At 35.8% G+C, this 125274-nt stretch overlaps 8 protein-coding genes and 2 pseudogenes across 14 annotated transcripts; 3 read left to right on the top strand and 7 right to left on the bottom strand.

Moving 5' to 3' along the window:
- Window positions 1-15703: 15703 nt before the first annotated feature.
- Window positions 15704-17927, bottom strand: LOC145607331 (acidic endochitinase SP2 pseudogene; annotated as a pseudogene).
- A 3044-nt stretch (window positions 17928-20971) lies between these two features.
- LOC145608146 (uncharacterized) lies at window positions 20972-26990 on the bottom strand. Of its 4 annotated transcripts, XR_014105735.1 has the most exons (4): window positions 25794-26990; window positions 24347-24400; window positions 23082-23209; window positions 20972-21435 (listed from the first exon to the last, which is right to left on the bottom strand). XR_014105735.1 is itself a non-coding variant. In XM_081663756.1 (2 exons), the coding sequence occupies exon 1, from the start codon at window positions 26928-26930 to the stop codon at window positions 25794-25796; it is 1137 nt and encodes a 378-aa protein (XP_081519882.1). In that variant the 5' UTR covers window positions 26931-26990; the 3' UTR covers window positions 20975-21435. The 4 variants fall into 4 exon arrangements, 1 of the variants encoding a protein (XP_081519882.1); XR_014105737.1 differs by lacking the exon at window positions 24347-24400; XR_014105734.1 differs by lacking the exon at window positions 23082-23209 and having other exon boundaries at window positions 20974-21435.
- A 39867-nt stretch (window positions 26991-66857) lies between these two features.
- On the bottom strand, window positions 66858-67865 carry LOC145607330 (uncharacterized). The gene is made up of 3 exons (XM_081663023.1): window positions 67531-67865; window positions 67152-67431; window positions 66858-67010 (listed from the first exon to the last, which is right to left on the bottom strand). Exons 1-3 carry the CDS (start codon window positions 67863-67865, stop codon window positions 66858-66860), a joined length of 768 nt encoding a protein of 255 aa, XP_081519149.1.
- A 12313-nt stretch (window positions 67866-80178) lies between these two features.
- Window positions 80179-82345, bottom strand: LOC145607328 (protein FAR-RED IMPAIRED RESPONSE 1-like). The gene is made up of 3 exons (XM_081663021.1): window positions 82290-82345; window positions 81034-82194; window positions 80179-80515 (listed from the first exon to the last, which is right to left on the bottom strand). The coding sequence occupies exons 1-3, from the start codon at window positions 82343-82345 to the stop codon at window positions 80179-80181; spliced, it is 1554 nt and encodes a 517-aa protein (XP_081519147.1).
- A 1645-nt stretch (window positions 82346-83990) lies between these two features.
- LOC145608312 (uncharacterized) lies at window positions 83991-87907 on the top strand. Its single transcript, XM_081663928.1, has 8 exons — window positions 83991-84137; window positions 84871-84950; window positions 85279-85352; window positions 85454-85548; window positions 85822-85930; window positions 86934-86947; window positions 87179-87280; window positions 87385-87907. The coding sequence occupies exons 1-8, from the start codon at window positions 84075-84077 to the stop codon at window positions 87598-87600; spliced, it is 753 nt and encodes a 250-aa protein (XP_081520054.1). The 5' UTR covers window positions 83991-84074; the 3' UTR covers window positions 87601-87907.
- Window positions 87908-88430: 523 nt separating this feature from the next.
- LOC145608186 (uncharacterized) lies at window positions 88431-99257 on the bottom strand. Of its 3 annotated transcripts, none has more exons than XM_081663796.1 (15): window positions 99024-99255; window positions 98180-98343; window positions 97564-97795; window positions 96616-96695; window positions 96300-96338; window positions 95970-95988; window positions 94694-94747; window positions 93412-93539; window positions 93254-93322; window positions 92289-92374; window positions 91096-91205; window positions 90873-90982; window positions 89514-89558; window positions 89279-89353; window positions 88431-88802 (listed from the first exon to the last, which is right to left on the bottom strand). In XM_081663796.1, the coding sequence occupies exons 2-15, from the start codon at window positions 98318-98320 to the stop codon at window positions 88683-88685; spliced, it is 1308 nt and encodes a 435-aa protein (XP_081519922.1). In that variant the 5' UTR covers window positions 98321-98343; window positions 99024-99255; the 3' UTR covers window positions 88431-88682. The 3 variants fall into 3 exon arrangements, with proteins under 3 accessions (XP_081519922.1, XP_081519921.1, XP_081519923.1); XM_081663795.1 differs by having other exon boundaries at window positions 99036-99254; XM_081663797.1 differs by lacking the exon at window positions 94694-94747 and having other exon boundaries at window positions 99036-99257.
- Window positions 99258-100449: 1192 nt separating this feature from the next.
- LOC145607327 (uncharacterized) lies at window positions 100450-108618 on the bottom strand. Its single transcript, XM_081663020.1, has 10 exons — window positions 108492-108618; window positions 107431-108063; window positions 105944-106147; window positions 104904-105239; window positions 104625-104688; window positions 103890-103957; window positions 102436-102541; window positions 102144-102355; window positions 101871-101980; window positions 100450-100982 (listed from the first exon to the last, which is right to left on the bottom strand). Exons 1-10 carry the CDS (start codon window positions 108546-108548, stop codon window positions 100814-100816), a joined length of 1959 nt encoding a protein of 652 aa, XP_081519146.1. The 5' UTR covers window positions 108549-108618; the 3' UTR covers window positions 100450-100813.
- A 2200-nt stretch (window positions 108619-110818) lies between these two features.
- On the top strand, window positions 110819-112136 carry LOC145607326 (chalcone synthase 2-like; annotated as a pseudogene).
- Window positions 112137-112762: 626 nt separating this feature from the next.
- On the bottom strand, window positions 112763-115281 carry LOC145609359 (uncharacterized). 2 transcript variants are annotated; one of them, XM_081664858.1, is made up of 2 exons: window positions 115162-115281; window positions 112763-114814 (listed from the first exon to the last, which is right to left on the bottom strand). In XM_081664858.1, exon 2 carries the CDS (start codon window positions 114772-114774, stop codon window positions 113080-113082), a length of 1695 nt encoding a protein of 564 aa, XP_081520984.1. In that variant the 5' UTR covers window positions 114775-114814; window positions 115162-115281; the 3' UTR covers window positions 112763-113079. The 2 variants fall into 2 exon arrangements, with proteins under 2 accessions (XP_081520984.1, XP_081520985.1); XM_081664859.1 differs by having other exon boundaries at window positions 112763-114866; window positions 115162-115249.
- A 4413-nt stretch (window positions 115282-119694) lies between these two features.
- On the top strand, window positions 119695-122277 carry LOC145608893 (putative receptor protein kinase ZmPK1). Its single transcript, XM_081664479.1, has one exon. The coding sequence runs from the start codon at window positions 119695-119697 to the stop codon at window positions 122098-122100; it is 2406 nt and encodes an 801-aa protein (XP_081520605.1). The 3' UTR covers window positions 122101-122277.
- Window positions 122278-125274: the final 2997 nt, after the last annotated feature.

The raw sequence follows: 125274 nt of genomic DNA, 5'->3' as shown, positions 1-125274 counted from the left end.
CCCTCTACACTGTCGGTCTTGGTTTTGAGGACGAAAAGGTGGAATCAATCAAGCAAGTTGTGGAAATTGAGCCTACGGTGAGTGTTTCGCCAAATCGAGTTGCAAGTGCTAAATGCAATGACAATTTGAAGCAACCCTCGATCAAAGAAGGATCTTTAGTGCGTAGCATTGAAGAACCCCCAATCCAAGTCAAGGAGGATCCGCCAGATAAGGTGAATTGGCGTCCCACAGGGTATGTCAGGAAGCCGCGTCGTAGCCAAAACACTGCTCGACCGGCTGAGAAACCGCCCGATCAAGCGTTAGGCCAAGGGTCCTAGTTCTTGTACTTGGTAAGAAGGTCGTGCGGGACCTAGATAAATTAGCGCTTTGCGGGAGGCAACCCTTATTTTTAATGCTTTTTAGACTAGTTTTTCTTTCTTTTTCTTATGAGAGGAGAGATGAGGGAATTTAATGAGTTTTATGAGTTTTTGTACAGTTTTGAAGGAAAAGAGTTAGCCAAAAATTGAAGAAAAGAAGAAAGCAAAAAAAAAAATTCGTCAAATAGTCTCGGGCCCAACCGGGCGAAGCACGCCCGATCGGGCGCGAGAGCTGGGTAAAAATAATCGAGTGTTTTTGCCCGACCGAGCGAATGCTGCCTCACCAGGCGCGAAAATTGATGTTTACGGACATATTCGTCCGCCTGACCGGGCAAAGGGCGCCCGACCGGGCACAAGAGGTAATCAATTTTTGGGCGTTAGATTGCCCGACCGGGCGCGAGAGCAGAAGAAATCTGGGTATTAAGATCGCCCGATCGGGCGAATAGTGCCCGACCGGGCGCAAGAACTTCATTTATAATAATATTCAGATCGCCCGACCGGACGACATACCGCCCGACCGGGCAACAGACCGCCCAACCGGGCGTGAGCTGCCCGTCCGCCTACTTCTTCTTCTTTCCTCTTCTTTCTTCCTTCATTTATCTTTTCCTTCATAACTTTCTCTCTCTAAAACCTTAAATCCTCTACCTTCTCTCTAAGATTCTCTTTTCAGTTCTCACCCAAATCCAAATATTTTTACATATTATTAATCCTCTCTTCATCCTCTACAATTCTATATATAAATTTTCGAATTCCATTCAAATTAATTTTCATACCCATTTTTACCATGGCTTCAAAGAGGGCTTGATCCATTTTCGGTAGGAGTTCTAGCTCGAGGGAGGAGTACGACCCGGATTTACAACTCTTGTACTGGCTAACGATCCGTATTGCTAGCCAGGAGCAAAAGGAGCGGCAAGAACACCTAGTCGGGCGCGAGGTAATTCCTTCACGGCGGTTACACCGCCCTACTTTAGAATTTTATGGTTTGTTTGATTTTGTTAAACGATTTTTAAATGACATAGGCATGAGAAAATTCGTTGATATGCATTATCCTACATACCGTGAGTTAACTTGTGAATTCTTGTCTTCTTTGAAAGTTGTAAATAGTAGAAATGGACCGAATTTAATTTTTAGGTTGAACAATAGAAATATTAGTTTAACATTTGTGGAATTTTGTTAATTGTTTGAATTGAATTTTGAATTACCATACCAATGGCATGCTGATTAAAAAATGGGTGACATTTATCATGCTCTTACTGGTTTTCCTACCCCCGACCCCCAACATGCTAGTACCAAACCTATTCATCACCCTATCCCAAAAATCTGGCAAAGATTTGCGGGTTTGGGTTTTCTGGGTAGGAATGAGCCCCAAAATGCCCAAACTAACGAACTAGCTGTTGTAGGACACTATGTGCATGGGTTTGGGAAACTGAACATAGGTAGGTACATCATTCACCATCTGAGCAAACATGCCACAGCCAGTACCCAGTCTTGCACCCCCATTCGTATAGGAGGCCTTATCACTAGAATAACAGTGAAAAAGGCCGGTTTTGTTGAGGGTGGACCCCACCAACTGACCAACTGTGGACCAGATACTTATATGACTGCTAGGTATTTTGAGAAGTTGGGGTGGGTACGATTGGACAATGCGTAGACACCCCACTGGTGTATTAGGACTGGGACCGAGCAGCCTTTGCCCATCTTTTCCCTACCTAGTCCTGACTTGACCGCCTTTCCCCCCGGGCAAGCATCTTACACGTATGACCTTTTAGTTGCCAACGCTAGGGGGCAAGCACCACCAATTCCACCACCATTTCCACCACCCCACCCTCAGCCCGAGGTAGCATTTTCTCCACCTCGCATGTCTCACTCCGTCCCCCATGTTGACTCTGACCCTGTTTGGGACCTTCAGAGTATAGGTCAGGCCTTAAGCCGTATCAAGAATTCCTACACTGACCTTAGGAGGATGGTAGGCTCCATAGACCAGAGGTTAGGGTAACTAGAGAGGAACCAGGGTAGAGCTCTCTACCCTATGTATGATGATTATGCTCGTCGGGGCAACATTCCCGGCGATGTTATTTACCCTGACTGGTTTCAGCCTCCACCCCAGGGATACGATAGGGATCCCACTTCCCATGGAATTTATACTAACTATTCTGCCTTCCATGGGTACGACCAGGACATTCCTTTCGGGGGACCGGCGGGGGGGGGGAGTTTTCATGCTGATTATTTTGGTGGTAGCTCTTCTGGTGCAGGTGGTGCAGGTGACAGTGGAGGTGTAGGGTTCGGCTCCATGGATGAGGATGATCAGGACTAGCTATGCTGGGCTAGTTCCCGAGCCAATGAGGACATTGTCTGATTCTGGCTTGGGGGAGATTTTGGATTTGGTATCTTTCTTTTTCTCTTTTCTTTTATTTTTGGTGTGTTTTCTTAGTTTAGATTCATTGCTTTCTAGGTTATTTTTATTGCTTTCTTATATATGAAAAATACAAAAAAAAAATTCAAAAATTAAAAAAAAAATTCAAAAATATGTTCCAACGAATTATAAATTATGCTTCCCTGTGCCCCATACTTGAGAAAATTGTTTCGATTCTTGGTATATGATGATAAATATTGTGGATTAGTTGATCATGATTTGATGTTTGATTGCCTTGAAACCTTAACATGCGCCAATTTTGTCCAACTACTTGTGAATATAGGGCTTGACTAGTTGATTTGGTTAGGAATGTGTGATAGTTCCTGGTATGTCAATGAATTTGAGTATTGGTTTGCAACTATATTAGTAATGTTTTTATGATTCATTATTATGCACATTGAAGAGGATGAAGGCGTTCATTCTTTTAGGTGGCCTTCAGATGATTTTAGATACATTTGTTCCCTTCTTGCTACCCATGTTGTTGCCTTGACTTTTTGTTGTTTATTAACCACATTACAAGCCTATTTTGCCCCGTTGGTTACTACTCCCAAGCTTGGCTTGGGGGAGCTATTAGTGAGTGAGGTGAGGGAGTTTTTAGTTTGCTTAAATTATTATTTGCACAATTTGGGTGGGTTTTGAGAAGTTATTTTGTTCTTGATCGTAGTTTATTTTTGATGAGTTTGGAAGTTTAATATTCTTGAAAAAATAAAGTATGATGTTATGAAAAAAAAAAGAAGTGAAAAAAAAATAAGTGAACTTCAATAGAAAAAAAGAGCAAAAGAAAAAAAATTGTTTAATGTTCAAATGTTCTAGTTGGAGGTTGATAAAAAAAAATTTAGAAGTTGAGTTTCAATTAAAAATTTCATGTTTGTTAGTAAAGTTTGTTTATTCACTCAAGTTTTACATTGTTATATTTTTTGTGAGTGAATATGTAAGTGTTGGGATTGTTGTTTATGATTGGAGTATATTTGGTGGATTTTTGTTAGAGTTGGTTATGTAGGAGATGTTGATTGTATTTGTTTTGATCATGGGTTTTACTAAGATTTGCTCCCTTAAGCATAGCTTTTCTCTCACTTATTCCCAAATTTATCCTACCCTTTACCCTAAACTTACATTACAAGCTTTAAAGACCTTCCGACCTTTGTGCATAAGAGTTGTATGAATGTGAAAGTGTTGTTTATCAACGCAAGTTATGATTTGACATATTTCGAGTCGACTAGTAGGTTGAGCGTTCATTGTTTTAAACACACGAGAGTGTGTGTTGGGAGGGCATTGTTCACAAATAAAGGGGTTGGTTGGAGAGCGATCAAGTACATCTTTTACTCGCCACATAAATGAGAGTTGAGTGTGTGAGCACTAGTCTTGAATTCTATATGCTCTTGTGGTTTGCTCTATTTGACAATTGTTAGGAAGGAAGGGTAATCGGACGAATTCTATATGCTCTAGTGTTTGTGGCTCTTTATAGCCCAGGGCCGGTTAGAGACATCGAACCGGTGATTAAGGGCTCGGTATATGTGATACCAGGGCATTTGGACCGAGTATTCAAGACCCGAAGAAGAAACCCAGATTGGCCCAAAGAATTGGAGCCCAATCGAAGTCCAAATAGTGGCCCAAGAGAGCCGCCCGGCCAAAGAGGCATTGATGATCTGATTAATATATGCATTGATGATTGATTATTGTGTTTTACCCTGGAATATTATTTATTGGTGAACCTATGCCCTAGATCCTTTTATTCATTGTTTTCTCCTTATTCTTAATCTTCGTAGTTTAGTTTCATATCCAAAATTTACATATTGGTTACTTTATAATTTAGATTACTTAAATTAATTAGGAATACAAAGACTCGTTTCTCTGTGGATTCGACCCTACTTCCCTATCTACATTAGTTAGAGGATTTAGGAATTACTTTTGATTAGGGGATACGACTTTACCCTATCAGTTCCAGACCTATTGGAGTTGACGATCTCCTAAATCGTTAAGGGGTGTAACCTTCACCTCGTGAACGGTTTACAAGTTCCTAAAACTTGTTGGTGACTCTTTTGCTCTATCTTCTTTCCCTTTGGATGCCACCGTACTTTAGTGTATCATTACAGTGGGGTTCAAGTTTGGGGTAATGCTTGAAATATTCCCTACAGTATGGATGTACTCTCTAGGATGCTTCATCAAGGTTGTGAAATGAGACTTTTCGACGGTATTAAATTAGGAAAGCGGAGCACTTCCATTTCACATTTGTTTTTTTTGCAGATGATGCCCTCTTATTTTTCAAAGAGTCAAATCGAAGTTGTATGACCATTTCGGGCATTCTCAATAGGTTTTGCATGGTCTCGGGTCAGCAGCTGAACCTTGCAAAGTCACAATTCAAGATCAATCCAAATACCCTGGTTCAAATATTGAATGGATTTAGATCATGTTTAGAGATGGATTAGGTTAATCAATTTGGTGTCCATTTAGGGGTACCTATTGACTTGATGGATCGTAAAGGGGCGTCCTTTCAGTTCATCATTATTGATAACATTCGGAAAAGAATCTCATGGTGTAATGTGGTCCCTCTATCCCAGCCTCAGAAGATCATCTTGATAAATTCCGTTATCATCGCTATTGCTTCCCATGTGCTAAGTTGCTTTGAGATTCCTGCTGGTATTTTAAACAAAGTTGAATCTCTGCTAGTTGTGTTCCTTTGGGCAAACAGAGACCATAAGGGGATGCACTAGGTAAGTAAATATAAATTCAACCTTCCAAAGGGGAAGGGGGGGTTTAGGGGTTTAGGCGTGGAGATTATTTCACAATCCCCAATTATTACTGGCTAAGGTATGTTCAACAAGGTTTTAATCTCCACTCTTAAAAGGGACTCAGGTTAGGGTGACAAAAAGGAACCTATCTTGGGGCATGCGGGGTCTTTTTAGAGCCGGGAATAACCTTCCTAGGGGTTGTGGTTGGAAGGTAGGGAATATGTAATGACCCGAACAATATGTAACGACACTTGATAAAATTTCGGTGCCTACAATAGGATCAAATTTACTCTTGCACTAATTGATGGATTTCTTTTTAAGTGATTCTCTCTCCTCTCAACACCCTGCTCTTCTATCAAATTCTCCCCATAAATATCATGAATTAGGTATTGTTGAAACCTATTGTAGCCTACTTATGAGTGTCCCACATTGGAGAAAGAGGAAAGACGGTTTAACTTTATAAGGTAGAGGAGTACCTCCTACTATTGCCAATTGGTTTTAGTATGGAAGCTCCAAAGCCTTATTTGTGGACCAAACTCTCCTCCTCCTTGTTTGGGTTGCACAGGCCCATTTCATATTGTTTCGAAATTTAACACGTATCTTTTTTATTGAGTCATGAATTAGGCAGCAATTTTCGACGATAAATGCAAAATCGTCGGAATCTTTAGAATAGGAAGGCTATTCAATTGCAATATATTCCTTTTGTTTGACTATGGTGCATAATCTTTCAAGTGGATTGTGGTTATTTTCACTTAGTTTGCATATTATCATCAATGGAAGATTAGAAGCTGCTGTTGTATTTTAGTTTTTAGAGGAAAATAAGGAAAAATAGAAAAAAAAGTTTGGGTATTTTTCTTGGTCAACTTAAATCAATGGCCCTTATTTACATAATATTAATCAACGGTGTAGATTTCGTTTTTATAATGGCTACAATTTTATTGTAGCCATTGCAAAACTGTCCATAAACTATTAATATTCGATTGTTATAATTTATACTTATTGATTATTTAAGATATTATTAGCAGTCAAAATATGAGCTTGGCAAACATGATGACAGATCTTATCGTCATGTGTGCTAAGCTCTAACGAGGCACTTAAAAAATAGAGGAATTAGTTGTCATCCCTCCTTGATTTGCAATACTATACCATTAACTAGACAAAGACCTTTAATATTTTATCTTTTAAAGGAAGGCCCTCGCCCACTGACTTGGATAAAACTTATGAAGGAAAAAGTCAGATTTGCTTTCAAGTTACATCTAGTTACGAAAATAAAATTTGGGATAACAACACGCCACTATATATTTGCTAGCTTTGCTATAAAAAAAAGCTTTCCTTTCTCTACAAAAGACATACCCAGTGTTATTTTCTTGAGAATCTATTCATTTTTTACCGAAAAGGATAACCTTGACGAGCCCTTGAACCTAGCCCTCAAAATCATCAAATCTAGTCAAAGTGACATATCTAATATATAATTTGAGAGTCACTTTTAATGTGAAGCCTCCAAAACCCCAATGCTAAACTCTCATGCATTTGAGGTTTTTTTTTTCTTTTTTTTTTTAAAAAAAAAGAGTCACTTTTAATGTGAAGCCTCCAAAACCCCAAAACTAAACTCTCATGCATTTGAGGTTTTTTAGAGAAAAAAAAAAAAAATTTAACTACCCACCCTTATCCCATACTTTATTTATTTATTTCAAAACTTTTTTTTTTTTTTATAAAAAAACCAATAACTACACATACCACCTTTTTTTTTTTTTTTTTTTTGGTATTTTTCCAAGAGACTGCTATTAAGATTTCACTTTGTGTGTGTGTGTTTTTTTTCTTTATTTGAATGTAGTATTATATATGCCATGCATTAGCACGGGTATACAATTCCTTTATCAACAATTAACCATAACACTCAAAATTCCCAACCCTTCAATTATATACACTTTTTAGGACAACCATCTAAATAACATCCTTCTCTAATCATTAACACAAAAAAATGTACAGCACGCTTTTTGCGTGACTGGCCTTGCCGAATAACTGCTTGCAAAATATCAAAGTAACTCCTAGAGCATTGATAGAACAACCCTTATGTCACTAACCGAGTAACCCCTGTAATACTGAACGAGTAACCTCTATAACTTTGACAAACTAAATCCCATAATAGCTGGCCACATTGCGTGGCCACCGGTAAGAGTAAGACCATGTTCTTTTAAGTAGAGCAAAGAACATCAAATTTCAACAGAGAAGAGAAATGTCAGCAAGCCAGAACGAGTGTTCGCGTATTACTAATACTCAGTGGCATAGCAAAGCAGGCTTCAGCAGAGCAAATCAAACCACAAGTACACAACAAACAATAACAACTCAAAAGAATAAGGTCTAAGTTAACATCAAAATCAACTTCCCATATTTTAAATATATTATATATTTAATATTTCTCTAATATAATATATATCCCGTGCATTTTGCACGGGTACACTCTAGTCTAATATATAATTTAAGAGTCGATTCAATGAGGTTGCAACAAATCCCCAACCCTGCTTTCTCATTCAATCCCGCCAAAACATCTAATCCCTCCAACAATCCCATAATTTAAATTTTTTTAAAAAAACATAGATTATCACCCTAAAAAATAGCACGTACTCTATAACAGTTTGTTCATGTCACTCTCTTATTCTCTCATTCAAAAAAAAGGGTAACTGAAAAAAAATACTCCAACCATCTCCATTTTATCAAGTATTGGTGCGTCATCAGCCACGGTTCCTTCTTAGCTTCTTTCAAAATATGGTGATTTCTGAATTGAATGTCCTTTATGTATTCTTGCCCTGTTGAAACCGCCATCCTAGAAACCCTTGAAGCTTTGAATCGCTAGGTATCATCAGTTCATCATCACTCTTGAAACATTCAAATTCATGATTTGCTTAATTAATCTTAATTTTAACTTGGTGTTTTTGTTGAATGGATGGCAATAGATTCGTGTTATAGTGGGAAATCGTTGACAATGAATGATATGTTTGATAGAATTGAGGTAATATGCATGTTATCTATTTTATTTATCAGGAACCAATTTTGTTGAATTTATTTGAAATTGCTATTTTTTTTTAAATTACTAATTTTTAATGATAATAGTTGAAGTTGAGCCGATATACTTCCCAATTTTAATTCCTGTATCTGTCAGAAATCGTTATCATGAGAATATAACCTCAATTTGTGGATAGTTTGACACTTTGCTCTTCAACATCCAATATCAATTGGGTCGTTTTTTTTTTAGTCCTCTATTCTCTCTCCTTTTATTCCATGGCTTCTGATTTCATGTCCTCTATTTTGGGTGCTGCCATGTTGTTAGGTGGGGAGATGGGTCTGGGGGTTGTTATAAGGGATGAATTGAAAGAAGGGTACACGGGGTTTGGTGATTTCTTTTTCTTCAACGGTTTGAGGTGAAAGGTGATATTTTTCCTCTTAATATATAATTTGAATTGTGTAATTGATTTTTGAATTTGTGGGTTTTTCTGGGATGTGGTTGAATTTGAGTTTCTGCAAATTTGATTTCCAGTTTTTTTTAGCATGTTTTGATATTTGAAATGGGCACTTTTAAATTTGAAAAGAGATAAATTTATAAAAATAGAATTGGGGTTTTTTAGCAGATTAAATGGGAAATATATATCACATAGTAAGATATTAAATTTTACTATTATAATTTTGTTGGGTGTTCCAATTTCCCTCCTTTAAATATAAATATTCATAATAAAGATAAGACCTTTTTCTCCAAATCATTCATTTAATTATATTTATCATTATAAATATATACTTCGTACATAGTTTAGTATACTGACCTTATTAATTTTATAGGCTTTGATCTAATTTAGTTTTTATATAGCATAATCATATGTTTGTTGCGTTTGATTTGTTTATTCCCTCATCATCATGCTTATTAAATTCGTTTTGAAATTTGGATTTATGAAGATGATATTTGTTGTTCAATTAAATTAGCGGTTTAACAACTCGAGTCGGGTCAATCTGAATTAAGGTCGTAATTTATTCAGGTCGGGTTCGGGTTGGGTCATGCTTGAGTCGGATCACGTCAAGTCATACATCTTATCAGTTTTGGGTCAGGTTTAGGTCAAGTCAATAATAGGTTGGGTTACATTCGAGTCGAGTGAATAATAGGTCGGGTTTAATTCAGGTTTTCACGGGTTAAAATGAGTTAGGGTCATTCTAGGGTATGAGTCGGGTTCGATTAAAGTCAATAATTTGAAATTTATTCTTAGGTCGATCTGTTCGAGTTGGGTTCAATTGAAGTAAAAAATTTGCGGGTTATAATTAAGTCGGGTCATTTTGCAAGCTAAGTCATTCTCATGTTCAAGTCGAGTTCGGTTTAAGTCAATAATTTGCATATTATAATCAGGTCGATCGAGCCATATTCGGGTTCGAGTTGAGTTCGATTCAAGCAAAAAAAATTGCGGGTTCTAATCAGTTCAAGTCATTTCTAAGTCGGGTCGTGTTCGGGTTTGTGTCTCAAATATTGGGTAAATCTTAGTTTCGGGTCGATTTCAGATTAGGTCATATCGAGTTCGGCTACATTTTTCAGTTCAATTTGTTAAAAATTCATGTAATGACGTTTACGTTTAATCATTATCAATTTCTTCATTTATTGTAAGAGAAATAATTTCACACAAGTTCAAATTCGAGCTAATTGGTTCAAATAAGTTTTAATAAGATATACGTAATAAGTTCATAAAAAAAAAACTAAAAAAAACAAAATCAACGTAACTATATATCTATACTTTGATCAATATTAATAACGTGGTCTACATTGAATTTAAGGTGATTTGAAATTAGATCAGGTCAATAACATGTTAGATTTAGTTCAAAATGGGTTAAGAACAATACGGGTTGCATTTGGTTCGATCGGGTCAATAACAAGTCGTGTTGATTTAGGATCGGGTTAGTAACAGATCGGGTTGGGATAGTAATATGTCGTGGAAAATTTGAGTCGGGTTAATAACCGGTCGGTTTAAATTCGGGTTGGTTTTGCAACAAGTCAGTTTAATCCGGGGTGTGTTAGTAATGGGTTGGGTTACATTCGGGTTTGACGGGTTAAACGGGTTTGGGTCAATTTCGATTTAGGTCAATATTTCACGGGTTATATTCAGGTCGTGTCATCTCTAGGTTAGTTGATGTTCGGTTCGGGTCTCAAATTCTCAGATTCACTAGGGTCTAAAGTTGGTTTCGGGTCGGATCATATCAGGTTCGGGTCACCATTTTTTCGGGTTCAAACGGATTGCTTAATGACTGGGTTCGGGTCGGTTTTTTTTGGGTCGAATCATCTTTGATAGGTCTAGATACATCGAGAATTTTATTAACATGTAGCATATTTATGGAATTTAGTTCTCTTCTCGGATTATCCACGGAAATCACTCTTTAGTAACTAATAACTTGGTAATCACTTTTATAAAAATATTGGAGTACTACTAACCAATTTTTTTTTGTTACTATTTTATGTTTTATTAAAGATTATCTGCATCTACTATCTCTGTTAACTGTTATGTGTAACTTTGGGGTATTATTTGTGAGATTTAAAATATTCCAAAGTTGTATATAACATTTAACAGAGGTAGTATATACTTTGTATTTTTTAATCCTATCTTTAATTATAACACGTGAATTAGCACGTGCACATTCTAGTATAAATAATGTAAAAATTAAATTTTTTGCAAGTAAAAGGAAGGAAATGTAACAAAATTCTTAGTGCTTGTTTGGCATTGTTTTTTGTTTTCAGTTTTTAGTTTTTTTTTTTAAATAAAAAACCAAAAACAGGAAACAAGAAAAAGGTGTTTTCACTTTTCTGTTGTCTGTTTTCAAAATTAGCATGATTTTAGTAAGTTTGACTAATTTTTTATTCATTATATGACATATATCATACACTTTTAAAATGCAAACAAAAAAAAAAAAAAAAAAAAAAAAAAAAAAAAAACCCAAAAAACTGAAAACCGCAACAATGCCAAACGAACTCTTAATTTTTAGTTTGATTTTGTAGTTGGTTCTAAATTTTTTTAAATATATATTATTAGATAATAGATACTAATGATAAAATTAATTTTTTCTTTCTAAAAAATAGGGGAATTGCTAGTTAGATTCTTCTAAACGTCTAGTTTTCAAAAATCAAATTCTAATATATATATTTTTTACATAAAATGAGAAATGATCAACGAAAATTAATGGAGGAAGAATGGATGTACAAATATAAAATTATGACGATGGATTGTTCTTCAATTATTTGATACAAAGTATTATTTAACTCTCTTGCAATTAGAGATTAAATATGAATGCTTTTGGTATTAAAGAAAATAATAAACATAAAATTAGTTGAGCTTAACAAGTGCTCATGAATATACTTGTTAAAAAAAAAAACTTATTGATGACATTGAACATATAGTACAATGTAATGTTATTAAGCCTTGACGGAAGCAAGCAACTGATCAGAGATCTTATAATCAGCTTCAACATTAAAAACTCCGGAAAACATAAGAGGAGGCCAATTAAATGTAATTGTACCAGTCTTTCTCTTAGCATCATTACGGTTTTTAAAATTGTTCAAGTTATAATTCATTCTCTTTAGACTATTGTAAACATTTTGTCTAATTATTGTCTTAGCATCATTAAATTTCCTTTTAGAAACTTCAGCTTGCGCACTAACAACTCCAGATACCATTAGCAGCGGGGTAGAGTTAGCTTTAGTTTTTTTAAAGATATAAATCGCTGTCAAATCGGAGTTGTTATTGATAATGTTGTCCATATCATGCCATAGTTTTAAAGCATCGTTATACAAGCATCCAAGCATTTGGTGGATGACATCTACGTCCGTAAGAGCGTCCTTGCTATTGCTCTTTATGCAGCTAATGCATACTTCTGGAGCGAATGTTGCACCGCACATTTTGTTAACTAGAGTAACGTTGTCTGCGGCATGTGTCAAAACGTCTATTAGGCAAAGGAGAGAAATTACTTGTGTGCAAATTTTCTTGTAAAAACCCATTGTATTGTACGGAGTATTATTATGTTTTTGAATTGGAAGCCTAATTCAATTTTAAATAGATTGATCAATTCATGTAATTTATAGATCAGATTTAGGTAGTTTTAATTATTAAAAACTTATTACGCCGAAGAATATGGGTGAGCATGCACAAATCACGTTAGCCCAAAGATAAACTATTGGATATACTTTAACCAACAAAATTAATGTGGTCTTTAATAATTTTAATGCATTTTTTTTGGATTAAAAATTTACATTACAAACATTTTTATAAATTATGTGGTTACAAAATTACTTGAATTTAATCATTTCTATAGCATTACCCTTTAACAAATTTGACAAAACGATCTTGCTAACGAACGTGCCGAGGCGTTAGATAAGAATTTATAATATTACCTAAGTGGTATTAAATTCGGAATTCATGACAAAATCACACGTCGATCAGTGTAATTAATGTTCATTTTAATGTAATCTTTCTACTTTTAGTTATTAGCTTTCCAATAGGAGTTCGTTAGCTAAAAATAAGCATTTTATACAGCCCAAATTAGTATATAAAAAAAAATCTCTTAATTAAAAAAAAAAAAAGTCAAAGAACATACTCAGCTCCCTCCGTCCCCAAATGATAGTCCCTTATGGGCAAAAATCACGGGAATTAAGAAACTTAAATAAAAGTAGTAAAATTACATTGAAAATATAAATTTACATTGGGTATGTAAAATAGTAGAGAGAGAAAGTAATAAAAGTACATTGAAAAACAAAATTTACATTGAAAAGTTAAATTTGCACAAATATTGTTGCAATTGGAGAGAATTTTGATAAAAAAAATTGATATTAATATTACTTGAAAAAAACAAATGGGACTATCAATTTGGGACTAAAAATAGGTCATAAGGGACTATCATTTGGGGACGGAGGGAGTAATATTTAACTTTCTGTATTCACGCATAATGAAACTAAAGTTACTCTCTATAATTAATACTAAAGCACTAAAATATCTTCATTCCCCTAAATAATTACTCTCTATAATTAATACTTGTATTTATCCTTAGTTTGACTAGGTTCAATTCTCATAAAATAAAATTCTTTCTCAATTTAAACCTTATTCAATGAAATTTATTAGGAGGGGAAAGAGAAAGAAAGTGATTCTCTATATACTTGTACATATAATGGTGTTAACAAGGCTAAAACAATAATGGAGAATGTTGACGAGAATGACGAAAAAGATTATACTCGTATGATTTTTTTTGTTGAGAAAAGCTTTAAGTTAATCATGATAGTGATCTCTTAAAGGTTATTTTTAATTTGTCCCTAATTTATTTTTAGGGGTGTTTATAGTAAATTCTACATTTTTTCTATTTTTCTTGTATTCATTGTTTTTATGCTAGTTTGCCACGAATTTTTGGTGGGTTTTGCTCAGGCCCGTATCTGAGCCGGGGCAACCGGGGCGGCTGCCCAGGGCCCCCAAACAGAGAATTTTTAATGTTATAAATAATATTGGATCCTCATATTACTATTACATGTTAGTGTAGCTTAGTGGTAAAAACATTTTGTGAATCCACACATTCCCCTGATGTCACGGGTTCGAGCTTCAAATTGCCACATTTTTTTTTTCCTTTTTCTCTCTTTATTACTTTAAACCCATCTCTAAGTAAGACCCATAAAAATTAAATACGGACAACTACAACATATTTTCTAAATATTTGAACTTTATAACTTAAGCCATAAATTAATTGTAGTTCTTTTCATATACTAATTTGGTAAGTTAATTATTTTAATATCGTATATTTTTTTTTTGAAAGACATTTTACTATCGTAGCTAGTATACTTAACTTTCTTTATTTTTAATATAGTTGCACCCAAATATTGGTAATATAGTAAATTTAAAAAAGATTCTCGTAATAGATTCTCAACATATTTTTAATCTATTAACGTATCTACATAGAGTGAATGATTTCTTCTATTTCATGAATTCGTGTATTATATTCCATTTACACTAATGATATAGTACAGACCTTCGTTTCCGAAAGTTTTGTACACTTACTATTTAACAGACTCTATAGCGATATTAAACCATTCATTATCTAATTTTATACGTGAAAAAATTATTATAATTCAATATTTGAAAAATATAAATAGAGACACGTCTAACAAGATGCCACATTATTATATTTAAAAGTATACAATAATGAGAATTTATGGTAAATAATTTTTAACCAAATTGGAAACATATTCCAAAATGTCAAAATTTTTTAGTAATTTAATTTAATGGAGGTAGTAATTGGATTTTTATAAGCTTTTCTTTCTAAATAGATAAACTAGATTAGACAATTTGTTCAAAATACTCATGTTAAAAAGAATTTTTCTTTAAATACAAGTATTAAACAAAATTATTGTTATGCACTTATGTTTATAGGGCCCCAATATATTAGTTCGCCCTGCGCCTCCGAAATCTCAGAAACGGCCCTGGTTTTGCTGTTATGGTTTTAAATTAGTTGCATATGTAATTTTTTGAATATTGGTTAAGAGTTAAGTTGTACTCCATTAAACAACTTTATCTTGAATAATTTTATCTTGATGTAAGTTTTGTGTTTGATGTATATACATACTATGATGGATGCTAATTGAGTTGGGAAATAAATGACTTTTTTTTTTAATAATGAAAATTAGAAATTAAACTACTCTACATTAAATCATAATTATTAGGAAAATTTGATTCTAATAATCCAACCTTTGCGTGATCTTTTTTTAATAATCCGACCTTTTGATTATTCTACAATAGTCCCACCTTTACACCCCATTCTATTCTATTAGGCCAAGTTGACCTACTACCTAATGTTCAGGTAATTTTTTTTTATTTTCATTTTTTGTAACAATTAAGGATTTTTTTTAATAAAATAAATATAAGTAATTCTTCTCCGGACACCCACTTTCCCCTTCCCCGACCACCCCCACCTTCCTGCCTCCCCTTCCCATTTATTTCCATTCCGACCACCCCCTTAGCCACCTTCCTCCTACCACCATTAAAATCAATAATCGACAAAAATACCAACAACAACCACCATGAAAGCTCGATTCCATCATCATCTTCATTCTCACTCCCTCCATTACCACCATTACCCCTCAACTCAACCTCTGATTTCGATTTCAAAACCACTTTCTCTCTCCTAATTGTTGTCCTCATTTCCCCTAAAACTCAAAAATCTGCCATTAACAGCAATGTCTCTCTTTCCTGATTCCTCTCAACCTCCATTTCTATGGAACTCAAGCTCCAAAACCCATCATCCAATTCTATAATTCTGCAAAAACCCACCTCAAATTCTTCCTAAAAGACATTTATATATTTGAACGAACGTTTATCAGAGCGGGTGCCGGAGGATCTACCATTTTTGGCTGGATTTTGAGGAAAGGTAGGTTGGTTTATGGGTTTCGAGCTTTCGACGAATGTGGGTGGTTTTTTTTTCTGGGTTTTGAGCTTTCGACGGAGCTTTGACAGAGGTGGGTGGTTGTTTTTTTCTGGGTTTTAAGTTGTGGATTGAGGTGGGGATTTCAAGGGGTGGGTGACATCAAGAAATGAGGGAAAATGGTGAGGGGTACGGGGAAGGGAGGTGGGTAGTGGACTAGTGGTGGGGTGGCCGGAAAGAGAAGAGGATGGGAAGGAAAGGGAAGTTGGGTGGTTGCTGGCTGGAAATTATGGAGGAAGGAATGAGGAAAAAAATAAAAATAAAATTCAAAAATGTTTTTTTTTTAAATGTAAAATTAAATTTGGACTAATCAAATTTTGATACATGGCAAGGTGACTTGCTATTGTAAGTTGATAATCCGTTTGGCCTAATAGAATAGAATGGGGTGTAAAGGTGGGATTATTGTAGAATAATCAAAAGGTCGGATTATAAAAAAAGATCGCGCAAAGGTTGGATTATTAGAATCAAATTTTCCTAATTATTATATATATTTTTTTTGTTCTTGCATACCTTTAAAATTCAAAATGTTAACATCACTTTTTTAATTAGGGCCTCATATTACAAGTTCGCCCATAGGCCACCAAAATCTCAGAAACGGGCCTGATTTTATATCTTTCCTTTTTTGGTATAAATATAAAAATGCATGACAAAATCATGCGCAAATCATTGTAATTAATGAATATATTTCATTAATACTTTCCCTTTTTAGCTTCTTATACATATCCCTTAGAGCTACATATAGCATTTTCCATTGTTAAAATATACTTTGTTTATGTACAAATAGACAAAGAAAAATACAATCCCCTAAGAATAGCAGGTGGTAATTGCTAAAATGAAAAGCATAGTAGGTGGTAATTATCAAAATTTCCTTTATTTTATTACACCCTCCATCTCTTTATTAATGTCCACTTTCTCTCTATTATGTGAGTAATAAATTATCGACGGAAGGAGGATTTTTTTTAACAAGTATATTCATAAGCACTTGTTAATAAGCTCAACTAGTTTTTAGGCCCCTTCTACGCATGGATGGTGTTCAATTTATCCAAGTTTGGCTTCACAAGTGAAGAGCTGGAGGTATCACTATCAATTATGACAGTGCGTGATAGAATGTGGCATGGCACAAGCTACAACGATCCGTGTGTTGATCATAAGATCAGAAGCATAGCAATTACAATCATTATGTGCTCTTCATAAGATAAATTCATAGTTACACATTTTTCTTGATTTGAATTTTTCATTACCTTTTACTTTAAGCGGCTTTCTTGCACTACATCATTGAGTTGTAGCTTATTGAGTTGATTTAGATGACACTCGGATTAATTACTCGTATTCATGGTCGTCTAGGTGTTGGTGATAGCATAATTGTTTTCTCTTATAGTCGCCTTTTGGTTGTATTGGCTACACGGGAGAAGGAAGCTGTTAAAGACGAGAGGGATCGGAATTTCTTACACCAAATTAAAGAAGGAAAATTGCCACCCAAATATATATTTATTGATCGTTCTTAGCAGCGTAACCAGCCATTAGAACATCTCTTATTACAATTTACTATTATGATTTTATTCGAAAACAAAATACATTATTATTATTATTGCAACAAGAATATAATGTTGAAATACTAGTCCAATTAACATGAAAGATTATCACCAGGATTAACCCCAAAATCAGCACAATACTTGTTAAAAAACTGAATACGATCATTAGCTTGAGCTTGATCTTATAGTACCACATTGCAGCCTTAAAGGCTGTATCTACATCAGTAGCCACCTTCTCAGGGTTTTCGAGTCCATTAAAGTTAAGCGCCTTTCCTGCAGCACCGTAGTTGTAGTTCCACGACAGTTGAAGAGGTCCTCTGCCGAAGTACTTCTTCCCTGGCGCGCAAGGGTATTGTGCTGCCTTAGTCTGATCGCAGTAGCTATCGTTAACTTTTCCATCTTGCTCACGGCAATAATGTTTCATATTTCTTTGATATGATATTATCTTATGTTTGGTTTGTCTCCACCGTATTTTTATCTTTGACTCATTAATACATGATAGTCCATGTTTATGTATTAAATAAAACATGATAGCCTATGTTTGTCTAAAGCTAAAGCTAAAGGTTGCACAGCTGTTTATATTGACGATTTCTTATGAATTCCTTCTGTTCGAAGGAAGTAATGTAGATCCATATAATGAGCTTATGAACTATTTAAGGATTTGATGCCACACTAATATCGTCTCTCTAATGTAAAATTTGTTATATATACCCAGGTGTATTGTACACCCAACTAACTCAAGCTTAGTGTTTGTTCTTCATTTGATGATTAAATAAAAACAATCATCAAAATGAGAACAAAACACACATGGGTGTACGCAATATTATTAAAATTGCGATTCGGATCGTACGATTCTACGATCCCAATTCACCTTTAACGATGTAAATCATTGGTAGAATCGTTATGTTATAGAATCGCTCATAGAATCAGTGGAATCGAAACCGATTCCACTCCTGCAAAAAGCCTGATTTTTCGAAACCCATAACTTTTGATTCCAAAACCCATAACTTATACCGTACATCTGGATGTATATAACAAGCTCTCATATAATGTTCTATGTTACGAATACTTATGATGCCTTCAATCATTATGCAATAATAAAGGATTTTCGCTAATATTGGATATTATTATATTTGTATTATAGACTTAATACAATACAGTAGTACATAAATAATGTAATTAATAGTTGACTCAAGTGGTAACACGTTACTTAGGCTGCTATATGTTACTTAAGCTACTTGTACTTTTCCATTTCACCGCAAAATGCTAAAATGATACTTCATACTTGTTTTATATATAAAAATGAAATTGAAGTCAAAATCATTGACCTTTGATGCTTAGAACAAGTTTATCATCTATAGGTTATAGACTATACATATCAAGATATTTTGGTGAATTTTGTCCATTCATATCTCTTAGGCTGAGCTGAATATACGCAAAATGTAAAATCGATTGTTAATTTATTCTTATTCTTAGAATAAATGAAATACCAACTTAGAATAAATCGATTGTGAAAAATGTACGTACTTCGTATAATTTAGGCTTAGATAACTCTCCTCCAATGCAGGCTTGTGTACTGTTAATCCACCAAAAAAAAAAAAAAATTATTATCAAAGCATGGAATTGAAATCTTATACTTGTATGGTGCAAGCCTACTCGCATCAAAAAAATTCAACTTTTAACACTAATCACAAACTCTAATTTACATGGTGCAAGGCTGCAAGCTTACTCGCGTAGGTATTTACATATATACTTGAAAGGGATATGGGGAATTTCTCAAATACTTTGTTATTCTTCTTTAGTTGACACGTTTTGGCTTTTAACACTAATTACAAACTCTAATTTGAAGCTTTTGTGAATAAAGTTATTAAGACAACCATATGAGATCTTGTTAGTATCATACCAAAGTATAAATTCATTATACTTTAACTTTTATCATTTTTACATGTTGATGATTAGATATATTAGTCATTAAAATTGTGTCTTGGCAGATGTGACAGAAGAAGCATTTTAACTAAAAAATAACTGAGAAAATGCATAACTTGGATTTCACATTGCCTATTCGAAAATAACAATTATCACTTCAAAATAAGTCATCCTCTTTATTTGAACCTCTTTATTTGCTTCTTGTTTGACGAGCAGCCATTCTTTTGTCCTTCATTTCCTAGTTTCCCCTTTCTTAAGGGAAGTCATGTGGGGTTAAATATGTCACAAATCACATATGAAGTTTAATTAAAAATCTGTTGTTCATTGAGAGTTAACGACTCTTGTTATATAACATCAAAGTTGAAAATTAGTTCTCTTTTAACTTCAGTTGTACACTTTAGGTGCAGACGCATCTCTAAGAACAAATTCGTTAATAATAATAATAATAATAATAATAATAATAATAATAATAAAATAAAATAAAAGCAAAAAAGCATATTATACGTGATTCACAATAACATATTTCACTCCCAATTGTTGTTGTGGGGGATCAAACACGAGTCTTCCCTACCAAATATAGTCACAACCACCATTACACTAACATCCAATTAGTACAATAATATATGATCAATGCACATCATGCTATTTAAAATTTACATTAAAGAGTATAAATAAAGTTAATTACAAATATATGAGATTGTTGTATTTCAACATCTCACATTCCAACTCATAACTTATGAGATTACAACAAAAGCATATGAGATTACAAATATAGAAAATACATGACTTACGCAAATAGTATATGAGATTGTTGTAATCCAAACCTCTTACAATCCAACTCAAATCTACTCCAAGTTAGTGGACTAGACATTTTAAAATTAGAAGAAAAGGTAAGGATATCTCCATTTTAGAAGTGTCCATTCTGATGATTGAACTCTGTCTTCAAAGTTAGAAAAAACTTTTCTTTTTTTATCACTAGTCTACAAGTCCAACACCGTTGGTAGGCAATTTAGAATGAATTAGTTCTCATCATACTAAAATATCCGATGTGATTTACTAAAGATGGTATACGGTTTAAACGAATCAAAAAATTTATTCAATCTAATTCATTCCATGTAGTAATTTGACTAATAACTTTTGCTCAAGTGAAATCATATAAGAATATTAGATTCATCTCAATATATACTTTTAAATAGTAAGAATGCAAACACGTTACTTAGGCTGATGCCTTACTTAAGCATCCTCTAATTTTCAAATATATGGACCCCTATTGTCAAGATTGCAAGCTAGTTGCTTGACTTTCTTCTCCTCCAGAAGAATTCAAGCACGAAAATGACCCGACTCAATAGAATAAGATTGACGGTATAAGCACACCCATATGGCCATATGCCTTCGAGCCAGAATGGCCTAGATGCTTCAATTCATTGTTCTTCATCAGTTACAGTCTATAGATGATCCAAAAACAGTCAAATTGAACTGCAGTCAATAAATACAAGTGCAACATTTGCGACGTATTTGTACTGGAAGAAATTTCAATTAGATTAGTTGTGTGAAAAGACTATTAAGTTGTTCAATAGATAAATCCTCGAAAAGAAATTACTGAAATAACGAATGATAATTTAAACCAGGAGATTGCAAGCCTGCAACACGAGGTACAAAGAATTTCGATTTTTACCCCCATGTCATTTATAACAAGCTCAGTTAGGCTCACCAAAACAAGGTATACATAATTCAAAGGGGTGGAGCAAATTTATGAGATAGATAGCAAATTCTTCTCTTTTCAAAAATTTCGAGCTGTATATTAGGGGAAGCAAAACAGTCTTGTTCAAAAGATCGAAAAAAATCACTTAGAAGAAGCAACCTTCTTTGAACCTCCTGCTTTCTAATCTGAATCAGCCGCCTTTCGTTTGTTCTTCCTTTCCCGTTTCTTAAGAGAAGCCATATGAGCTTTAAGGATGGTTGCATATGAATGAAGGTTGAAATCACTTGTGTTCCTTGGAACCCACCTGATAGAAAAATCAATGTTGAAAATTCATCAGCATAATTCAAGAATTAGGCAAGACCTCATTTAAAACTTAGAAAACTAAAAAGTACATAGACAGTTTACTTAGAAAAATCAAGCTTCCCAATAAAATAAAACCAATCCAAGTTGTTAGACTTGTTACTTGTTAGTCTTTCTTTCATTAATCTGATGCATAGATACATTATAATAGCAAAATGTAGATACTACAAGGACTACAAGATTTTGATTATGAAGAGCAGCTAATATGACCCATAATGCAATATAACTTAGCAAGACATAACAGGATTCGCAATAAGTCAGAGATATATCAAAGTACTGAAATTTTCCAAACAATCATTTGAAGGGGATCAGGGGTCATGAAGTAGTATTAGTTCACCACTTCAACTTGAAACCGGCAATATTCCAGTGTCACACCATACAACTTATTCGTTTAATCTTCACTGCTGATAGTATTACTCAACTGGATATTACAACACACGCTCAAATACATTAATCAAAACATATCACTGCAGATGCAATCGTTCAGTTTGCACTGCTCTATTTTAATAATCAGATGCAAAGTCAGTTACAATATTTTGGGACACTAGCGCAAGCACTAATATGCTATAGAAGGGACCAGTCTATACTCAGGGATATAAAAAATTAAAAAGGACTGTGAGGTGTTGTGGTGCTTATACGGTTGCTAAAATATTACTCAATACTAACTTTCTTTCTGGTTCAAAGCTTCAAATGATAGGAGTAAAGAATAGTACTATCAGAAATGAAATGAAATGAAAGAAAAAAGGATTTGAAAAATATTAACAGAAATGTTTGGTACATTCAAAGTCATCTACAATCCAATTCCAACAAGATGTCGCAAAATCTCAATTACCATAGTTAGTACGGAGTAATTAGATTTTCCCTCCTAGCACAGTTGCACAGTCGCACCCCTTTCACTGCTGATGCGTCGGGGAGACTCAGAGACACAAAGATTTTTAAAAAAAATATACATTAAAAGCATACCTTTGAATATTAATGTAACACTACCCATAAGCTAATATTCACATCATAACTTTAACCTTGATACTACCTCAATCAAATTTTTAGCCACTATAAGTAATTCTTTTTTAACAAAAAATGAACATAACATATGCCAATCTGATAAATGTTGAGGTAATGATTGATATCCCTTTCTTTCATTTGCATTCCCATAAAATATTACATTTCCATTAAAGATGCTAATAGCTTGCTGTTTGTTATTTAAACTTGTTATAAATCAGTCTGATGGAGAGAAAAGTCCTGGCCTTCCTAAACACATCAATGCATTTCAGCTAATTGGAATGTCATCATTCTAACTCTAACTCTAATGTGAAGACAGTATATACAAAAGAAACTTAGTAAATAGGAGCTAATGGTTGCTAGTTAACTGTTTGCAGGATGTCTCCAAAAAGAAGATCAGATTCACTTCCAATCTTTCGCACATAGAGTTGCTTGAGAGAATTGAGGATATCATAACAGGAATGGGATACTCAGTTCAGAAAAAAAATAGGAGGGCAAGTTCTAACAACCTTTTTATTTGACCCCTCAAATTCCTTTTACTGACAGAATGGCCACATATTTGGTCTACAGCTGCAACATTAATTTGGTTACCTCAATTACTTTAATTGACATAGCCTTGATGGACGCTTTTAGATACTGAAGCCCTTGAACCACAGTATCTGGTGTAGGACCACGGTTGCTCTTATACTGTGGGTACATGGTGTGGCGAAAATTTGTGCCTTCACCAAAAAACCATCAGTCCACACAATTACCAAAATGGAAGATAACCCTTAATAAGAAAAATTTAAACACATTTTTTACATCCTGTACAGAAAAACACAGAATTACTTTTACTATTTAATAGGTAAGATAGATAAGTCTTCTTCATGTGCCCATATATTGGTACACCACAAACAGCATAATAATCTGCGTTTGGTCATTTTAAACAATTCAGCAACCAACAAATTAGAATTTCCCTCTGATCAATGACATCCACAAATGTATCTCGTTTTTTAATTGGAAGAATACTCAATCCTTCAGATTCTTCTTGATCAATTCTCCTTGACAATCTTCAACTTTTTCTTAAAAACTAATACTACAGGAACCCTCAATCATTCAACTACATTACATAGTACAAAATCAAAATACTCTCAAAGTGGAACATAGTAGGGCCTTAACTAACCCAAACAGATTAAAAAAACAATGGTACAGGTCAAGCATCACAAAATTAGGGATTCTCTCCCAACATTCATTTGCACAGAGGAAACAGACCTAGCTTGAGTTAACATCGACCTAACCTCCTCCCCCAATAAAGCAACCACCAAGCATATTCATAAAGGGACCCAATTGGATATTACAACACACCCTCGAATACATTAATCAAAACATATCACTGCAGATGTAATCGTTCAGTTTGCACTGCTCTATTTCAAAAATCAGATGCAAATATGGTTACAATATTTTGGGACACTTGCGCAAACACTAATATACTATGGAATGGACCAGTCTTTGATACTCGGGCATAGATAAAAAGGACTGTGAGATGTGGTGGTGCCTATACGACTGCCAAATATCACTCAATACTTTCTTTATGGTTCAAAATTTCAAATGATAGGAATAAAGAATAATCTTTTCAGAAATGAAATTAAAGAAAAAAGGATTTGAAATATAATGACAGGAAATGTTTGGTAGATTTAAAGTCATTTACAATCCAGACTTCTACAAGATGTTGCAGAATTTCAATTGAAATAATTACAAAATAAGTTTTCCCTCTGGGCACAACTCCACAGTTGCACCCCTTCTACTGCTTCTCCATCAGGGAGACCAGAGACATGAAGATTTTTTAAAAAAAAAAAAAAAAATTATTGAAAGCATACCTTTGAATGTTAAGCTTTGTTTTGAGGAATTAGTAGTTTCACCAAATGAATTTCCTGAAATTAGAAAGCTCTATCAAAAAAATGAAAATAGTTCTTTCAATTATATGATTAAGATATTTCTATTTCAAAAATATATAGGTTAATAAAATGTATTGATTCAATTATTATATAATTTCAAATCACCTTAGTCTGGCAGTCATACATATTACAGATTTTTAAAGCAGTAAGCCATGCTTAAATTATCTACAGCAGAGTTGATTATTGAAGTGATCTTATCAATAAGATAAACAATAACAGAAGACACATATCTTATTTCTCTAATTTATTCCTCAGCAAGTTGGTGACAACTAAACAGTTTCCAAATCAGAGTTAAAAATTATATACACCAAAAATTTATAATTCATAAATGATAAATCGGTTAGACGACTTTGCCAGCTTAACCTATCAGATCAACTTCCCATTGTGTCTCTATTTGGCTTCCAGCTCCCAGCCAAATTCCAATCAATATTTACCCACCATGGCCTGAAGATAAATAAACTCAACACACCGAGAGTCCCCCATCCATTGTATTGTACTATGATGAATAAAAAAGTTGAGAGTAGCACTTGAGGGGATTACTTCATTTTCTTTTGGTTAACATACATTATCATGAATTTCGTCCAACTCCAAGAAACACAAAAGTTCAGAGCCAAGATAGCTCTCTGCTCAAGTACATCTAACAAGAACATAACAACTTCCATACGGAGAGTAAATTCAAGAGCATCCTCCCTTCTTAGTCGAAAATTGGAAACATCAGCATAAGAGCACAGAGTGGTTCAGCTGACTTAGAGACGTGTAAAAAAGCTTGACTAATTTAGTGCAATTTCATAGCAAATTAGCAAGGTTATGACATCAACTTCAAGCTGACTTTCATTCATGTACACACCCCATAAACAACAGCAGAAATTTCCCAAAATATTCTAGAATAGCCAACCATCTACAGTCATCAAGAAGCTAAACTATACACTCTTAACTTACTTCAATAACATCATTAGAAAACATAAATAACCACTACCAATCGGAATTATACATACCCCCTCAACAACACAGTGAAGCAAGCTACAATCAGCTGGCTGTCAAGAAGCTACAGATGGTGCACAGTCAAATAGTTGTTCTTTTAGCTGTAAATAGTTGAATCTTGAAGATGAGATTGACAAACTTTTAAACATTTGAATTCCTCAAATAGTTGTTTTTTTAGCTGTTACAACATTGTAAATTAACCAAAACATATGCCAATCTGATAAACCAGATGAATAAATGACAACAAATATAGAGAAAACCTATCTAACCCACTTAGAACATCAAAATTGAGGCTAAAAACTCTTTGATATCATCAGTATTTGATAATCAAACTTAGCTCAAACAAGAACAGAATGATCAATTTGCAGAATATAGTAAATTATCATACCTAAACCTTGATTTTCTTCGATTTCTTCTCTGATGATTTCGACGAAAGCTTATCCTTCTTCTCCTTCAAACCCTTGACTCCTTTCTTCACCTTTGCAACTTTCTTCACCTCCTTTTTATCACCCTTCTTCCTCTTCTTTCCAGCAACTTCCTCACCACTCAGTTCAACATCCTCAACCGGCATTACCTCCTCCTCCTCCTCTACATCATCATCGACTTCGCTCCCCGATTCATCTCCCCCTACCATCCCACCAGACTCAACACTATCCATATACCTCACCTCATGAATCCTCCCCTTCTTCCTACTCACCTTCTCCTTCAACTTCTCCTTCCTTTTCTTCGAAACGACCGCCTTTTCATCATCATTAGCATCCTTCACCGCAATCAAACCACTAATCTTCATCCCCAAATCTGGCACCTTCTGATAAACCGGCAATGCCAATGATTCCGAAAACTTCAAATGAAAAGCCCTCACATTGCCCCATTTCTTCGGCACTGTCTCGGCAACCCCATTAACCGCAGCAACCACATTCGCAACGATCTCATCCCTCGACATCGAGCCTTTCGCCACCTTAATCACACTGCAAGTTCCTGTACTCAAATACAACATTGCAGAACTACAAACCCTTTCAATCTGTTCCTTCCAATTACCTCTACCCAACTCAATTGGCACTGGAATCTTCTTCTTCTTGTAAAATTGCTTCCCAATTGCATTGGGTAAAAGTGGGATAATCCTCTTATCAGCAAAAAACAAGTCAAATGAATCACAAAGCTTCCTCTTCTGCTCAAACGCTTTGTAATCCTTCTTCAACTTTGAGAGCTTAATCACCTTGGAAACAGGAACCCCACCTTCTTCAACCTTCAGTTTAGCGGTTTTGGAAACGCTGTCATGAACAAAGAGGCAAAACTCAGAGCTTTCTGGGGTGTAAAGGGCGTTTGGAAGAGCGATTTTGTGGGCGTTAGTGCGGTTTTTAGGTGGGATTTTGTTGAGGGTTAGAACTAAATAAAGGAATTCATCGGAAGGAAGGAGTTGGGGTTTTTCAGAATCGGAAACAGAGGATTTCCATTTGAGGAGAGCATCAACAGCTTTTTGAATAGCTTGAATTGAGACCTTCAATGGCGGCGCAATTGACTCCATTGTTGAGCTTCTGAGATTTTGGGGAAAACGGCTGAAGAAAGAGAAAGAGAGAGGTTTGAGTTTGAGGGTTTAAAGTTGGGGTTTTAGTGTAGTGAACGTAGATTTGTAGGATTGGATCCGACCCGTTTGTGATTTGACCTAAGACATTATTGTGAGACCCGACCCAATAATTCTAGTCACCGTCGGGTTGGACTTATATTGAGGAGGTGTAAAACCTATCGATAGATTGACTTGACCCAAAAAAATCCGACCTAAGAGCAAGTGTTGCAACTAAAAAAAATTTATAGTAGAATGTGTTAAGCGAGAATTCACTTTTGATTCGTATCTTTGTAGGTTTGTTGTAGTTTGGATTTTTCCATTTAGTACCCATTTTAAAGTTTTGTTCTAAATGGTACCGGTCGTACCACTATACTTTCAACTTATTTTCTATCATAATACTCCATCAAATATAATATGTAATCTTTGATTTCGGTGTCAAAAACAAAATTGATCGGTTAAGGTTTTGATCGGATGTTTTAGACTTTTAGCCCTTAACAGGCTTAAGGTTCAAGTTTAAGTTTGAAATGAGCAAAAAAAAACAACTTAAAAAAATGTCTCGATTTATATGCAAAATAATTAAATGCCTCGATTTGTATATTTCGATTATTTTCACGTAAAAAATGTTTGATTAAAGTTTAAGGGGAAATACAAGTTACTCATCCTGAGTAACAAAAAATGTAACTCAAGGGCCACGGATGTAATTTCGGTCATTTAAGCTAGGGGTAAAAATGTCAAAAGCTTATTTGACATTAATGGATGAGTTTTCATCCGTTAACGTTATTTTTGAGGTGAGAAAAGTTAGGGTTTGTTTTCGGTTTTCGAATTCAACAAAGATAGTGTGAATGCAAGTAACATAGTGGGTGAGATTTTGAATTCGGGTGTTGTCGCGAGAATCTGAATTACAGGGGGAGCTTGGTGGTAGCTGCGTGAGTTCCAAGTCGTTGGTGTTGGCCAATTTCCGGGTCTGCGAGCTCCAAATCGTGGTTATTGAAGGTCAGTTGTTGATGTACCTGTGTTGGTGTTAATTGATTTGATGAGTAAATTTGATGAGTAACTTGAATTCCTAAAGTGTGAAGTTAATTGGATGAGTTAATTTGATGACATTGATTTGATGAGTAACCTCAATTCGTAGCCATTGCTAGAATTGGTTTTGTTGTTAACATTTATGAATGTTATGAATGCCCTATTGTTGTTTCGTATATTTGTAAATTGTAGTGAAAATCGAAATGGAGTTGATGAGTAAATTTGATGAGTAACTTCTATTCCTAAAGTGTGTAGTTAATTGGATGAGTTAATTTGATGACATTGATTTGATGAGTAACCTCAATTCCTAGTCATTGCTAGAATCGGTTTTATTGTTAACATTTATGAATGTTATGAATGCCCTATTGTTGTTTGGTATATTTGTAAATTGTAGTGAAAATCGAAATGTGTAAGCTTACTACATAAAGTTAGTAAGTTCATTCATTACCTGAATTTCATAATTTCCATTTCAGAATTTTTGATGTGTATGTTATCTAAGAAACTCATTGCCATTGAAGATGGAATATGCATCTTTGGTATAGGGTTGTGTTGTTATTGACTCCATTGGATTGTTTGTCGATGAAGATGCAATATGCATGTCAGTGGTGATTGTTATGTGTTCATTGATTTTTTGTAATAAGTTGTTGTATACCTTTTGGTAGGTTGTTGAAAGCTGTGGTGATGAAGGATCGACACCCATTGGTCCCTGAAATGTTTCAGGTATCTTAAATATTCTATGTAATGACGGTGATTGTTTGTGATACATTTGGAATCGTTTGTCATTAAAGCATGCATTGTTATTTACAGGATGATAATTCGACAATGGGTGGAGTCGTAAAACGCAAAGGCAAAGTACTTAAGGAATTGAGTAAGCCTGGGAGGCGGGTAAGAAAGTTGTTTGATCCTTTTTTATGTTGTAATGTTTATTGTGATGCAACCTAAGGTTGATGTTTTATTAACAGGAACCCAATATCAACTGTCGGGTTGAGAGTTTTGGACGGATATGTCAAACATTTGATGAGCAACGACAAGGATGGGTTAGGGAAATGGGGTTTGGGAGCCTATTAAATCTTGTTGAGATGTATCTTCCTAGGCAGTTGGGATACTGGCTAATGACACGAATTGATCCGTTTGGTAAGGTACTAATTGCTCATGATGGGTTGCATTTGAAGTTGTCTCCTAATCAAGCTCATTGGGTTTTGGGGTTTCCCAACGGTGGCAAGGAAATACCAACTTGGAAAACATTAAATAAAGAAATGAAGGAGAAGGTGATGCAAATTCAGAAACAGTATGGGAAGACATGGGTGACTAAATCAAACCATGGTGGTAGGATGTACACGTTAAATGGTATTCCGGTGACTTCAAAAGTATTGGAGCGGTTAGAAGGGCGGTGGGAGGTACATGAGGAGGAAGAGTTCAAGACGTTGTTTCTGTTAGTTGTTTTGGAGATGATATTAACTCCAACGCAGTCTCCTCGGTTGGCTTCTGATTTGGTTCCTGCGCTTTGTTGTGCCGTACAAGCTGCTGAGTATGATTGGTGTGAATTAGTGCTAGAAAAGCTGATGGCTAGTGTCGTGTCATTTGCACGTCGGTTTTACCGTGAAGGCTATGCTGGTGGTTGTGGCGGATGTGTAATTTTTATAGTGGTAACTCCCGTAATTTGTGTTTCAAGTTTATTTTTTGGTTGATGTGAACAATTTTTGTTGATACTAACGATAGTGAAATTGCATCTTGAATAGGTCTTCTACCTTGACAGGCTGCGTAGGGAGCCGGTTAGGTGGGGTGTGTTCCCTAGATTGAAGGTGTGGAACATGAAACAGATATGGGCTGCTAGCAAGCTAGATCGTCCAAATACGGCCGAAGACTTTGGACATATTGGGGTAGGTGATATTCAATTTGGGTGGTCCTTACCATTAATATAGTTTGGTTAGTGCTTAATTTTTGTAAATGTATGTATGTTAATGTGGGAATGTGCTTAATTTTTAAAATGTTTGGATATTGTAATTACTCTTGAGAATGACATTTGTTCATGTCGCACAGGTGTTGGATGTTGCATATGGTGAGACTCATCCAAAAGATGCCAGAGATAGTAGTGGACCAGGAATCAAGGATGCTTCTTCTCTGTATGTGCCGTATGTTCCGAAACGTAGAGCACGACGTCGATACAACAAGAAGAAGAAAGTTGAAAAGGAATCCACACCTAGTTTTTCCAACATGGATGGAGATGAACTTGATTTGGTTGACACTAGGGTAGTTAAGAAATGTTGCAGTAGTAGAATAAACAATGATAATAACTCTGACAACATTTCAGCAACACCAACAGAGGCTCATACATCTGGGGTTCATTCACCTGAGTATTACGACAATTATCATGAAAACGGTGGAACACAACCTAGTCCCCTAATGGATGTGTTTGCTAGGTTTGTTCTCGGTTCTGAAAATTGTACGCAAAAGTTGAAATTGTTGAACTTCTTTATTTATGACCCCTTGTTCTTCACAGGTGGATCTCAACAGATGCTTTGTCCCTGCTAACATCCCTGGTATTCATACATGTAATATTGCTTGTCATGTGTATGTAGTAATTGTAGTATTTTGTTGCATCGTGTTTATTGATCACTTTGACTCTATATGTAAGCTTTCGAAATGGGCAACTGGTTCTTCTTGTAATTGGCACCAAAGAGAGTTCCTTCCAGGACTTGTACAGGTGAAGCAGTTAGGTTTGAGTTACTTCCCCGTTTACATTGGAGCTCCACAGATTTCATTGTTTTTTTTGTCGTCGTCCTTTTCCAGCGAGAAGTCGTGTCTTTCATCGGAGGGAGTGAATCAGTGTCAGCGACGCAGTCATCCATTATGCGTTTTATGTAGGACAAAGGGTCCCTGGTCCTTGTGGTTGTATCAGAGGTATATTTTTGTATTAGTTATGTAACATTTGTTATGGAGCATTTTTTAGTGTGGATCGAAGTTTATTTTGGTGGTATGTTCAGCTGCATCGGGAACTAGATGTTGGTGCTGATGCATTGGGTGAAAATCTTTCGCCACCCATATTGTTCAGGATCTGTGTTGTTTGTAAAGCAGTCTCGTGTTCTGAGTACTTGTTCACAGTGTTGGATTCCGTGTCAGCAACTTCCTCCCAAAAGTCAAAGACGGTAAGGTATATATTTAGTAGTAGTGGTGTTACGATTTTGGCAATTGCGAGTATTGAAATGTTGTTGTTACTGCAGATTCATCTCGTGAGACAAATGGAGGATGAAATCCACAAAAGTTGTTTGCAAGGCTTAACTTTTTGCCAACTAACGAGAAACCTTATTCTTTTATGTAACAATAAATTATAGGTGACATTCATTTCAACAAAATCATGTAACATTATTTGACTACTGTTAGAAATTGTGAATATTATGTTCTTAGGTCCAAAATTTAAGACCTGAATTTGTATGGCTTACCTTTAGAGGGCCTTCTGTATGTTGTTTGTTTTGCATGAACAATTTAGCAGATGTGCAAATTTTTGCATAAAAGGTAATTGGGCATATTTAGCATATGGGCCATTTTTGCATAAGGGTCCAATTTAGAAGAAGGGTGGATTTAAGGTAATGGGTCATATTTAGCATATGGGCCATTTAGGGTCCAATTTAGAAGAAGTGTGGATTTAAGATATTGGGGCATATTTACCATATGGGCCATTTTTGCATAAGGGTCTAATTTAGAAGAAGGGTGGTGGGTTTAAGATAATGGGGCATATATAATGGGCCCTAATAGCTTTAATAGCTTTCCATGACATAATCATAATGGGCCCGGCCCAACCTTTATAAGTTGGCCCAAAATGGCCCAAATGTAATGGCCCTAATAGCTCTCCAATTAGTCATACTCATAATGGGCTCAACTTTTATAATTTTTTTATTTAAACTCATTTTACAAAAAGGCCCAAATGTAATGGCCCTAATAGCTTTCCAATTAGCCATATGACATAATCATAATGGGCCCAACTTTTATAAGTTTTCAAATGTAATGGCCCTAATAGCTTTTAGCATAAGACATAATGATAATGGGCCCAACTTTTATAAGTTTTTATTAAAACTCAATTCACAAAATGGCCCAAATGTATTTTGAACCATATTTAAGTATTTCAATAACAAAAATAATAAAAAACCAATATTCTTAACTCAAACTAACCATATTAAATGGAACTCAAACTTACCCCATTAACGAATATGGTAAATAAATAAGACGTTCCTATAAAATTTTTGTAATGCTTAACAACATCAATTATTTTGAGATCAATTACCTCCCTTCTAAAATTTACTTCATGAAAACAAAACTTCGTTTATGAAAAATGATATATAGTTAGCAAAAACATTGTAATTTCATTTAAAATTGTAAATTTTAAAACTAATTTCAGTTAAAATTTAACAAACTAATAATTTTAAAAACTAATTATTGAAACAAAACCAAAATAATACCAAACACCATAGGAAAATTAAATTTAAAAACATCAAGAGTAACATCCCATCTACATCATAGTATATTATAGAAGTTCATATCCAAATTAATCAAAAGTTGGGTGTACTAAGATCAAACTACAAATCATCTTATCAACTTCTAACCTACAAGGGATACTACCCACCATTTAATACATCAAAAGAAGGTGGATGTCAATGGAGTCCATGAGGTTATCATTTGCTTCTACAGTTCCAAAAGGGTGGACCTAGTCCGCATCCAACTTAATAAGTTGTGTTGAAAGCCACCACCTTGTCATTGTTACGAATTCCGGCATCGCTCACGGTCTGGCTTGGCTTTAAGTACTTCCTCTCATGCATAAGTCTGATGTTTGACATGTCAGCCCCAATCCTATTTGCCCACACGAAGAACACGCGATTCATGGAAGTATGGATACGACCTTTCACCCTCTGTACAATAGGATCCCTCGAGATATCAACAATCCAAAACTTTTTGATTCTTGTGAGGTTAACTACCCCCACCTGGTCATATAAAGCATTTGTAAAGCTAAATTCATTGTTGTATTAAGTGAAAAAAAAAACATGTTATGTATGGACTAGCATTTTGAAAAGCAAAAGGAAAAAATTTGAATTTATTTCAAAAGGCTATATTTTATGGGCTGAGCTTAACATTGTTATTGGGCCATCAAGTAAGGCCCACTGCCAAATATTTTCAATAATGACATGATATGATATAGAAATTTGAGATATTTCTTAAATTCAAGTAATTTGGTGAAACATGAAACAAAGTCTCCATTCTATTCATGATATTTTAAATTTAGTTACATATTTTTTAAAAATAAAAAAATTATTAAAAGGGTGCGTTGTGCAATTTTTAAAACATAATATCAAAAAGTATCATAATAAATAACCAAGATCAAAAAGTATCATAATAAATAACCAAGACATAATAAAATAACAAGTCATAATAAAATAACAAGACATAATAAAATAACAAGTCATAATAATATAACAAGACCTAATATTCAATTTAGGGATAATTAACTTAAATACAAAATCAGCACATAATAAAATAACAAGTCATAATAATATAACAACACCTAATATGCAATTTTAGGAATAACTAACTAAAATAAAAAACCAAGACATAATAAAATAACAAGACATAATAAAATAACAATACCTAATATGGAATTTAGGGATAATTAATTGAAATAACAAACCAACACATAATAAAATAAATAATCATAATAAAATAACAAGACATAATGTAGCTAGGTGCAATTTATTAATAAATTATTTTAAAAAAACAACCGTGGTAATCAAAGAACATTGAAAAAAAAAAATTAAAAATACCAGTCCATGGACCAACAACACATCCCCCGTCTGAACACTCGTAGTTGCTGGTGTAGCATGGCGCGCAATGTGGTTACCAAGCTTAAACAAGTTGATTTGATAAGGTTGAACGTCTATCTTGAATGAGTAGTCTCTGTAGATTCCCATGAAGGTTTCATTGTCAGCAATCTCATACATAACTCCAAGATCACCTGGTTCTTCGCTCTTCACCAATATTGAATGTCGCGGAACTTCTTCTTCAATACTTGGATGCTCAAGAAGATCCATATCAATATCAGGCTCGGGTTTCCTGATATTAGGTTCATCATCAGAGTCAGTAGTATCGACATCCCCACGGTAGATCCGCATATCAGATTCAAGAGGGGTACCCGTAGTATCAACATTTACTCTTCGAGATAGTGTTTGTGCAAAGCTAGGTATCATCAAGGCTTGTGGGAGCCTTAGAGATTCCTCCCTTCTGACGAAGCAAATTCTCGGTCGGATAGCCGGTAATCCAGCAGCTATCGGTATCCGACGAGGTCGTCGTCTTTTGCACCTCCTCCTATTTGTAGGTGGTCGGATAGGAAGCGGTATAGGAGACTCTTGATGGGCTTGGGACGTAGGTGTAGGAAGTGGTAGTGTTAGAGGGAGGGGTTGTGGCTGGCTAGCTGAAGACTCACCTTCGCAAGTAATGGAAGGCAAAGTGAGGCGGGAACGTTTTTTGGAGGGTGCCATTTTTGTCAGTTTCATGATTTGTTTGTATGAGTGAATGATGTGCACTATGAAGAAGGAGAAATGGTGTATATATAGCCAAAGTAAAGAATAACATACCTTGGGTTCTTACCAAATTACCACTTGACACTTGTCATAATATGGGCACCTTTAGTAATTTCTCATGTATTAAACATAAAATGAAGAGTTCAAATGATTAATCATAAAGTGTGTATATTAGTTGTATAGTAGTAAAAAAAAATAATTAATCATACACTCCAAAATAATTTTATTCTAAATGATTGAATCTAAAAGGATAATTTTACTAATCACCAGTGAAAATTTAATAATGATCTATCAAGTGAATTGAAATTTGAAGCATTTGACAAGCGAATTACCGATAACCAAAGGTCTTACTATTAGGAATATGCGTAAAGCTATAACAATTTCTTGTATACTGGCGATACATTTAATAATCAAGTCGAATGAAGTATTTAGATGGTTTTTAGCATGCAAATGTTATAGAACATAAAAATTACTAAACTCATCACAAAAGGTTTGTAATGCAATGACATTAATTATGTTATTTCTAATGAAATTTTTAGAAATTTGAAAGCCAAAATTTATATTTAGGGTCTGTTCTCATTGACTGACTGAACTAAACTGAACTGAACTCAGCTGAACTGAAATGAACTGAACGAAAATGAATATTTTATAAGAGAAGGAAATTACTGAACTGAACTGAACTGAATTGAACTCAGCTGAACTGAACTGAACTGAACTGAAATGAATATTTTATAAGAGAAGGAAATTAGGAGCTGAATTGAACAGAACTGAACTGAACTGAACTGAATTGAGCTGAACTGAACTGAACTGAATTGAGCTGAACTGAACTCAGCTGAACTGAACTGAACTGAATTTCAACGTAAGAGAACATACCCTTATACCTAAAAGGCAATGTTTACACCATTACACCATTACCTATACTAACTTTTTTTTAAAGGCAATATTTATACCATTACACAATATTTTTCTTGAAAAAAATGTTTCTACATATACTTTAACTCTCCTACTCATAGGTAAATAAAATATTAATATTATTAGTTTGTAAATAATATTGTAAATTTATTCGAATATTAATATCATTACATGGAAATGTTTGTCATATGTGAAATTAAATTTTGACTGAATATTTATAACCATCAATTCTCAAATATTTGTTTTAACAACAAATTGGAACTTTAATAATTCGTGTAACAAGGTAATATATTATTAATTCAAGTTAGATCTTGTTTTTTAATTTTTTTTTATTAATAATAAAAAAAAAAGAAAAAAAGGCAAGTCACTTTAAATACATACTAATAAAAAAAAAGCCAATTCACTTGATATGTATAATATATTAGACACTTGCTCTTCAAAAAAAAAAAATATATTAGTCAGTTATGGAGCTGCGTGCACAACACTCCTTTACCCCAATGGGTACTTTACTACTTTCACAATAGTCAAATCAACTTAAAAATTACAATGCTTAGAAGCTAGTAAGAGTTACTTTTATATAATAGTTAATTTTATTTTAAAAAAAAATACAAAGTATTAAAAGAACAATTGAACACAAAGTTCAACCTTTAATAACCACCAACAGAAGTAATACGATTATAATAGCCGCCCACTTCATATAGCTTGCTCCAACGTTGTTATTTGGCTGCGGGTTAGTCGGCTGAGATTGTTCGCCACTTATGAGGTTAACATTACCTTTAAAAATGACATATGCAGGACTGATCCATCTGAAATACCCACAAGCAGGACAGCAAAAGTACGCCCTTCTCGGATTTTTAACTGTTGTTGAAACTCGGACATCAGTGAATCTGGGTGGGTGACAAGCACACAAAGGTGTGTTCAGCACCACTGGGGAAGCAAGAGCATTAATTACTTGCCTAGGTCTCATCATTAGTTTGGAGTTAAAAAAAAAATTAAAAAAACCTGAGCTATTGTGTGTAGGTTTGTAATGGATTGTAGATTTGTTGGTAAAAACTTCAATTTATAAAAGGATCATGGTTGGTAATATTTGGACACTTGTAAAGGTCCTTTACTAGATGTGTGACACTTGTAAAGGAAGATGTCATACTTAAAGTTGTGATTGGATATCTGAAAAGTAGGACAATTTGTACAGTTAGACTTCAACACATGAGTTTAGACTAGAACTCCACCTAATAGAACTCCACCTAGAGCTTCAACTAGATTTTTAAAATAAATTTTTAATCAACCATCAAAAAAATAAATTCTTAAAATAATTAAAAAAATTCTTGCAAAATCTAATTCCTTGAATTTGTAAATATTTGTTTAGATTAATAACCCGCAATTTTTATTAATTTGTTATTTTTTTAGATTAATAAACTTCATTTTTTATTAAAAGTACATAATAAATTTGAATGGGCTAATTATTTTGTTAAATGGTTCTTTTCTTTTATTACATAACTAGAGGTAAAGGTCATGAACATCTTGTTTTTTAATTATTTAATTACTACCCTAGCAATTAGACTACTTGAAAGGACTATAGACTAGATATTGAATACATTAATTACATGTAAACGTACATATTACTTCCAGAAATATAAAAATTAAAATAGATAAAGATTAAGTATAAAGTACTAAAAAGAGTGTTGATTTGACAACACAATGCATGCACATTTTCAAGGTCAATTCAACTTGCAACAAAATCCTTTAAACAATGATGTCTTCCTTTATCAACACTTCATGATCAATTCACTTACATATTTGGTTTTACTTTTCTACATAAAAACCATCATTACGAATAATATACAAGCTTGTTATTTTTTTATCAATTAATGATTTTAGAAAAACTTTTATATTTTGTATTTGTATTTTTTGCTTATGATATGTTATACATATTAATTAGTCACAGTGAACATTTCATGTACTTCATTGCTGATTAATTTTGCTAATTTTGCATACAGTTCGAAACTTTCATAAAAGATGAAACTCATTACTGAATTTTGCTGATTAGTCATACTGTCATTACGTTTAAAAAAATTACTTATTTGTTGAAAAATCATTATTTATATGTTAATAAATCATACCTTATATGTAAATCATACCTTAAGTGTTAAGATTGAAATGATTTATGTTAAAAAAACAATAACAAACGAATGTCATACTTAGATTTATTTGTGACAAAATTACGAACAATTAGACTTCTAAAAAGGACTGTAGACCACAATAGCACTCCACAATAGCAATTTTCATTACTATTTAAGTAAAAGTATAGTACAACATATATCAAACCAAAGGGATTATTTAGTACTATTAAATCTTTTTTTGATTTGACAATACAATGCTCTTGAATTTAATAAGTGATTAGTACTACATTTAAAAGTAGTACACTTCATAGCCAATAAAAGAACACCTAAAATAGGGTGTATTAAAAAAATTAAATAAAAAAACGTGTAAAAGATTACAGAAAAAAAATATAAAAAAAAATAATTACATAAAAAAAACCAAAACAAAACATTTAGGGTTCGTTTGGCATCGCTGTGGTTTTCTGTTTTTTGGGTTTTTGTTTTTTAAAAGTGTGTTATATATGTCACATAATAAATCAAAAAATATATAAACTTATTAAAATCATGATAATTTTGAAAACTGACAACAGAAAAGTGGAAACACCTTTTTCTTGTTTCCTGTTTTTGGTTTTTGTTTTAAAAAAAACAGAAAACTGAAAATCAAAAATGATGCCAAACAAGCCTTTACTTTTCTATTATTTAGACTACATACTTGTTAAAAGTACACACTACAAATTGTACTTTTCAATTTCTTAAGTTGTGATGTAGACTATAATTCCAATTCCAAATACTTTTAAAAAAGGGAAAAGAGGTGTAGATTAGAAAATGTCCATATGACTTTTTAGTGGTTGTGATTTAAACTACATATCTCAAGATGTTGATTTGACAACACTCTTCCAAAAATCAATGCTTTATTTCAATCTTCTCCACAAATTATCAATCTTAACAAGTAAGTATTCACAAAAATTGGTTACAAGATTTGTATTAATATTAATTAAATCAATTGCATTTTGTACAACTAATCACCAATGTCATTGTGGACAAAATTTTGCTACAATTAAGCTATTAAATCAAATTATTCATTTACACGGGGGTAGTGCAACTAAATTAACTAACCAAATGGAGTGATAATAGAATTAACATATACGCTTTTTAAAATGAAATGTTTTTCATACACCTTATTAAACTTAAATGGAGTAATTTTATATGTACCCCTTAAATTAGACTATGATTGGGTTTGTATTAGACTACTAGGACATGGTGTGGACTAGATGTTGTACTTGTCTATATTAAAAGTTTTGACATGACACTACTTAAAGGGTTGATTTGACAACACAATGCCAATACTTTGTATGTTTTGCAAAATCGAAATAATATTGCAAAGCCTAAGATATTTACAGTTTCATTTTCAAACCCATAATATATATTCGGCAAATTTCTGACAGCAACAAGTTTTTATTTGGAATAAAAAAAGAAAATAACATATAGTATTAATATGTCATATATTCCCATATTATACATAAAAGAGTAGCATTAATAATACTAAGTGCCTACAAAGTTTAAAAAATTTAAGTTGTACAAATTTAGACCATATCACATTTTATAATATTAAAATAGAAGTACAAGTTATAAATCTTTAGACTACAATAACTATGTGTTGACTAAAATTGCAAGGATGGTAGAGGCAAGTACTGATTGGACAACTAACACTCTTACAAGTTGTTTCAAGTCATAATTCTTACATTGATTGGACAATGCAAGTGTTACAAAGTTATAATGCATAAAAACTATTATGGGAGAGTAATTAATAGTTACTTTTTTTAACAAAACGTTAAAGAGCATGTCCAATAGCTTGTCACAATGTTCATCAACAAATAGCTAAATTGAAGTACATGGAATTTTCAATTTTTAGCAAAAGAGACAAACTAGTCCATTTTTCCTACTGAAGCCTAATGGTAATACATGTGAAAAATGGGTGGGTTGTTGTCGTAAAATTCCACAACAACTTCTTCCTTACCCCGGATATTTTTTACTTGAATTAGATCGGTAATCCCCTTGTTAATGAAACAAGTAATGATTTTATTCCAACCATCACGTTCTATTTGCAAATTAGCATCCCACTGATTGTCTCCAAATCGCAAAACAGCAGCGGTGTCATCGGGGAAATCAATGAAGTGCTCCCGAGCGAAATCAATTGGTACACTCTGAAAATTAACGTAAAAATCATAACCATGTTTCAAAAATTTAATAATATGAGTCGGCTTAAGACAAACACATTAAAACTTAGATTAGTCTTTTACCAGTACGCCTAGATGCATGTATGACCTCGTAAAAGTTGATAAAAACCACGGTCTTTCTTCTTCAACCACGATTGGGTTATCATTTTGGGCTACGTTTATAGGATCTGGAACCTCTACACCGGCTCTGAACAACCTCACACGAACACATGTTTTATGACATAAATAAATTTTTAGGACATCACCTAGTCTTATGTCATTTTGAGACACAAAATTTTCCCAACCGTCTTCTAAAGAATACTTCCACTTGGATCCCAAATCCACGATCCGTAGGAGTACATTCCACGATGCGTTACCATACCCCTTAAATACCTCAACATTTCCATTCAAACCTTGCATTTCTTCAATTAAATTACCTGGAATACGCTACAAGGGGTTCAAAAAACAAAGACTATCTAAAACAAAAACAAAGTAAAGTTGTAATAACAAACAAATGCTACATAGTTTAAACACTTACAACGCCAGCAAGCCTTCTTTCGTTCACCTCCACTTCAAAATTTGGGTAATTCCATGTCGCCTACAAAATTTTTGAAATGAGATGTTAAAAATTGGATGTTAAAGATGTAATACCTAACACATCTTACGGAAGATTTAGAGACGAGATTATGGAATCAAAAGATTACCATATCAAAATTATTGCTATCACTATTATTAAACTTTAAAGAGTTGTAGCCTTTGGTAATTTGTTGATAATACCGTAATGCTTCAAGTTTGAGATTTGTTCATCCTCCTTTTATAGGCTAGAAAGGTAAGTGACGACGAGACCCATCAATAAAAGATTCTTGCGAATGATAATTATGTGGTGTTGCTTCAACTAAAAAGTACGAAAATAAAATTTGTCGGTTTCCGAATACTAAGGTGTGTAAACTCTTTGAATGAGCGTATAATAACACCTTAATTTGTAAAATCTCATATACCACTACAAAATCGCGCTAAGTTATTAATTTCAAATTAACATAACCTACTATTTGAAACATTATAATTTGCCCCATAAATAATTTAAAATGCACTTAACCATTCCCAAATTGAAATCTAATGTACTTGAAATCCAATATACTTCAATAGAGGTGTTGCCTATGTCATCAATGACAAGTCACACCCAAATAAGTACCTTTTATAATTAACAATTTCTTTTCTAATTTAAGTTCCAATGTAAGTGTATTGGTCAACTAATTTTTAATGTATGCCAATTGGTCAAATAAGTACCTTTTATAATTAACAATTTCCTTCCAATTGATTTTTTTACCAAAAAAAAGACAGGTTCTAGGAGTTTCTATGTTTAGAAACTTTAGTGTTTCTGATTTAACCAAGTATATATATATCAATATATGTAATTTAACTTGGAATAACAATAGCATAGAAAGTATGTGAGTTAAATTACTATTTTAACAATTCATTTATATATCACCTACTATATTACCTACATTTTAGAAATATATTTTTATCAATTAATCTAATTATAATTAACCATAAGCACAAGTACTTACTAATAAATAATTACTTTGTAACACATACGATATTACACAAAATTACTAAATAACATAAAAGCATTTTTAAAACATATAAAAGGGGCAAACAAGCTATCCAAATTAGGCCCCTAAATTAATATAGTTCTAATAATACCACAACTTAACAAAGTTCTAATAATGTCTAATAATAATAGGATAACAATGCAAGGATCCAAGCTTAGCTTAATACAACACCCAATGGCTTCCTCAAAATACCACCAAAAAACAACATCATCAACCCAAAAGTACTCCACAGCTCCACTTAATTGCACGCCATTGGACACCATTCTAGCTCATTCACCTTGCTGCTGGGGGATAGCCCTAAATTAAAACATAATTTCTTAGTTAAAATAAACTACAATAAAATAATATAAAGTAAACTAAATTATCTAAAATGAAATAACTGTTGGAAAAATAAATCAAATTGCTTTAACGATCACCTGAACAAAGGCTTCTAAAATGCAAAGATGCCTCGGACCGTGGTAGTTGGTGTGAGTCTGAACTGCTTCAGACCGCCACAGCAGGGCTGCCCCTCCTTCAAAGGAGTTAAGCACGGAGTGAGAGTAGCTATAATTACCAGATAGCCTTGCAATCGTTTCAACAAGATTACCAACACTATTTCTAATTTCTAAGAGTATGACAATATCAGGATGATGAATTGAAAACATGAAGTTGAAATTCCGAACAAAGGAAGGTCGACCCACCCCACGCACATTCCAGCAAATAAGCTTAGAAGAAGCAGGCATTGGATGCATGGCATTTCTTCGAGTGCACCGTATAGGTTGAAGGACTGCACAAGTATAGCTTGGCACTTCGAGAGGAAGAGACTCAATGAGATAGAGATGTAGATAGCGTGGTGCAGCGGGGAGGTACACTACCTGAAAAGCCAATGAACGATTGTATATGTAAGAATGTAAGATTAAACTAGTGCATTTACATGTGCATGTGACAAGTTTGATTGTATAAATTATTAAGTGGCCTTCCTAGTGTTGTTATTTTTTATTTTTACCTTAAAAATAAAAATCTAACTTTAAAGGCAAAATCTAACTTAAAAAATGATATATATGATTGTTTTTACTCTATAAGACTATATTAGTAAATTCTAAATTTTCATAATTAAGTGGCCTTCCTAGTGTGCTTATTTTTTATTTTTACCTTAAAAATAAAAGTCTAACTTTAAAGGCAAAATCTAACTTAAAAAATGATATATATGATTGTTTTTACTCTATAAGACTAAATTAGTAAATTCTAAATTTTCATAATTGCGTGGCCTTCCTAGTGTTCTTATTTTTTATTTTTACCTTAAAAATAAAAGTCTAACTTTAAAGGCAAAATCTAACTTAAAAAATGATATATATGATTGTTTTTACTCTATAAGACTAAATTAGTAAATTCTAAATTTTCATAAGTAGTTGTCTAACACTCCAACCATTATTCTAAAAATGTCTTTTTAAAAATTAATGGGCAATGATGGTTTAACAAAACAAATGTATATAATATTAAGGGCAACTGTGTTTGATCAATTGTATTTTAACTAAAAAGGTGATGAGGAGATTTTATTTAATGTATTCCTTTAAGTTAGGAAGCTTAAAGTTGAAGGTAGGATTATAAAATATGCTTTAATTATTTGGATTATAAAAAATGAGACTTCATCAACATTATACAAGTCCCATCTAAAGATAAATACTACTATATAATTAACATTATACAAGTCTATCTAAAGATAAAATTAGGGAAATACCAATAAGCTACTTTAAAGTATGAAGGATGTTGAAATTTTTGTTTGTACCTGAAAAGCATCACAGAATGAAGCCATCCGGAGGCGCAAATCATCATCATGCATGATAAATGAAGGGGTCGCAAAGTTAATAACAGGCTCAGGGTCTATCAATTGCATCAAGAAGGAGGGCAATAGGGTTTGCGTATCCTTCTTCTCTAGTGCTGAAATGAAGTACCAGTCGAGCAAAATTTTAAACTTCTCGTCCATTGCAATCCAATCATTGATAGAAGGGAGGTGGGCTGCTCTGAGTGGACCACCAGCTCTAGGAGCCATTTTCAAGTTTGAAGGCTCATTGTCGAAGCGGATTGAGGGGTTGTACACGGCCTTCCATAGGTCCTTAATTTCAGTGGGGGTTGTTTTTAGGTTGGTTTGGGTGTAGTAAACCATCTGATTCATGTCAAACTCGGCATTCAAACCACCTTGAGGGGCGGTGCAGAAAATTAAAACAGGGCTACCTAGAGGGGTGGCGCCTAATACAGGTAGAGCCATATTTGGTGAGTGGAAGTCGATTGTGAAAAAATTTTATGAAGTGTGGAGCAACTTTAATGGGTTAAACATATAGCACCTTTTATAGATTTGAAGCCCAATGGGAATGTGACAAGTGTCACTTATGTATGGCTTTGTATAATAATTAATTATATAAAAAAGTATTATAAGTTTGATGCTCATTTTTAATGTTTTAATTATTTGACAATTAATATTAGTACAAATTTTTATTTATAAGTATATTTTTTTTTATCATTGATAGTTGTCGATAATGCTAGAATGAATGAATTTCCGGGGTTTTGACCGTGTCGTGTGTTGACCGAGCTTCAATCGAGTCGATCTCGAGTACCTTGCAATTACAACTTTGTTGACTAAAATTCCTAATTTTCTAAACCATCTCTCCATTCTCTTTAATTATGTCATTTGATAAGTATATATACATTTAGACTATAGTACATAAATAATATTTATTTATTAATGAATAATCTATAATAAAATTTATTTATCATAAAATTTTCATCCTTTGTAAATATTATATTATAGGAAGGATTTCAATATTCTTACGAGCTTTCGAGTTGAGTTATGAGCAACTCGAATTGACTCATGAACATTTTGACTAAAACTATAAATCGAGTTGAGTTCACTCAAATCGAGTCTTTAACGGGTTTTGACCGAGTCTAAATCAAGTAGCTCTCGTCCCATAAGCACCCCTTGTTATACATAACTTGATCAAATGAGAAAACTAAAACTTTTTCAAATTTGAAAACTATAACTTCGTGCTTCATACTTAATAATCTATTGAACCAATTATAAGGAAAAAACTCAATAGTATCTCTACCCATCTGGAGTTGATCCGACCCATATCTGACTCGAACTCGATAAACCAGGACCCGAATTTGACCTAAATCGTAATTTGACCCGATCCGACCCGATCCGAGTTAAAAGGATAATTATGATCCGGACATATCTGACCCGAGCAGACTTGACCCACACTCCATCCGGTTATCCGAATTGACACCTCTATGTATAACTAGTTCATTTTATAACTAGATCGGCTTTAGTGCTCGATCGGTAGTAAACATGTGTGCATAATTAAATCAATATCAATATCAATATAAATCAATACATATATTAAAACTCATGGCAAGACAAGATGTTTTGCCATGTGTCAACAATTTTGCCCTTTGGAATATGATGTATTAATAGCATTAATTATTAATGATGTCGTGGCCAAATCATACCATAGCATTAATTATTGAAAAACTCTATGCATTAACTTTCCCTTGAATTGGACTATAACTCCTTGAATTGGACTATAACTCCTTAATAATTACATAATAATAAAGTTTGTAAGAAATTAAAAATTACTCCATTTTTATTTTGTGCATTAACTCATAACATTGTAATCATAGAGTAAAAGATTTTTGTGCATTATGGAGTCGTATATATTTTGACATCAAATTTATAAAGAATTGATTTATCATATTTTTATGATTTTAATGTATAAATTTTTTTCTTATAATCAAACCAACCCAATCAACAAACTAATAAGCTACCATATAAAAATAATTAATAATAAAAAACAAGACCACCACTTAATCTCTCAATACAAATAAGCCATAATATATATAGTTAGATTAAAGTAATAAATTTAAAATGACCCGGGTCATCGCCCGAGCCAGTAACTAGTTTCATTACTTGATTTTAATATTATCATTATAGTCAGCAGTTTGTAGCCGATTCGTTTTTAAGCGATCCAGTTTCCATTTGGGTCGATTCGTTTCGGACAGTTACATGGTCTCGGTTTAACATTTGACACCACTACTCTCAATTAAAGGCTAGTAATTAAAAAACTTATTTTAAAAACACAAAACAAAAAAAAAAAACCAAAACAATAGTCAGTCAGTAATTATAATTGAAATTCAAATACTTTAAAGACGATTCGAGTGTAACAAGTTCTAAGTGCATCAACTGTTAAGTATCACATGTTGTAACAAAAACAATGATATCATTACTCACCTACATTAACCCCAATTGAATTCTTACTTTTAAAACCCTATATCACCCACAATACAACCTTCTCGACTTCACCTTTTTGCAGATTAACCCCTACCTCATCTTCATCGAATTTGTGCTCCAATCAGGTAAGTACCACCTTTTATCACCTACAAATTCGTTTTTTTTTTATTTTTATTTTCATATATTAAAGTTGTAGTATTAATAATATTTCTATGATCTGTTGATTAGTATTCTGATTTACAAATTTTTTGCGAAATTGGGTAGATTTTTAGGTTCGAAATTGGGAGCTTATACACATGCAGCATCTTAATCAATATTTTTTCTTTCGATCAATTAGGAATTATTGATAGATATTGACTTTGTATGTTGTCAAAAATCCCAATTGAATATGGGATCTTAGATTTAGGGATAATACAAAATACGTTGGATACTTGGATGCAATGCTATGTTTTTTTTGGATTGTGGGTTGCGCTGATTGAAATTTGTACTCTATTATGTGTAATCAAGTACTTCTGGAGCTAGAAAGGGGTGTAATTTGTTTAGATCTCCAAAAAAAGTAATCACTCTACTACTTTCTAACAACCCTACCTGAATTTGGCAATTTCACCTTGAATTACATATACATTTTAATATAGTAGTATGTCAATATGATGTCAGGTAATATAACTAGTTAGTTTATACTCGTTTTGGATAATATGAGTGCTTTGTGTGATTTTTGTCCTGCTCTATACGATTACTTTGTTCATATGCAAACCCTATTCATAGTCATTGTGATATTATCCTTATTATTATCAACTTATTACTGTGTGATATCTGTCCTGCTTAAGCAAAATTTATTTGGCTATTTCAATTCCATTAGCTACAGAATAATAATCATAAATGTCCTTGTTTTTTTTTCATCCAAATGCTAGTGCCAAATCAAAAAATATGTCGGCTTGGTGTTATGAATTCACAATCGATAATCATCGGATGTTTAACAAACCGGTTAGTATCCCACTCATTACTTGATTTAATATTATGTCTTAGGTCCTTAGACATTGGGTGAACTTACTTGGGGCATGTTTAAACTTTGTTAGGTAATTCCAAAACGAATGAACAAGGAGTTGCAAGAAATATGGAATAAGCAAGAGGCTAGGAAACATGATAAGAAATATGCTAAGGGACACAAATGTGCTGAAAGAGATGTGTTACGTCTACACCGGGGTACTGAGAACAAAGAGTACCCCGTACAGTTGAGTTATTACTCTAAGGGTCCAGGGAAGGCATAGATTTCTTTAGGAAAGGGTTGGAAAGAGTTTGTCACCTCTAACAAGTTACGCTATTTCGATCGCATTCGGCTGCTATTAGAGGACACGGATGACATGTATTATCGGGTTCGGATTTGGCGTGAGGAAACAGAGATTACAGTGAGTGACCCGCATGTACTAATAGAGAATGACGACACAATAAGTGATGTGGATGAAACTGAGTACGTGCCTATGGAGTGCTTGTTCGTGCCACCATCCTTCATATTCTTATTCAGCAAAGGATACCATGGGAAACCACAAATTGTAAGTTCATAATTATTATTTGTTTGTTTAAGTAAATTAAAATAGATTATGTTTATTGTTTACCACACTTTTGAACTTTATTGGATCATGTGTATATGAAATTATTAGCTGATAAACTGGTTTATCAATGTATATAATACAATCAGTTTAAAATGTTTTAGCTCTGACTGTTATCATTTGATTAGTGGTAATCATATCTTCTTTATTGTTTATTATTATTTAGATAATATTTTTGTTAATCATATCATGATTAATTCAGATAATGTATCCCGAGTATATTAGCTTAATTATCCTGATTGAAATAAATTACATATCCTGATTAAATTATATTATTTGTATGGTTTACCCCTATGTTCAACCTCAATGTTACCTTTAATCTAAGCTAACTAACTTGCTTTAAATTTACGTGCATTGTTTAAGTTGTCATCTCCTTTCTAGTCCACCCAAATAAATTGATGCGTGTGGTACGCAGAACGTTCCGGTAACCTTTGCTCGAAAACATTTTGAGGGGCTTGAAGACCCCATAGAGCTTGAAATATATGGCCGCCGGACTTGGAACGCGACCATGCGATTTACCTACAGAAAAGATAAGAAGATTGCTACGTGCACTATCCGGAAAGGAGTTCCAGAAATGGTTGAAGGTGAAGAGATTGAAGTTGGCGAAAAAGTTCTAGTTGAATTAGAAGGTACGGATCCAAAACCGGTCCGTCTTACTATTAGATTCACTTGATAGCTAGCAATCTGATGTGGTTTTGGTGTAACATGCATTACATGGGTAGTTTGATCCTTTATCAACTATGGGGACCTATGCTTTTGTTAATTGTGCCATTGTGATTACATAATCCATTGGCTAGGTTATGGTTACTTTTTGTTAGATACAATGGATTAATGTCTAGTACTTTAAGCTACTATTTTTGTTTTGGAATGTAATGATGACACTATCCAACCCAAAAGGTTAGGACTTTTAATCTAATGATTGTGTACTATTGATTAATCAATAACTCAACCCCTTGATTAAGCATACTTTAACAAATCAGGATCATATATAGATCCCTTGATAAATAGTTAATCTACAAAGTGTAGTTTGAAGAATAATGTAAATTAAACAAAAAAGCATTAAAAAAATAGCTAAGAATAATGTAAATTAAACAAAAAAGCATTAAAAAAATAGTTGTGGGGTTTCGAACCCTTGATGTGTGGGTGGTAGAAAGAGTTTTGATTGTGGTAAATTGTGCCATTGGGACAGTCTTTGACCGTGGTAAATTGGCAACAAAATAATTATGTATATCATGGTAAAGTGGACTGCATAGAGTTCTTGTTTTAATTTACAATTTAGATTTACCAATAAATTTTATTTGTAATATGATTTTTAAAGGATATACTTTAATTATTTTAACACTTCTAAAAATATCTTTTTTTTTAATTATTTGATAATTTGTTTATTTTTTCTAATTTTGTATTTAATTTTTTGTTAAAAAATGAGCCACAAATCCGTGGCATTATGGTGTCTTGGTATTGAAGCTTGCCTTTTTATTGTCTTGTCTTGTCATGTGTTGGTAATGAAAAAAGTGGCATTGTGTTGTCAAATCAACACCTTTGCTACTATCAAGTCCAACATCTAGTCCACATCTTGTCCTCGTCGTCTAATATGCAATCAAACCTAGTCTACTTTAATCTATTCACTAAGTAACTTGTAGTCTTGTAGTAATTATTTCGTATTAACAGTAAGTTTAATTATACAACATAAATTTGGCACTTTTTTAAAATGTTTAAATTTATATAAATATATTAAATTTTTAGTGGAAGGTTAAATCAAATATTTTAAATAATTTTTAATATTTTACCTTTGACCGAGTCGAGTATTTACTAAGCTCTGGTCAAGTGGAGCTCTGACTGAATTTGACCGACTCGAGCTTTGTCCGAGTCGATCAAGTAGCTTTCAATTTGATTGTTCTTAGTAAAACGGACCTGGTAATGTGTTTAACAACTTCTCATTGTCCTTAATTTTTTCATGTAAGATTACATGAAAAGTTATTAATTATTAATGTAAAATCTAAAATAATAGCTTATTTGTTTTTTTTTAAATAAAAAGATCTTTATTTTGGTACAGATATATTACTATATGAAAGAATTCAAGCTTTACGAGCTTTTGGGTGGAGTAATGATGTACTCAACTCGATTCGTTAATGTTTGAGTACTCGATCTCGAGTTCGAGTTCGATTCAAGCTTACTAAGAATTATTTAGTTAAATAAATTATATGTATAATTAAAAATTTTAATGATACAGATAAAAATGTGATTATTGTCCAATAGTTACATCAAATCTTATCAAAGTTAGGGATAAAAATGAAAAAAAAGGTTATCAAATGACTAAAAAATTAAAACCGAACGATAATTTTCCATTTTTAAGTCATAAATGAATAATAAGTATAATAAAAAAAGAGAAAATTAAACTTTTCTAAACACAATGTAAACATATACTTTAATTATCTTAACACTTCTAAAAATACCTTTTTTTTTTCCAATTTGTAAAGAACAGTTGTTGCCCTCAAGTGTCAAGTATTTTGCCAAATACTTTCAATTTGTGCCATGATTATGATAATTTGTTTTTCTTTTTAATTTTGTATTTAAATTTTTGTTAAAAAATGAGCCACAAATCCGTGGCATTGTGTTGTCTTGGTATTGAAGCTTGCCTTTTTATTGTCTTGGTATTGTCTTGTCATGTGTTGGTAATGCAAAAAGTGGCATTGTGTTGTCAAATCAACACCTTTGCTACTATCAAGTCCAAACTTTAAATACTAACAAGTACAACATCTAGTCCACAACTTGTCCTCGTAGTCTAATCTGCAACCAAACCTAGTCTACTTTAAACTATTCACTAAGTAACTTGTAGCAATTATTTTCGTATTAACAGTACGTTTAATTATACAACATAAATTTGGCACTTTTTTTAAATGTTTAAATTTATAGTAATTTTCTTGAGTTTTTTTTGGAAGGATAAATCAAATATGTTAAATAATTTTTTTTATTTTACCTATGACTGAATATAAACTTGAACTAAGTAAAGTTGGAAAGAATAGAGCTTAACGTAACTAAATTGGAAATAATTTAAAACAAACAGAGCCTAAGAGTTACTCTTAAATTGATTTTAGTGTCTATATTAGGATTATATTGATATACCATGTGTATTTAAGAACGGTTTGATGAAAAGATAGCTCAAAGCATCGAAACGCCAAGTTTTAAAATGCTAATATTAAAAAGTGTGAGTTTTTATGAAGTAATGAAATTTGTTGTTAGCGACTATAATAAGGTAGTACTGGTATTTAAAAGAAGGAAAAATTGCCCGGAATAATCCCACCTTTTGGCCGTCCGCCCAAAATAATCCCACCTTTGGATTATTCATAAATAATCCGACCTTTATAGCCGATTCGCCACCAATGGTCCCAACCGGTCATGTAACTTGTTATAACAAGTTACTTGACACGTGGCGGCCTATGATTGGTCTAAAAAATAAAAATAAAATAAAATAAATTTTTAACAAAAAATTAATATTTTTTAAAGAAAAAAATCAAAAAAATAAAATAAAATAAACCCACCCCAACACCGCCCCTGAGTCCCCACCTCCGCGGCTCCGGCCACCAGAACCCACCCCAGCGCCCACATCAGGGTCTAACAACCCCACATCCACCGCGACTCCAACCCCGACGTGACTCCAGCCCCAACCCAACCCCAACCCCACCCACCAGCCAAACCACAAACCCTGTTGCGGCGACCACCCCTGCCATCGCACCAGCGGCTGTGCCGACCTCCCCTGTCCCTCGAATCTGGTCGCGCCGACCTCCCTTGTCCCCCGATGCCGGTCTCGATGATCACCCCTACCCCCGTTTCCAGACTCGCGGATCTCCTCCATTCCCGTTCCCCAATTTTGACCTCGCCGACCTCCCCCATCCCCCAATTCCAGCCGCGCCAACCTCTCTCATCCTTTGATTCCGACTTCTCTAACCTCCTCTGCCCCCGATTCCGTCTGCAATGAACTCCCCAACCGTTTCCTGAGATTTGGTTTGGTGGTCTCGAATGGTCTTGGTTTATGGGGAATCGATTTTTCGAAGTTGGTTTGAGGTTGGGTTGGCTGTGGTGGGATTCTGGTCGGTGCGGTCAGGTGGCGGTGGTTTCAGGTTTGTCTGAGATGGTAGTTCCAGGTTTTGGGTTTGGGTTTGGTTGGTGGTGGTGGCTGATGTGGCGTGGCTAAGGTAGGTGGTGGTGGTGTTTCTTTTTTTTTAATTAATTTTTCTCTTTTTATTTTTTATTTTAAACCAATCAAGTGACGACAAGTGTAAATTAAATTCTAAAAAAAAAAAATACCTACTCAACCGGTTACAAGTCACCTAGGACCATTTAAAGAAGATTGTTATTAAAGGTCGGATTATTTAAAAATAATCCAAAGGTGGGATTATTTTGGGCGGACGGCCAAAAGGTGGGATTATTCCGGGCAATTTTTCCTTAAAAGAATGACGGGTTTAAAAATAAAAGGGTAGCTCAAAGTATAAAAGGGTAGCTCAAAGTATTAAAACAAAAGAAAAAAAAGGTTATCAAATGACTAAGAAATTAAAATATAAACGAACGATAATTTTCCATTTTTTAAGTCATAAATGAATAATAAGTATAATAAAAAAAGATAGTTAAAAATTTCTAAACATACACTTTAATTATCTTAACACTTCTAAAAATGTTTAATTTTTTTTTCTTCAGTTTGTAAAGAACAGTCGTTGCCCTCAAGTCTCAAGTATTTTGCCAAATACTTTCAATTTGTGTCATGATTATGATTATTTGTTTTATTTTTAATTTTGTGTTTAAATTTTTTTAAAAACAGAGCCACAAATTCGGGCAAATCGAAAGCAAATCTATTGAAGATTGTCTTGTCTTGTCTTGGTATTGCCTTGTGTTGGTTTTGGCAAAAAGTGGCATTGTGTTGTCAAATCAACACCTTTGCTACTTTCCAAATCCAAACTTTAAATACTAGCAAGTACAACATCTAGTCCACATCTTGTCCTAGTAGTCTAATATACAATCAATCTTAGTCTACATTAAACTATACACTAAGTAACTTGTAGTAATTATTTCGTATTAACAGTACGTTTAATTATACAACATAAATTTGGCACTTTTTTTAAATGCCTTAAATTTATAGTAATTTTCTTGAATTTTTTGTGGAAGGATAAATCAAATATTTTAAATAGTTTTTTATATTTTACCTTTGACCGAGTCTTGTATTTACTAAGCTCTGGTCAAGTGGAGCTGTGACTGAATTTGACCGACTCGAGCTTTGTCCAAGTCGATCTCAAGTAGATTCCAATTTGATTGATCTTAGTAAACTCGCAAGCTACTCGGGTCCGACTCGGTCAATACTCGGTCAAACCTCGACTCGAGTGAGATCGGCTCCAGCTCAGGCTCGACTCGAACTGTTAACGAGACGAGCTGATCAACTCCTTACTCGACTCGACCAGCTCGTGAGATACTCGATTTTTAAAATACACTATGGAGTATTATATTTGATAAAAAAAAAAAAAAACTATTTATATATATAAAAAATTTCACTTAATTTTCTTATTCAATTATTCCTATAATTAATGGCCCAACTTACTCTTATGCTTCTCCTAACTGCTAGTGATAAGTGAAACATATATTTTGGATTAAAAGATTAAACTAAATGTTGGCTAAAAGAAAAAAAAATTGTTTTAGATTAATAGGATAATAACTTTACCCTGGGAAAAAAAAAATTCAAGTACAATTCGAGTTCGAGCTCGAGTCGAGTTTAAGTAATATGTTTTCGTGTTCGATTCGAGCTCCATTTTTTTGAGCTCGCGAGTTTTGAATTCCAGTCGAGTTGTAGTTTTGTGTATTCGAGTTCGAGTCGAACTTAGCTTAACTCGAGCTCGACTCGCATCATAAGCACCCCTACTTCTTAATTTTGTTATGTAAGATTACATGAAAAATTAATAATTATTAATGTAAAATCTAAAATAATATCTTATTTGTTTTGTTTTTTAAATAAAAAGATCTTTATTTTGGTACAAATATAATACTATATGAAAGACTTCAACCTTGTTACGAGCTTTTGGGTGGAGTAATGATCAACTCGACTCGAGTCGTTAATGTTTGAGTCGATCTCGAGTTCGAGTACGATTCAAGCTTTCTCGAGTCAGGTTTTGACCGAGTTTTGACCTATTCCAACTCGAGTATTGACTCGTTAACATTTCAATTCAATTCAATTCAACCGAGTCAACCTCATTCGATTCAATTTTTGACCGAGTCAAAGTCGAGTTACACGCTCTTTGATTACATTGAGATTAGAGTCAAACTATGACAAATAGGATTTCAATAGGACTTAAGTGAAAAAACCTTTTTGATTTGTTTATAATTATCAATTTTTTTGGTAAATAATAAAAAAAACCTTAATTTAGCATTTTATGTGACGGTTTTCAACGAAATACACAATACGAGTTACCATAACGGGTATTAACAATAATAGAGGTTTAACAATTTTTAATTATTGTTCTTGTTTAACATACTTATGAACATTGATTTAAAAATGGAATGAATGTGCATAGTTTTAATTTTTTGAAACAGTCTTTTTAAGGGGACATAATTAATTGCAATTAATAAATTGTTTTTTCCCTTAAAATTGTATTTATTAAATAAATAAGATACTTCAACTAAAAAATAAATTAAATTCAATAAAAAGCAAGATCAAAAACGGATGTGAGATGATTATTACATTAGATTCTTTTTTTAAAAAAATTAAAAATAAGAACAAAAATTAAACCAAAATAAAACCCTTACATAAGCCTTTAATTTACGGTTTACTATGTAAAAACAAAGAGGCCCCACGTGTTCTCACTTAGCCTACACTATATTTAATTCAATATTCACTTTTTCTCACTCCAAGCTCTCCATCTTCTAGCTCTACTCACGCCATTTTCGGTCTAAGGTAAGCTTCTCTAATTTTAATCCTTTTAATTACATGATTTCAGATTTTTTTTGTTTATATAAAATTTATATTTTTGCTTCAATTTTTGGCTGTTGAATTTCGATTTTTGCTTGATTTGTTGGTTGTAAAACGTAATTCATGTATAATTTCAATTATTTCAACTAAATTTAGAAATGAAATAGGAATTAATTACGTAAGGGTTATTTCAACTAAATTCATGTATAATTTCAATTATGTTAGTAGTGGCTTTTATTTTGAGGTAATCCGTATAGACTAAGGGTTTCATTTGTTATATGTTGATTTGATGTGGATGGATATGATAGTTAGTGGTTTTGTATTATCATGGTCATTGTTTCGTAGTGTTTGAATTATGTTAAAAATGTAGATATTATTTTTGTATTATCATGTATATGTTTGAATCATTTGTTATATTTTAGGATTGATAGTAATTTTAGGATGCATATGTTGGTTGTTAATTGATATGAATTGTTGTTGTCTCTGTTTTTTGAGGTTTTTTTTATTTAAAAAAAAAATGTACCTTTGCGATTATGTACTATCAACTTCGAATTCAATGGATTATTTAGTGACCATAACTTATTGTTGTTGTTTTATATTTTAAATTATGTCACTGACTTGTGCATAATTTTGGTTCATAAATATAATTTTGAAGTGAACAAGGTGAACCATGTCGTGTTGGCGCTATGAATTCATCATCGACAGTAACCGTCTCTTAAGAAAAGTTGTAAGTTGTTGTTGAGTGCTCGGTCTGTCTTGCTCTCTTTTGGTTGATTAGAATTCCTTGATAAGTTTATAATGGATTTGTTTTTTTTGGTGGCAGACGCTTCCTAAGCGTATGGCCAGGGAGGTGAAGCAGTTATGGACTAGACATAGGTTTCAACCGGGAGTTTTGTACTTCCAACGGGGTACAGAGAACAGAAAATTCTCTGTTAGTGTGAAGGAACGGATGAGGAGCACCGGTGAACTTGAAACTGCTCTGTGTGAGGGGTGGAGCAGGTTTGCTAGCTCAAACAACTTGCAACTTGGAGACCGACTACGATTTGTGCTACATGTGGTAGATGTTATCTTGTACCAGGTTCGCATTTGGCGTGATGATGAAGAAATAACAGTTGCTGGCGCCAATTCCATTGATTATGTGCTCAACCCCGTTGAGATGCTTCATCGGCAAGATCCGTTCTTCCATTGCACGTTCACCAAAGGCTACGTTGACAAACCCGCAATCGTATGTTTTCACTTTTAATCTCTATTATTGTGATTCGATTCTATATTTATTTTCAATGTACCCTCAATTATGTCATTTAAAGTAGTGTGTGTTTTTAATTTGTCACCAACTTTGCCATTTTGGGTGTTTGTTTGTTAAGCTTGTTTATGGTTGTTAAGCTTGTTTATGATTTTAAGACCTAAATCATCCATTATTTTTCAAAATATATATATGCCCTCGATTTAGGGACAATAATGGTGCTATATAACTCTCCTTATCCATAAAAGTGTGGAAAAATACATGAGATAAAAGAGCACATATTTAGGGATTAGAATAGAAAGATTTAAATTCATGACTTCATATTATGCTAGAAAGATAAAAAACCCAAACATCAAAAGCAGAACTGTGATTGGAGTGGGCTGATAAGAAACAATGGGCTTATGTGAATTGTTGTCTATTTGTCAGCCCAATAGTGTAACTGGATTTGCTAGAGGCTTCATAGCTATATCTTTGGTCTGAATTGCTATATCTTTGGATTATATTTTCATTTGTCAGCCCAATAATGAAATGAAATTAACAAAGGAAAATAAAGGAGATATAATTTAGCCATGAATCCATGATAATCTTTTTAGCCATGATATGAAATGATATGAAATTAACAAAGGAAAATAAAGGAGATATAATTTAGCCATGATAATCAATTTACTATGTTGGGCTACAATCTTTTTAGACTTTGAAGTGAAAACCAAAATCCAAATAAAGGAATGTTGATAAACTAAATGTGGTCTCCTCAAAGCTGAACTCAAGCATATAAATTCTAAAGTACAGCAAAATATTGGGCCTACCCAAGCCCATGTGGACAGACCGAAGCCCAAGTCTGGGACTATGTGTCAGGAACTAAATAGATTTTTAATTTTTCTATATATATTTTTTTTTGGTAAATATAATAGTATTATGTAAATCTATAGGTAATGGAACAATGTAAAACTATTTGAAAACAGTTTAATCTAATTTACTATGCTTAATAATGAAACTCCACCCAAAACAAAAGGTACTGATTCATGACCACACAAACTTAAGGCCCAAAAACAACTAATATAATAAGGCTTTAATTGTATAGAACATTATATTTGGGCCAATTAGGCCTCATCATTATATATGTTAATTGGGATGGTCCACATTTAATAATAAAGCAGAACTAGCATTTTATTCTATATTATTGTGACAGAATTAGTATAATGGCCAAGTGGAATGGTCTTTTGACATAACTTGATTGTTACTATAGGCCATTATGATTGAGTAAACTAACTATATTAATAAAAACAGGCTTTAATCACCAACAATTTTTTTTTTTTTGTTTTTTTTTAAAAAAATTGGTCCACAACAGGCCCATGAATTGGGCTGGGCTATATGTCAGTATTGTTTTATGTAATTATTTCATTTCATTGATTTTCATTTGTGACTACTTTGATTTCAATTCATTAGTTTTCATTTGTCACTACTTTGATTTCATTTCATTAATTTAGAGCAGCTTGAATAAGCCTTTGGAATTGTGTTTTATATGCAGAACATTCCTTTGGACTTCGCTCGAGAGTATTTTCATGGAGTTAAGGACCAGACTCCAGTTATCCTGTATTTGGAAGGTAAAACTTGGGACGTGAAAATGAGGATTGTGTACAAGAGATGCAGCAACAACAGCAAGAATAACAGCGGGGCTAGCAGCAGCACCAGAAACCGCTACAACAACAAAATCATCACCAAATGCGAGATCAAGCATGGGATGCGTAAAGTCGCTGACGCTGTAAAGATTGAAGAAGGTGAGAAAGTTGTGGTTGAGTTGGCAGATATCAATCCCATCTACATGGTCATGTTCTTCAGTTGATCTTTGATGTTTCACATATGCAGGTAGCATTCGCATTATTTTGGGTTTCAAAAACTTATGTTAATCATCTGTGTGTTGTTGGACTTTTGTTTTTTTAGATTTTCAAAACTATGTTAACTACTACTAGACTTGTTACAAACTGTAGGGTTGCACCACTTTTCATCTCCTTAATCTTACTTTTGGTCATGTAATATAAACTCTTGATGTAAGGAGTATTGATCTGATATGTTATGGTGCAGTATTTTGTGGTAACTTTTGGTCATATAGATTATGAACTTGCTTTAACTTGCTTTACTACTTAAAATAGAATTGAAAATAACACAATTGTAACTGTTTTTATATGTTGCTTTCATTAGCATCACTTTTGCTTTAACAAAAAAACAAAAAATATTTACAATTATAAAATGTCAATTTGCCCCATCAAATTTGGTCCATATTCAAAATTGGCCCATATATGCCCCCCATTATATATGCCCTATTATTGGCCCATATGCAAAATATTTAAGATAATGGGGCATATATAATGGGCCCTATTAGGGCCATTACATTTAGGGCCATTTTGTAAATTGTGTTTTAATAAAAACTTATAAATTAGCCCATTATGATTATGTCATCCTATTAGGGCCATTACATTTGGGCCTTTTGTAAAATGAGTTTAAATAAAAAAAATTATAAAAGTTGGGCCCATTATGAATATGGCTAATTGGAAAGCTATTAGGGCCATTACATTTGGGCCATTTTGTAAAATGAGTAAAATGAGTTTAAATAAGAACTTTTAAAGGTTGGGCTCATTATGATTATGTCATATGGCTAATTGGAAAGCTATTAGGGCCATTACATTTGGGCCTTTGTGTAAAATGAGTTTAAATAAAAAAATTATAATAGTTGGTCCTGAAGGAATTATGTCTTCGATAAGTGCAATTACTAGATATATCAAGGATCACTATTATGGAGATAATAAGTTCATTCTATTGGGGCGTCATCCTCTGTTGCTAGACTATGAGAGATGATCTTTGGGCTAGTCAAATGGTCCAAAGCCCTTTAGAATGGATCCTATATTGGTCACACACAAGGGTATTGGGTTAAGCAAGTAAGAGGCCCATTAATGGGCCTTATGAGCAATTAACTAATCATTAATTGGATTGGGCTAGCATAGTTAGATTGGAATTAGGTTTTGGGCTTTTGACATGGACTCTTATTTAGAGATGAGATCTATAAATAAGATCCATGCCTAGGGTTTGTAAGAAGCAGTCATAATTCACACACTGTGAATTTTGACATCAATGCAACCAATCCCAAAACCCTAATCCTCTCTCCAACTCACGGCCCTCATCCTCCCCTCACGTCCGTACGGCCGGCCACCCCTTGGTGGCGCGTGTGGTGGTTATCGTGGTGGTTCTTGGTTAGTATGTCTCTCCTCTCCGTTGAAGGTTGATTGAAGTGTTCAGTCACGACTAACTAGCATTAGTGGAGGTCTTAATATGTGCCTGTGGACCAAGTAGAGGAATCACGCTTGGGGTTCTTTATCTCCTTTTGTTCTTGCTCGATCGCACGTGGAATCACGCTTCAAAGGTACAATTATTTGTGCTTTATGTGTTATGCATTAGATCCTTGGATTAGGTACTGTATGAATATGATTCATGTTATTTCCGCTGCGTAGTACCTATAAACCCCTACAGTGGTATCAGTTAGCCTATTGCATTTACGCATATTGCCAATAATTCTTTGATAATCCACAATTTTAATTCAATTAGGAGGGAGAATATTTAATTATGGTTCAATTGTTATATTTAATGGGATTAAACTTTTGGAATAGATTAAATGCGATTTAATTATGCTCAAATAGCCATGAAGAGGACCGAATTAAGCCCTAATATGTTCAAAAATTTCGAGCCCTAGAACCCTAATTTCGAATATTTTCGAAAATCCTAGCCCTAAAATATGATTTTTGTGCTTGATTTTGATTTAATTCGATTTGTTTTATGTTTCATAATTTTAATTGGGTTGATTCATGCATAAAAATGTTTTATGTATGATCATAGATTTAATTTTAAAAGTTAGAATTAAATTGGGATTAATTTTATGATGAACCCTAATTTTAAAGTTGAATGTGTTTTAATTTTAATCTTATGGACTAATTTAATTAGGATAAATGTTATTTTAATTTAAATTAAAAACCAAAAAAAAAAAAAAATTTAATTTGGCCGGCAACCGCGGCTGGGTGGCGCAGCCACGGCGGCTGCCGACCAGGTGGTGGTCCAAGAGGGAGGGGAAGGGAAGGGCGGAGGTCCGGTGGCCGTGGACAGCAGCGTGCAAGTGTTGCACAGCTGCTGCCACGGCTGGAGCAGGGCTGCAGCTGCTGCCTTGCGCGGCAGTGGCTGCTGTAAAGCCGCCAGCCACCGTGGCTAGCCAAGGCTAGCCAACCACGGTGGCCTGCAGCCCAGCAGTAGCAGCTGCCACGCTGCTACCCTTGTGGCAGTGGCTGCTGTCACGGCAGCCAGCCACCGTGGCTAGCTTCGGCTAGCTAACCACGGTGGCCGGCGTTGGTGGTTGCGGTTTTTCAAAAAAGAAAAAATTATTTCAGGATAATTACGAATTATTTTGAGATAAAATCGGTTTTATTTTGGATAAGTTAAAATATTTTGAAAATATGATCTTTTATTTTAAAAGATAAAATTGGTTTTATTTGGATAAAATCTTTTATTTTAGGATAAAATCAAATATTCAAAAGTTGTTATATTTGATATTATCCATATTTAAGTTGTTAAATTGGTAATTATCCTAAATTAAAGTGGTTAATTATGGATAAGATTTGTTAGGATATTCTGAGCATATTCCAAAAGGATAATAATTGATTTAAATAATGTGATTATCCCATAATTATTTTGGATATAATTGATTTAAAATATTGTGATTGGCTAGTAATTAGGATAGAATTTTCTAACTTTGTTAGGATAATCTTTGAGGATAAATATGATTTATCTTTTAAGATTAAAATAAGATTTGATTCTATCTCATGACTAATTTAGAATATATGATATTTTATTGATGATCATGAATAATATATGATATTATCTAATTACACTAATTAAAATATGAGATATTTAGATGCCATGTTTCCTTAATTGTGAACATTCGATGTTGTAGTTTAGGAAAGCATGATGAGTGATTTATTATGTGGCAATTTTATAATATATGATGTTGTTTTATTGCTATATAATGACTAGTATGGCCCAGTAGATTGCTAAATACGATCTGCGCATCGTGATGTATTTTTGTAATCTTAGTACGGTCTACGAACCAATAAAGTATTTTGTAATTTTATTTTATTTTATTTAAGTAGTAGATAGAATAGAGTAGAATTACAGGTTGCAGTTAATCCAAGAAGCCCATGAAGTGAAGGCCCAAAGGAGCAAGGTGGATGCGATCCATGATGATTCAAGTGGGAGCATTTACTTTATTAGTTTTCTTAGGATTAGGGGCCATGCTATGTCTTATTTATGCATTCAGTATTTTATGCATGTTAGATTTTATTGATGTTTTGTGATGATGCGCTAGAGTTCACTATTTAGTCACAACATAATAAATCTAGATCCCAGTAATATTGATGCAGCTTTTCCAATTAAAAACCCGACGAAAACCTTGATCGTTTGTGATGGGTCAGCCCTCAGCAGAGCATCATAATATATCTTGGGGAAGTGGGGGTAGGACCGCATATCTACACTTTTAATTGGTTATATTCAACAAGGTTACCTAAAGCGTTTAGAACCTTGAAGCTAAGAGTAATAATTAAACATGCGATGGTTAATTATTCAACCAAGAATTACAAGAGTTGTAATCAGTAAAGAGTTTACTCACCTTGAAAATGTAATGGTTGATTGCAGAGCCTCACTCTGGTTAATTATTGCACGAATAAAGGATCTTGGAATCACTTAATTCAAGTTGGGATCACTTAAATTGAATAGAGTGTTTTAAAGTTACCAATTTAATTCGCTTATGGTACTTTAAATTTTAATAAACATAATTGAATTTTGCGTTTACTTGTAAGTAACATGTCGTTCTAATTTTATTATTATATATAATCTCCTCGATTGAAAATAAAGTTGAGAAACGTTCTCAAAAAGGTTTAAAAGATAATCCACAAACCTATATTCCAATTTTGCTAAGATTGTTCTAAAAGGCAAGTTTTAGAAATTCATGTCACATGTCTAAGGTTGGTTTTATTCAAAATGTTTGAGTAAAATACCAACACATCTTCATTTTGAAAAATGTTTCAAGGGATATAGTGAGATGAGAGGTACAATCCCTCAAAAGACAAGTGTACAAGTCCAATAAAATCTCTTATCTTCAATATGATTGAATATAAGAAAATGATTGGAAATCTCTATGATCAAAAGTTGATCAAATAACAATATTCTTCATCTACTTTATATAGAGTTTAATACTTGATTAAACTCAAATATAAATAATGATAGAATAGACTTAACAAAATCATGAAAAGTGCTTAAAGTAGTTGAGCAAGGTATCAATTTGAACCTAAGAGAAATGTTCTAGGTGGCTCAAACGGGAAAGGTTTAGGAATATATGAGGATTGCAATAAGAAGTTAAAGGTCAAGAAATGCAAACAAGTTGCTACTTCTCAAACCTAGAACTACTTACATGCTAAAAGTTGTTATGAACAACAAATGTTTCAAATTAAATGGATGAATTCCAATTGATTAGAAACTACCTCATATAGTTGGAAGGTAAAAGAATGGAAATGTTCCAATTTAAGAATTATATTATAGAAATTGATTTAGCATATTGCTACTTCTTGGACATATGATGTCTTGTTTAGATCACTCATTGCACAATTTGGTCGAACTAAAGGAAGAAATTAGCTAAAGGAGGAATAAATCTACAAGTTTAGAAGCAAATGTTGCTACTTCACAAGTAGAATCTACAAGTTTGGAAGCAAAAGTTGCAACTTTACAAGTAGAACTAGTATTTCACCACTAATAATTGGCTAGAATTAAATAAATGTTATTCATTCTTGCCATTATCAAAACACCATTCAATGTTAGTAATGACTAAGCATCGAAGATTCAAAAACGTGGAATAAATGTTATTCTATGCTTCTTTGAGTCATAATGTGTTTTGAATTGCTAAATAGGTTTAAAGTTCTATATGATAGAAATAGTTAAACCATTTCTATATATATAAGTTGTCTCTAATATGTCAATTAATTCGAATGAAAATGAAAGTTGCATGCGGAAGATCCAAAGGGATGGACTTTCAATATCATTGGATTATGAATCCATTGATATATGTAATTATCATTCTAATTTGAAATTATGACTAAGTCACCATTTAGAGAAATGATGATGCGAACTCGAGGTCGAATACATATCGATGTAAGAAAACCGAAGGTTCAAAGACTAGAAATGGACAAAGAAACTTCATTTGTGATACGATCACTACTTGTGCTTGGTTGAAGCATAAGAGTGAAAATTTTGAAAAGTTCAAAATGTTCAGTATGAAATTCAGTATCAACTTGACAAGAAAATGATTACATTACAATATGATTGTAATTGTGAAAATTTAAGTCAAGACATGTACTTGGCAACACATTCGAAATATTGCGATATGATCGTAATAATGAGAATTTAAGCCAAGACATTGATAAACATCCAAGAGTTGTGAAAACGTTTTACATCAAATTCCAAAAGCAAACCTTGTGAAGTGTTTATGGAGGAAGCTATCAATCTATATGAGATATATTTTGATAATGGATGTAAATTACCTATCTTCCAACCATTGTTCAAGGGATATACTTTTAAGAAAAGCTACAAAACTAAACAAACTACATACGTCAAATCAAATGTAGCAAAGGCTTCATATATGATATGGATAAGAAAAGTTCTTATTAAGTCTTTCTACAAAGCAAGGAATAAAACATGTATTAAACCGTTTGATGCACGTTCGATTCCTACATAGAGCACGGGGTACTACTATACAACCATACTTAGCACAAAATGTTTGTTGCTCAAGTAGGTGCCCTTATGGAAATTGTTCCAAAAGGTCAAGTGGGAGTAGTGTAAATCTCAAAAGAGTTCGAGAAAAGCAACAAACAAACATGGTTCAAAACCTTGATTGGTTCACCCTATGCTAAATATGCCTCCTCAAAAGGCAAGTGGGAGTATAAGAATTTCGAAAGGTTCGAGAGCCTTGAAAGAGTTCAAGAAAAGTGATTTCGAAAATCTCGAAGAAATTTGAGAAGTTATCGAATAAAAGCAACAATATGAGCATGATTCACCTCATGTTACAAATGACAACGCGTGGTCTCATTATGTGTAATGGGATTAATAACCATGTGTCGAAGGTAGTACATTCCAAGTGCACATCCTCTATTGTCGTTTCTCATTGAAAACTAAACAAAGTTGTTGTATGAGTTTCAATTGTTGCATCAAACCCACAATGATGACTAGCATATGTAAAACTTAGCCAAAGAAATATGATTTCATAATGACTAAGAGTTCTAAAATATTTATTTTGGAACATCATGATTATGCAAGTAATAAAGATGATTTGACAAGTTATGACTCCAAGTGGTTTAAAACCATGAAATCTGAAATAGATTCTAAGTCTGTAAGCAAGTGTATGACACTTGAATAATTTGCTTATATTGGGTGAAACCCATTGTAAGCAAAGCAGACAAGAAAGAAAAATGTTTTCTAACTAAAGCAAAAACTTGTTAAAGGATTCAACTAATTCATAGTATGACTATGATTACGATGAAACCTTTACATGTTGCAAAGATCTATTAAAGATATTTTAGTGATTTCTACCTTATGAGATTTGGTAGATGGATATCTAAACGCTTTCTTGAAATTGTTCATGAAATAAGATTTGTATATGATACAATCAAAAGTTTGGAGATCCAATAATCCTAGGGATGCATAGAAGATCCATAATGGATTGTAGTTAGCATCAGGGAGTTAATGTTCTTAATTTTGCGAGTTAATCAAATCGTTTGATGTTCTTGTAAAATGAAGAAAAGGTCTTGTGTGTACAAGATGTATAGTGGGAGCTATGAAGTCTTCTTGGTCTAGTACAAAGAGCGATTATTTGTTGCTTGAATAGTCAAGTAATGGTTAATGCATTTTGTATGAAAATCTTGAAGAAGTAGATGAGTACATTTGGGATTCAAGATCTATATAGATAGGTCTCGAAGGATGTTTGAGTTTTGGTTAAGAAGCTTATATTGATAAGATTCTTATAAGGTTCAACATTATATTGAAAAGAGTTTCAATCCCTTGTGACATGGCACGTTGCTTAATGATTCAATACCTTGAGAAAGGATTGATGAAATTAAGACTTTGAGTGATGATCCTTATGCAATTTGCAAAGGATGCATCATGCATACCATGGACTATACTCGTCTATTTGATTTACGTGTTTTAAGAACAAGTGATGATAGATTTCAATCGAAATCCAATGTAACGTTGGAATACAAATTAGAAATTCCTAAGTTCCTTGCGAAAGGGCGAAGGAAAATTATTAGTGTATGGAGATGAAAATGATTATAAGATTTAGAAATTGCAAAATTCATGTTTATGAGAATGTCTCATGAACTCTACTTACTAAACCCCTTCCATGACCAAGGTATGAGAGTCATACTAAGGTTTTTGGATTGAAGCAAGTTATGTAATTTTAGTTGTGTATGTTTTGAGAAAGCATATTACAAAAGTAAATACATTAGCTTGCAGAACTATGTTTATCAATTGAAACAAAGTTTCAATCTTATTTAATCGTGGTTTCAAGATTAAATAAAATGTCCAAAATAATTATGAATTGATGGGCTCACTAGGTTGATGACCTTTTGAATGAAACCCCACAGGTGAACTAAATTCATATATTATTTAAGTTCCTAGTTCGGAATCATTAAACTGGACATAAATGATTTCCAATAATGGACTAGCATGTTAAGATTGATTGGATAGCGCAGTTTCATGGGCTATAGGAGCGTAGTTATGCTCGGTCAATCACATGGATATGTATGAATGATGCATGATCAAACTATAGACCTACTTTGAAGTTCAAGTATAGAGCTTCCGGATATATTAGTGGATTCCTTTGACATGAGTGGAACATTGATCTCATTCAATGATTGTTTTAACTGTGGTACATTCAAACGTCTGGCCGTAACTGGAGATTATAAAGGATGTTTCCCGGTTACTTCATGAGTTGAGTGGGAGCTTTGGTTGCCATAAGATTGGATTGAGTCTACCTATTTAATTAGGAATGTGTCTTGGCCCTTTGAAGAGGGAGAATTCAGAAAATGCATGGCCGTGCTCAAATGGATTACATTGTAACCATTTGTTTTGTAATTCTAACTCAGATTTCAAGAAAGATTTGCAGATTAATATGATCACGACATGAGATGCAATCATATTATCAAATCGACACACATTGACTTAAGGAATTTGAATATTGCGCACTTGTCTCAGACAAGTGGGAGATTGAAGGAATTATGTCTTCGATAAGTGCAATTACTAGATATATCAAGGATCACTATTATGGAGATAATAAGTTCATTCTATTGGGGCGTCATCCTCTGTTGCTAGACTATGAGAGATGATCTTTGGGCTAGTCAAATGGTCCAAAGCCCTTTAGAATGGATCCTATATTGGTCACACACAAGGGTATTGGGTTAAGCAAGTAAGAGGCCCATTAATGGGCCTCATGAGCAATTAACTAATCATTAATTGGATTGGGCTAGCATAGTTAGATTGGAATTAGGTTTTGGGCTTTTGACATGGGCTCTTATTTAGAGATGAGATCTATAAATAAGATCCATGCCTAGGGTTTGTAAGAAGCAGTCATAATTCACACACTGTGAATTTTGACATCAATGCAACCAATCCCAAAACCCTAATCCTCTCTCCAACTCACGGCCCTCATCCTCCCCTCACGTCCGTACGGCCGGCCACCCCTTGGTGGCGCGTGTGGTGGTTATCGTGGTGGTTCTTGGTTAGTATGTCTCTCCTCTCCGTTGAAGGTTGATTGAAGTGTTCAGTCACGACTAACTAGCATTAGTGGAGGTCTTAATATGTGCCTGTGGACCAAGTAGAGGAATCACGCTTGGGGTTCTTTATCTCCTTTTGTTCTTGCTCGATCGCACGTGGAATCACGCTTCAAAGGTACAATTATTTGTGCTTTATGTGTTATGCATTAGATCCTTGGATTAGGTACTGTATGAATATGATTCATGTTATTTCCGCTGCGTAGTACCTATAAACCCCTACAGGTCCCATTATGAATATGGCTAATTGGAAAGCTATTAGCGCTATTACATTTGGGCCATTTTGTAAAATGAGTAAAACGAGTTTAAATAAGAACTTATAAAGGTTGGCCCATTGAAAGACTTGGCTCAACTTCAAAAAAGGCCATATTTACAGAAATGCTTGTAAATTGAAACACAAATACAGCCCATGTTTAAACAAATGTAGTTCATAGTAGTCCAAAATGTTGAAAATTCATTATGCCCATTAATGGACACAAAGCCCATGTGGCCACCAGATTAAAACTCAAATGAATGGGTTGGAGACGACACATCAACCACACGTTTATATCGTTTTCTTTTCACGACGGTATCTCCACCATCCTTTGTTACGCGCTTCTTTTTTCCATTACTGCCATTAATGGATGTAGCAGCCTCCCTACTTTTTTTGGTCTGATATAAGAGACGACAAAATCATAAACCCCAAAATATAAGACAACAAAACCATAAACCCCAATACACACACATAACAGAAACTAAAATAAGAGCCGCTAAAATAAACATAATAAACAAAAAATTAACAAAAAAACTTACTTGATTCTTGGGAAGCACATTGGGAACTTGTCCACGTGGAACATTTTTCTTGTTAACACCCTGTTTACATTTAGGCAATTTGAAACCAGTCTCTGCCAACGACTTGTTCCTACTGCCCTTAGGCCGACCCGGTGGCCTCTTCAAAATCTTTGGATCCTTCACGGTGGTTGTTTTGTGGGACTGAAAACATACCTCCATCACCGAAGGGATATCTGATCCCGCAACCTCATGCTCTATCACGAAAGCTGATGTAGGAGTACAACCATGTTGTCTCTGTTGACTATTAAATCCAATTTCAGAAGGTGGAGGTAATTCCGAACAATCAATTAATTATTTGTTCCTAAACTTCTCCATGCTTTCCTTGACATCGTTTTTTAACTTGGCTAAATTGTTCATAACAATTTCAACAGTTGCATCATCGGCCGTAGCTGCTTCGTCAAACACGGCCTCATACTCAAACAACATCAAGTTGAACCTCTTCACTTCAATGCTTTTGGTGGGGTCATGATATGGCACTACGACCCGGACATGCTTCCTTGGTACGTCTTTCCTCCACCGATCAAGGATGTACTTCTTTGGTAAATCATTCACATAATTTTGATCAAGTACCCGAATGGAGTGCTTGCAAAGAATGCCAAATGTTTCAAACTTGCAATAGTCACATTTTACTTCTTTTGTGACACAATTAAATTTCACAGAGTACATCCTTCTCATCTCTGTCAGTTTTTCCTCGCTACTACTGTTTCGGGTAAAAATACCCTAGGCCAGTTGGCCCAATCAGAGTCCGCCACGTGTCACTGAAAGGGGCGCCACCTTGGACCAATCAGGGAACGACACGTGGCAGACAGATAAAGGGATCTGGGATTGGCGGCTTTTAGGCCCAAATCCCGAGGTCTGCAAAGCTGCACGAATATTCCCTAGGGCACGAAACCCTAGGGAGTGCACACTTTTCGAGGAGCCTATAAGTAGGAGTTGACCTCCATCATTTATGGCAACACGTGAGACTGATTACACATTACACATTGGATTACGTACATTAGATACGTGACACATCTTGACATTCAATACACTCCTTCCGAGGAATACTCAGTGATTACCAATCATTGTTAGAACTGTCACTCCCAAGAGTACAGTACACTTGAGCTCGGAATCCGAGCAGATATCCTTTACGTTCCGCACCTTACTCTTCGGAATTTGACTAACTTAAGCTTCGGAGGCGGACCACCGACCATTCGGTGCCCCGTTGTTTTGCAGGTACAGGCATCCAAGCGAGCATCCAGTCTTAGTGTTGTAACTCTCCCAAGGGACTCAAAAAACCCCGAAACATTTGGCGCCGTCTGTGGGGAGAGTACCTCTAAGATGGTCTCTTTGGAAACTGTACCAATTTCTGTAACCAATCGGCCTCCGGAAACCAATCGGCCACCGGAGACCAAACAGCTACCAGAGACCAATCGGTCCCTGGACGAAGTGTTGGTCCAGACGGACCATGATTCAGGTGACGACGGTGATGTCGAAACTTATACTGCTAGAGATGGGTCTCTCATCTCCAGGCGCATCCGCAGCAAGGAAAAGCGGGAACGCCCTCACATTCAGAATGCTCCGAGCAAACCAGCCGGACATTCAAACAAGCCGTCTGACTCTACCCATGCGGAAGGGTCAGACCCCGTAACCAGAGATGAGCTCATGAAGCTTGTGAGCACTCTCCGTGGTGAGATAAAACAACTCACCAACAAGAAGTCGGCTACTCCTGCCAAGGAGCAGTCGGCCAAAAAGTCAGCCCAGATGGGCAAGCACAAGTCGATCAGGGACCGACAGCCGACTCCTCATCCCAAGGACACGGCTCGGCCTCAGTTTGACCTTTCAAGACTCCGTTTCCCAGAAACGGTTGCAAGAAAAGCCATTCGGCATGTTCAGCCGAATGGTAACAAGAAAACATTCTCTGATGCTCGACAATACATCGAGCAGAAGAGGAATGCGCTTTCAGAGTCGGCCTCAACGTCGACTTATCACGACAGCACCCAGCATACCTCGTTGAGGTATTCACAATCTGTGTATGAGACTCCAATAAGCAGCCCCCTGGTTCAAGTTGGACCTCATGTCATCCAGCCGGCCCAGTACATGGCTCAGCCAATGTACCAAACGCTCGCTCAACCTTACATCCAGCCTGCTTTCTATGGAGGACAGGCGGCATGCGGCTATCAGCCCATGGGCTGGCAGCTCAGGCTGCAGCACCTTGGAGTCCAACCCTCTGCTTTCTCCAAGGAAATAACCGACGCCGAACAGCCGGCCAAGGTTAAAAATGTGTTGGTAGGGACCTATGATGGGACCACCAACCCCGAAGACCACCTGCTAGCATACACCCACCTCATGTATTTACAAGGGCTGGATGATGCCGCATGGTGTCGCTGCTTTCCAGCCACCCTAAAGGGCATAGCCCAACAGTGGTTCGGCAACTTGCCGGCTGGTTGCATCAATAGCTTCAAGACGCTTGCGTTCTTGTTTGTTTCCAACTTCTCTATGAACATCCCTGCCAAGAAAACAAGCCTTGATCTTGGCAATGTACAGCAGGGAGATAGGGAAGGCTTGCGTTCTTACGTCAGGCGGTTCAATCTGGTACGAATCCAGATCCATGGGCTATCTGACGAGGTCGCCTTCACAGACTTTTTCAAGGGTCTGAAGGACGGTTCTACTTTCAAGTATGAACTTGTCCGAAAACAAATCTTCACTTTGCAGGGAGCACTGCGAGAGGCGGAAGCCTATATACTAGCGACCGAACTCTGCTCCTCCAACAGGCAGTCGGACTCTAAGAAGTTCGACCGACAGAAGGACAGTCGGCCTGCTCAGCCGGCTCCCAAGCCAGAAGAGAGCAGAAAGAAAAAGCAAGTCTGGGTCGTTGATAACTCTGATCAGCCGGCCTAGAAGAAGAAGAAAGAGTGGAAACCGTATGTTCCAAGGTACGAATTCCACAAAGACTGTTGTTCCATCTTGATGGAAATAAAGGACCGGCTGACTCTTGAGAAGCCGACTCCAATGAGAGGTTCCGTTGAACATCGGAACAAAAATAAACACTGCCATTTTCATGGAGAAATCGGCCATGACACCAACGACTGTTTCAGTCTCAAGCGAGAGCTTGACCGTCTGGCCGGCAAAGGACAGCTGAAGTCCTATGTGAAGTCCAAAGTGACTTCAAAGGCGAATCAAGGGCAGTCCAAAAAGAAGGCTCCCCAGCCGACTGTTAGTACCGACACCGATGAAGAGCCGGTATATACCATAGCAGGCGGATTCGCCGGGGGTGGCCCGACCATTCGGGGCACTAAGGATCATCTGAAAAAGATGATCCATTCTGTTGAAGAGGGAGAGGCGGCAGGAACATCCGCCTTCCCCGAAGTCATCGTCACCGAGAAGGACAGAGGCAAAGTCCGTCGGCCGCATGATGACCCTGTGGTCGTTGAATGTAAAGTGGCCAACCAACTGGTTGGTCGAATCTTGATCGACACAGGCAGTTCCTCTGACCTCATCAGCCTCAAATGCTTGTCCAATCTCAAGTACAAGCCAGACAGTATGATGGAGGTTTCTCACACCCTTGTAGGGTTTGGGGGAGGACTCGTACACCCAGTCGGACGGATAGATTTGCCCATCCGGCTGGGGCAAAAGGGAAACGGTCGGCATATGACCATCCAATTCCTCGTGGTTGAAGAGCTTTCTGCCTACAATCTCATCTTTGGTCGACCCACTCTTAACGAGTGCAAGGCCGTCATCATTCCTGCTCTCATGCTCGTTAAATATGAGAGAGATGATGGCACAGTCGGTTCTCTTAACGGGGACCAAAAAACAGCCCGGGAATGCTATCTCTCGGATATCAAGCCCGCGGTCGCAGCAACCTTCCGGGGCAAACAAACAGTCGACCTTGATAATGACAGGGAAGACCAAGCGGCCCCACCGGCTGAGAAAAAGAGAAAAGTGGATCAACTGGTGGCGGTCAAAAAAGAAAGGCAATAGCAGTCACTGACTGGGGAACGACCGGATGATCTCCGTCCTCAGCCGGCTGGTGAACACATTGATATCCCCCTGGACGACGCTCGGCCAGAGCGGACTGTTAAAATAGGGACGGTTGCTTTTGCCAAGCTAGGTGACAGTTTGCACCAGCTCCTGAAAGAATTCAAAGACATCTTTGCCTTTGAAGTGGAAGAGATGCCTGGCATAAGCCCGGATCTTGCTGTCCACAAACTCGCCGTGGATCCCAAAAAGAAGCCCATTCGGCAAAAGAAGAGAAATCACGGCGAAGAAAGAAGTCAGGCGGCAGCAGCTGAAGTTCAAAAGCTGCTGAATGCTAAGTTCATTCGGCCATGCAATTTCCCTGATTGGGTGGCTAACGTTGTGTTGGTAAAAAAGCCGAATGGTACTTGGCGGATGTGTGTTGACTACACCGACCTGAACAAGGCATGTCCGAAGGATAGTTATCCATTGCCAAAAATCGACAGTCTGGTCGATTCAACAGCCGGCCATGCCCTGATGAGTTTTATGGACGCCTATTCAGGCTTCCACCAGATACCCCTGTGGAAAAAAGATCAAGAAAAGACGGCTTTTGTCACTGATCAGGGGTTGTTCTGTTATACGATGATGTCGTTTGGTTTGAAGAATGCGCCTGCTACTTTCCAGCGAATGATTAATACGGTCTTCATTAATCAGATTGGGAGAAATGTAGAAGCATACATTGACGACATGATAGTCAAATCCAAACTACAAACGGATCACCTTGCTGATCTCCGAGAAACATTCGTCACACTCAGGCGGCACAAGGTCATGCTAAATCCAAAAAAGTGTGTCTTTGGTGTTGAGTCTGGGAAGTTTCTCGGATTCCTGATTGATCAAAGGGGAATAGAGGCCAACCCTGAGAAAATACAGGCGGTCATCGACATGCAGTCGCCCCGTACTGTGAAAGGGGTTCAAAAGCTTACAGGTTGTCTGGCGGCCTTGGGGAGATTCCTCAGTCGGTCAGGCGATAAGTGTCTCTACTTTTTCCAAGCAATCAGGAAGAAGACTAATTTTGAATGGGGTGGTGATGCAGAGGCGACCTTTCAAAAGTTAAAAACTCACTTGCACTCTTTGCCGAGGCTTGTTAGCCCCTTGCCCAAAGAGACGCTCTTCATGTATCTGGCCGTCTCCGATCATGCCCTCAGCGTTGTTCTCTTAGCTGAAAGAGACGGCACTCAGCTCCCAGTCTATTTCATCAGCCATGTTCTCAAGAACGCTGAGCTTCGGTACCCCATGGTTGAAAAGTTTGGTCTTGCTCTCTACATGGCCATCAAGAAGTTAAAACCTTACTTCTTGGCACATGCGGTAGTGGTCTATACTGACCAGCCGATCAAGCGGCCTCTGACAACTTTGGAGTCTTCTGGACGAATTCTCAAATGGGCGATTGAATTGCAAGGATTGGAAATCACTTACGAACCCAGAAAAGCAATAAAGGGGCAAGCATTCGCCGATTTTATTGTGGAAATGACAAGGCCGGTTGCTCCGGATGATACTAGTCAGGTTTGGAAAGTGTATGTGGACGGGAGCTCCACTGTGAACGGCTGTGGTGCGGGGATTATCTGTCAGTCTCCTGAAGGGGACAAATATGAATATGCACTACGGTTCAAGTTCCAGGTCTCTAATAATGAGGCCGAATATGAAGCCCTGCTTGATGGCATTCGGTACTGTAAGGCAGCAGGGGCAAAGAAAATTGACGCCTGCTCAGACTCTCAATTGGTCGTACTCCAAGTCAATGGAACGTACGAGGCCACTCATCCGGCCATGATAAAATATTTGCAGGCGGTCAAAACTGAGGTTGGGACACTTGAAGAATTTACTCTAAGTCAAGTGCCCATGTCTTCCAACAATCAGGCGGATGCCCTGTCCAAACTGGCATCATCCGCCTCTTGTGAAACACCTCGGTCAGTCTTCTGGGAGGTCATGGAAAAAAGGAGTATCTCTAAGGAAGACCCCATTGGAGTTCTTGATCAAAGCTCAACCTGGATGGACAGCATCCGGACTTACCTTACAAACGGCAAGCTCCCTGACTCACCACAGGAGGCGGCTGTTTTGAAAAAACGAGCGGTTAACTTCGAGTTGCGACAAGGAGAACTCTTCAGGGCTGGTTTTCTGAGGCCTCTGTTGAAGTGTGTTACCCCTGAGAAGGGTAAGGAAGTCCTCGAAGAGTTGCATGCAGGATTCTGCGCCTCTCATATAGGGGGCAGATCCCTTGCTGCCAAAGCCAGGCGGCTTTACTTCTGGCCAACACTGGAGTCAGATGCAATGGAATTGGTGAAAAAATGCGACAAATGTCAGAAATTTGGCAAGCTCATTCATCGTCCGGCTACAGACCTGTCGGCCATCCACAGCCCAATACCCTTTGCCAAATGGGGCATGGACATTCTTGGGCCATATACAGCCGCACCAGGCGGCAAGCGCTACATATTGGTGACTGTGGACTACTTTACTAAGTGGGTAGAGGCGGAGGCGGTCAAACACATTAAGACAAAATATGTCATTTCCTTCATTTGGAAGAACATAATCACTCGTTTCGGGGTGCCCATGTCCATGGTGTTTGACAATGGTCCTCAATTTGAAACGTCTCAACTCAAGACTTGGCTGAGAGACCAAGGGATCTCCAGTTTCTTCGCATCAGTCGGCCGGCCTCAAGCAAACGGCCAGGTCGAGGCTTTTAACAAGTTGATCTCAGACGGGATTAAAAAGAAAATTGAGCGGGCTGGTGGCCTTTGGGCGGATGAATTACCACATGTCCTCTGGTCCATCAGGACGACTGCTAAAGGGGCAACTGGAGAAACACCATTTCTTATGGTATATGGTGCAGAAGCTGTCTTGCCCATTGAGCACTATGAGCCGACTCTTCGAATCATGTTGTATGACGAGGAGGTGAACTGGGAGGCCATGCGTCTAGCATTGGACTCACTACCAGAGCGTAGGGGCAATGCTGCCCTGCGCCATGAGATATACCGTCTGAGAATGACTCGGGCTTACAACAAAAGAGTACACAAGCGTCCTCTCAAAGTGGGGGACTTTGTGCTACGAAAAATGGAAGCAGTCGGTAGGGCGAATGAGCAGGGAAAGCTAACCCCAAATTGGGAAGGCCCCTACCGAATCTATGAGGAAATAAGAGACGACACCTACCGCCTGGAAGAACCAGACGGCAGGAAGCTGCCCAGAACTTGGAATGTAGACAACTTGAAAAAGTACTACTTCTAAGTACGAGTGTAAATACTCCAAATTTTGCTATCTCAAAGTTTTGTTAATGAGAATTTGCTTCCCTTTTTTCAAATTTTTATTATTCAGCACCGTTTGTACCAGCTACAGACGGCCAATATGTTTGTAAGGCGACTGTCTCAACAGCAGACGCCCCAACCGATTGAAGGACCCGATTGTTCTTAACAGTCGTTCCTACGAAATTTTATCAAGTTTATACCAACATTTACTTAATAAAGTACGAGGCCTAAGGCCAGATAAAAAGGGACCGAATGGTCACAGTCTGCTCCAACATGAGTATGACCGTCTGCTCTAACATGAGTCAGATAACCGGCGACGTCCATTTGGGTGAATTCGTCGAGGAGAAGCATCTCCCATTTGGGTGGCACATTGCTCTACTAAAACATCAAGCAACCCTACCGAATGCTAAGGCAACACTCGCAGTTGTTTGATTTAATCTAACATGAAATCTAAAAAGCATAGAGTTTCCCAACTGTTCTAGTACAAATGGAAAACGGCTACTGTTTCATGATTAGAGGCTATCGAGGCCAATGACCGGATAATAAACTAAGTTTGAAACTTAGTAGCTAAACTAACGTCCAAGTGACGTGAGGCCAATGGCCGGATATTATTATAAAAAGAGACCGAATGGTCACAATCTGCTCCAACATGAGTATGACCGTCTGCTCCGACATGAGTCAGATAACCGGTGACGCCCATTTGGGTGAATTCGTCGAGGAGAAGCATCTCCCATTTGGGTGGCACATTGCTCTACGAATATATCAAGCGGCCCTACCGAATGCTAAGACAGCACTCGCAGTCGTTTGTTTTAATCGAAAGTGAAATCTAAAAGGCCAAAATTTTCTATCTGTTCAAACACAGTTCAGAAATGGTCACTGTTTCATAAGTAGAGGCTAACTGAGGCATAAAGCCGGATGCGCCTGTTTTAGCTCAGGGGCAAAACAGGCGGAATGATTTAATAAAATGCGTTAAGTTAAATACTTGGCACTTATTTTAGGCTATTAGCCGGATGCCGCCAGATCCTTCCCTATGGGGCAAGACAGGCGGACGAATTATTTTAACGACAAAAAGTTCAGTCCCAAGACTTAGCACTTTAATCTCAATGAGGCCAATGGCCGGATGCGCCTGCTTTTGCCTACGGGGCAGAACAGGCTGGGATTTTTCCTTAGCATAACAGCTAAGTTGGAAATTTGGGTTCTGTTCGAGCCAATGGCCGAATGAACACTTATTTTTGCCAAATTCTGGATGGACGTCTGCCGCGTGGTTTGGGGCAATCACCATAGTGATTGATTGACTTAGAAACCATAAATACTCTTCTAAGTATCAATAATTTCCAAGTCAATCAATCTCATAAACCGAAACCACTCGACATCCGTCCAGGGGCAAGAACATTCGCATGGTATACAGGTTATAATACTTGGCCAAAAAACATGCAAAAATTTCAAAATTTGTCAAAGGACAAAATATGAAAAACATCATCCAAATGGCCGAATGATTCAAATTAAAATGACCAATCGCCACCAGACGATTGGTTGAAATGGTTATCTGGCAGAGCCAGAGGAATTGTCAAATTACCCGACCCCTCGGTCGGTAAAAGTACAGAAATACTCGGCACGCAGGCCGGAAAAGTAAGTACTTGGCCATTCGGCCACAGAAACAGCAAATAAAAGCTTAAGTAATCAGGGGAGAGCCTCTTTATTGGCAGCCGACCTGTTGCCCTTCGGCTGCTCTTCATCATTTTTCTCCTGCTCCTCCGCCTGATCTTCTTCCTCCTCCCCAGAGGACGACTCCCCAGAAGAGTCGGACCCAGACCCTTCAGCAGCCTCGGCCTCAGCATCAGCCTTGGAAGCTTCCTCCATCTCCTCAAGGAGGCGATCGTCGAAAGCTTTGCTAAGCTCATCAAACTTGGGCTTCCAAATCTGATAGTCCGAGTCTGGCTGAACAACCGCCCAAGTGTCCCACATGACGGTCTCGTTATCCCTGATCATTTGTTTGACCATTTCAGATCGTTCTTGCTCGGCAAGGGACTCAAACTTGACCCTCAGCTGATGCTCCTGATTTGTGAGGCGCTGTTCCAGGCGGGTCACCTTCTGCTTGGCTCTCTCGGCCTCATCCTTGGCATCCTGGAGGGGCTCGAGTTCCGCCTTGAGAGATTTGATCTCCTTCCTAAGGTTGGAGACCTGAAGGCGGGCCGAGTCCAGGTCCTTCTTCACCTGCAGATTGGCCTCCGACTGCGAATACATCATATCAAGCGTCAGAAATTCATTCTGAGCAATATCAAATTGAGCTCTATCCAAGGCAGACTCGGCCTGAGCCTTAGCAGCTTTTACCTCTTTGGACTTCTCCTTGAGGGGTCTTCCGAGCCCTTGGACGCGCAGCATGGCCTACAAAAAAGAAGCCGGATGGTTAAGAACCAGGCGAATATAAGAAAGAGGCGAATGTAAAAGTGATTCAAAGATAAGTCTATACCTCACAAAGGTTCCCTAGAATGCCATCAAGGTCTAGGGTGCCGACTCCTCTGACGGATGCTTTATCATCCGGATCAATCGCCCTCAGCATGGACTTGGCCATTTGGACTGCAGTCGGCCTCTGTACAGGAACTGCAAGAGGAAAAAGTTAGAAAAATACTCAAGTATGGATAACTTGCAGAAAAGAAAGGGAGGACAAATGGTCTTTACCGTCGCCCTCATAAATCTCCTCTTCCCCCAGAAACCTCTTCTGACCAGTAGAAGAGGCGGGCCTTTTCCCCAGAAGCCTCTCCTTACCAGAAGAGGAGGGGGGTTTTTCCCCCAGAAACCTCTTCTCACCAGCAGGGGCGTCTGAGGGCTTCTTGGGCTTATGAGCAACGTGCTTCCGGCCGCCCTTGCCGGATGCGCTCACATCACCCGCCCTAGTCTTTTGGAGCTTAGGGTCGGATGGTTTGGACGGGGATTTGGAGGAGGTACCCTGTATCATTGAAGACACAACAAAGTCAGAAAACATTCGGCACAAACTCAGCATTAATCAGATGGGTGCCAAGTATGAAAATCTCACCCCTGGGGTACCGGCTGGTTGCTGCTCTTCCACCCGTGCAGTGGTGGCTTCCACCCTGTTGAGGGCATTTGATCTGTATCTGGCAGCAGATACAGCCGGCTTCCTGGAGGCCGAGAGTTTCTCCATTGCTTTGTCTGCGAAAAAGAATCAAGTGTTAGAAACATTTGACAAGTGAAGACAAGAAAAATAAATATGGCATATCAAACAGACGGCCGACTACCTCTCGGCATCTCAGTACTTAGCCCACAAGCGGCCAAGAACGTCCCTTCCTCAAACCATTTGTACAAGGGGAGATAACATTAAGGGGTGACCTTCTTGTCCCCCTCCTCATTCGTCTTCACAGACACGGTAAACAGACCCGCATCCATGATCTCCTCCTTTGCTCGTCTAGGAAGAGCTGGCAATGCACTCCTGCCTGCTAGGAGAGGGGGATCTTTGTTCCACCTGTTATACTTTTGGTTCAGGCGGCGGTCGGCAGTTTTGACTATGTAGAACTTAGTTCTCCAGTATTTCCACTTGTTCTCTTTGCCGACAGCCATCATGTACCCCTTGCAAGTAGTCAAGGTGTACCAGCCCTCGCCACCCCTAGCAGGCGCCCTACTAAGATAATGCATGTGGGCGAATGCTTCAAAGCTCGCCTCCACTTCCAGCATCTCGCAGACGGCAACATATCCCAGAATGTTTATCCAGGAATTGGGGACAAGTTTCCAGATACCAAGTTGGTATCCATCCAAAATTCTCTCCACAGCCGGATGGAGAGGGAAGCGCAAGCCAGCCTGAAAGGCCGCCTCATAACAACCGAATGCTCGGTCTTGGTAGCTGGCCATGCTCGGCCAAGTAATAGTGTCGTCCTTATTTGGGACGCACAAAGTAAAGCCATGGCCCAGCACAACCTTGCGCCTAAACTTGCAAGGCCGTTTGCCATGGTGTTCCGCCTGCTCTGCAGAACATGATGATAGTAAGGGGCTTTCTCCAAGCGCCTGGAAGCGCTCGGCTCGGCCCAAGATTCCCCCTTCTCAACTGCCAGGGACTCCCTGGCAGCATCTATTCTTGCCCTTGCCTCCCCTGAAGAGGCGGAGGCATTATCTGAAGAAGATGACGAGGCCGACCCGTCATCAGAACTGTCATCAGAGCTAAGGGACTGCCAAATGGGGCCGGTAGGGTCCTCCCTTAGACTCTCTTTCGGCGCCTGTTCAGAAGGCCCGGCTACATAGGTTTCATCTGCCTCCTCCAGTATCCTATCACTAGGAGTACCGCTTGAAGAGGTCGAATGGTAATAAGTGGGGGTAGGAGGAAGATAAGAGGGGCTATCAGGGTGTTCTGACACCTCACTTCGAGGCACCCTCATTGAGCCGTCAAAATAAAGAGTTGAACCATCCGACGGGAAAAAAGATCCATCAGAGTTAGATAATCTTGCTGTTCTTTTTGTTCTGGCCATTGTGTCCTGCACAGACGCGAAACCAGTCGGATTCGGAGAAGTTCGCAAAGCACAGTCGCTGGCCAAGCAGTCGGCACTGCAAGTTCTAGATTCAGTCATCCCCGGTGACCGGCTGATCACTATCCTATACTGTGCCGCATGCGATTGGGAAACCATTTTTTCGAAAACAAAGAAAAAATGAAAAGTATAAGAAGAAACAGGCGTTACCTTTAGAAGAAGGGTAAGAGACGCTTGGTCGGCTGAAGACCGGTCGGACAGTGGGCCGAGTGTCGGATGCTTGAAAGATAAACACTTAGGGAATTTTGAGATTCTTAAAGTCAAAAGTCAGAGATTCTCCAAAGATTCGCAACGGTGTAAAAAATCCAGGGGGTGAAAACTTTCTATTTATAGAAGGTTTAAAAAACTCTAAACTTTCCCTCCATAGTAATTTTTTGAATCCGACCAATCGGATGCTGACACCTGTCACAGGCAGCACATGGCAAGCGCGTGTCACCTGTGAGGGGCAAATGTTTCGGGTAAAAATACCCTAGGCCAGTTGGCCCAATTAGAGTCCTCCACGTGTCACTGAAAGGGGCGCCACCTTGGACCAATCAGGGAACGACACGTGGCAGACAGATAAAGGGATCTGGGATTGGCGGCTTTTAGGCCCAAATCCCGAGGTCTGCAAAGCTGCACGAATATTCCCTAGGGCACGAAACCCTAGAGAGTGCACACTTTTCGAGGAGCCTATAAGTAGGAGTTGACCTCCATCATTTATGGCAACACGTGAGACTGATTACACATTACACATTGGATTACGTACATTAGATACGTGACACATCTTGACATTCAATACACTCCTTCCGAGGAATACTCAGTGATTACCAATCATTGTTAAAACTGTCACTCCCAAGAGTACAGTACACTTGAGCTCGGAATCCGAGCAGATATCCTTTACGTTCCGCACCTTACTCTTCGGACTTTGACTAACTTAAGCTTCGGAGGCGGACCACCGACCATTCGGTGCCCCGTTGTTTTGCAGGTACAGGCATCCAAGCGAGCATCCAGTCTTAGTGTTGTAACTCTCCCAAGGGACTCAAAAAACCCCGAAACAACTACCTTCTGGAACAATCTAGACCCTGTCTTCCATCACATACTCCCAATTAGTTTCATCTAATTGTCGATGAAAGTGATGAACAACGTACAACATTCGTGCACACTCCTGTTGCACTTCTTGAAATTTTGCATCGGTATATAGTTTTTGGAATAACTTTTCAACCCTAAAACCACTTACTAGCCTCCTCACATACTTCATCCCTTGTCATCTGTAGTTGTTTCATCTTCAACACGCTTCTCCAAAGCTTTGCAATACTGCTGTGGAAATTCAAATAGTTTGGTTTTCCTTGTAACAAAACCATCAAAAAAACTATTAATGCTTTCCACCCGTTGGGTAGTCTTCATACCTGCCCAAAAATACTCTTTCATGAAGGCTGGCACCCACATGTGTCTCTCATCGTACAAACCCTCCAACCAATCATTTCCCTCGAGGTCATACTCTTTCATTAAAGCACACCAACTACTTTCAAACTCTTCCGCCGTAAAGCTCTCGTATATGACGGCCTTCAACAGATTTTTGAAGTCGTTGTATCTGCTCAAACATTACAAATATTACTAAAACCATAACATCATTGGAATACAACAAGGGATTTTTTAAGTCGTTGTATCTATGCTCTATGTTTATTTCTTTTCCATTTTTAAATTTCAAAGGCATGTTAAATAAATCTAATCCAAAAAAATGTACTTAGATAAATTCCGTCAAATTTCAATTGTAACAAAATAAATATGTAGTTAGAAATGTAGTCTACTCCGTCAAATTTCAATTGTAACAAAATAAAAACATTTCTTTCTACTTTCTGGTTCATTTCTGTTAACAAAAACAACTGTCAGGTTACTCCTCATGAGCCTCTCATTTAAATATTATGACAAATTCAAATCTACCAAGTTTAATAATGATTTAAGTCTAACTCAACACTATAGCAAATTATGAACCTAGGAGCTCTCACAAGAGACAATACATACAACAAAGTTACCTATAGGAATAAGCAATTTATAACTAAACTAATAGACACTAAAACATAGACAAACACGTATTGCTAAACAACTTACAGCTCTAGCTTCCCAAGTTTCTCTGGCAGTTTCTTCATCATAATATGCCAAATGCACCATCTATGCCTACAACCGGGCATAACTTCAGCTAATGCTCTACGCATTGCAGGTGCTTGATCAGTGAGTATTGCCTGAGGAGCTTTGTTGTTCATGGCCAGCAACCATTGCTCAAAAACCCATATATAAGTCTCTGTGGTTTCATGAGAGACAAGAGCACATCCAAGGAGGATGGATTGGCCGTGATGGTTGACCCCCACAAAATTAGCAAATGGCAACTCGTACTCGTTAGTCAAATAAGTTGCATCAAAACACACCGCATCGCCAAAATCCTCGTAAGCAACACGACTACGAGCATCAACCCACATAACGTCTTTCAATCGACCCTCTTCATCTAACCGACTAGCATGATAAAAATTTTGGTTGTCCCGTTGCATGTATTCAAAATACCTCATCATGGCGGCAGCATCTCCACCTTGCATTTTAAGCCTCCTCTCCTTGTACACCTCATGTTGGAGGTCCTTAACACTTGACATGTTTTCAACACCCCCTTTATCCACAGCTAAGCAACCATGGATCTTTCTAACAGGAACCCCTTCCCCAAAATAATTGGCTAACCTCCTCTTCACTATAGCGGTGTAATTCTTCATACGGTATTCTTTGACTAATTTAGACAAATTAGGGTTCACCTCATGCACATGATTCAACTCAACCTTTCTAACCTCCCAAGAACCTTCTGCAGTAACACCAGCATATAACATTGCAAGGCAAAAGCATTTCTTGGACTTCCTTTTCCCACGGGCAAGCTCATCCTCACCAATTACACCATTCACAACACCTCCAGTACCACCCTCACTCATGGCCTTCGCCCGTTTGTTTGCTTCCCTTCTGGCCCTGAGGTTAGGTGGACCCCAACACTCACACCTCCATGTACATTGAAGCTTTACATTATTATCTTTCTTAGATGAAGACCACTGACACCTAGTCACCCCAAAACCTACGTGTTCAGCATACTCTTTGTAATACCTTTCAACATCTTCCCAGTTTTTGAAAATCATACCTACCTTTGGAGGCTCTAACACAAAGACACCCCTATTACTTGAATGTATGGTGTCAATTGTATGAGTAGTACCAATGGGTGATGACATGACAGCAGGCAAGTTTCTACAGAATCAGGGACCAGTGAAGTTCCACTCTGGGGAGTAATGCATTTATTTTCATCAATCGGAACCAATGGGGATGTACTAGGACTGCTGCACAACTCAGTTTGCATAAACGCAATAGAATCACTAAGTTCCCCATCAATTGCATCCATTTAATCCTACAATCACAGATTGAAAACCATAACTAACCCAGAAAAATAAAATGAAATCCACACTACAGACCAAACAACAATTGCATCCAATCAAACTTAAACACAACCACACTAAAATGGGGTGCAACATAAAACAAAAATTCAATGCAAACTCAACTCCTTTATACACCAATTCATTGTGCAATTGCAAAGGAGTGCAGGACAAAAACGAAGGCATCATCAAACAAAATTTCAATGCAAGCAAAGCAATCAAAGACATGACACACCAATTAAATGTTCTACAGTAAGAGCCATTCCTGAAAGAAGGCAATTGGATTGACCTGATAGCCAGAAACTGATGCTAGATTGAACTTAAACATTTCAAAAGATAGTTGCAGTTGTTGTGAGAGTGCAAATGAAATTTCATGCTTATCTCTTTCCATACACTTACAATGTCCACAAGCATCTCAAAACTTCTGAAAATGAGTATCCATCTTCAAGCAAAATAATACTTCCTAAGTGCAAACAAGAAACTCATATGATTTTATACACAAGAGTACAAGACAATGCTGTGTTTTGGGAAATCTTGTCATTCTATATAATGTAAGATAGCTCCACAAAAATTATTACAAAACTAAAGCATACACCAACCAAAAACAAACCAAACCAAACCAAACTCCAGCCGAAATCACAATTAATTACAGCGATTAATCAACCAAACAACCCCAAAATCAGCAATTTCAAACTTCAATCCAACAAGTACAAGCAAATATGTCCGACAAAATTTAAATAACAATAAACACTAACAATTTTGCAGCTAGCACAACAATATCAGCAATTACGCACCTTAAACAACGCCGACACTTGCCTACACCACAAGATATTCGCCGATCGTCGACCTAATAGAGACACCAGAACTACGGCTGTCGTCGAGCCCCCCTTTTTGTTTCCCCTGTCTTCGTGACTTAACCCTTCAAAACCTCAAGTTAACGACGTTAAACAAATAACTCTGCACTCCCACTTGCCAACTCACCTAGCCTCATTAAAATAACAGATTTTATTGCAAACTAATGCCATTATTTACGTTTAATGCCATTTGAGTGACATTTGAAGTTACTCATGATGAGTAACCTGGGCGAGCTCAAAGTTTAAGGGTCATTATGACCTAAAGAATCAAAATTTAAGATAGAAAACATAAAATAAGGACCACAATTATACAAAATTAATGCTTGTTTTATTTGACGGGATGCTATATTAAAGAATAAATAAAAAAAATTACGATACCATGTGGAATAAATTTTAAAATTAGATACCAAATATAAAAAACAAAACTACAATGGTACCAAATGGAAAATCTCTAAATTTTACTACATATTTATTGTTGTGCATGTTTGATGTTCATGGGAATAAGTTTTTACACTAATTTACATTCAAGCAATTTTTCAGAAGCTTTCAAAGAAAAAAAAAGCAATTTTTCAGAAAAATCATTCTTAATTAATTAAAAAAAAAAATTACCAAGTTGAGATATGAAAGTTGAGTAATTATTCCCATTTACTTTTACTTTTGCTTATTTCTTTATCTACTGTCCACGTCAACAAATACGGTAAATATCAAAATTTTCAGTCCACATTGAAAAATAAAAATTGGGAGTATCTTGAGAAGGAAAAGCACATAAAAGGATATAGAGTACAGTATCATTTATAAGAGAACACAACACTCTCAGACAAGTTCACGAGCATACACAATACTAATGGCAAGTATGTCAACATCCATCTGTTCTACGCAATTTCCCAATCTTCTTCGCAACTCCTTTGTAAGAATTTTTAATTCTTCCCTTCTTTTTCAATTTTTATAAAAAATGTATTATGTCAACCTTATCTTTATTGTCAATTTTTATTAATCAATATTATGCACCAATTTGTTTAAGTGGGTGTTCTTATTTTCACCATCATTATAATGAATGAATTTGTATTGGACTTAATTGAATAAATTTCAAAAGGGTTATTAATTTTATTGCATTTTATAAACTTATGCTACTTGCAAAATTTTAAGTGTTGTATAAAGTTTACAACTTTTATTGGAATGATTTTGTATTTTTGTACAAAATTATGTAATTTGGGAATTCAAATTGTTTTTTAATTACTTTGGTGTGATTGAAGTATCACCTAAGCAATCTAATACTTCCATGTTGAATAAGATTTCAATTTCAATCAACTGAAATTTGAGTAGTTGATTTTGGAACTAGTGAACTACTATGTGTGAGAAGCAATTGATTATTTGGTCAATTAATAGACCCAAATAAGCTTCTGTTCTTTCTTGCTGTGTGGGAAATACTGGGTGACTCGATACCGGGTTTTATTCGTATCGGAGCATTAAACCAAACAGATAGTATGCTTAAATGATATGAAGTGCAAATGTGTGTAGTGTAATATGTTTAATTATCTAACAGCCAATGTCTGCACAAAAATTATACAGTATGAAAGTTGTAATGTGTTTTAAAGTATGTATGATTTAGTTAATGGTCTCTTGTGACTCTTGTTTTATAGTTCAATGTTGCTTTCGGCTATACTATCCCAGCAAGGCAATGTGTTACATTTTGTTCTATCCAGCAAGAATCTACTGAAAGGTGGGTTTTACTTCTCGTTTTGCTTATTATTTCTTTGGTGGTGAATATGCTTCACTCAATGTGAGAGGGCTGTAAACCGTGTGTGTTTGACAAATTCTTGTATTCGACAATCAGACAAGGCTAAATTTAGACTGCAAGCATTAAAAGAATACCCTTACTAAATATGTTTTAAAAAATTCAACTAGCAGAATGTTTCATAATTATAGTAGGCTGGTTAAGCTGTTTGCGGAGTTGGTGGTGGACGCTGTACAAATATGTAATGCTAGAAATTAGCTGCTTTCCTATGTTGTAGAATCTGAAAGCTATCCTTCATGTGATTCTGTTATAGACTTTCATATGTTCGCCAACTAAGAGGAAGAGATCACAGAGATGTTTTGAAGCCTATCGCTGCAGTTGGTTCAGGTGATATTCTAATTGGATCAAACTACCATATTTTTTAGTGTAATTCAATGCTAATTGTTATACTTATGCTATGCTCACAAAGAGATTTCAATGTGCTTTAGGCTTGGAGACATCAATGACAGATTCAAAGGGCGGTATCCTTACATTTAAAGGTGTTGAGATAACTGTTGAATCAGAAGATGCAGAAAAGATCAAAGTGAGCCGCGTACATTAGATTATGTGTTAGTTCTATGTTGAAGTTTATTTATAATGATGAATTGTAATTGATGCTTGTGCGCCTTACTATTCTTGTGAATCTTATTTAATACGGAGTAGTATTGATCTAACATGGCAGATACTTTGAAAGTTTTGTTTGTCTTGTCTATCTGCAAGTCACTATCATTTCAACTGTTGTCTAAATCATTTCATTGCTTCACATCATTTATATGATTATTGAGATTTGAATTCTGAAGTTCCTTTGTATTTATAGTTGAGAGTGGACTTGACTGGAGAAGATACACAGAAAGCCTTTGATTTGGTATTGTTAAACTTAACTCGCTCAGCCCCGCCAATTCCTGGGTTTCGCCGCCAGAAAGGAGGTAAAGATTGTAATCGATACAGTTTTGTGAAAATTAGTAATTTTTTTGCTTCTAACTGTTTTGTTTGGCCTTATTGCAAGCTCAAGGATTGATGGTATGTCCATTTCTGTGAATTTAGTCATGCACCAAATTTATTTTGTGGATCCGTCACCTAAAAGTGTTTACATATTCAACATGTTGATAAATTCAGTCATTGTTAAATGGGTCTTCTTTACAGAAAAATCGGAAGCATGTGATAAGTTTTTTGCTGTAAGGGGAAATAAGTATTCACTCAAGCAATCCCATGTTTCTCATTCCATAATAAGGACATATCTGTGCCTATTAGCCCTTTAGCCTAAAATGAATAGTGTGAATGATAAATTTGTGTACATCTTAAATGGAAGAATGAAACATTTAAAATATAAACCATCCATTGAAATGGTAATTGTTTGAGAAAGACAAATCAGGGATGCAGCTGATTGTTTTAAGCCTCCATAGGATGTGAGATTTGCTGTATTCATAAGATTTTTGAAAGTGTACTGGTATATCGTCATCAAGAAGCTGGCCGGCCGGATTTTTATGGTTTTTCTAAATTGATAGCTTCTTTTTTAGAATAACCTCCTAGGTGATTTTAAATAGGTACATCTTCCTTAATTTTGGAAGAGTACAACTGCATTTACTCAAGTAAAATTCTTGTGATTATGAATTGCAAGCATAATTTTGTACTAGTATGACTGCAACTGTTTCATTCTGAAGGATTTTCATTAATTTGATGCTTAACCATTCTTGCTTTTATATTTTGCATAATATTTAACCATGATTTGCAGATTTGCATATTTCACTGTTAAAGTGATCTGTTGATTTTTTAATTTATATTTTTTTAACTTTTTTTTTTTTTTTTTTTTTTTTTATCATCAATTACCTATTGTGATTAAATTTCTCAGGTTAGTCAGCAGATTTAATAACTTGTCAACTGAGGAATTCTGACATTGTTTCCTTTTGCTTCTGCATGGGGAAAATCCAGGAAAAACAGCGAAGGTAAAAATTCATTGTTATTTCCTTGCCAAACATGATATACCATATAGGCCTGATTTGGAATATTCTAAACTAAATGCTGTCATTGTGTGTGAAACATTTTTCTACACAATTTTCTAAACTTGGTTCTAAGATTAGAAGGTTCATACATTACAAAATGTGATTCCCTTTCACAATTCTGTTAAAATCCCTCAATGGTTAATCTATTAGTTACTGATCTCCGGAATGGTGCAGGTTCCCAAGAACTTACTTCTGGATATAATTGGTAGAAACCGTGTTACAAATTTTGTTATTCGGGAAATTGTCACCTCAGCTGTGGCAGGTTATGTGGAGGAGGCAAGTAGCTGAAACTGATTATTGCAACTTACAGTATTTGAAGTTTTTTTTTTTGTTTTTTATTTGATAGCTTTTACTTATATATGCCCTTTTATTTCACACAGGAGAAGCTTACTGTGAAGGATGACAAGATCAACACAACTCAGACTGAAGATGAGCTTAAACAATCTTTCGTGCCTGGAAATGCATTTGGCTTCAATGTTGAACTGGAGCTTATAAATGAAGAAACTGAGAGTGAGACTGCTAGTGCTGAAACTGAGAGTGAGACTGCTAGTGCTGAAACTGAGAGTGAGACTACTAGTGCTGAAACTGAAGCATAGCAGATTTCGTACTCAGAAGCAGTAGTATTTTAGCATTTCCTACAGTTGGCTTCAACATTTAAACATGGGCTTGTTTCAACTAAATTTGTGCTCAAAGGCTGCCTTTGCTCCAGATTCATAGCCAAAAGGTTCTATGATGTAAAAAATGTTTTGTAAGTAATTTCTATGATTTAGCAGCCATAACAAGATGAGAACAATTTTCTGCAGTCTTCGTGTCTGCTAGTGGTGATAAAATTATGTGCAGTTTAAAGTGTAAGGTTACCATCTTTGAGTATTTGAAAACGGAGGAACGATATTTATTTTTTTATTTTAATTTTTTTTTGACACAGGATAACGATATGCAGCAAGTCTCTGAGAACCTTTTTTTTTTTAGAAAAAAAAAAAAAAAAAAAACTTTAGCTTAACCATACATTAATCAACAAGAGTTTACAAAGTACAACAAAGTGCAAAGTAAGCTTTGGGGGGTATTCAAAATCCTTACACATCCAAAGTGAGCTCTAATAGCTAGACACTTTGTTTGTTGGAGCTGCCTTGCACATCGCACTCTCATTCCCACTTGGGCTGAAACTTGACCAATGAAGACTAAGGACAGCCCTTGTAAACCTACGAAACTTGAAAGGCGAAGAAAGAGAAAGGACGGCAAAATTCACAAATTGATTGAAACAGCCTATTAAGCAAATTGAAATGCTCACAAACCGAGCCACCTAAAGTGACTCAGAACGTCTAAGAACTTGATAACATTGTAAACATGCTTCAAAAAAGAAGTTAATCTATTGTGTAGGTTTTTCTTACAGTTAAAAAAAAGAGGTTATATCTGGAAACTGTGCACATTTTCTGAAAAATTGTCAAATCATGAAGACTAAATATTGTTGTTTTAAATATGTATCAGCAGGTCTGGTCACATAATGATGTATGTACATTGTACACTCTGGATTAGATGTATTTACAAAGGTAATTTCCACCTAGAATTTGCCAAAAAAAAAATAATCAGTAAATCCTGAACACTCTGGAAGATATGTATCTGCAACTTCTGAACTTGCAGCAGGTTGAAATAAACCGCCTTTGCCTATTTGGTTTTTCTGTTACTGTTTCTCCAGCTTCTGCCACAAGTAGAGTGCCCTTCTGATGATAGGATCGGCTGAAAAGCCTTCAGCATAAGCACTGATTGCATTCAACAGCGTTGCAAATTTTTCACCATCATCCTGTAATTATACAATATATATTAGGACATTCAACAGCATGGATTAAACAGCTATATTGTTTTCCTACATGTACACAGGTGAGCCTCTTTACATATTAGTTGCTAGTAGCAACTGGAAACGTCTCATCGAGAACCATGATGGGTAGAGTAAAGAATTCTATTAAAAAACCAAAAGAGTGGAGATAGTCTGATAATTAACACCAAGCTACATTTTAGACTTAAAACTCCCTTAGTCTGTCAATAACTTCAAGACTTCAATACTATGCTAATTCACAAGAATCACATCCTCCAAAACACACATTTGAGTATTACTCTGGGTTAGACGTATTTACAAAGGTAATTTCCCCTTGCATGATCTAACACTTTCGAGTGATCATTTGAGGCATGGTAACCACCATTTCACTTGACTGAGCTTACTTTGCCAAAGACAGTTATAGTGAGCAAAACAGAAACATCAATGATGATATTTATACAGACCTCTGGCTTATGAAATATCAGATCAGATGTAGCAAATGGAACAAGGTAATGAGGAAGATCAGAACGCAATATTGCCTGCAAGACAATCATATGTCAATTGAAGAAAAGCCACCACAATATTCTTTCTCACTAATTTTCTCAACTAAATAGAAAAGAATTGTCATCAGTGAAGTAAAAAAGGTTATCCCCACACATAAAGCGATTCAATACAAAAAAGCTTTGATGAATAAATTACCAATTCTTTGCTCATGAGAGCTAGATCAGTGCTTGATATCAGAGCCTGCACGGTCAAAACAGGAATGAAGTGAATACTTAAACATGCATTAAACAAAAACAAAGAAAAGTGTATGATCAAGGAAAAAAAGCCCTTCATGAGATCATGACACAAGCACCTCCAGTATCAGAAAAGAGACATCCTTATTTACACCAGGACTCCAGTGCCCTAAGGCAAAAGGCTCACGTACATCACTAACTATTGAGCACACTCCAGCACTCAATTAATTGTCCTTATAGATAATAATTATTAGATAGGTACTGCTGAACATACCAGAACCCAAATCTAATTCCTGCTACTGATTTCCACGAGAGAAACCAAAAGGAATTTTGAAATATGACTAGAAGATTGTTTTGTCCGATTTCCTTTTATTCTTTTAAGTTCCAACCCTTCACAATATTTCAGGACACTTAACACTAGGAAGGTTCTCCTTGTGTCCCCAAGTACCAGGGAAACAAAAGCATAATTAAGCCTCGACTCTTCTATTCAAAAAAAAAAAAAAAAAAAAAGGTTTATCCACCCTAAAAAATTAAATCATAATTTGGGAATAGCACCAACAAAGACTGCATTTGAGTGTAATAACTATATAGGGCGGCTGCTTAGAAATCAAATAAGCAACTGACAGAAGCAGCTGAGAAAGTTTATCCACCTAAAATATCCTCATCACATGAAGCAAAGATGAAAGATATGCAAAATTATGTGCAATTCACACCACTGGCAGAAGCTTTGCAGGTTTATCTCCTGAAATCTTCTCAAATCCTATACTTGGTTAGAGAAGTCCCCAATAGTTCCTCGATCATCAACTTTCTCACTTTTAAATTCCTCTCACCTTTTTTCTTAGCCCGACCCACCATTTCATACTCTTTCTCTCCTTTGCCTTAATTATCGCGCAAAAAGTAAATGTTAAGAACATAATGAAACGAAGGTGAGTGAATGATACTCTAAACAACCATTATCTTGCCAGCAGCCGTTTTAATTTTCTATACTCTGTATCTAGAGTTAATGTTTCCAATAGTCTATTATTCTTCTCCACCTAAAATTATCTCAATACCTTCTTTTCATAATCCCACATGTCCCTCCCTGAAGAAATCATTAAATCAGTAGCTGCATGATGAAGTTTGCTCATATCCAAGATTAAAATAAGAATAGTCTTCTGTATCTTTTCCAGGAAGAGAAATCAGCAAATACAATGTCCACATGTGGGTTGCCAAAGACAGTTCAATTATCTTCTGCAAATAATATTCTTTAACCTAGTCTATGAACACAGTCAAACATATATCAGTAACTAGCCCCTAGATTTTCAGTCAAACAAACTCATACCTCTTTTATATGGCCTTCTCGCACTTTATCAATATTAGACAATAATTCTTCCAAAGATCCAAATTCTGTTATCAACTGAACAGCATTTACTTCCCCTATTCCTGTTACACCTGTGTCAGGAGTGACTCAAAATTTCAGAATCACGTTATACCAACCACCAAAACAAACTGAAATTTAGTCTTTCAAAAAGATTTGATGAGAGTCTAGAACATTCCAAACCAACCTGGTATGTTATCACTTTTGTCGCCAACAAGTGCAACAACATCAACAAACTGAGAAGGACTTAGAGTTCCATATCTTTTGGCAAAATCCTCCAGGCCATATGAGACCATTCTACACAAACCAGAACACCAAATTATGTGAATAACAGCATAAAAAAACTGAAAGGGCCAAAGAAAAGACAGTTGAATAGATATAATTTACAGTATATTTAAAATGAAAATGTCATAAGGCCCCCCTGGTTTGGTCAAAAATCTCTATGTAAGAAAAGTAACAGAAGTGTTAAATTTATATTTATGGAGATGCCTAAAATATTTCATGAACCTTGGGAATAAAAAATAGAACATCCAAAACAGAGGTCATCAAAATGGAATTTTGCATTACACCAGATACCAGAAATGGAAATTTCCTTTTCACCTGCATTTTGAACAGGTATCAGCAGCCAATAAAAAAGGCAATAAAAAAAAAGCCTTTTTCAGACTAAGAAACTAGCAGGGAATTTCTCATTCCTTTTCTACCAAGACACATGACAACGTGGATTACCAATTGCCATAATATCTTTTAACTTTTTTTTAAGAAAGATCATGTAATAAATTAACCTAAGGAGGGGCACTATGGGTAGTCTAGTATCTTTAAGTTAGTTCTTTAGTTTTATTATAAATAGGGAAAGAGGGGAAAGGAAAAGACAGGCAGTATTTTGGAGTAGATCCTTAGAGAGTTGTGCCTCAAGTCACTATTTTTAGAGTGGTGACCTAAAGTCACTAATAGAGAGTGGCATCCTAAAGTTGCAAGCTTGTACAAATCCCTGTATTTCAATATTTTCAATCAAAGATTCGATCTTTCCCTCTGTATTCGGAGTTAATGGTGTGTGTGATAGTCCGGCAAGCCTGATACAGATCACCATAACTTTCAACCCCTCCAAAAGTAACATAAACTATTTGCAAGTGCTCTGGTCACTCAACACAGAAAAATCTTGAAGCAGGGACAATGTTGACCAAATCATAACGACGAAGCCAATGAAGGTATTCGCAACAACAAATCTTGACCAATTTTTATGACATGAGAAAACTATTAGCCGCTGGAATACAATGTCAATCAAGAATCACATGACATGACATGCATGATCAGCTCTTATTGCAGGGATATTAGAGGGAAGAAATAAAGTGTTTTTGAAGTCAAGACAAAAGTAATATTAACTCATCTCCACGTGAAGCAATTCGTAAAAGACGCAGGGAAGGTGACAGAAGCTGGAAGAAATCTTTATCTGGTGAGACAACTCGGACCTATCACAAAAGTAATTAGTACTATAAATCAGAAATGGAGTAAATTTCAATCTAAAAAAAATATATGCTAACAAAAACAAACAAACAAAATTAGAGACTTGCAAGTGAATGAAGAGGCTGTCATGTTGCAATATGTATAGGCAGTCACGCATATAAGTTCTCTGCTGAGAATAATCATATAACTTAACCATGGAGATTGGTGCAGGCGTGCAGCTAGTGTTAAGATGAGGTAAGATGATAGTATTATCTTATTTTTCTAACCCCCTGGGTCTTTTTCTTTGGTTCTAATTCATATCTTAATGCAACCTGGTGAGCCCAGAAATGTGCTGATTTAGAAAAGAAGAAAGTGAAAATTGGGATCCCTATTCCCTATAGTGGTATTTAGTTCCTTTTGCAACCCAATGAATAGTGGTATAAGTGGAAGCAAATAAGGCAGCAAACTTTTGAGGGAAAAATTTCTATATTTTAAATTTTAATCACTTTTCGTGATTCTGGTATAATTGGAGCCAAATGTTGCATTCTGAGTGACTTCTTAACTTTTTTATCGTAGTTAAAACCGTAAACTTACACAGACGGCTTCATTAATATTGCTACAAAGCCTGCAATGCTTCACAGGAGACAATTACTTGAATTTCAGTTGAAATAACTCTTTACTACACAAACCATTACCCAGCATAATACACAGCAGGATTAAATAAAGACTAGAAGCAAAATACCTCATCCATAATCTATCTAGACAGATTAGTGACAGACAGACAGACTGATTTTAAAATAAAACTTCAATCAATTATTAACATACTAAGTAAACAGTATTAGGCTATCAGCCATGTACTTCAGCTAGATAAAATTCAGATTTCCAATCTATTTCTCAGAACTGACCTTGTAACCAGACTCAACACTCCTTAAAGCAAGAGTTCCTATAACATCATCAGCTTCAACACCTGGTACCTGGTTTCAAAAGGGCAACAATAAGGCAATATGGAGAGACTGAGAGATTACTCATCTAAAATTTACAGCTGCAACACTAATTTGGTTACCTCAATTACTTTAATTGACATAGCCTTGATGGACGCTTTTAGATACTGAAGCCCTTGAACCACAGTATCAGGTGTAGGACCACGGTTGCTCTTATACTGTGGATACATGGTGTGGCGAAAATTTGTGCCTTCACCAAAAGAATGCTAAAACCATCAGTCCACACAATTACCAAAATGGAAGATAACCCTTAATAAGAAAAATTTAAACACATTTTTCACATCCTGTACAGAAAAACACAGAATTACTTCACTGAAAATTACTATTTAATAGGTAAGATAGATAAGTCTTCTTCAAGGGCCCATATATTGGTACACCACAAACAGCATAATAATCTGCGTTTGGTCATTTTGAACAATTCTGCAATCAACAAATTAGAATTTTCCTCTGGTCAATGACATCCACAAATGTATCTCGTTTTTTAATTAAAAGAATACTCAATCCTTCAGATTCTTCTTGATCAATTCTCCTTGACAATCTTCAACTTTTTCTTAAAAACTAATACTACAGGAACCCTCAATCATTCAACTACATTACATAGAACAAAATCAAAATAATCTCAAAGTGGAACATAGTAGGGCCTTAACTAACCCAAACAGATTAAAAAAACAATGGTACAGGTCAAGCATCACAAAATTAGGGATTCTCTCCCAACATTCATTTGCACAGAGGAAACAGACCTAGCTTGAGTTAACATCGACCTAACCTCCTCCCCCAATCCTCTTAAATATAGCAACCACCAAGCATATTCATAAAGGGTGCCAATTGGATATTACAACACACCCTTGAATACATTAATCAAAAAATATCACTGCAGATGTAATCGTTCAGTTTGCACTGCTCTATTTCGAAAATCAGATGCAAATATGGTTACAATATTTTGGGACACTTGCGCAAACACTATACTATGGAATTGACTAGTCTTTGATACTCGGGGATAGATAAAAAGGACTGTGAGATGTGGTGGCGCCTATACGATTGCCAAATATCACTCAATACTTTCTTTCTGGTTCAAATCTTCAAATGATAGGAATAAAGAATAATCTTTTCAGAAATGAAATTAAAAAAAAAAGGATTTGAAAAATAATGACAGGAAATGTTTGGTAGATTTAAAGTCATTTACAATCCAAACTTCTACAAGATGTTGCAGAATTTCAATTAAAATAATTACAAATTAAGTTTTCCCTCCAGGCACAATTCCACAGTTGCACCCCTTCTACTGCTTCTCCGTCAGGGAGACCAGAGACATGAAGATTTAAAAAAATATATATGTTGAAAGCATACCTTTGAATGTTAAGCTTTGTTTTGAGGAATTAGTAGTTTCACCAAATGAATTTCCTGAAATTAGAAAGCTCTATCAAAAAAATGAAAATAGTTCTTTCAATTATATGATTAGGATAATTCTGTTTCAAAAAGATATAGGTTAATAAAATAATGTATTGGTTCAATTATTATATAATTTCAAGTCACCTTAGTCTGGCAGTCATACATATTACAGATTTTTAAAGAACAGTAGCACACTGTAAGCCATGCTTAAATTATATACAGCAGAAGTTGATTATTGAAGTGATCATATCAATAAGATAAACAATAACAGAAGACACATATCTTATTTCTCTAATTTATTCCTCAGCAAGTTGGTGACAACTAAACGATTTCCAAATCAGAGTTAAAAATTATATACACCAATTTATAATTCATAAATGATAAATCGGTTAGACGACTTTGCCAGCTTAACCTATCAGATCAACTTCCCAAGCCCTTCCAGCTCACAGCCAAATTCCAATCAATATTTACCCACCATGGCCTGAAGATAAACTCAACACACCCAGAGTCCATTGTATTGTAATATGATGAATAAAAATGTTGAGAGTAGCACTTGAGGGGATTACTTCATTTTCTTTTGAATAACATACATTATCATGAATTTCGTTCAACTTTAAGACACAAAAAAGTTCAGAGAAAAGATAGCTCTCTGCTCAAGTACATCTAACAAGAACATAACAACTTCCATACGAAGAGTAAATTCAAGAGCATCCTCCCTTCTTAGTCGAAAATTGGAAACATCAGCATAAGAGCACAGAGTGGTTCAGCTGACTTAGAGACGTGTAAAAAAGCTTGACTAATTTAGTGCAATTTCATAGCAAATTAGCAAGGTTATGACATCAACTTCAAGCTGACTTTCATTCATGTACACACCTCATTGACAACAGCAGAAATTTCCCAAAATATTCTAGAATAGCCAACCATCTACAGTCATCAAGAAGCTAAACTATGCACTCTTAACTTACTTCCATAACATCATTAGAAAACATAAATAACCACTACCAATCGGAATTATACATACCCCCTCAACAACACAGAGAAGCAAGCTACAATCAGCTGGCTGTCAAGAGACTCAAGAAGCTACAGATGGTGCACAATCAAGACATCAAGACTCGTGTAAATCTCGATTTTAATTCAAGAAACACAAATACAAGATATCATGACACAAGCTTAACCCCAGATATGCTAACAGCCTACAACTGAAGACATGAAAATGCCAGACTGGAAACCTCACCAATATGGTCAAACACCACCTGCACAAATTAAGTTCAACATATTAGAGGATGGCGACAGAGCATACAAACCACATATAAGTAATTGAACAATCGATCGTAAATTACACTTCAAGAGACAATTTGCTTGTATAAAGCGCTGATGCTTTTAATAAATTTTGTGACTGTCAAGATCGACAGGCCATAGGTATCAAGAAGTTGCACGCTTTTGGCATTTAAATTTTGTTCACATAAAGAGCCTCTTATCTAACTTCCAACAACTATGAAAACATTATTATGTAAAATCAAATAGAGTAATACAAAATGAAATGAAAAATAAATTAAAGCCTTACCACCACATGCGAAGGATTGAATGTAAGCACATCAATTATCTGCAAGACAGACAAGTACTAGTCATTAGAAATAAACAGAAAATAGAAGCATGCATTTCAACCTACAAGCTGAGACTCTCAAAAACTACATAATAATCACATAGTAATTAGATAAAGGACGGCAATATAATGTTGATAAGAATAAAGAGAGATGTGAAGGAAGAATGACAGGAAAGACTTGAGCAAGATAGGGCCAAGAAATTAAAAATAAATAAAGATGAACTACTATCCAGATAATATGTGAGCAGCAAAAAGTGAGGAGAGTGACAAAACTTACAAGAGATAAAGCAGCAAATATTGTCAGAACCCAGTCTCCGTTGCCATCAGCATTCGAAAGATAGCCATGGTGCAATTTTGCTAGAAGAACATGAAAAGACTATTTCAATGTAAAACAACCAATCCTAGTTGTTGTACAGGAACAAAACAAGTCCAAATCAAGGAAAGCTCAACAAACATGTGGGATAGAAAAGTAAATTATCAAAAAAATATATATCATGCATGCAACAATCAAAGTTGTACTTAGGAATGCCATCTTTTGGGTTATTATTTTCACGGATTGAAATTGACTGAGATTCATAAAAATTTGGATAAAATTAGCGAAAAGCATGGCTAATAGATGTTGCTCATACCGCACATATATTTTACTATGTTAAGGAATCAACATCACTCAAAAAAGAAAAAAAATCAGCTTGTTGAAAGGAAATTTGACCTACGGAATTTAAGCCCCTGTACTGAAAGTTGAGCAATGGGCAAATGGCCCTCAAAAATGCTTTGATGCTTGCAATGTAGTTAAGTTCAACAAAGAACTATAGCTAATAGTAAAGTATGTTATGAGCTAAAAAGATCAGAGGAAAATTACTGGATCACCAATAAATACTGAGTCCTAAAGGCTTTCTTGTTACCATCATTTAATCAAAGGAGTCGGGGTACAGTAAGCGAGAGAGAGAAAAAAGAACAGTTGAGAAGAAATTAAACTTAAGAAGGCCAAACTTAGAATAGTTTAGCTCATCACAATTAATCTATACTTCTATAGCATGCATTAGATATAAGTAGTAACAGATGCTGTTCAGCACATCAACCAAATCACAATACTAAAGCACAGTTAGCCAACAATTATTTCTAGAATCCAAATCAATGTTTTACAAATAACTGAAAGCAGCATACATATACTTAAAAAAGAAGCAGTGATTTCACCCACATAAACAAAAGTGCATGAAATATATACCTAAAAGCTTGTAATAGGCTCGGTATATAACAGCAGTCCCATCAATGAGCATCACCCTACCATTTGAAGGAGCCTCACTTAATTCAGCAACATTGGGATTGACAAATTGCATATACTTGCGTTGCCCAATTCCTTGCTCATTTTGCAAGGAAGTTTCCACATTGCTACTAGAAGAGACAAAAGGTAATCTAGTAATATCTCTACCAGAATGGTAAAGTAACTTGGAAAACCCCTACAAAGAAAGTGGTAATTGTTAAATCAACAATAATCAATCAGTTGGATGCTCACCAAATCCTAGGATACACTCTTATTCACAAATATCGGAATAAAACTGAGGAAAAAAATGCATAAAATCTGTTACTCCGACACCCTATTGTACGTCAAGTGTCGGGTGTCAGATCCTCTGACACTTCAATACAACATGAAACCCAATTATATATAGTGGCCTTTACAGAAATTTTATAAAATCTGGAGTGTTGAAGGATCCAACACCGTGTCGAACAATAACACGACACTTAAATCCGAGTCTGTGCAACATAGCATATAAACACACAAAAACTCCACATTGTAAAGGAAAGAGCAAAATTCACAACCAATGGAAAACCAAATGAATTACCTTTGCATTGAAAATTGCAGGGAAATTGAATACATTTGATTTGCAAAGCTTTCCACCAACACTGTGCATAAGAAAGTTCTTTCCTAAACAACCAGTTGGCCTTGAGTATACGTGAAGATGTGAAAACCAATAGCAAGCCATAAACTCATGCCAATACTATCTTCCTGTTGAAAGCACAGCAAATAACAAAATTGTTACTTGTCTACTTTTATGTTGAATAAATAGCAGAAACTAAAATTCTAATATTTGTAGCATAATATCATCCCATCAACACACTAAGGTAATTACACATTCAGAAAAAAAAATTCACTATTAATATCAAGTATAAATATTTGTAGCATAATATCATCCCATCAACATACTAAGGTAATTACACATTCAGAAAAAAATTCACTACTAATATCAAGTATAAATATTAGTACATAATATCATCCATCAACACACTAAGGTAATTACACATTCAGAAAAAATTCACTATTAATATCAAGTATCAAATGCCCCACTACATTCACTATTTTTTGTTCATTTCAATTGAAACCCTACCAATTAATAATTAGTATAAAACATAGACTATGAAACAATTCAAGGGCATAAAACATAATTATATAAAAAATAATAATAATTACAAATTTACAATCAACAAACACTAACCTTCCAAACAAGATAATGGGCATTAAAAATTACTTCGAATTTTATAAAGGGTATAAAAATTGATCCTCAGAAAGACAGAAAATTGAAAAAAATTGCTGAAAAATTCGAAAATTAAGAGAATGGGGATAGTCCAAAGCAAACTTAGCAGCAAAAATAGAGTATTAAACATTGAAATTAGCAGATAAAAACTAACCAAAGGTCTGACCTTGTTGCAATTCAGTGGAGTATGAAGCTTGGAGCTTGAACCCTTTAATGGAGTAGTGTAGCAGAGAGCGTTGTTGGGTTGTGAGCAGAGAAGATGAGGCTGCTTGCTTTGAAGGCTTTGGGCGGTAAACAACCATATGGTTGCACTCTAGAGGTTGGGTTGTGGTCAACAAATGACACCAAGAGGGCAAAAGGTCTATAACTCTGTAGTCTATTACAAGTATTAACCGCAAGGGTGTTCAAAACACCCGACCCACTTGACCTGACTTGATTAATTGACGACCCACAAAATATCGGACGAGTAATTAGAGAAATGTTTTATTTTCCGGGTCGTTGATCAACATATGTGTGCCATACCCTTCATTTGCCACATTACCAAGGAAAGACATCAAAAGCAAGTTGTTACAATATTTTATTCAATGACCAAACAATGATAACCGGTTATTGTGTATAACTTGATTAGAGCAAATCCAGTTGTAAGCTAATTGTTAAATTAGCTTGTCATGCCACATATGATTTTAAGCTAACTCTATTTGTAGCTATTTTGTTCCCCAATGGTTAGTTATTAGTTTGCTAATCAAATAAGCTTGACTTTCTCAATTAGCTTTTTAAATTTAATTATTTATAATATATTAATCTCCTAAAATTTTAGAATCTTCTTTCTCAAGCAAGGCCAAGCTAATTGTATTTTTTAGCTCCAATTGTCAAACTAGTAGCTAGAGGCTTTTGAAAATTGCAAGGAAGACCCTAGCTACAACCATTAGCGTAGCTAGGATCATTATGCTACTCTTACAAACAAAGAAAAAGAATTCTTTGAGGTCTCTTCCATAATTTACTCTAGTTAATTACTTAAACAAGTAAAACATTGTGTAAAACATTATTGTATCCGACCAGCTTTCTAGGATCATTATGCTAATCTTACAAACAAAGAAAAAGAATTCTTCAACCATCTCTTCCATAATTTACACCGGTTAATCACTTAAACAAGTAAAACATTGTGTAACCAAGTAATATCTTACAAGTAATTTGTATTTTGCAAAACTACTCTCTGCCATGGCGCCATACACAGAATACTTCGTAGTTTATACTATATAACATCGATTTTTCTCATCTTGTTATTTGAGCATAATATACTTTGTATGAAGTTAGATTTTTTTAACTGTTACTATGACTACCACCGTTCTCCGAACACTCGAATTGGTAAAGAAATATAGATGAAGTGCATAAGTGATGCGCTTTGCAACATCAAATTCATTTCAGTTGATTAAAATGATTTCAAATAAGATCATAACTATTAACTATAATACCAGCACTGTCAAATCATTTCCATTACTTGATTGGATAACAGTCCACAGATACATACACTTAGTTTTTCACGTTCATTTCCAAGGAAATTACATGAAATATCCTCTACATCCATTACATCGAAAATTTATTTCAATTTTCACTCTTATAAAACAACACGGCCGTCCTTTTGTTAAATTACAATGCCCTGAAAATTCCGCTGATAACATGCAACAAAAGACGAGAGCAACTAATCTAATTTTGCAAAATGGTCACACCTTGTATGCAACTGTTTTGCACCTGCCCCCATTCATGATCTTCAGAACAGGCAAATATTGACGAGCAATTGATTCTGCCAACCGATAACATATCCTAGAGTCTACAGAGTTCTCTTGCCACCACATAAGCCTGCTATACCCAAGCTATCAACTTACTCAGCCTGTAAGACAATCATTCACGCTACTGGTTCAATTTACATACAATAGGATCTGCTTGTTAATTTTCTGGATCATCGTCAGATGATGACAGTAAGAGCTCAATCATCGCATTACTAGAGGCTTCACTCTCATTGTTGACACTAGGTATTATTTTTACTGGAGAAATTAGCTTCACAAATTCCCTTAATTCTTCAAAGCTACAATGCTCACTGTAAGGTACTTCATACCTACACGTCACAACATAGCAAAACAGGTTTGAATATAGCTTACTTGTAAGATATATTGAATTTTAAAAAAATATACAAGTGAAAACAATGGTGATATATTTTCTGATATAAGAAACAAACATGTACTCATATCCACAAACCGTGTCGTAGATCAGTGCAGTGTACTTGTTCATAGATACTAGTGCTACACTGCTGCCAATCTACCAGCCTCCTAGATTTCAAATTTTAAAACTTCGAGCTAGTGAGACCTCTGAGTCTCTGACTCATTTGATGCATGGTTCATCTTATTGATAGAAAAATTACTTTTTAACCTCTATGATCTAAAACCCCAATCTTGCAATGATGTGCAATCCCTCCAAAATCACTCCCCCACCACCTTTTACCACATTCAAAATTTCAGTATTCAACCCCATCATAAAAAATATAATTAAAATTGCTCCTAGAGTCCCAAACTTTCATTACTCCAATCACACTAAAAAGAAAGTACGCCTGAGGTCCAAGAACAGTATGTGAATACAGTAATATTGCATTATAACAGAGTTCAAGTAATTTGTATGAGGCATTGAATGTGGCTGATAGTGGTGACACAAATGAGGAGTAAAGTATGCCCAAATAGTCAAATTGCATTAGTTGTATAGTATTCTATTCTTTTCAATGTCAATTTCATTATTGATTATATGTAAACTTTTGCACTTAAACACTTATGGTCATTGCAAATCTGCAATTTGGATCTACATCTTTCACACAGCCATTCTGGCAGGCCAATGAAATTATGCCATGTTCTGGCTTGGTGGCTAAATTGTTAGGGATAGGTTGACAGAGGGGTAAAGGCCATAGCTAGATTGGCCATGATCATCTGGACAATGTTATAAAAATACAAAGTATTACCTTATAATAGTACCCTGCTGCCACCTTCTCCCTGCACGTCCTGCAGTTTTCTTCCCTTTACCAAAAGTCCAACCAGTGGGAGAAAAAGCAACTATTAGACTGAACCTTTCCTGTAAAAAATAATCACCCGAAAAACAGTGAGTCAAGCAACCTTTCTTAAGTTCAACTCAAACTCAATGGGAAAGGGCATTAATTATCAGGTAAGATAACCGCATATAATTCAAAGAGAGCAGGTGTCACATGTAAGTGAATCACACAAATTTGGTCACTTACTGCATATTGACATGACAGTTGTTTCAACCGTTTGAAGCTTGCAATTGTCCACATAGGTACAACATGTATGTTGCTCTCACGATCATTTAGTGTAAACCACTGCATATCTTCTGCTGGCAGCTCCAAACACTCCAAGAGACGAAGTTTTGAAGCAGGAACATGAATCTTCTTGCGCAGGACACGAGCTGCTTCTAAAAAGACTCTCTCCTTCCCTATTCATGCAAATAAACAGAGATTAATGAGAGGAAGAGATGGAACACGAGAGATGAAGTTACCAAGAAAGATATCATACCAATTGTATAGCTGCCTATTAGAAACAGGGTTTTGGAGTTAAAAGATTCTGCTTGAATTGCTTCAATGATGAACTGCACAACCACCTCCTGCTTTGGAAAGTTGTACTGCCAGAGAGCCATTGAAAAGAATTGTTTGTTAAAGCTATGTTATTTACATCAATTAACGTAAGTGGGGTTCCTGGCACTGGGTTCAGTTAGGCAAACACTAATTTTCCACAATGTATTTGTATTTCAATGCTTTGAAATGAATGAATTGCACCAACATGATAAAAAGCCAAAGCATAAGCGTAGTAGAAAATTCAAATGACTTTGCAAAGTGAACACAAATTTGTTTAGTTGGAGAAACTAACCTGCCAATGTAAAGAATATTCTATATAGTCATAAAATATATTAAGGTATAAGAATATGGGATTCTAGCCTAGCAACATATCATCACAGTATCCCAGAAAAAGAAAATTTAGTATCATATTCATGAATTTCTTTCATATAGAAAAATATTAACAAGATGATAAATAAACAAGTACTAGAAGTAAACCAATATATATGTAATGAACTGATATAACTCACACTAACAACAGCAAAATATAGAGAAAAGATTGGTTCTTTAATCAACTAAATAATCTGATTTTTTGATAAATAGATGTACAAAGAAGAAATAAGAAAAATGGAAGTTATACTAAGGATTGATAATGGTGGATGGATTACAAAGGATAGATTTAATAGCTTAGGGCTATTACTCTCAATAGTGAGTTGAGCTCACAACTCTCCAAGGAGTGACTTGAGGTCACAACTCTCAACAAGTTTCATCCAATTTTAGCCTACCTATTTCTTTCCCTTACCTCTCTATTTATACTAAGGACTATTAACTCTAATAAACTAATATTACTATAATACCCATACTACCCCTCCAGGTTAGTCTATTACAATATATTGTATATACAGTTTACAGAATGGCACTGTGTAGATCTAGGACAATCAATTTCAAAATGGGCCAAATGAGAAAGTAAGAAAGTTGTAGTTGAGGAAATCAACAGGGTATTGAGCTAAATCTAATTTATAGGACTCATTTATAGCTAAAAAGGCTTATTGAGGCTTCAATCAGTAGGAAGTAAGAAAATGTGGCAATTAGAAGTTAAGATGAGATTGACCTCTATTAGAAGTAAGATTGTATGATGTAAAAGGCAAACTCAGGTGGTTCACTAGAAGAGAAAGCAGATCAGAAATGAAATGGAGAGAGATAAGGTAATCTAGCTAGCCTCTATGTCATCAACCCAAGACCATGGTTTCAGCCAATGAGCATTTATGTCATCAACCCAAATAAAGGAAGGTGTTAAAACAGTCTACAAGAACGCATTATCTGATTCTGCTTTCAAGATCTATATCTATGAACAAGAGAGACCCCTAAATATATCCATTTGAAAAAAGAGATGTCTATAGAACATTTTGCATTTACGAGCTTTGCTGTTATCATGGAGCAATACACTTTTCCATAAGAAAAGGATTTTGTCAGCCCTTGGTAATCTGCACACCAAATTATGATTTTCAGTAACATAAGTTGGCCCCAAGCACTGAATATCTCTGTCCCATAATAATATCTCACTGGACAATATCACACGAATCTAACAAGTTTTTCCCTATAGTGTTGCTATCATTATAAGATAGATCAAATACCACATAATGAAATAATTCGGCACAAAAATGATGTACTACTTCCATTTCATATTATTTATAACATTTGCTAAAAATGGATTATCTGCAACAAATTTTATCTTTCCATTTTAAGTTGTCATTTCTCTCTATCGCTCTCCTCATCACATGCATCTCTTTCTCTCTCCATTTAAAACTCACAAACAAAGTTTGCCTAGGAGTCCATGCAACCCTCAAAAGTTGCAAATTATAAGCAATGAAGGCAGTACAAGGAAAAGCATGTTTCAATCACATATAAGATCTTAAATGACAATGGTGCATCCATGACCGTGCAATCGTGCATGTATATGATATAGCATAATCATAAATAATTGAACACGAGATGAGACAAACAATGGGATTGAGATCTCTACTTTCGTGGAATCGCTCAAAACCTTAAGACACCAACATGCAAGACAGGCACTAGACAAAATGAAGTGTGATGACGGACAATTAAGCTCAAAACATATTATCCTTGGAGAACGCTAGCTAGGTAACTTACGGTCTAAGTGAAAATGTGTTAGAAACCAATGAGAACAATCACTCCAAAGGTTCCGAAATGCATCCTGCAAAAAAAAAAAGAGCCTGTAAAAAAATATCTGCGGAAATTCTGAAAGCATAATTGAATAATCCAGTAATTTCAGAGGGCTTGAGTATGATCGTCAACAAACATGTAACAGACTAAGAAATAACATTAACCTAAAAAAAATAAAGCTAACAGTTTCATTGACACGGGCATTATTGAAAATTTAGTAGAGAAAACTGAGTTTATAAGAATTACCACTCGAAATGGTGTTCCTGGAATACAACACCATGGAGGAACAACCTTATTTTTTCCCTTGGGCCCACTCTTAGCTGGAACCTTCTTCTGTTTAGGGACTGATTTAGCTGTTTCCATCTGCTGTCTTGAATTTGGCAATTTTTTCTTCACCCCAGAAGGACTTGAAAAATATTCTGTAATCAGCTTGTTCATGGTTGGCTTCTTAGTCACATCAACCAAACATTCAGAATCACCATTTCCTTGTTCTTCAGGACCGTTGTCTTCCCTGAGATGTTTGAGACTCTGCAGAATCTTCTTTCTGGGGCCAAGTGCATTTATACCTATAGCGATAAGATCCTGCAATGATGTACATCAAATTTGGTTACTAAAAAACAGAACTGTATAAATAATACAATAATATAGGAACTATTCTTTCTAGACACAAAAAAGTAATAATTCCCTAGGTCACAAAATCAAATTCTAACCCAATAGTTACAAAAAAAAATGTGGCATAAAGCTAAGCTATAGGTTTCCATCACACCTACACATCTGACAAGTACCTGGTGACCTTATTAGGACGAAACTAAGACAGTTCTGTACTGTCCCAAACAACACCTCGACCTAGGCCCAACCTAGCCATTTGCAGGACATGCCTTTGGGAAGTGAAAAAATTGCTTGGACTTAGTAGTATAGATGATTTGTGTGTTTATAATGATTAAATAATTATAACAATAGCTTTAACTTTTTTAAACAAATCACAGAGTACTTATTTATATTGTATAGGAAAGTTAAATAACATATATCTGTCATAGGGTGATATTATATTTTAAGAGGATGTTTAAGTATTAAGCCACTTTTGTGCTGCCAACCAAAACTCATGCTATACTGTACCAATTCCCTATACCTTAGCCCACACACAGGTTGGACCATCCCATAATACTGTTCTGTTGAACAGTGCTTTGCGCTAGCCCAGCACAATGCTATTTATATCCTTACCATCCACAACAAAAACTTAACGCCTATGGTTTACTGTAGATCAGAAGTGACCTAACAAAACATACCTCTTCAGTTAGCCATTGCAGGGACTCCCAGTCGATTTCATGTTGAATGAAAGCTGCTTCATATTTGGAAAGATCCAGACTGTGTAGCCATTTAATGACTGAAGCCACAGCAGTGGCTTGTTCGGGGGCTTGTTCCGGAGATTGAACAGAAGGCTTGTCAGAACATTGTGAAGTTTGTTTCTTTGCACTACCTGAAGAATTTTCCTGTAACAAATCTACAATTTTTAAAACTTATTTTGATGACAGTGTCACCGCATTTAAGAAGAATTATGAAGGCTTAGAAAAAATTATGCATGGAGGAGTTGCTAGTTAAAAAAGGTGTGGTGATGCAAGTCATCAGCATATGCACAATATGACCATTCTCACTCCCTCCATTTGAACTATATTAGTAGGTAGGACTTTAATATAAAAAATAAAATAAAAATCAATACATGACACAGCGGTGGTATCTAGCTACTCTACCTACAAGGATTAGAAGGGATCAACAACTGTTCTAATGAACATATTGCTCGAGAGTCGAGACTTTAATATAAAAAATAAAATAAAAATCAATACATGAGACAGCTGTGGTATCAAGCTACTGTACCTACAAGGATAAGAAGGGATCAACAATTGTTCTACTGAATATATTGCTCGAATGTCGAGACTAAGTTCATCATCAATGACATTTCCAAGCTAATTAAGGGTTTTGATAAAAAGAACATAATAGCTGTAGTTTGATTAAGCATAGGCACTTGCAAAATAAATGGAGGCAATTGCTAGCTACTACTCAATACTCATAGCTATATTGCCTATATATCTGCTTCGCCCTTCAGATTAAGATATATTTCTAGGTTAATGAATCCAAACATTTCCCAAATATTCGAAGAGGAATCTCCTCAAGTACAAGAAGGTTAGCAAAGTGCAAAGTTTTGGGATCTAAACAAAGAGCAGAGATATCTTCTTTAAAGTAACAAGAGATTTTAACCAAATCCTTTCACAAGAGCCACATCATAAAGATGAATTTGAATTGTGGCAAAATGAGAGTAGCTTGGTGTAAATAAGTAGTTATGAGGTAAACTCAGAGGAAAATATGGTTTAAGTGAAATTAATCGTCTCTTGACATCTACTTGTAAATGACAAACGAGTCCATGTACAACATTTGTGCTTTTCTCTAGCTTATAATTTGTTTTATTACTAAAATCACTATATATGCTGGTTAAGTCCGCTCAAACAATAAAATACATGCTTGTTAAGTACATCCTTAGAACAATTTTAATCAATACAAACAGAAGATCTTCAAAAGTGTTAATTAATACAGAAGGAAGATCTACAAAAAAAAAATCACAAGATAATAGGCTCTTAAACAATGAGTTGTCAAAGCCCGGCCAAAGCTTTATACATTATTATCAGTTCAAAATATTTTAAGTATAGCAACTAATAACTTAATAAGTCATGCTTAAATACAAATCAACATCTGAACAAAAGTAAGGGCTTAAATAACTAACCTTTGGAGCAACATAATTGTCAAGACAACTATTAGCATGACACTGCCTAGATTCTTCATCCCATTGCGAAATGTCAACCCCACACAAGGGACACACCAATGCAGGGTCAGGATCACGAGGTTTAAAATCATCTTCTTCAAAGCACAACCTCATTAACACACCAAATTGGGTGTTAGATTCAAAGTCCTCGTCGTCCTCATCATCACAGTCACCAATCATTTGTCCATTCCCATCTCCAATTCTAGCAGACAATGATGAGGATGACAACAACCTGGACTCAATAGAATGAGATTTGACAGAAACATGCTCACCACTACCAAGATCAGGACTACTAAGTTGACAAGGAGATTTGCAAGGGTAATCGGAATTTTCGAGTATCACTGAATCCAACTCATCAAGACTGCTACTGAAGCATGAATCCAACCATGGAGTACTTAAGTCAATGTCTCCAGAAATCGAAATAGGTTCACTCTGAATATCCAATGAAGGACAACACCCGCCTTGTGTTCGATAAAATGCCTCACTGAATTCACCTATTTCCTTACAATTCTTTAAGGATGGGGAAATGTTTTCCTTTCCCGGAAACGAAAATGGTTTTTGGCTCTTCACCGTCTTCGAAACCGATAATTTCTCCTTCAATAAACCCAAAAATTCAATAAACATCAACTGTTCTATTTAACCACAAAGAATTCTATACAATAACAATCTTCCTACCTAACCTTGACTCACTTGCATCAACATAACAAAAACCCTAAAAAATCAAAAAGCTACTTAATTTTTCAATACAAACAGCAATATAATCTCAAAACGATATATACTAGCATTAAAAGGGGAAATTTGAAACAATAAATCACAGAATTATAGCCCAAATCATATATAATAAATCAAAATGACGATTAAATTGACATTAAACAACCCAACAAAAATAAAAACCCTAATCAAACAAGGGTTTTCAGCTCCTATACTTTTGAACAATTTACATCAAATTAATCCCTAAAAGTATGTAAAATTGAAACAATTATGATAAAAATACAAGTTGTGAGGAAAATTAGAAGACTTACATGATTATTATCGGGAGTAGAACTCAAAGAAACATTTGGACGCTTTTTACCAATCATCAATTTGAATTTGAGCAGAGAAAGAGGAGAGAGATTGAGAGAGAAAGAGGTAGCAAGAAGATTAATAGAGTTCAAAACTTTGAGGTGTTTTTTTGGTGGGAAGAATCAAAAGTTTGATTTATTTAGAGCGCGGATTACAATTGAAAATTACTACCTACTCCTACTCTGTACAAAGTAAAACCTTAATTTATACGATGGCACGAACTCCACGTGGTCTCATGTGATTATATTATTTCGTATAGATTAACGAGAATTAACAGTAGATTATTTTAAAGTTTGAACTAAATATTGACATTGGAGTAAGAAAATAGGGACAGAGGAAGTACTATCTAAATGTAATTCACTTGCATCCTTTTCTTTTCCTAGGAAATTTGTCAATACAACCTGCAAAACAGCAAAAGTACTCACTTTGTGGATTGTAAAAATGCTCCAGTATTTATTTTTTGGTCATTTCGAGTATAAAATTTATTTTAGTTTATGTATCTTGTGTTGGTCAATATCGAGTATATAGTCAATTCGGGTCGGGTATGGTCGGGTCCCCTCGGGTATTTGGTCGATTCTACTTCAAATTGGGTAGATTTCCAGATTGGGGTCAATTTATGACTCGGGTCATTTGGGTTGGGTAATAAGTTTAGGGTTAGGGTTTGAATTGCCAGTTGCCCAATTCTATCATTAATGTGAAAGACCCATTTAACAATAGATGTAGTACGTAGTACGTACGTATTAAGAATTAGGTGGAATTTATTTACCTTACTTATCATTAATATGAGGGATCCATCTAAAAATAGATGTTGTTAAGAATTAGGTGAAGAATCTGAGATGAGGGATTGAAGGGAGTGGAGTATTAAATCTAAACTTAATCTTAAATTTCTTGTGAGTTCCGCCCACGCCACAGCGTCGGCGAGCCTCCGATCTACCCTTTTAGCTTGTTTATTTCTTTTTCCGTTTTGGTTTTTCGTGTTTTCAGCCTTTCATCTTGCGTCGCACCGCCCTTTCGTCCGCCGCCGTTGTTCTTCTCCGACCATGAGGCCGGCCTGCCGTCGTTTCTTTGTACCGCCTCCTCGCCGCGCCTTCGCCCCACCCTCTTGTCCGTTGTCGCGACGTGGTTTACGAGAACGGGGAGGGGGAGTTTTCTCCCTCTAAGTCCCTCGTGTAGGGCCGTTCTAAGTCCCTCGTGTAGGGTTGTCGTTGCAGCGGCTCGGGGGCGTGTGGAGTTCGGGCTTCTCAGGCGGGCCTCGGTGGTCCGTGCGTTTCTTTCCGGCGGTTCGTGGGCTGGGTTGGTGTTTCCCAGGGCGTTGGTGGTGGGACTCGGTTTGGCGGCGGGGTGGGATGTTAGGGTTTCGTATTTTGTTTTAGGGTTTAGTTTTCGTTCTGTTTTTCCTTTTAGTAGTCGTTGTGTGTTTTTTTGTTTTATTATTTTTTCTGTTTGTGTGGTGTGTGGGAGTGATATGCTGCCCTTAATAAAGTTTGACGTTTTAGGGTTTCACAATCTCCAAAAGTGTCTAGAAGGCCATATGAGTTTTTTCACCCAAACAACTATTCATATGTGGATCTCAAGCCGAATTAGTGCTAACTCACAGATTGTATTGCTTCAGATGAAGAGTTTTATAAAGGCGATCGTTGATCAAATCCGCGATGTACCTAGTTCTAAGGTGAATTGTATTTGTATTGGAATTTTAGATTTCCTCGGAATTGTTTGTAAGTGCCGTTTGGCTATCTTTCATTAATAAAATCCTTTCTCTTCTTGTCAAAATTTTTTTTTCTTGTGAGTTACTTCTCTTAGCACACAATACATATGACATAACATAAATCGAACCGATAAGGGTCGTGTTTAGGTACCTGCTACAGTTAGGGGTGTAAATGAGCGGAGCTGGATCGAGCCAAATATTACCTTTTTCATGTTCAAGTTCGTGCATTCGTACGCACGCAATACATTCTCTAATCATATGAGATAATATTCGATTTGTTGCACTTTGTATTTTCATATATTATACTGATACAAAATTAAAGATGCTAAAAGTCAAATTTATTATACATTAAAAGTTGTGTAAAACACAAATAGAACGATAAAAATTAAACATAGAATGAAAGGACACAAAACTTCTACAAGTATATAAAACCCAAGTAGTCCCCATACTGCCCAACGCAAGCCTTTAACTAGCACCATCAAATCTAACTTGCACACACAATACACCAATACACCATCGCTACTCTTTCCTCTCTAAAAGAACCCTTTCAACCACCTTAACGTACCCCTCCTTTCAAAACTAATGGCACCAGTCCTTAACGACAAGGTCCAACACGCCGCCCGACAAACAAATGGGTTAGCTGGTATCCTAGCCATTGGCACTGCTAAGTGCTAACCCGCCAAATGTGATTTATCAAGCAGATTTTTTTATTTTTATTTTCGTCATACCAATAATGAACATATGAATGATCTCTAGGAAAAATTCAAGCTCATATGTATGCTCTTCCTTTTTAATCTTCTTTTTTATTTCCTTCACTTTTTTACTTGCTATACTTAGACTTAAAATCTACGTACAATTATATACTTTAACTAGTTTTATAAACAAATGCTAATAATAACGATTTTATGAATTGTACTTAGGTGAGAAATCAATGATCAAGAAACGTTACATGCACATAAGTTAGGAAATCTTGAAAGATAATCCACAAATGTGTGACTACAACGCATCTTCGTTGGATGCCCGTGAAGCGATCCAAGCTATGGTGCTTACAAAACTCGGAAAAGAGGCAGCCTTGAAGGCCATAGAAGAGTGGGGGCAACCCAAGTCCAAGATAACCCACCTTATCTTCTGCACCACCTCGATTGTTAGCATACCCAGGAGTGATTACCATCAGTGGCATCTCACAAAGCTTCTTGGCCTTAATCCTACAGTAAAGCGTTACATGCTACCTCAACAGGGTTGCCACGCAGGTGGAACATCTCTTCACCTAGCCAAAGACCTTGCAGAGAATAACCCTGGAGCTCGCGTGCTTGTTGTGTGCTCCGAGAACACTGTCATGTCGTTTTGTGGACCTTCAGAGACTGACATGGACTCTACGGTAGCTCAAGCCTTCTTTGAAAATGGAGCAGGGGCTGTGATCGTAGGTGTTCACTCGTCGTGTTTTTCCAACGAGCATCAACCTATCTATCAGCTGGTGTCGACAACCCTGACAATATTGCCGGACTTAGAAGGGGCGCTCGAGGGGCACCTGCGAGAAGCTGGACTAAGCTCATATCTAATAACATTGAGAAGGCCTTGATTACGGCATTTGACCCTATTGGGATCAATGACTGGAACCCCATATTTTGGATCAGTCATCCTGGTGGACCTGGAGTTCTAAGCCAAGTGCAATCAAAACTTGGGCTCAAGGACAACAAACTTAGCACTGCTTGGCACGTCCTTGGTGAGTTCGGAAACATGTTCGGTGCAACTGTAATTTTCGTAATGGATGAGATGAGAAAGAGATCAATGAAAGAACACAATGCCTACTAGGGGAGAGGGGTTGGATTGGGGCGTCTTGTTTGGGTTTGGCCCTGGCTTTACTATTGAAACCATTGTTCTTCGTAGTTTTGCTACTTAATATTGATAAACTACGTTATGACGTGATGAGTATTGAGTAACGATCTATAATAGGCTAATAGTTTTCTTGAAATTTCCATGTTTCAGTTACCTTAATACACGAAAAGAGCAATATCATGATACAAAGCAAATGTAAGCTAAATCTATGTTAGACAAGGATGATTGAGCTAGTTTCAAGTCAGGTAAATTTGAAATAGGGGGTTTGAAATCTATTTGTCAATTCCATTTTCAAAATTTGGTAAGTTGTTAAAAACTTTTAACTGAATAAAAGTGTTCATACCCTACAATTTGATCGAGTACCCAAGTTGTAGCAGTGAGTGCAAAAGTTTCAATCCTCATCTACCACAAAAATCAATGTTCAGCTACATAATCACATCTATTGCAATGACTTAATTTTTTTTGGGGGCAACCAGGGTTGCATCTTGCATCATAGTTCATTCCATCCCAAAGAAAAAATGATGTGCTAAATTTCTGATCAGTTTGGAGAACAACAGAACAATGCTAATGAAAATCGAGTAAAATAGATAAGCAATTGCATCGTGTACATGACAAAGTTGAGATTTGAACACCAAGTCAATTAATCTATCATCTCAGTCAATTTTTAGTTGCAACAAACCAGAAATCAAATAGGGAAATGATAAATACAACGAATATTATTGTCTAATTTTGTCTCTCCATTTTTTGTGAGCGACAAGTACAACAAAACTATGATCTTTTCTCGAAAATTCGAAACTAATCCTACATATAATTTATAGCCCTACAGACTTTTGCTCTGTAACTAAGAGAAAAGAAGCAGGGAAATGTTCAAAAACCTTGCCTTAGGGACAAAGCATTTTACCATAACAAGTGGAAGCAGATAGAAACAAGTGAACATGAATTAAACAAATGAGACTTTCTAGGATAACAGTATTAATTTGAAAACAACAGAGAGCACTATATTATAACTAACTAGAGGAAGTGCTGCAAGTGTTTACCCCATCTTTGCAATCACTAGTGAGGTCATTGAAGGTCTCGAGCTGCTTTTTTCCCCTCAAGAAAACTTCCGTGTCAACTGATATCCTCATGTAGCCATCGAATTCAACAGGAGCCCCATTGTTGAGTTTAGTGGTCTCAGAAGACCACTCACTGTTTTCTGCCCAAAGATCCTTGTATTCATCGAGAAAATGGGTTGTGTACTTGTCTTTCAATGGGTCAAAGAACGACTTGTCAGGCTCATTTGTTGCAATATAGAGGTTTCTTCCTTCATCAATCTTGTCCTTCAGTGTTGTAAGAAGAGAGCCGGGTGATGTATCCCTGTCAAGGTTAGGCCAGAGCTCTTTGTTCATTGTTTTCTCTCCTCTCACAATATGAACAGAGTCATAGTCCCAGTTTAACCTCGAAGCGATTGCAGAAACAATGTCCATCAACCTTCTTGACTTCCACAACATGTGCCACGGTCTCTGGATAACTGATTCTGCCTCTCCTTCACACACACGATACCAGTAATTGTCCGGCTCAACAGTACCAAACTTTCTGAAGACTAAAGTATCCTTCAGATCCTTGAGTTTCATTGGAGTAACCCTAAAATCTTCAACAAGATGAAGACTCAGTCTATCTTTCCTCTGCCACTTATTCCAATCTGTCCAAAACTGGAGCTGGTCCAGTACTGAGGCTTCCTCTTTCAGATGCTCAAAATCAAAATAGAATCGAAAATCTTTCCCTTCCTCATTTTGACCCGTCTTGGTGTACATAGATGATAAACATATGCTCAGGTCCATGATCAATGTACGATTCAAATACTGAGCTTCTCCAAGCGCACACAAGAAACTCCAAAGGTAGTGATTCATGCTCTTACAACGATCTCCACCCCCAGAATAGTACAAGTATTTCCCATTTTTGAATGCTGCTTCTGATTCAACAACAGGAAGACTATCATTTACCATCTCCCCAACAACCGGCAAAGCACCAACTTCACCTTGTTGGCCTTCTTTCTCAAAGACAGCTTGTTTCTTTGGCTTCCTCTTCCTCGCATTAACTCCACTGTGATACTCACCAATATCAGTCACACTCAAAGAGCAATTCTCAGCCTTAGAGATCACAAACCTCCGATAATCCTTATAAAGCGATGCAGTCTTCCCCTCTTTAGGCCTAAACCGCCATGCCATATCACAATTATTATCATCCGAACCACGGACAGGCTTCCCAAATCGATAGAAATGGATATCCTTAAACTTCTCAATTGCAGCCCTCATCATAGTATGAAAAACTTCCGGGTCCTTACAATCAATCGCTTTACCAACCTCACCCCCACAATCAGTACCAGTACTAGACGCGAATTCAGCATTATCAGCCACATCAGTAATGTTTATAAAAGTGTTAAAAGCAGTCTGATTCGCCGCCATGAAATCCTCCCCAGTCTTTAGGACAGTATTATCAGACTCGAACGTGGCATTCGAGTTCGATGTAAGGAATGTGGACATCTTATCAGATGGGTGGAAAAGGGGATCCTCGGGTTCGTAAGTGGCAGCAATTATGGTGAAAATCAAAACCCCAACAACAAAGATACTAAAACACACATTTCCAATCATAGCTAAAGCATGTTGACCCAAGTTTTCAGGCCTCAAACTCACAGTCCTCAATAGAGGAGAACGTCCCATCATTTTTACCTATTACAGCTTCAACCCAAAACCCTAAATTTCACTGAAACCCAACCAATCAAATTCACAGCAAAATCAGCAAAAATACACAAAAACTGAAATCACCAAGAATAAATCATCAAAATAAGAAATTGAACAAGAAAACAACATGATTTAACCCAACAACTAAACACCCAAAATTAGTTATACTCCGGAATATACAATTACTATATTTAGTAATTGTGACAAAACTAAATTCAACAATAAAATTGCAAAAAGAAAATGAATCGATCTACAAGAATATGAAATTGAGATCTAAAAATGTAATTAAAAAATCTAAACCCGCGAAATTTGAACAAAAACAAAAAGAATTAAAGATGAAAAACGAAATAATTGATGAAAATGTAATACCTTTTGCATTGCAGCTGAAGAAATGAGCCCAGAATTAAAGTGTCGAAAAATGGCGAGGAAGAAATGCCGACGCTTTGGAGAAGTGAAGAAAGTAAGAGAAGTGGAAGTGAGAGAGTGTAAGGAGAATTATTATTATTGAGGTGAAGTGAGTTGTTGAATTGAATGGATGGGTTACACGTGTTGAGATTAGTTGGAATGGATGGTTGGATTTAAGTTGATTAAATGATTAGTGTTAGATAAGTATGATTAATGAAGGTGTTTAAGGACAATGGGGGAGGGTCAAACATAAACATTCACTGACCACCGACATCATGGTTATGGAGAGATTGAGAGAGATCTTGTATTGCTGCAAATAAAATTCACAAATTGTTGTTTGGGCAAAAATAAGATGAAGTGACCCGTGTTGCAAATTTTTACTTTTACGAAATATAATTTTATTTCAACAAAAATAAGGTAAAGTGAACTATGTTTACTTTACACGGAATATCTACCATTTATGTTTGTTTTAAACAATTAGATTACAATTATTTTAAGATTTGTTTGAGTATCATTACCATTAACAACCATTATTAAACCCTTCAAAAAAAAAAACAACCATTATTAAAAAAAATTTGTTTTGTGCAATCACTTGAACCAAACCATAACCACCGACACTCCCCAACTTAAACCAAACCCTAACCATCCACCACTCCCCCCCTGAACCGAACCAGCCACCCACCACTCCCCCCAACCAAATCAAACTGAAATTATTTTAAATGAAAATCAATCAAAATTTTCCAATAAGTAGGTCGGCTACATAAATTAAAAGTGATTTTTCAGTATAGTTATTCTTCTTCCTCTATCCTTTACAATCAAAAACCTCATTATTTATACAGTAGATTATGAATGCAATTTGTCAATTTCGGTTCCACGTTCGAAATTTCAGGTCAACTCAACTCATCGTTCTTCCAAGACTTCAAGTCGTACCCCTCTAATGAACATCTTAAAATTAATTACAGTAGTTTATCGCCTTAATCAATTTTCTTTCTCCCAATTAACACCACTCCAAATTTCCTGATATATTATCTAGCATTATCCAATCTTTAATTTGTTGAACCTTAATTCTTTTGCAGAATTAATTTCTTTCAATAGTTTAACTATATTTGTCTAGTGTCTACTCTCATCTTGTAATCCTTTTTTACTTCAAATTTCCTCTAATTTTACGCAGATTTCTCACAACCCATTATAAATTAACTATTTCTAATTCAAATTTTATATCTGGGTATTAAAATTACAATTGATTTTTCATATATATTCTTGTTAATAGGGTATCATGAAGTGTTGTTGGGATTATAAGTTAAAGAGGGTTTGTAATTGTAATCAATTAAAATAACAATGAAAATTTTAAACTAAAGACAGAAAGTTGGAATTATGCAAGAAAAAATTCCTTAAAAGAGTTACATAAGATAAACAATTTTACCACAAAATTAGGCATAGGTGAACTTTCAACTAGCTATAAGGGCACTTTAGAAAATGGGACTGTGGTGGCAGTTAAGGTATTTATGCCACGTAACGCGGATACGAGGATGTATATAGAGTTAAGGGTATTGATCAACATTATGGCCGAAATTAGGCACCCAAATGTTTTTTTTTTTTTTTTTTTTTTTGGTGTTTAGAGAGCCACAAGGGCGGGGGTGAGAATCGAACCCAGGATCTCCTGGAATCGGGAGGGAGCTCTAACCACTTGAGCTATCCCTCACTCTCTTATTAGGCACCCAAATGTGGTTGAATATGTAGGAAATTGTGTTGAAGTGATCATGTAGTCATGGTGTACGAGTTTGTGGAAGGCGGTAGCTTAGCTGCATTATTAGATGATAAAATTTCCGAGTTAAACTGGTCTATGAGAGCTTTTATATGTCTTGGCATTGCTTGTTGTCTTGAATGTGTTACTGTTTTTTTTTTTTTTTTTGTTGCATTGCGACTTTAGGCCTAGCAATGTACTTCTTGACAATAGGTTCAATCCTACGGTTGTTGGATTTTGGGATTGCACATGTATTTACTGACTATGCATCAGATGCTATGACAGAATATTCCCAAAAACATAGGTTATATTGATCTGAAATACATGTATTTACTGGGAGATGTTTATGCATTTGGGGTTCTTCCCCTTGAAGTTATTTGTGGTAGGAGGATTCCACAGTTTATGAGAGATGGCAAGGACAGTGGGGGGTGTCGCGCAGTGTCTGAAAGTTGGCAAGGAATTGGTGAATTGAGCTCGGCCACTTGGTCAAGATGGTAGGTTTCTGGAGATAGTTGATCCCACTTTATCTGAATTTTCAGAAGAGGAGATGAAATGTTTTTGTGTCTGAGGTTTCACTCTTGCTCTCCGAGTCTCCAGATGCTGTGGTTTCGGTGCAAACACTCAAAACAAGCTTGAGCAATCTTCCTAGTCCAGCACTTCAAATGAAGTCAAACAGTTGCCATCTCGGTGAGCAATTGAGCAATTATTTCTTATTTTATTCCCCTTTTTGATCAGTGATGATGCTTTGAGTAATCTCTTAATTGCCTTTGTGGATTCTGAAGGTGCCAATGAACATAATTAACTCATAAATACTACGTATCTGATTAAGAAAAAGCTTGCTTTATGTGCATATTGTCAATGCTATAAAAGGAAATTGTTGATAGATTACTTGTATGAAATGATTTTTGACAGAAGAGTTGCAATCCACTTCTGTTTCTTGTTTATAGCTAATAAGGCAGAAGTTGCTAAATGGGCTATCTTTCGTAACAATTACGGAGCATGAGTACATGTTAGCATATTTATCTTGATGTTTTTGACGGTCTTGTAATTGTTGTTCCGTGTTTTAATTGTGTCCACATGTATGCAATTGATCATGGTAGATTTTTAAAACCATAGAGCTTACTCTATAATGTATGTTTGAAGTGTCTCACTGTGCTCATTAGAAGATAAACATGTGATCTTTGTAGGACCTTGTTTTTGAACACTAGTGTGTAACAATCTAGAACAGATCTACAGAAAATTACAAGAACCCATATTAGAAATTCAACTAAGAAAAATCGAAAAATCAAAAAATCAAAGATTAAATATTCAGAAGAGATCCTCAATCAAGATTTTTTTTTTTCCTAATGGTGTCTGTTGTGCTGAACTCATTATCAGCTCAGGTAGCTGTTTTAATTTCATGAAAACTACTTCTGGACTGTAGCCCAAGGTTTCTGGTGGCTGCTGCTCTGACTTTTTGCTGAGGTTGCTGTCATATTTAGTTATAATATATTCATGTTACTAGATGAGAACAATTATAACACTTTATATCAACATCCCAAAAAAAAAATAATGATTGGGTTGATATTGTAAGAGATATTAAAACAAATTTAAGTATGTGGATCATGGATGTCAACTACCATAATTGATAGTCATTGTTTTTTGACGGAATACTGGTAAAGTCATGTTGAGGCTTCTTATATACCAAAAAACTAATTATGCACAAAAAACCTACAATAAGTATAAACAGTTTCTCAAGAGTCAAGACAGTCCAATATTTCACTCTGAGTTTTCCATTAAGAATGATACACATGATTCTATAGGTTAATTATCAGAAGCTAAAAGTAGAAATAGAGAGAGCATTTCTTGGCCTCTAATAATTAGAGTCATGAAATGACTCAAATAACACTCAGTATAAAATTGTATTTAGATGGTACTATCCTAATACCAACAAAGAATTCTATTGATACCAACAAAACATTGTGCGTTTGTTGATACTCCGTATTAAGTTTGATTAGATAACAATATTACAAGTACTATCAACATGTTATTTTGTTGCTGAAATTTATGAAATACCGAAAAAAATATATTAAATGCTTACAATACTTGGCCCATAGGGCTGTGTATATCATAGGCAATTATAGAGTTATGTTCTGACAATATAATGTGAAGTAACTGCCAAAACAATAAGAAAAATAAATTAGCAGATTTAATATTTTTGTGAATTGTTGCCTTGTTGATATATACTTCTATTAAGGAACCACTTGCAACCACTTCCAAATCTCCAATCCCACTTGCAATATTATATGATCATCTGTAATTTATAGATTTTAATCAGAAATTCAATATTGCTCTCCTACTTTATTAATAAAATTAATTATGAGCATATTTAGACTTACTATAAATTTAATCCCAAGTTGTAATTTTCTTAGGCTGCATTCAGTTAATATTTTCTTAATCAATTATTTTTGTTATTATCATAAACCAAATAAAGCCTGAACTCCTTAGGCCGGCATCAAATTTATAATTTTAACTTCCTAAAAAGAGCATAAAAATATTGGTAAATTTGGTTGGTGTTTGGCTGGTTTATATGTACTTGGTTTTTTCCTACTTTATATGTACTTGGTTTTTTCCTTAAAAAGTCAAACCTGGCCACCCCTGTTAGAAAAAGGAAGAAAAAAAGTCAAATTTGGTTGGTGTTTGGCTGGTTGTATACAAAGTTATTATATATAGAAAGCAGCCAAAGGAATGAATCAGAATTCAATTACCAAACAATGAGAAACAGAAACCAAAGAAATCTCTTCCTTCTTCTCTTTGTTTTCAGTTCTTTTGCATCAGTAGTTTTAGCCAGAAATCATCTGTCAAGAGGTTCTTCTTTAGCTGTCAAAGATACTGATGATGGTCTCCTCATTTCCCCTGACAGGACCTTCAGCTGTGGATTTTCGAGTTTCGGAACCAATGCTTATTACTTCTCAATCTGGTTTACCAATTCAAAGGAAAGAACTGTTGTTTGGGTAGCCAACCGAGACAAGCCGGTTAACCGGCGTGGCTCTAGGCTAACTCTGAAGAAAAATGGTGTATTGATGTTAACAGATTATGATGGTTCAACTGTTTGGGAAACAAATACGACGTCAACAACTGCAGAAACAGCAGAACTTCTCAACACAGGAAACCTTGTTCTTAAGGATAATAGTGGTAATATTCTTTGGCAAAGCTTTGATTTTCCTACTGATACTTTGCTTCCTCATCAACTGTTTACTAAGAACAAAAGATTGTTGTCTAGGATAGGTCCTCGGATGTTTGGTTCCGGGTTTTTTAGTTTCTTTTTTGATAATGATAATGTGCTTAGAATGATTTATGATGGTCCTGAAATTTCCAGCATTTACTGGCCTAATATTGCTTTTGATCCGTTTCAAAATGGTAGAACAACTTATAACAGTAGTAGGATTGGCATGCTTGATGATAAGGGCACCTTTTCTGCAAGTGATCAACTACAGTTTAGCTCTTTAGATGTAGGTTCTGGGATCAAGAGACGATTAACAATGGATTTCGATGGGAATTTGAGGATTTACAGCTTAAATGAATCGTCTGGTTTTTGGAATATAACCTGGCAAGCAGTTTCAAAACCATGTGATATTCACGGTCTTTGTGGTAGAAATGGAATTTGTGAATATACACCGGAGCCAAAATGTAGTTGTCCGCCTAGCTATGAACCCACTGATATAAGTGATTGGAGCAAAGGGTGCAGGCCGAAATTTCATAGAAGTTGCTCTGACTCTGAGTTTGTTGAGATCTCCCACCTCGATTACTATGGGTTTGATCTCAACTACACTAAACCTGCTTCTTATGAGTTTTGTAGGCAACTTTGCTTGGAAGATTGCCGTTGTCAAGCATTTAGCTACCGACTAACTGGTGAAGGAATGTGCTTCACAAAAAGTTCCCTTTTCAATGGAGTCAGGGTGGTTACTTTTCCAGGTAGCTTATATCTTCGATTACCAAGAGGTGCACAGACATCAGAACCTGCAATCCTGAATGTGTCTCATCTTGTTTGTGGAAGTAAAATAGTAGCACTGCCAAACACATATGACATAACCAATCAAAGATTCAAGTGGGTTTATCTGTACTCATTTGCTACTGTCATTGGTGCAATTGAAGTAGTCCTTTTAGTAATAGGGTGGTGGTTTCTTTTTAGGAAGCATGGTCTTTCAGCTTCTATGGAAGATGGATATCATGCCATTTCAAATCAGTTCCGAAGCTTCAGCTACAGCGAGCTCAAGAAAGCAACGGTTAACTTTAAGGAAGTTCTAGGAAAAGGAGGATTTGGTACCGTTTACAAGGGTGTTCTAGGAGATGACAGGGTAGTTGCTGTGAAGAAACTAGAAAATGTGGTCCAAGGAGAGGAAGAATTTTGGGCTGAAGTGAGCACAATTGGTAAAATCAATCATATGAACCTTGCACGAATGTGGGGTTTTTGTTCCGAAAGAAAACACAGACTCTTGGTATATGAGTTTGTAGAAAATGGATCATTGGACAGGCACCTGTTCTCGGCCAGAACTGTTTTTGGCTGGAAAGAAAGGTTCAAAGTCGCATTAGGCACAGCTAAAGGCTTAGCTTACCTTCACCATGAATGCCTAGAATGGGTTATTCATTGTGATGTCAAACCTGAAAATATACTGCTGGATGAGGATTTTGAGCCAAAAATTTCAGACTTCGGCCTTGCAAAGTTAAGTCAAAGAGGGGGTCATGGTTCATCAGAGCTGACTAGGATAAGAGGCACAAAAGGTTATATGGCTCCTGAATGGGCAATCAATCTTCCCATCACTGCAAAAGTCGATGTCTACAGTTATGGAGTCGTGATCCTAGAGCTTGTAAGGGGTATAAGGCTATCGAGTTGGGTAGTAGATGATGAACAATATGGCATAGAGGAAATACCAGAAATGGTAAAATTTGTTCGGTTGGCTAAAAGGAAAATTCAGAATGGAGAAGATTCATGGGTTGAAGACTTGGTGGATCCAAGATTGGAAGGGCGTTTCAGCAGGAATCAAGCTGCTATGATGATCGAAGTTGGACTTTCTTGTGTGGAGGATGATAGAAACAAAAGGCCAACCATGGAATCAGTAGCGCAAGTTCTTGCAGAATGTGAGGACGAAATGCTAATGCACCTTCCTGGCACTCTATGACTCGAGCTTCTCTTGCTATCTTTAATTAGTTTTAAGGTAGCATTTGTATTCATGTTCATCCTTATCTATGCACGGGTGTTATCTGAATTATTTGTAAACAAATTATTGATTTGTTTCCGTTTTTGTATTGCTTGTAAATGTTATGTGGAGTATGAATGATAATTGTAACATTTTTCCTTTTTTGGTGGACTTGGAAGAATTTTGGTAATTCAATTAATTTCAGCAAAAAAATATGCATTTTTTTTTTTTTTTTTTGGCTATAGTAAGACCATACTAACAAAATGGAGATAATTCATGGGAAGATGCCTTTGTAGACGAGCCAAACCCAGGCAATCAGGCTGATTGGCAAAATTTTGTCAATCAGTCCTGTATGAGGGCCCCACAATGTACCATATAATATTATTGTAATCAATTTTGCCTATCCTTCTCATTTTTTATTATCCCATTTGCGATGACATCCCAGTTCTCATTTTCATTAAGATCAAAGTTTTATCGAGCAACACAAATCGTATAGCAGGTATAATTCAATTCATTTTTTTTTTCAATTTTAGTTCGCTGAACTTTGAATCTTATTGTGAATCAGATTTGTTTTTGGATATTTCGTTCACTGGATTTTTCTTAACGCGAAATTATATGATTGTCAACAAAACTCTGTACTTTTGATATGGTACCTTTTAGTTTACATCCAATTCTGTTTTGTGTTCCATAAATAAGAAGTAATTTAGCATCATTTAATTTAGGACACATGTAAATTTGTTCATCTCGTATCAGTAGGTAGTAATTACAATCTGGCATCTTAGCGTTAATGCGTTAATGGAAGGAGTGAGTTTGGTAAAGTGAATAAACGGCAAACAAAAGCGTTAATGCGTTGACCATCTTAGCCGTTAGTCAGCAATTTGGAGTTAAAACTTCCGTGGTAGCACCATCCGTGGTAAGTTACGAAGTTGTGGCTAGCAGTTTGCTAAAATTACAGAAAATACCACCTGATGTGCCTGTAAAGTCGATCAGGCTGATCGTCTTATATTTCCTCTTTGTAGACCCTAGATTGGAAGGAAATATCAAAACTGAATTTTTTTTTTCTCGAATGGCTAAAAACAGGATAGGAGAATTGAGATTATATTCATGGGATTGAGGCTGCTATGATGATTGAGGCTGGACTTTCTTGCGCGGAGAATGATAAAAACGAAAGGCCAACAATGGAATCAGTCATGCAAGCTCTTGCAGAATGTGAAGACGATATACTTATGCACAGTCCTAGCTTTTCGTTGCTCCAATCTATTCTCACAGTAGCTCTTATATGAGGTCTCATGTAACATTTACCTTCAGAGTTGCAGCTGTTCCAAGTTTCAATGTACCTCAGCTGTATGTAATACATAAACACTGAGCTGTTATTTAAATTTTAGCAAATTTTGTTCGTTGTAGGCTTTTCGTATATCTGGTAGAGTTTTCTTCCCCATGTTAGAATATTACCCTGCAACTGCTTAGGCTTCATGCTCTATTTCAGTAGTCGTATTCATGAACAAAAGAAAAATTCTTGAATCCTCAGTAGACAGCAGGGACTTCATTGTTAGACCCTATGCCACTCAGAGTTAGTTTACAGCAGCTCAAGGCCACAAAATAGGCTTCAGATCGATCCTTAGTGTTCCTTACATGTTGATCCGCAGTTATTGATTTTGTTTCGTTTTGTTTTCCATTTGATATGTGTACGCATACATTACATATTTACATGTACCGCTAGAATCAAAGTCCGTAGACACACTAGTCTAAGCATAAAGGCAAAGCAGTCATGTGCACCAAAAGCATTGCCAGTTAAAAAATACCATTAGGGCAAGAAATAAAATGGATACAATTAGACCTACGCGCTAGCCAACTGCGCCACCACCCATTTAGTTGTTAAAATTGAATGCAAATACTACCTATCAATTATTAAATAAATTATCAATTAGAAATCAACTTTAACATTCATTTTTTTTTTTTTTTTGGAAAGTAGCTTTTCATCAATACTGCTCCTTAAGTGGTACCAAGTTAATGAGCAGTTCCATTCAAATAAAAAAAAAAGTTCATGAGCAGTTGTATAACATTTATTTTTGCCAAAAGTTACAAATAATATGAAATAGAGATAGTAGTTGGCAGGAAGTATGGAACACAACAAGGAGGGCTTGTGTTGGCTCCTCATTTTTGAACAATTTATATAAAAAAAATATATAAAATCTATTAAGTGGTCTATTGACATGGCACAACACAACACGTTTGCCTACATTATATAGTTCACGTCGAATATTAGTAAACACAAAAAACTTGTGTAAAAAGAATGTATCACGTGTACATTACTTGTCATTTGTGATTATCTTTAGGAAATTTTGACAATTACCACCTTCTGTTATGTCCATTTTAGCAATTACCACCTTCTAATTTTTTTTTTTTTTTTTTGAAAATTACCACCTTCTATTTTCAAAAACATCAAAAGTTACCAACTTCTTGCCTCCCAACTACCACATGACGTCATTTTGGGCTCATTCTTTCCCTTTCCTCCCTATTCCCCTCACATTTCTCATTCCTAACTCGATTCTCATCCCCCTTTTTACTTTTTTTCCCCCAAACAATCAAAAACACTTCAATTCACTCCTCCAAATCAAAATTTACGAACAATTATTGGTGGTTTGGGGGAAAAAAGTGAAAGGGGAGATGAGAATCCAAATAGGAATGAGAAATTGATGAATCATATTTATATAGGGTTCTTAGGCACGTTTATGTTAGTTTTTGTACCTTTTTCTTAGTCTTTTTGGTCGATTTTAGGGTCATATTTGCATAAGTCATCATGTATCACTTTATTACGCTTCATTTGTGTTTTTCTTAATGTTTCAAGTGATTTCATAGTCATTTGGAAGCTTTCAAAGTGTTTAGAGATAATTCGGATGATATTTGAATGGAAATTGATGGATCGGGTTCATTGATCGAGGGATTTATGCTCGTGAATATTGGCTCTAAGGATTTTATGCATGGAAAATGAAAATAGCATCCACGGGAGTCACTATGGACCTTACGGAAGTGAATTTGAGTTACAAACGGGGAAAAACGAAGGTTTGCAAAGTATTAAAAAGGACCCTTGTGCATTGTTTCAGCCATAACTCGAGTTCTACAGATCGGATTGAGGTGATTCAAGTTGGGTTGGAA

This window comes from Chenopodium album, chromosome 23, assembly GCF_948465745.1.
Source record: "Chenopodium album chromosome 23, dcCheAlbu1.1, whole genome shotgun sequence".
NCBI lineage: Eukaryota > Viridiplantae > Streptophyta > Magnoliopsida > Caryophyllales > Amaranthaceae > Chenopodium > Chenopodium album.
Note: the sequence above shows the minus strand (reverse complement) of the source record. Positions and strands in the feature narration are given on the sequence as shown.

What these genes read in the sequence shown, in the direction of transcription:
- LOC145608146 (XM_081663756.1), bottom strand. Translation starts at nt 26,930, where the DNA reads ATGGAGTCAATTGCGCCGCCATTGAAGGTCTCAATTCAAGCTATTCAA.
- LOC145608312 (XM_081663928.1), top strand. Translation starts at nt 84,075, where the DNA reads ATGGCAAGTATGTCAACATCCATCTGTTCTACGCAATTTCCCAATCTT. An exon ending in TATCGCTGCAGTTGGTTCAG is followed by an intron (nt 85,353 to 85,453) that starts GTGATATTCTAA and finishes AATGTGCTTTAG; the next exon opens with GCTTGGAGACATCAATGACA. An exon ending in TGGCAGGTTATGTGGAGGAG is followed by an intron (nt 87,281 to 87,384) that starts GCAAGTAGCTGA and finishes TATTTCACACAG; the next exon opens with GAGAAGCTTACTGTGAAGGA.
- LOC145608186 (XM_081663796.1), bottom strand. Translation starts at nt 98,320, where the DNA reads ATGGCTTGCTATTGGTTTTCACATCTTCACGTATACTCAAGGCCAACT. An exon ending in TATTTGCTGCTTTATCTCTT is followed by an intron (nt 96,339 to 96,615) that starts GTAAGTTTTGTC and finishes TCTGTCTTGCAG; the next exon opens with ATAATTGATGTGCTTACATT. An exon ending in GAGAAGGCCATATAAAAGAG is followed by an intron (nt 89,559 to 90,872) that starts GTATGAGTTTGT and finishes TTGACCGTGCAG; the next exon opens with GCTCTGATATCAAGCACTGA.
- LOC145607327 (XM_081663020.1), bottom strand. Translation starts at nt 108,548, where the DNA reads ATGATTGGTAAAAAGCGTCCAAATGTTTCTTTGAGTTCTACTCCCGAT. An exon ending in AACACATTTTCACTTAGACC is followed by an intron (nt 103,958 to 104,624) that starts GTAAGTTACCTA and finishes TTTGGTGTGCAG; the next exon opens with ATTACCAAGGGCTGACAAAA. An exon ending in CCATGATAACAGCAAAGCTC is followed by an intron (nt 102,542 to 103,889) that starts GTAAATGCAAAA and finishes GCTCTCTGGCAG; the next exon opens with TACAACTTTCCAAAGCAGGA.
- LOC145607330 (XM_081663023.1), bottom strand. Translation starts at nt 67,865, where the DNA reads ATGAGAAGGATGTACTCTGTGAAATTTAATTGTGTCACAAAAGAAGTA. An exon ending in GTTATGAACAATTTAGCCAA is followed by an intron (nt 67,432 to 67,530) that starts GTTAAAAAACGA and finishes TGGATTTAATAG; the next exon opens with TCAACAGAGACAACATGGTT. An exon ending in ATGTGCTTCCCAAGAATCAA is followed by an intron (nt 67,011 to 67,151) that starts GTAAGTTTTTTT and finishes CTCTTATATCAG; the next exon opens with ACCAAAAAAAGTAGGGAGGC.
- LOC145607328 (XM_081663021.1), bottom strand. Translation starts at nt 82,345, where the DNA reads ATGGATGCAATTGATGGGGAACTTAGTGATTCTATTGCGTTTATGCAA. An exon ending in GCGTTTATGCAAACTGAGTT is followed by an intron (nt 82,195 to 82,289) that starts GTGCAGCAGTCC and finishes CTGATTCTGTAG; the next exon opens with AAACTTGCCTGCTGTCATGT. An exon ending in AAACTTGGGAAGCTAGAGCT is followed by an intron (nt 80,516 to 81,033) that starts GTAAGTTGTTTA and finishes ATGTTTGAGCAG; the next exon opens with ATACAACGACTTCAAAAATC.
- LOC145609359 (XM_081664858.1), bottom strand. Translation starts at nt 114,774, where the DNA reads ATGATGGGACGTTCTCCTCTATTGAGGACTGTGAGTTTGAGGCCTGAA.
- LOC145608893 (XM_081664479.1), top strand. Translation starts at nt 119,695, where the DNA reads ATGAGAAACAGAAACCAAAGAAATCTCTTCCTTCTTCTCTTTGTTTTC.